This window comes from Cyrtonyx montezumae, unplaced genomic scaffold, assembly GCF_038088225.1.
Source record: "Cyrtonyx montezumae isolate F1298 unplaced genomic scaffold, pur_monq_1.0 scaffold_5, whole genome shotgun sequence".
Taxonomy (NCBI): domain Eukaryota; kingdom Metazoa; phylum Chordata; class Aves; order Galliformes; family Odontophoridae; genus Cyrtonyx; species Cyrtonyx montezumae.
This window is the reverse complement of record NW_027072056.1, coordinates 22,914,596-23,056,094: the sequence shown is the minus strand read 5'-3', so window position 1 is coordinate 23,056,094 and position 141,499 is coordinate 22,914,596. Positions and strand designations below refer to the sequence as shown.

Here is a 141,499-nt window from a genome sequence, read left to right as displayed (position 1 = left end):
CAGTACCGGGTTTCCACCACACGGCGGCAGCACTGAGCGCCGCCGCCGTTCTGAGCATGCGCAGTATCGCCGATTCGGTGCGCATGCGCGGTGCTGGTAATTCCCCTGACCAGCGCCTGCAGTACCGGGTTTCCACGACAACCGTGGCAACACTGAGCCCCGCCGCCGTTCCGAGCATGCGGAGTATCGCCGATTCGGTGCGCATGCGCGGTGCTGGCAATTCCCCTGACCAGCGCCTGCAGTACCGGGTTTCCACCACACGGCGGCAGCACTGAGCCCCGCCGCCGTTCCGAGCATGCGCAGTATCGCCGATTCGGTGCGCATGCGCGGTGCTGGTTATTTTTCTGTGCAACGCCTGCAGTACCGGGTTTCCACCACACGGCGGCAGCACTGAGCGCCGCCGCCGTTCCGAGCATGCGCAGTATCTCCGATTCGGTGCGCATGCGCGGTGCTGTCTATTTTTCTGTGCAGCGCCTGCAGTATTGGGTTCCCACCACACGGCGGCAGCACTGAGCCCCGCCGCCGTTCCGAGCATGCGCAGTACCGACGATTCGGTGCGCATGCGCGGTGCTGGTTATTTTTCTGTGCAGCGCCTGCAGTACCGGGTTTCGACCACACGGCGGCAGCACTGAGAGCCGCCGCCGTTCCGAGCATGCGCAGTATCTCCGATTCGGTGCGCATGCGCGGTGCTGGTAATTCCACTGACCAGCGCCTGCAGTACCGGGTTGCCACCACACGGCGGCAGCACTGAGCCCCGCCGCCGTTCCGAGCATGCGCAGTATCGCCGATTCGGTGCCCATGCACGGTGCTGGTTATTTTTCTGTGCAGCGCCTGCAGTACCGGGTTTCCTCCACACGGCGGCAGCACTGAGAGCCGCCGCCGTTCTGAGCATGCGCAGTATCGCCGATTCGGTGCGCATGCGCGGTGCGGGTAATTCCCCTGACCAGCGCCTGCAGTACCGGATTTCCACGACAACCGTGGCAGCACTGAGCGCCGCCGCCGTTCTGAGCATGCGCAGTATCGCCGATTCGGTGCGCATGCGCGGTGCTGGTAATTCCCCTGACCAGCGCCTGCAGTACCGGGTTTCCACGACAACCGTGGCAACACTGAGCCCCGCCGCCGTTCCGAGCATGCGGAGTATCGCCGATTCGGTGCGCATGCGCGGTGCTGGCAATTCCCCTGACCAGCGCCTGCAGTACCGGGTTTCCACCACACGGCGGCAGCACTGAGCCCCGCCGCCGTTCCGAGCATGCGCAGTATCTCCGATTCGGTGCGCATGCGCGGTGCTGGTAATTCCACTGACCAGCGCCTGCAGTACCGGGTTGCCACCACACGGCGGCAGCACTGAGCCCCGCCGCCGTTCCGAGCATGCGCAGTATCGCCGATTCGGTGCCCATGCACGGTGCTGGTTATTTTTCTGTGCAGCGCCTGCAGTACCGGGTTTCCTCCACACGGCGGCAGCACTGAGAGCCGCCGCCGTTCTGAGCATGCGCAGTATCGCCGATTCGGTGCGCATGCGCGGTGCGGGTAATTCCCCTGACCAGCGCCTGCAGTACCGGATTTCCACGACAACCGTGGCAGCACTGAGCGCCGCCGCCGTTCTGAGCATGCGCAGTATCGCCGATTCGGTGCGCATGCGCGGTGCTGGTAATTCCCCTGACCAGCGCCTGCAGTACCGGGTTTCCACGACAACCGTGGCAACACTGAGCCCCGCCGCCGTTCCGAGCATGCGGAGTATCGCCGATTCGGTGCGCATGCGCGGTGCTGGCAATTCCCCTGACCAGCGCCTGCAGTACCGGGTTTCCACCACACGGCGGCAGCACTGAGCCCCGCCGCCGTTCCGAGCATGCGCAGTATCGCCGATTCGGTGCGCATGCGCGGTGCTGGCAATTCCCCTGACCAGCGCCTGCAGTACCGCGTTGCCACCACACAACGGCAGCACTGAGAGCCGACGCCGTTCCGAGCATGCGCAGTACCGACGATTCGGTGCGCATGCGCGGTGCTGGTTATTTTTCTGTGCAGCGCCTGCAGTATTGGGATGCCACCACACGGCGGCAGCACTGAGCCCCGCCGCCGTTCCGAGCATGCGCAGTATCGCCGATTGGGTGCGCATGCGCGGTGCTGGTTATTTTTTCTGTGCAGCGCCTGCAGTATCGGGTTTCCACCACACGGCGGCAGCACTGAGCCCCGCCGCCGTTCCGAGCATGCGCAGTACCGACGATTCCGTGCGCATGCGCGGTGCTGTCTATTTTTCTGTGCAGCGCCTGCAGTATTGGGTTCCCACCACACGGCGGCAGCACTGAGCCCCGCCGCCGTTCCGAGCATGCGCAGTACCGACGATTCGGTGCGCATGCGCGGTGCTGGTTATTTTTCTGTGCAGCGCCTGCAGTACCGGGTTTCGACCACACGGCGGCAGCACTGAGCGCCGCCGCCGTTCTGAGCATGCGCAGTATCGCCGATTCGGTGCGCATGCGCGGTGCTGGTAATTCCACTGACCAGCGCCTGCAGTACCGGGTTTCCTCCACACGGCGGCAGCACTGAGCCCCGCCGCCGTTCCGAGCATGCGCAGTATCGCCGATTCGGTGCGCATGCGCGGTGCTGGTAATTCCCCTGACCAGCGCCTGCAGTACCGGGTTTCCACCACACGGCGGCAGCACTGAGCCCCGCCGCCGTTCCGAAAATGCGCAGTATCGCCGGTTCGGTGCGCATGCGCGGTGCTGTCTATTTTTCTGTGCAGCGCCTGCAGTATTGGGTTCCCACCACACGGCGGCAGCACTGAGCCCCGCCGCCGTTCCGAGCATGCGCAGTACCGACGATTCGGTGCGCATGCGCGGTGCTGGTAATTCCACTGACCAGCGCCTGCAGTACCGGGTTGCCACCACACGGCGGCAGCACTGAGCCCCGCCGCCGTTCCGAGCATGCGCAGTATCGCCGATTCGGTGCCCATGCACGGTGCTGGTTATTTTTCTGTGCAGCGCCTGCAGTACCGGGTTTCCTCCACACGGCGGCAGCACTGAGAGCCGCCGCCGTTCTGAGCATGCGCAGTATCGCCGATTCGGTGCGCATGCGCGGTGCGGGTAATTCCCCTGACCAGCGCCTGCAGTACCGGATTTCCACGACAACCGTGGCAGCACTGAGCGCCGCCGCCGTTCTGAGCATGCGCAGTATCGCCGATTCGGTGCGCATGCGCGGTGCTGGTAATTCCCCTGACCAGCGCCTGCAGTACCGGGTTTCCACGACAACCGTGGCAACACTGAGCCCCGCCGCCGTTCCGAGCATGCGGAGTATCGCCGATTCGGTGCGCATGCGCGGTGCTGGCAATTCCCCTGACCAGCGCCTGCAGTACCGGGTTTCCACCACACGGCGGCAGCACTGAGCCCCGCCGCCGTTCCGAGCATGCGCAGTATCGCCGATTCGGTGCGCATGCGCGGTGCTGGTTATTTTTCTGTGCAACGCCTGCAGTACCGGGTTTCCACCACACGGCGGCAGCACTGAGCGCCGCCGCCGTTCCGAGCATGCGCAGTATCTCCGATTCGGTGCGCATGCGCGGTGCTGTCTATTTTTCTGTGCAGCGCCTGCAGTATTGGGTTCCCACCACACGGCGGCAGCACTGAGCCCCGCCGCCGTTCCGAGCATGCGCAGTATCGCCGATTGGGTGCGCATGCGCGGTGCTGGTTATTTTTTCTGTGCAGCGCCTGCAGTATCGGGTTTCCACCACACGGCGGCAGCACTGAGCCCCGCCGCCGTTCCGAGCATGCGCAGTACCGACGATTCCATGCGCATGCGCGGTGCTGGTTATTTTTCTGTGCAGCGCCTGCAGTATTGGGATCCCACCACACCGCGGCAGCACTGAGCCCCGCCGCCGTTCCGAGCATGCGCAGTATCGCCGATTCGGTGCGCATGCGCGGTGCTGGTTATTTTTCTGTGCAGCGCCTGCAGTACCGGGTTTCCACCACACGGCGGCAGCACTGAGAGCCGCCGCCGTTCCGAGCATGCGCAGTATCTCCGATTCGGTGCGCATGCGCGGTGCTGGAAATTCCCCTGACCAGCGCCTGCAGTACCGCGTTGCCACCACACGGCGGCAGCACTGAGCCCCGCCGCCGTTCCGAGCATGCGCAGTATCGCCGATTCGGTGCGCATGCGCGGTGCTGGTAATTCCCCTGACCTGCGCCTGCAGTACCGGATTTCCACGACAACCGTGGCAACACTGAGCGCCGCCGCCGTTCCGAGCATGCGCAGTATCGCCGATTCGGTGCCCATGCGCGGTGCTGGTTATTTTTCTGTGCAGCGCCTGCAGTACCGGGTTTCCTCCACACGGCGGCAGCACTGAGCGCCGCCGCCGTTCCGAGCATGCGCAGTACCGACGATTCGGTGCGCATGCGCGGTGCTGGCAATTCCCCTGACGAGCGCCTGCAGTACCGGGTTTCCACCACACGGCGGCAACACTGAGCCCCGCCGCCGTTCCGAGCATGCGGAGTATCGCCGATTCGGTGCGCATGCGCGGTGCTGGCAATTCCCCTGACGAGCGCCTGCAGTACCGCGTTGCCACCACACGGCGGCAGCACTGAGAGCCGACGCCGTTCCGAGCATGCGCAGTATCACCGATTCGGTGCGCATGCGCGGTGCTGGTTATTTTTTCAGTGCAGCGCCTGTAGTATCGGGTTACCACCACACGGCGGCAGCACTGAGCCCCGCCGCCGTTCCGAGCATGCGCAGTACCGACGATTCGGTGCCCATGCGCGGTGCTGGTTATTTTTCTGACCAGCGCCTGCAGTACCGGGTTTCCTCCACACGGCGGCAGCACTGAGAGCCGCCGCCGTTCTGAGCATGCGCAGTATCGCCGATTCGGTGCGCATGCGCGGTGCTGGTAATTCCCCTGACCAGCGCCTGCAGTACCGGGTTTCCACCACACGGCGGCAGCACTGAGCCCCGCCGCCGTTCCGAGCATGCGCAGTATCGCCGATTCGGTGCGCATGCGCGGTGCTGGTTATTTTTTCAGTGCAGCGCCTGTAGTATCGGGTTACCACCACACGGCGGCAGCACTGAGCCCCGCCGCCGTTCCGAGCATGCGCAGTACCGACGATTCGGTGCCCAAGCGCGGTGCTGGTTATTTTTCTGACCAGCGCCTGCAGTACCGGGTTTCCTCCACACGGCGGCAGCACTGAGAGCCGCCGCCGTTCTGAGCATGCGCAGTATCGCCGATTCGGTGCGCATGCGCGGTGCTGGTAATTCCCCTGACCAGCGCCTGCAGTACCGGGTTTCCACCACACGGCGGCAGCACTGAGCCCCGCCGCCGTTCCGAGCATGCGCAGTATCGCCGATTCGGTGCGCATGCGCGGTGCTGGTAATTCCCCTGACCAGCGCCTGCAGTACCGGATTTCCACGACAACCGTGGCAGCACTGAGCCCCGCCGCCGTTCCGAGCATGCGCAGTATCGCCGATTCGGTGCGCATGCGCGGTGCTGGTTATTTCTCTGTGCAGCGCCTGCAGTACCGGGTTTCCACCACACGGCGGCAGCACTGAGCCCCGCCGCCGTTCCGAGCATGCGCAGTATCGCCGATTCGGTGCGCATGCGCGGTGCTGGTTATTTTTCTGTGCAGCGCCTGCAGTATTGGGATCCCACCACACGGCGGCAGCACTGAGCCCCGCCGCCGTTCCGAGCATGCGCAGTACCGACGATTCGGTGCCCATGCGCGGTGCTGGTAATTCCCCTGACCAGCGCCTGCAGTACCGGGTTTCCACCACACGGCGGCAGCACTGAGAGCCGCCGCCGTTCCGAGCATGCGCAGTATCGCCGATTCGGTGCGCATGCGCGGTGCTGGTTATTTTTCTGTGCAGCGCCTGCAGTACCGGGTTTCCACGACAACCATGGCAGCACTGAGCCCCGCCGCCGTTCCGAGCATGCGCAGTACCGACGATTCGGTGCGCATGCGCGGTGCTGGTTATTTTTCTGTGCAGCGCCTGCAGTACCGGGTTTCCACCACACGGCGGCAGCACTGAGAGCCGCCGCCGTTCCGAGCATGCGCAGTATCGCCGATTCGGTGCCCATGCGCGGTGCTGGTTATTTTTCTGTGCAGCGCCTGCAGTACCGGGTTTCCTCCACACGGCGGCAGCACTGAGCGCCGCCGCCTTTCCGAGCATGCGCAGTATCGCCGATTCGGTGCGCATGCGCGGTGCTAGTAATTCCCCTGACCAGCGCCTGCAGTACCGGGTTTCCACGACAACCGTGGCAGCACTGAGCGCTGCCGCCGTTCTGAGCATGCGCAGTATCGCCGGTTCTGTGCGCATGCGCGGTGCTGGTTATTTTTCTGTGCAGCGCTTGCTGTACCAAGTTTCCGCCACACCGGGGCAGCACTGAGCGCCGCCGCCGTTCCGAGCATGCGCAGTACCGACGATTCGGTGCGCATGCGCGGTGCTGGTTATTTTTCTGTGCAGCGCCTGCAGTACCGGGTTTCCACCACACGGCGGCAACACTGAGCCCCGCCGCCGTTCCGAGCATGCGGAGTATCGCCGATTCGGTGCGCATGCGCGGTGCTGGCAATTCCCCTGACGAGCGCCTGCAGTACCGGGTTTCCTCCACACGGCGGCAGCACTGAGAGCCGCCGCCGTTCTGAGCATGCGCAGTATCGCCGATTCGGTGCGCATGCGCGGTGCGGGTAATTCCCCTGACCAGCGCCTGCAGTACCGGATTTCCACGACAACCGTGGCAGCACTGAGCGCCGCCGCCGTTCTGAGCATGCGCAGTATCGCCGATTCGGTGCGCATGCGCGGTGCTGGTAATTCCCCTGACCAGCGCCTGCAGTACCGGGTTTCCACGACAACCGTGGCAACACTGAGCCCCGCCGCCGTTCCGAGCATGCGCAGTACCGACGATTCGGTGCCCATGCGCGGTGCTGGTAATTCCCCTGACCAGCGCCTGCAGTACCGGGTTTCCACCACACGGCGGCAGCACTGAGAGCCGCCGCCGTTCCGAGCATGCGCAGTATCGCCGATTCGGTGCGCATGCGCGGTGCTGGTTATTTTTCTGTGCAGCGCCTGCAGTACCGGGTTTCCACCACACGGCGGCAACACTGAGCCCCGCCGCCGTTCCGAGCATGCGGAGTATCGCCGATTCGGTGCGCATGCGCGGTGCTGGCAATTCCCCTGACGAGCGCCTGCAGTACCGCGTTGCCACCACACGGCGGCAGCACTGAGAGCCGACGCCGTTCCGAGCATGCGCAGTATCGCCGATTCGGTGCGCATGCGCGGTGCTGGTTATTTTTTCAGTGCAGCGCCTGCAGTACCGGGTTTCCACCACACGGCGGCAGCACTGAGCGCCGCCGCCGTTCCGAGCATGCGCAGTTTCGCCGGATAGATTGATGGCTGCAGTCAGTGTTGCAGTAGCATGGATTTAAGGACAGTGTTTGAGGTGGAACTGCAAGGAGTCAGGGAGAAAGACGACAGAGACAGGGAAGAGTTTGGGCCAGAAATTTTAGGTGGAGTAGCAAGGATTTGGGATCAGAATTTGGGGTAGAACAGCGAGGATTTGGGGTGGGGTCGGAGTTTGAGTGGGATATCGAGGATGTAGGGCGGGAGTTTGGGGTGGAATAGCGAGGATTTAAAGCCAGATGATGGGGTGAGATAGCGAGGAGTTAGGGATAGAGTTTGGAATGAGACAGAGAGCAGTTAGGGCTGCAGTTCAGTGTGCAATAGCAAGGAGTTAGTGCTAGAGTATGGGGTGAGAGAGCAAGTATTTAAGGCCTGAGTTTGGGTTGAGAAACCAATGATTTGAAGTCCGAGTTTGGGGTGAGAGAGCGAGGATTTAAAGCCGGAGTTTTGGGCGGAACAGTGTGGAGTTAGAGGCGGAGATTGTGGTAGAACAGCAAGGATTTAGGGCTTGAGTTTGGGTTGGAATAATGAGGACTTAGGGTTGCGGTTTGGATAGAGATAGCGAGGAGTAGGGCTGTTCTGAGATTTAAAAGGAGAATATGGGATTGCAATACATGATGAAATCGTGAGCGCTTTGGGCTGGAGTGTGCTGTAATAATCAAGAACACGTGGCTGGATTTTGTGTTGAAATAGTGAGGACTGGGAACTGGAGTTTGGGAGGGAATATCAAGGATAATAGGAAGGATGTACAGGTGGAGTTCCGTTGAGACTACGAGGATCTTGGGATGCAGATAAGGGTGAGACAATGAGGATCTGTGGCCGGAGTATGGGGTGGAATAGCAAGGATTTACAGACGGAATTTGGGGTAGAATAGCGAGGAGTTGTGTCTGAAATTAGGGCTGGAATAGCGAGAATTCATGGCAGGAGCATGGGGAGAGACAGTGAAGATTTAAGATGAGAATTTGGGGTAAGAGAGCAAGGAATTAGGGTTGGAGTCTTGGGGAGAGAGAGCAAGGATCTGCGGCTGGAAATTGCAGTGGAAGAGGGAGAACTTAGGGCCAGACACTGGGATGAGAAAGTGAGGATTTAGGTCCGGATAAAAGGGCGAGACAGCGAGGATGTGTGGCTGGGCAAAAGGGAAAGACAGCGAGGATCAGGGGCCAGAATTTTGAGAGGAGCTGGGTCCACAGTTAGGCTTGGAGTTTGGGGTGGGAGAGCGAGGATTTAAAGCTGGAGTTCTGGGTGAGAGATCAAGGATTTGGGTTCGGATTTTGTAGTGGAAAAGCCAGGATTTACGACCAGAGTTTAGGGTGGAATAGCGAGGAGTTAGTGCCAGAGTTTGGGCTGAGAGCGAAAATTTTGGGCCAGAGTTTGGGTTGAGAGACCGATGATTTAAAGCCGGAGTTTGGGGGTGGATAAGTACAGAGATAGGGCCGAAGTTTGTGGTGGAACAGCAAGGATTTAGGGCCATAGATTGGCGTGGTATAGCGAGGAGTTTTTGCAGTCGTTTGGAGTGAGAGAGACAGCAATCACAGCCAGAGTTTTGGGTGAGAGAGCAAGGATTTATAGCCGGAGTTTGGGGTGGAAGAGTGAGGATTTAAGGCAGGAATCTGAGGCGGAAGGGTGAGGATTTGGTGTCGGAATTTGGGGTGAGACAGTGAGGATTTGGACACAGCATCTGTCTGCGCAGCGTACAGCACCTGACAACACATAAATGTGGCACTCTGAGTCCTACCTGAGACCCAACATGCACAGGTCCGCCCGTCCCAGTGGATGCATCACGGAGTGCAGAGGGAATCAGCCGTTGCAGTCAGCAGGCCGCTCTCAGTGAGACCTGAAACGCTGTGACATCCAGGGCAAGTCCACAGGTAGCAGAAAGTAAGAGAAAATTCACACCCATTTCCATCAAGGGGAAAAAGGACGACCCCGGGAACTGCTGACCTGTTAGCAGGCTGAGATCAACGCGAGCCCAAAAGTTTGTGGGTTTGTTTTCAGTCAAAATTCCCAGCCTGCATTTGCCAACATGGATTAGCACCCCAAATCCCTTGGGGAAGAAACGGTCATGAAATGGGTCTGCAGTAGCATGTAAACTTCGCATCTACATTTGCATCTAGCGAGGAGATGGGACAGGAGTTTGGGATGAAGCAGGGTTTGGGACTGGAGTTTGGGGTGGAACAGGAAGGATTGAAGGCAAAAATCTGAGGTGGGACAATGAGGATTTAGAGCCTGAGTTTGGGGTGAGGTAGCAAAGCCAGAGTTTGGGGTGAAATAGCGAGGATTTAAAGCCAGAGTTTGGGGTGAGACAGCAAGGATAAAATGGCTGAAATTCAGGGTGCCAGCACTCTGAATCAGAGGGTAAAACGGTGGGGAAAGGTTTCGCAGATGCGCTTTTCCTCTCCGCACTTCTGCTCGTGCACAGTTCCTTGCTCCTATAGCACAAAGAGGCACAAACTACGGACAGAGACTCTCAGCATTCACTCCCAGACAGGGACAGAAGTTTGCGGTGAAAGAGCGTAGGTTTGGGACTCGAGTCTGCGGTGAAGGAGTGAAGACGTGGGCCAGTAGTTTAGGGTGAAATCATGAAAATCTGGGGCTGGAGCCTGGTGGGGAATACTGAGAAGCTGGGATGGAGTTTTGAGCTAGATCTGGCACTTGAGCCTGGGGTGAAAATGCAAGGAATTAGGTCTTGTGTGCGAGGGTAATAGTGAGGATTCAGGACTCCCGTTAGAGAGGAAGTAGCAAGGGCTGGCAGCTGGAGTTTGGGGTGAAATAGTGAGAAGCTGGGATGGAGTTTTGGATGAATTAGCCCGGATTTGGCACTACAGTCTGGGGTGAAACTGCAGGATTTAGGGCCAGAGTTTGATGGTAAGAATGAGGATTTGGGACTAGTGTTTGGAACAAAATAGTGAAGGTTTGGGGCAGGAATTTGGGTGTGAATAGCAAGGAGAAGGGGTGAGCTTCGGTGTTGAGGAGCATTGGGTGTGCTGGAGTTTGGGAGGGTCTGGGGCTACCGTTTGGGTAACTGGGCGACGGATGGGTACAGGAGATGGGGATGAATTAGTGAGGTTTTGGGGGTGGAGTTTGGTGTGAAATAGCTAGAAAACAGGAGATGGAGTTTGGGGTGAATTAGCCAGAAGTTGGCACTTGAGTCTGGGGTGAAATAGTGAGAATTGAGGAAAGGAGCTTGGGCAAAAATACAAAGGACTTGGGACCGGAGCTTGAGGTGAATTCAGCGAGGATTTGGGACAGGACCTTGGGGTGAAAGAGGAAAGACTCAGGACTGGAGCTTGGGGTGAGTTAGGCAGGATATGACACTTGAGTCTGCAGTGAAATTGCAGGAATTAGGGCCCGAATTTGAGGGTAATAGTGAGGATTTGGGACTACAGTATGGGAGAAAACAGTGACAGTTTGGGACCACAGTTTGGGAGGAAACAGCGAGGGCCTGGGTCAGGAAGTAGGGTGGAATAGCAAGGACTAGGGGCTAGACTCTTGGGAGAAAAAGCAAGGATTTAGAGCTGGAGTTTGGGGGGAAACAGCATGGATTCAGGACTGGAGTTTGGGGGTGGAATACTGAGAAGATGGGATGGAGTTTTGGAGTGAATTAGCCAGGATTTGGCACTTGAGTCTGGGGAGAAATTGTAAGGATTAAAGGGACTGAGTCTGAGGGTAACAATGAGGATTAGGGAACTAGAGTTTGGAGGAAATAGCAAGCACTAGGCGCTAGAGTTTGGGGTGAAATAGCAAGGATTTATGGCTGGAGTTTGGGGCAAAATAGCGGGGACTTGTGGCTGGAATCAAAGGTGAAACAGTGAGGATTTAAGGCTGGATTTTGGGGTGAATGAGCAAGACTTCAGGGGTGGAGTTTGGGGTGAAACAGTGAGGATTGAAGGCTGGAGGATTGGAGTAAAGCAGCGAGGACTGGGGGCTGGAGAATTGGGGTGAGGCAGCAGGTATTTGGGGCAGGGATCTTTTTGGCAAAGAGCAAGAATTTTGGACTAAATTATGGAGTGAAATACCAGAGATTTTGGCACTAAAGTTTGAGGTGAAGTAGTGAGGACACGGGAGTTAAGTTTGCAATGAAATCGTCAGGATTTGGGGCTGGAATTTAGAGAGAAACAGCTCCAATTTGGGGATGGAGTTTACTGCTAAATAGAGAAGGCTTTGGGTTGGAGTTTAGCACAGAAACAGCGAAGGTTAGGGGCTAGAATTTGGGATGAAATTGCGAGGATATGGTGCTGGACACTGGTGTGAGACAGCCAGACATGGGACTGAAACTTGGGGAGAAATAGTGAGGAATTCTATACGGAGTTTGGGGAAAGCGAGAGAGGATTGGGAGCTGCAATATAGGATGAAACTGCGAGGATTTGGGCCTCACAGTTGTGAGGCTGAAGTTCAGGGTGAAACTGCAAGAAATGGCAAGGATTCAGGGCCTGAGTTTAAGGGTAATAATGAGGACTTGGGACTACTGTTTGGGAGGAAACGGTGAGGGCTTAGGGCAGGAATATGGGGTGGAATAGCAAGGACTAGGGGCTAGACTTTGGGGGTAAAAAAGCGAGGATTTACAGCTGAAGCTTAGGGTGTGCGCAGTGAATACCCCAGAAGAATAATACCCACACCAAATAACAAAGGTGGACAATGTATTTTTGTATGACTTATCCAGGTGGTATAAAGACAAGCAGTAAATTAGGAAAGGCTCACCTGTCACTGAAGGTCAAGGCTTGCCTGGACCTCCACAGGGGAGGGGGATCTCCAACAAAAGAACCTTCCCCAGTCATGGTCAGTCCTTAAATGGGGTCTGGGAGAGGTGGAGCCAGACTCCACCCCTTCCAGTCACAGGTGCATTGCCTTCACCTGTGCTCCTGCAGCTGACTCAGTGCTTACCTCACATGATCCATCAGTGCTTCAGGCCAAGATTCAACAGTTCCCAGACACTCCACCCCTTCATAAAGTGAACCAGCCATCAAGTTAACTATAGGGTGAGCCTTCCTTCATACAGACATCCAGTGCATAGTGATATCATCTGGAATGAATGATGATCGGCGTATGGCTCGTGTTCTTCCTTGGGCCAGTGCTCAGTGGTATTTACTGGAAGCACGCGGTCACGTGATGCAGGTCCGTCCTACGCTCTGAAATGAAAAGAGGGGATATATAGAGGGGAACCCCAAAAAGAGGTGAACCCCAAAAAAGAGAACCTAAAAGAGACCCCGAGTGACTCCAAAAGTGACCCCAAAAAAGAGGGCACCCCGAAAGAGAGATCCTAAAATGGACCCCGAGTGACCCCAAAAGCGACCGAAAAAGAGGGAGACCCCTAAAAAGAGATGCTAAAAGTGACCCCAAGTGACCCTGAAAAGTGGGGAACCCAAAAAAGAGAATTTAAAAGGGACCCTGAGTGACCCCAAAAGTGACTGGAGTTCGGGGTGAAAGAGTGACAATACGGGGCAACAGTTTAGGGAGAAATATGGAAAATTTCTCACTGAGCACTGAGCGCCGCCGCCGTTCTGAGCATGCGCAGTATCGCCGATTCGGTGCGCATGCGCGGTGCTGTCTATTTTTCTGTGCAGCGCCTGCAGTATTGGGTTCCCACCACACGGCGGCAGCACTGAGCCCCGCCGCCGTTCCGAGCATGCGCAGTACCGACGATTCGGTGCGCATGCGCGGTGCTGGTTATTTTTCTGTGCAGCGCCTGCAGTACCGGGTTTCCTCCACACGGCGGCAGCACTGAGAGCCGCCGCCGTTCTGAGCATGCGCAGTATCGCCGATTCGGTGCGCATGCGCGGTGCGGGTAATTCCCCTGACCAGCGCCTGCAGTACCGGATTTCCACGACAACCGTGGCAGCACTGAGCGCCGCCGCCGTTCTGAGCATGCGCAGTATCGCCGATTCGGTGCGCATGCGCGGTGCTGGTAATTCCCCTGACCAGCGCCTGCAGTACCGGGTTTCCACGACAACCGTGGCAGCACTGAGCCCCGCCGCCGTTCCGAGCATGCGCAGTATCGCCGATTCGGTGCGCATGCGCGGTGCTGGCAATTCCCCTGACCAGCGCCTGCAGTACCGCGTTGCCACCACACAACGGCAGCACTGAGAGCCGACGCCGTTCCGAGCATGCGCAGTACCGACGATTCGGTGCGCATGCGCGGTGCTGGTTATTTTTCTGTGCAGCGCCTGCAGTATTGGGATCCCACCACACCGCGGCAGCACTGAGCCCCGCCGCCGTTCCGAGCATGCGCAGTATCGCCGATTCGGTGCGCATGCGCGGTGCTGGTTATTTTTCTGTGCAACGCCTGCAGTACCGGGTTTCCACCACACGGCGGCAGCTCTGAGCGCCGCCGCCGTTCCGAGCATGCGCAGTATCGCCGATTCGGTGCGCATGCGCGGTGCTGTCTATTTTTCTGTGCAGCGCCTGCAGTATTGGGTTCCCACCACACGGCGGCAGCACTGAGCCCCGCCGCCGTTCCGAGCATGCGCAGTATCGCCGATTGGGTGCGCATGCGCGGTGCTGGTTATTTTTTCTGTGCAGCGCCTGCAGTATCGGGTTTCCACCACACGGCGGCAGCACTGAGCCCCGCCGCCGTTCCGAGCATGCGCAGTACCGACGATTCCATGCGCATGCGCGGTGCTGGTTATTTTTCTGTGCAGCGCCTGCAGTATTGGGATCCCACCACACCGCGGCAGCACTGAGCCCCGCCGCCGTTCCGAGCATGCGCAGTATCGCCGATTCGGTGCGCATGCGCGGTGCTGGTTATTTTTCTGTGCAGCGCCTGCAGTACCGGGTTTCCACCACACGGCGGCAGCACTGAGAGCCGCCGCCGTTCCGAGCATGCGCAGTATCTCCGATTCGGTGCGCATGCGCGGTGCTGGAAATTCCCCTGACCAGCGCCTGCAGTACCGCGTTGCCACCACACGGCGGCAGCACTGAGCCCCGCCGACGTTCCGAGCATGCGCAGTATCGCCGATTCGGTGCGCATGCGCGGTGCTGGTAATTCCCCTGACCTGCGCCTGCAGTACCGGATTTCCACGACAACCGTGGCAACACTGAGCGCCGCCGCCGTTCCGAGCATGCGCAGTATCGCCGATTCGGTGCGCATGCGCGGTGCTGGTAATTCCCCTGACCAGCGCCTGCAGTACCGGATTTCCACGACAACCGTGGCAGCACTGAGCCCCGCCGCCGTTCCGAAAATGCGCAGTATCGCCGATTCGGTGCGCATGCGCGGTGCTGGTTATTTCTCTGTGCAGCGCCTGCAGTACCGGGTTTCCACCACACGGCGGCAGCACTGAGCCCCGCCGCCGTTCCGAGCATGCGCAGTATCGCCGATTCGGTGCGCATGCGCGGTGCTGGTTATTTCTCTGTGCAGCGCCTGCAGTACCGGGTTTCCACCACACGGCGGCAGCACTGAGCCCCGCCGCCGTTCCGAGCATGCGCAGTACCGACGATTCGGTGCGCATGCGCGGTGCTGGTTATTTTTCTGTGCAGCGCCTGCAGTACCGGGTTTCCTCCACACGGCGGCAGCACTGAGAGCCGCCGCCGTTCTGAGCATGCGCAGTATCGCCGATTCGGTGCGCATGCGCGGTGCGGGTAATTCCCCTGACCAGCGCCTGCAGTACCGGATTTCCACGACAACCGTGGCAGCACTGAGCGCCGCCGCCGTTCTGAGCATGCGCAGTATCGCCGATTCGGTGCGCATGCGCGGTGCTGGTAATTCCCCTGACCAGCGCCTGCAGTACCGGGTTTCCACGACAACCGTGGCAACACTGAGCCCCGCCGCCGTTCCGAGCATGCGGAGTATCGCCGATTCGGTGCGCATGCGCGGTGCTGGTTATTTCTCTGTGCAGCGCCTGCAGTACCGGGTTTCCACCACACGGCGGCAGCACTGAGCCCCGCCGCCGTTCCGAGCATGCGCAGTATCGCCGATTCGGTGCGCATGCGCGGTGCTGGCAATTCCCCTGACCAGCGCCTGCAGTACCGCGTTGCCACCACACAACGGCAGCACTGAGAGCCGACGCCGTTCCGAGCATGCGCAGTACCGACGATTCGGTGCGCATGCGCGGTGCTGGTTATTTTTCTGTGCAGCGCCTGCAGTATTGGGATCCCACCACACCGCGGCAGCACTGAGCCCCGCCGCCGTTCCGAGCATGCGCAGTATCGCCGATTCGGTGCGCATGCGCGGTGCTGGTTATTTTTCTGTGCAACGCCTGCAGTACCGGGTTTCCACCACACGGCGGCAGCACTGAGCGCCGCCGCCGTTCTGAGCATGCGCAGTATCGCCGATTCGGTGCGCATGCGCGGTGCTGGTAATTCCCCTGACCAGCGCCTGCAGTACCGGGTTTCCACGACAACCGTGGCAACACTGAGCCCCGCCGCCGTTCCGAGCATGCGGAGTATCGCCGATTCGGTGCGCATGCGCGGTGCTGGCAATTCCCCTGACCAGCGCCTGCAGTACCGGGTTTCCACCACACGGCGGCAGCACTGAGCCCCGCCGCCGTTCCGAGCATGCGCAGTATCGCCGATTCGGTGCGCATGCGCGGTGCTGGTTATTTTTCTGTGCAACGCCTGCAGTACCGGGTTTCCACCACACGGCGGCAGCACTGAGCGCCGCCGCCGTTCCGAGCATGCGCAGTATCTCCGATTCGGTGCGCATGCGCGGTGCTGTCTATTTTTCTGTGCAGCGCCTGCAGTATTGGGTTCCCACCACACGGCGGCAGCACTGAGCCCCGCCGCCGTTCCGAGCATGCGCAGTATAGCCGATTGGGTGTGCACGCGCGGTGCTGGTTATTTTTTCTGTGCAGCGCCTGCAGTATCGGGTTTCCACCACACGGCGGCAGCACTGAGCCCCGCCGCCGTTCCGAGCATGCGCAGTACCGACGATTCCGTGCGCATGCGCGGTGCTGTCTATTTTTCTGTGCAGCGCCTGCAGTATTGGGTTCCCACCACACGGCGGCAGCACTGAGCCCCGCCGCCGTTCCGAGCATGCGCAGTACCGACGATTCGGTGCGCATGCGCGGTGCTGGTTATTTTTCTGTGCAGCGCCTGCAGTACCGGGTTTCGACCACACGGCGGCAGCACTGAGAGCCGCCGCCGTTCCGAGCATGCGCAGTATCTCCGATTCGGTGCGCATGCGCGGTGCTGGTAATTCCACTGACCAGCGCCTGCAGTACCGGGTTGCCACCACACGGCGGCAGCACTGAGCCCCGCCGCCGTTCCGAGCATGCGCAGTATCGCCGATTCGGTGCCCATGCACGGTGCTGGTTATTTTTCTGTGCAGCGCCTGCAGTACCGGGTTTCCTCCACACGGCGGCAGCACTGAGAGCCGCCGCCGTTCTGAGCATGCGCAGTATCGCCGATTCGGTGCGCATGCGCGGTGCGGGTAATTCCCCTGACCAGCGCCTGCAGTACCGGATTTCCACGACAACCGTGGCAGCACTGAGCGCCGCCGCCGTTCTGAGCATGCGCAGTATCGCCGATTCGGTGCGCATGCGCGGTGCTGGTAATTCCCCTGACCAGCGCCTGCAGTACCGGGTTTCCACGACAACCGTGGCAACACTGAGCCCCGCCGCCGTTCCGAGCATGCGGAGTATCGCCGATTCGGTGCGCATGCGCGGTGCTGGCAATTCCCCTGACCAGCGCCTGCAGTACCGGGTTTCCACCACACGGCGGCAGCACTGAGCCCCGCCGCCGTTCCGAGCATGCGCAGTATCGCCGATTCGGTGCGCATGCGCGGTGCTGGCAATTCCCCTGACCAGCGCCTGCAGTACCGCGTTGCCACCACACAACGGCAGCACTGAGAGCCGACGCCGTTCCGAGCATGCGCAGTACCGACGATTCGGTGCGCATGCGCGGTGCTGGTTATTTTTCTGTGCAGCGCCTGCAGTATTGGGATGCCACCACACCGCGGCAGCACTGAGCCCCGCCGCCGTTCCGAGCATGCGCAGTACCGACGATTCGGTGCGCATGCGCGGTGCTGGTTATTTTTCTGTGCAGCGCCTGCAGTACCGGGTTTCGACCACACGGCGGCAGCACTGAGAGCCGCCGCCGTTCCGAGCATGCGCAGTATCTCCGATTCGGTGCGCATGCGCGGTGCTGGTAATTCCACTGACCAGCGCCTGCAGTACCGGGTTGCCACCACACGGCGGCAGCACTGAGCCCCGCCGCCGTTCCGAGCATGCGCAGTATCGCCGATTCGGTGCCCATGCACGGTGCTGGTTATTTTTCTGTGCAGCGCCTGCAGTACCGGGTTTCCTCCACACGGCGGCAGCACTGAGAGCCGCCGCCGTTCTGAGCATGCGCAGTATCGCCGATTCGGTGCGCATGCGCGGTGCGGGTAATTCCCCTGACCAGCGCCTGCAGTACCGGATTTCCACGACAACCGTGGCAGCACTGAGCGCCGCCGCCGTTCTGAGCATGCGCAGTATCGCCGATTCGGTGCGCATGCGCGGTGCTGGTAATTCCCCTGACCAGCGCCTGCAGTACCGGGTTTCCACGACAACCGTGGCAACACTGAGCCCCGCCGCCGTTCCGAGCATGCGGAGTATCGCCGATTCGGTGCGCATGCGCGGTGCTGGCAATTCCCCTGACCAGCGCCTGCAGTACCGGGTTTCCACCACACGGCGGCAGCACTGAGCCCCGCCGCCGTTCCGAGCATGCGCAGTATCGCCGATTCGGTGCGCATGCGCGGTGCTGGCAATTCCCCTGACCAGCGCCTGCAGTACCGCGTTGCCACCACACAACGGCAGCACTGAGAGCCGACGCCGTTCCGAGCATGCGCAGTACCGACGATTCGGTGCGCATGCGCGGTGCTGGTTATTTTTCTGTGCAGCGCCTGCAGTATTGGGATGCCACCACACGGCGGCAGCACTGAGCCCCGCCGCCGTTCCGAGCATGCGCAGTATCGCCGATTGGGTGCGCATGCGCGGTGCTGGTTATTTTTTCTGTGCAGCGCCTGCAGTATCGGGTTTCCACCACACGGCGGCAGCACTGAGCCCCGCCGCCGTTCCGAGCATGCGCAGTACCGACGATTCCGTGCGCATGCGCGGTGCTGTCTATTTTTCTGTGCAGCGCCTGCAGTATTGGGTTCCCACCACACGGCGGCAGCACTGAGCCCCGCCGCCGTTCCGAGCATGCGCAGTACCGACGATTCGGTGCGCATGCGCGGTGCTGGTTATTTTTCTGTGCAGCGCCTGCAGTACCGGGTTTCGACCACACGGCGGCAGCACTGAGAGCCGCCGCCGTTCCGAGCATGCGCAGTATCTCCGATTCGGTGCGCATGCGCGGTGCTGGTAATTCCACTGACCAGCGCCTGCAGTACCGGGTTGCCACCACACGGCGGCAGCACTGAGCCCCGCCGCCGTTCCGAGCATGCGCAGTATCGCCGATTCGGTGCCCATGCACGGTGCTGGTTATTTTTCTGTGCAGCGCCTGCAGTACCGGGTTTCCTCCACACGGCGGCAGCACTGAGAGCCGCCGCCGTTCTGAGCATGCGCAGTATCGCCGATTCGGTGCGCATGCGCGGTGCGGGTAATTCCCCTGACCAGCGCCTGCAGTACCGGATTTCCACGACAACCGTGGCAGCACTGAGCGCCGCCGCCGTTCTGAGCATGCGCAGTATCGCCGATTCGGTGCGCATGCGCGGTGCTGGTAATTCCCCTGACCAGCGCCTGCAGTACCGGGTTTCCACGACAACCGTGGCAACACTGAGCCCCGCCGCCGTTCCGAGCATGCGGAGTATCGCCGATTCGGTGCGCATGCGCGGTGCTGGCAATTCCCCTGACCAGCGCCTGCAGTACCGGGTTTCCACCACACGGCGGCAGCACTGAGCCCCGCCGCCGTTCCGAGCATGCGCAGTATCGCCGATTCGGTGCGCATGCGCGGTGCTGGCAATTCCCCTGACCAGCGCCTGCAGTACCGCGTTGCCACCACACAACGGCAGCACTGAGAGCCGACGCCGTTCCGAGCATGCGCAGTACCGACGATTCGGTGCGCATGCGCGGTGCTGGTTATTTTTCTGTGCAGCGCCTGCAGTATTGGGATGCCACCACACCGCGGCAGCACTGAGCCCCGCCGCCGTTCCGAGCATGCGCAGTATCGCCGATTGGGTGCGCATGCGCGGTGCTGGTTATTTTTTCTGTGCAGCGCCTGCAGTATCGGGTTTCCACCACACGGCGGCAGCACTGAGCCCCGCCGCCGTTCCGAGCATGCGCAGTACCGACGATTCCGTGCGCATGCGCGGTGCTGTCTATTTTTCTGTGCAGCGCCTGCAGTATTGGGTTCCCACCACACGGCGGCAGCACTGAGCCCCGCCGCCGTTCCGAGCATGCGCAGTACCGACGATTCGGTGCGCATGCGCGGTGCTGGTTATTTTTCTGTGCAGCGACTGCAGTACCGGGTTTCGACCACACGGCGGCAGCACTGAGAGCCGCCGCCGTTCCGAGCATGCGCAGTATCTCCGATTCGGTGCGCATGCGCGGTGCTGGTAATTCCACTGACCAGCGCCTGCAGTACCGGGTTGCCACCACACGGCGGCAGCACTGAGCCCCGCCGCCGTTCCGAGCATGCGCAGTATCGCCGATTCGGTGCCCATGCACGGTGCTGGTTATTTTTCTGTGCAGCGCCTGCAGTACCGGGTTTCCTCCACACGGCGGCAGCACTGAGAGCCGCCGCCGTTCTGAGCATGCGCAGTATCGCCGATTCGGTGCGCATGCGCGGTGCGGGTAATTCCCCTGACCAGCGCCTGCAGTACCGGATTTCCACGACAACCGTGGCAGCACTGAGCGCCGCCGCCGTTCTGAGCATGCGCAGTATCGCCGATTCGGTGCGCATGCGCGGTGCTGGTAATTCCCCTGACCAGCGCCTGCAGTACCGGGTTTCCACGACAACCGTGGCAACACTGAGCCCCGCCGCCGTTCCGAGCATGCGCAGTACCGACGATTCGGTGCCCATGCGCGGTGCTGGTAATTCCCCTGACCAGCGCCTGCAGTACCGGGTTTCCACCACACGGCGGCAGCACTGAGAGCCGCCGCCGTTCCGAGCATGCGCAGTATCGCCGATTCGGTGCGCATGCGCGGTGCTGGTTATTTTTCTGTGCAGCCCCTGCAGTACCGGGTTTCCACCACACGGCGGCAACACTGAGCCCCGCCGCCGTTCCGAGCATGCGGAGTATCGCCGATTCGTTGCGCATGCGCGGTGCTGGCAATTCCCCTGACGAGCGCCTGCAGTACCGCGTTGCCACCACACGGCGGCAGCACTGAGAGCCGACGCCGTTCCGAGCATGCGCAGTATCGCCGATTCGGTGCGCATGCGCGGTGCTGGTTATTTTTCTGACCAGCGCCTGCAGTACCGGGTTTCCTCCACACGGCGGCAGCACTGAGAGCCGCCGCCGTTCCGAGCATGCGCAGTATCTCCGATTCGGTGCGCATGCGCGGTGCTGGTAATTCCCCTGACCAGCGCCTGCAGTACCGCGTTACCACCACACGGCGGCAGCACTGAGCCCCGCCGCCGTTCCGAGCATGCGCAGTATCGCCGGTTCGGTGCGCATGCGCGGTGCTGTCTATTTTTCTGTGCAGCGCCTGCAGTACCGGGTTTCCACCACACGGCGGCAGAACTGAGCCCCGCCGCCGTTCCGAGCATTCGCAGTACCGACGATTCGGTGCGCATGCGCGGTGCTGGTAATTCCCCTGACCAGCGCCTGCAGTACCGGGTTTCCTCCACACGGCGGCAGCACTGAGCGCCGCCGCCGTTCTGAGCATGCGCAGTATCTCCGATTCGGTGCGCATGCGCGGTGCTGGTAATTCCACTGACCAGCGCCTGCAGTACCGCGTTGCCACCACACGGCGGCAGCACTGAGCCCCGCCGCCGTTCCGAGCATGCGCAGTATCGCCGGTTCGGTGCGCATGCGCGGTGCTGTCTATTTTTCTGTGCAGCGCCTGCAGTATTGGGTTCCCACCACACGGCGGCAGCACTGAGCCCCGCCGCCGTTCCGAGCATGCGCAGTACCGACGATTCGGTGCGCATGCGCGGTGCTGGTTATTTTTCTGTGCAGCGCCTGCAGTACCGGGTTTCCTCCACACGGCGGCAGCACTGAGAGCCGCCGCCGTTCTGAGCATGCGCAGTATCGCCGATTCGGTGCGCATGCGCGGTGCGGGTAATTCCCCTGACCAGCGCCTGCAGTACCGGATTTCCACGACAACCGTGGCAGCACTGAGCGCCGCCGCCGTTCTGAGCATGCGCAGTATCGCCGATTCGGTGCGCATGCGCGGTGCTGGTAATTCCCCTGACCAGCGCCTGCAGTACCGGGTTTCCACGACAACCGTGGCAACACTGAGCCCCGCCGCCGTTCCGAGCATGCGGAGTATCGCCGATTCGGTGCGCATGCGCGGTGCTGGCAATTCCCCTGACCAGCGCCTGCAGTACCGGGTTTCCACCACACGGCGGCAGCACTGAGCCCCGCCGCCGTTCCGAGCATGCGCAGTATCGCCGATTCGGTGCGCATGCGCGGTGCTGGCAATTCCCCTGACCAGCGCCTGCAGTACCGCGTTGCCACCACACAACGGCAGCACTGAGAGCCGACGCCGTTCCGAGCATGCGCAGTACCGACGATTCGGTGCGCATGCGCGGTGCTGGTTATTTTTCTGTGCAGCGCCTGCAGTATTGGGATGCCACCACACGGCGGCAGCACTGAGCCCCGCCGCCGTTCCGAGCATGCGCAGTATCGCCGATTGGGTGCGCATGCGCGGTGCTGGTTATTTTTTCTGTGCAGCGCCTGCAGTATCGGGTTTCCACCACACGGCGGCAGCACTGAGCCCCGCCGCCGTTCCGAGCATGCGCAGTACCGACGATTCCGTGCGCATGCGCGGTGCTGTCTATTTTTCTGTGCAGCGCCTGCAGTATTGGGTTCCCACCACACGGCGGCAGCACTGAGCCCCGCCGCCGTTCCGAGCATGCGCAGTACCGACGATTCGGTGCGCATGCGCGGTGCTGGTTATTTTTCTGTGCAGCGCCTGCAGTACCGGGTTTCGACCACACGGCGGCAGCACTGAGAGCCGCCGCCGTTCCGAGCATGCGCAGTATCTCCGATTCGGTGCGCATGCGCGGTGCTGGTAATTCCACTGACCAGCGCCTGCAGTACCGGGTTGCCACCACACGGCGGCAGCACTGAGCCCCGCCGCCGTTCCGAGCATGCGCAGTATCGCCGATTCGGTGCCCATGCACGGTGCTGGTTATTTTTCTGTGCAGCGCCTGCAGTACCGGGTTTCCTCCACACGGCGGCAGCACTGAGAGCCGCCGCCGTTCTGAGCATGCGCAGTATCGCCGATTCGGTGCGCATGCGCGGTGCGGGTAATTCCCCTGACCAGCGCCTGCAGTACCGGATTTCCACGACAACCGTGGCAGCACTGAGCGCCGCCGCCGTTCTGAGCATGCGCAGTATCGCCGATTCGGTGCGCATGCGCGGTGCTGGTAATTCCCCTGACCAGCGCCTGCAGTACCGGGTTTCCACGACAACCGTGGCAACACTGAGCCCCGCCGCCGTTCCGAGCATGCGGAGTATCGCCGATTCGGTGCGCATGCGCGGTGCTGGCAATTCCCCTGACCAGCGCCTGCAGTACCGGGTTTCCACCACACGGCGGCAGCACTGAGCCCCGCCGCCGTTCCGAGCATGCGCAGTATCGCCGATTCGGTGCGCATGCGCGGTGCTGGCAATTCCCCTGACCAGCGCCTGCAGTACCGCGTTGCCACCACACAACGGCAGCACTGAGAGCCGACGCCGTTCCGAGCATGCGCAGTACCGACGATTCGGTGCGCATGCGCGGTGCTGGTTATTTTTCTGTGCAGCGCCTGCAGTATTGGGATGCCACCACACCGCGGCAGCACTGAGCCCCGCCGCCGTTCCGAGCATGCGCAGTATCGCCGATTGGGTGCGCATGCGCGGTGCTGGTTATTTTTTCTGTGCAGCGCCTGCAGTATCGGGTTTCCACCACACGGCGGCAGCACTGAGCCCCGCCGCCGTTCCGAGCATGCGCAGTACCGACGATTCCGTGCGCATGCGCGGTGCTGTCTATTTTTCTGTGCAGCGCCTGCAGTATTGGGTTCCCACCACACGGCGGCAGCACTGAGCCCCGCCGCCGTTCCGAGCATGCGCAGTACCGACGATTCGGTGCGCATGCGCGGTGCTGGTTATTTTTCTGTGCAGCGCCTGCAGTACCGGGTTTCGACCACACGGCGGCAGCACTGAGAGCCGCCGCCGTTCCGAGCATGCGCAGTATCTCCGATTCGGTGCGCATGCGCGGTGCTGGTAATTCCACTGACCAGCGCCTGCAGTACCGGGTTGCCACCACACGGCGGCAGCACTGAGCCCCGCCGCCGTTCCGAGCATGCGCAGTATCGCCGATTCGGTGCCCATGCACGGTGCTGGTTATTTTTCTGTGCAGCGCCTGCAGTACCGGGTTTCCTCCACACGGCGGCAGCACTGAGAGCCGCCGCCGTTCTGAGCATGCGCAGTATCGCCGATTCGGTGCGCATGCGCGGTGCGGGTAATTCCCCTGACCAGCGCCTGCAGTACCGGATTTCCACGACAACCGTGGCAGCACTGAGCGCCGCCGCCGTTCTGAGCATGCGCAGTATCGCCGATTCGGTGCGCATGCGCGGTGCTGGTAATTCCCCTGACCAGCGCCTGCAGTACCGGGTTTCCACGACAACCGTGGCAACACTGAGCCCCGCCGCCGTTCCGAGCATGCGCAGTACCGACGATTCGGTGCCCATGCGCGGTGCTGGTAATTCCCCTGACCAGCGCCTGCAGTACCGGGTTTCCACCACACGGCGGCAGCACTGAGAGCCGCCGCCGTTCCGAGCATGCGCAGTATCGCCGATTCGGTGCGCATGCGCGGTGCTGGTTATTTTTCTGTGCAGCGCCTGCAGTACCGGGTTTCCACCACACGGCGGCAACACTGAGCCCCGCCGCCGTTCCGAGCATGCGGAGTATCGCCGATTCGGTGCGCATGCGCGGTGCTGGCAATTCCCCTGACGAGCGCCTGCAGTACCGCGTTGCCACCACACGGCGGCAGCACTGAGAGCCGACGCCGTTCCGAGCATGCGCAGTATCGCCGATTCGGTGCGCATGCGCGGTGCTGGTTATTTTTCTGACCAGCGCCTGCAGTACCGGGTTTCCTCCACACGGCGGCAGCACTGAGAGCCGCCGCCGTTCCGAGCATGCGCAGTATCTCCGATTCGGTGCGCATGCGCGGTGCTGGTAATTCCCCTGACCAGCGCCTGCAGTACCGCGTTACCACCACACGGCGGCAGCACTGAGCCCCGCCGCCGTTCCGAGCATGCGCAGTATCGCCGGTTCGGTGCGCATGCGCGGTGCTGTCTATTTTTCTGTGCAGCGCCTGCAGTACCGGGTTTCCACCACACGGCGGCAGAACTGAGCCCCGCCGCCGTTCCGAGCATTCGCAGTACCGACGATTCGGTGCGCATGCGCGGTGCTGGTAATTCCCCTGACCAGCGCCTGCAGTACCGGGTTTCCTCCACACGGCGGCAGCACTGAGCGCCGCCGCCGTTCTGAGCATGCGCAGTATCTCCGATTCGGTGCGCATGCGCGGTGCTGGTAATTCCACTGACCAGCGCCTGCAGTACCGCGTTGCCACCACACGGCGGCAGCACTGAGCCCCGCCGCCGTTCCGAGCATGCGCAGTATCGCCGGTTCGGTGCGCATGCGCGGTGCTGTCTATTTTTCTGTGCAGCGCCTGCAGTATTGGGTTCCCACCACACGGCGGCAGCACTGAGCCCCGCCGCCGTTCCGAGCATGCGCAGTACCGACGATTCGGTGCGCATGCGCGGTGCTGGTTATTTTTCTGTGCAGCGCCTGCAGTACCGGGTTTCCTCCACACGGCGGCAGCACTGAGAGCCGCCGCCGTTCTGAGCATGCGCAGTATCGCCGATTCGGTGCGCATGCGCGGTGCGGGTAATTCCCCTGACCAGCGCCTGCAGTACCGGATTTCCACGACAACCGTGGCAGCACTGAGCGCCGCCGCCGTTCTGAGCATGCGCAGTATCGCCGATTCGGTGCGCATGCGCGGTGCTGGTAATTCCCCTGACCAGCGCCTGCAGTACCGGGTTTCCACGACAACCGTGGCAACACTGAGCCCCGCCGCCGTTCCGAGCATGCGGAGTATCGCCGATTCGGTGCGCATGCGCGGTGCTGGCAATTCCCCTGACCAGCGCCTGCAGTACCGGGTTTCCACCACACGGCGGCAGCACTGAGCCCCGCCGCCGTTCCGAGCATGCGCAGTATCGCCGATTCGGTGCGCATGCGCGGTGCTGGCAATTCCCCTGACCAGCGCCTGCAGTACCGCGTTGCCACCACACAACGGCAGCACTGAGAGCCGACGCCGTTCCGAGCATGCGCAGTACCGACGATTCGGTGCGCATGCGCGGTGCTGGTTATTTTTCTGTGCAGCGCCTGCAGTATTGGGATCCCACCACACCGCGGCAGCACTGAGCCCCGCCGCCGTTCCGAGCATGCGCAGTATCGCCGATTCGGTGCGCATGCGCGGTGCTGGTTATTTTTCTGTGCAACGCCTGCAGTACCGGGTTTCCACCACACGGCGGCAGCACTGAGCCCCGCCGCTGTTCCGAGCTTGCGCAGTACCGACGATTCCATGCGCATGCGCGGTGCTGGTTATTTTTCTGTGCAGCGCCTGCAGTATTGTGATCCCACCACACCGCGGCAGCACTGAGCCCCGCCGCCGTTCCGAGCATGCGCAGTATCGCCGATTCGGTGCGCATGCGCGGTGCTGGTTATTTTTCTGTGCAGCGCCTGCAGTACCGGGTTTCCACCACACGGCGGCAGCACTGAGAGCCGCCGCCGTTCCGAGCATGCGCAGTATCTCCGATTCGGTGCGCATGCGCGGTGCTGGAAATTCCCCTGACCAGCGCCTGCAGTACCGCGTTGCCACCACACGGCGGCAGCACTGAGCCCCGCCGACGTTCCGAGCATGCGCAGTATCGCCGATTCGGTGCGCATGCGCGGTGCTGGTAATTCCCCTGACCTGCGCCTGCAGTACCGGATTTCCACGACAACCGTGGCAACACTGAGCGCCGCCGCCGTTCCGAGCATGCGCAGTATCGCCGATTCGGTGCCCATGCGCGGTGCTGGTTATCTTTCTGTGCAGCGCCTGCAGTACCGGGTTTCCTCCACACGGCGGCAGCACTGAGCGCCGCCGCCGTTCCGAGCATGCGCAGTACCGACGATTCGGTGCGCATGCGCGGTGCTGGTTATTTTTCTGTGCAGCGCCTGCAGTACCGGGTTTCCACCACACGGCGGCAACACTGAGCCCCGCCGCCGTTCCGAGCATGCGGAGTATCGCCGATTCGGTGCGCATGCGCGGTGCTGGTTATTTTTTCAGTGCAGCGCCTGTAGTATCGGGTTACCACCACACGGCGGCAGCACTGAGCCCCGCCGCCGTTCCGAGCATGCGCAGTACCGACGATTCGGTGCCCATGCGCGGTGCTGGTTATTTTTCTGACCAGCGCCTGCAGTACCGGGTTTCCTCCACACGGCGGCAGCACTGAGAGCCGCCGCCGTTCTGAGCATGCGCAGTATCGCCGATTCGGTGCGCATGCGCGGTGCTGGTAATTCCCCTGACCAGCGCCTGCAGTACCGGGTTTCCACCACACGGCGGCAGCACTGAGCCCCGCCGCCGTTCCGAGCATGCGCAGTATCGCCGATTCGGTGCGCATGCGCGGTGCTGGTAATTCCCCTGACCAGCGCCTGCAGTACCGGATTTCCACGACAACCGTGGCAGCACTGAGCCCCGCCGCCGTTCCGAAAATGCGCAGTATCGCCGATTCGGTGCGCATGCGCGGTGCTGGTTATTTCTCTGTGCAGCGCCTGCAGTACCGGGTTTCCACCACACGGCGGCAGCACTGAGCCCCGCCGCCGTTCCGAGCATGCGCAGTATCGCCGATTCGGTGCGCATGCGCGGTGCTGGTAATTCCCCTGACCAGCGCCTGCAGTACCGGATTTCCACGACAACCGTGGCAGCACTGAGCCCCGCCGCCGTTCCGAGCATGCGCAGTATCGCCGATTCGGTGCGCATGCGCGGTGCTGGTTATTTTTCTGTGCAGCGCCTGCAGTATTGGGATCCCACCACACGGCGGCAGCACTGAGCCCCGCCGCCGTTCCGAGCATGCGCAGTACCGACGATTCGGTGCCCATGCGCGGTGCTGGTAATTCCCCTGACCAGCGCCTGCAGTACCGGGTTTCCACCACACGGCGGCAGCACTGAGAGCCGCCGCCGTTCCGAGCATGCGCAGTATCGCCGATTCGGTGCGCATGCGCGGTGCTGGTTATTTTTCTGTGCAGCGCCTGCAGTACCGGGTTTCCACGACAACCATGGCAGCACTGAGCCCCGCCGCCGTTCCGAGCATGCGCAGTACCGACGATTCGGTGCGCATGCGCGGTGCTGGTTATTTTTCTGTGCAGCGCCTGCAGTACCGGGCTTCCACCACACGGCGGCAGCACTGAGAGCCGCCGCCGTTCCGAGCATGCGCAGTATCGCCGATTCGGTGCCCATGCGCGGTGCTGGTTATTTTTCTGTGCAGCGCCTGCAGTACCGGGTTTCCTCCACACGGCGGCAGCACTGAGCGCCGCCGCCTTTCCGAGCATGCGCAGTATCGCCGATTCGGTGCGCATGCGCGGTGCTAGTAATTCCCCTGACCAGCGCCTGCAGTACCGGGTTTCCACGACAACCGTGGCAGCACTGAGCGCCGCCGCCGTTCTGAGCATGCGCAGTATCGCCGGTTCTGTGCGCATGCGCGGTGCTGGTTATTTTTCTGTGCAGCGCTTGCTGTACCAAGTTTCCGCCACACCGGGGCAGCACTGAGCGCCGCCGCCGTTCCGAGCATGCGCAGTACCGACGATTCGGTGCGCATGCGCGGTGCTGGTTATTTTTCTGTGCAGCGCCTGCAGTACCGGGTTTCCACCACACGGCGGCAACACTGAGCCCCGCCGCCGTTCCGAGCATGCGGAGTATCGCCGATTCGGTGCGCATGCGCGGTGCTGGCAATTCCCCTGACGAGCGCCTGCAGTACCGCGTTGCCACCACACGGCGGCAGCACTGAGAGCCGACGCCGTTCCGAACATGCGCAGTATCGCCGATTCGGTGCGCATGCGCGGTGCTGGTTATTTTTTCAGTGCAGCGCCTGTAGTATCGGGTTACCACCACACGGCGGCAGCACTGAGCCCCGCCGCCGTTCCGAGCATGCGCAGTACCGACGATTCGGTGCGCATGCGCGGTGCTGGTTATTTTTCTGACCAGCGCCTGCAGTACCGGGTTTCCTCCACACGGCGGCAGCACTGAGAGCCGCCGCCGTTCCGAGCATGCGCAGTATCTCCGATTCGGTGCGCATGCGCGGTGCTGGTAATTCCCCTGACCAGCGCCTGCAGTACCGCGTTGCCACCACACGGCGGCAGCACTGAGCCCCGCCGCCGTTCCGAGCATGCGCAGTACCGACGATTCGGTGCGCATGCGCGGTGCTGGTTATTTTTCTGTGCAGCGCCTGCAGTACCGGCTTTCCTCCACACGGCGGCAGCACTGAGAGCCGCCGCCGTTCTGAGCATGCGCAGTATCGCCGATTCGGTGCGCATGCGCGGTGCTGGTAATTCCCCTGACCAGCGCCTGCAGTACCGGGTTTCCACCACACGGCGGCAGCACTGAGCCCCGCCGCCGTTCCGAGCATGCGCAGTATCGCCGGTTCGGTGCGCATGCGCGGTGCTGTCTATTTTTCTGTGCAGCGCCTGCAGTATTGGGTTCCCACCACACGGCGGCAGCACTGAGCCCCGACGCCGTTCCGAGCATGCGCAGTATCGCCGGTTCGGTGCGCATGCGCGGTGCTGTCTATTTTTCTGTGCAGCGCCTGCAGTACCGGGTTTCCTCCACACGGCGGCAGCACTGAGCCCCGCCGCCGTTCCGAGCATGCGCAGTATCGCCGATTCGGTGCGCATGCGCGGTGCTGGTTATTTTTCTGTGCAGCGCCTGCAGTACCGGGTTTCCTCCACACGGCGGCAGCACTGAGAGCCGCCGCCGTTCCGAGCATGCGCAGTATCGCCGATTCGGTGCGCATGCGCGGTGCTGGTAATTCCCCTGACCAGCGCCTGCAGTACCGGGTTTCCACCACACGGCGGCAGCACTGAGCCCCGCCGCCGTTCCGAGCATGCGCAGTATCGCCGATTCGGTGCGCATGCGCGGTGCTGGTTATTTTTCTGTGCAGCGCCTGCAGTATTGGGATCCCACCACACGGCGGCAGCACTGAGCCCCGCCGCCGTTCAGAGCATGCGCAGTACCGACGATTCGGTGCGCATGCGCGGTGCTGGTTATTTTTCTGTGCAGCGCCTGCAGTACCGGGTTTCCACCACACGGCGGCAGCACTGAGCGCCGCCGCCGTTCCGAGCATGCGCAGTTTCGCCGGATAGATTGATGGCTGCAGTCAGTGTTGCAGTAGCATGGATTTAAGGACAGTGTTTGAGGTGGAACTGCAAGGAGTCAGGGAGAAAGACGACAGAGACAGGGAAGAGTTTGGGCCAGAAATTTTGGGTGGAGTAGCAAGGATTTGGGATCAGAATTTGGGGTAGAACAGCGAGGATTTGGGGTGGGGTCGGAGTTTGAGTGGGATATCGAGGATGTAGGGCGGGAGTTTGGGGTGGAATAGCGAGGATTTAAAGCCAGATGATGGGGTGAGATAGCGAGGAGTTAGGGATAGAGTTTGGAATGAGACAGAGAGCAGTTAGGGCTGCAGTTCAGTGTGCAATAGCAAGGAGTTAGTGCTAGAGTATGGGGTGAGAGAGCAAGTATTTAAGGCCTGAGTTTGGGTTGAGAAACCAATGATTTGAAGTCCGAGTTTGGGGTGAGAGAGCGAGGATTTAAAGCCGGAGTTTTGGGCGGAACAGTGTGGAGTTAGAGGCGGAGATTGTGGTAGAACAGCAAGGATTTAGGGCTTGAGTTTGGGTTGGAATAATGAGGACTTAGGGTTGCGGTTTGGATAGAGATAGCGAGGAGTAGGGCTGTTCTGAGATTTAAAAGGAGAATATGGGATTGCAATACATGATGAAATCGTGAGCGCTTTGGGCTGGAGTGTGCTGTAATAATCAAGAACACGTGGCTGGATTTTGTGTTGAAATAGTGAGGACTGGGAACTGGAGTTTGGGAGGGAATATCAAGGATAATAGGAAGGATGTACAGGTGGAGTTCCGTTGAGACTACGAGGATCTTGGGATGCAGATAAGGGTGAGACAATGAGGATCTGTGGCCGGAGTATGGGGTGGAATAGCAAGGATTTACAGACGGAATTTGGGGTAGAATAGCGAGGAGTTGTGTCTGAAATTAGGGCTGGAATAGCGAGAATTCATGGCAGGAGCATGGGGAGAGACAGTGAAGATTTAAGATGAGAATTTGGGGTAAGAGAGCAAGGAATTAGGGTTGGAGTCTTGGGGAGAGAGAGCAAGGATCTGCGGCTGGAAATTGCAGTGGAAGAGGGAGAACTTAGGGCCAGACACTGGGATGAGAAAGTGAGGATTTAGGTCCGGATAAAAGGGCGAGACAGCGAGGATGTGTGGCTGGGCAAAAGGGAAAGACAGCGAGGATCAGGGGCCAGAATTTTGAGAGGAGCTGGGTCCACAGTTAGGCTTGGAGTTTGGGGTGGGAGAGCGAGGATTTAAAGCTGGAGTTCTGGGTGAGAGATCAAGGATTTGGGTTCGGATTTTGTAGTGGAAAAGCCAGGATTTACGACCAGAGTTTAGGGTGGAATAGCGAGGAGTTAGTGCCAGAGTTTGGGCTGAGAGCGAAAATTTTGGGCCAGAGTTTGGGTTGAGAGACCGATGATTTAAAGCCGGAGTTTGGGGGTGGATAAGTACAGAGATAGGGCCGAAGTTTGTGGTGGAACAGCAAGGATTTAGGGCCATAGATTGGCGTGGTATAGCGAGGAGTTTTTGCAGTCGTTTGGAGTGAGAGAGACAGCAATCACAGCCAGAGTTTTGGGTGAGAGAGCAAGGATTTATAGCCGGAGTTTGGGGTGGAAGAGTGAGGATTTAAGGCAGGAATCTGAGGCGGAAGGGTGAGGATTTGGTGTCGGAATTTGGGGTGAGACAGTGAGGATTTGGACACAGCATCTGTCTGCGCAGCGTACAGCACCTGACAACACATAAATGTGGCACTCTGAGTCCTACCTGAGACCCAACATGCACAGGTCCGCCCGTCCCAGTGGATGCATCACGGAGTGCAGAGGGAATCAGCCGTTGCAGTCAGCAGGCCGCTCTCAGTGAGACCTGAAACGCTGTGACATCCAGGGCAAGTCCACAGGTAGCAGAAAGTAAGAGAAAATTCACACCCATTTCCATCAAGGGGAAAAAGGACGACCCCGGGAACTGCTGACCTGTTAGCAGGCTGAGATCAACGCGAGCCCAAAAGTTTGTGGGTTTGTTTTCAGTCAAAATTCCCAGCCTGCATTTGCCAACATGGATTAGCACCCCAAATCCCTTGGGGAAGAAACGGTCATGAAATGGGTCTGCAGTAGCATGTAAACTTCGCATCTACATTTGCATCTAGCGAGGAGATGGGACAGGAGTTTGGGATGAAGCAGGGTTTGGGACTGGAGTTTGGGGTGGAACAGGAAGGATTGAAGGCAAAAATCTGAGGTGGGACAATGAGGATTTAGAGCCTGAGTTTGGGGTGAGGTAGCAAAGCCAGAGTTTGGGGTGAAATAGCGAGGATTTAAAGCCAGAGTTTGGGGTGAGACAGCAAGGATAAAATGGCTGAAATTCAGGGTGCCAGCACTCTGAATCAGAGGGTAAAACGGTGGGGAAAGGTTTCGCAGATGCGCTTTTCCTCTCCGCACTTCTGCTCGTGCACAGTTCCTTGCTCCTATAGCACAAAGAGGCACAAACTACGGACAGAGACTCTCAGCATTCACTCCCAGACAGGGACAGAAGTTTGCGGTGAAAGAGCGTAGGTTTGGGACTCGAGTCTGCGGTGAAGGAGTGAAGACGTGGGCCAGTAGTTTAGGGTGAAATCATGAAAATCTGGGGCTGGAGCCTGGTGGGGAATACTGAGAAGCTGGGATGGAGTTTTGAGCTAGATCTGGCACTTGAGCCTGGGGTGAAAATGCAAGGAATTAGGTCTTGTGTGCGAGGGTAATAGTGAGGATTCAGGACTCCCGTTAGAGAGGAAGTAGCAAGGGCTGGCAGCTGGAGTTTGGGGTGAAATAGTGAGAAGCTGGGATGGAGTTTTGGATGAATTAGCCCGGATTTGGCACTACAGTCTGGGGTGAAACTGCAGGATTTAGGGCCAGAGTTTGATGGTAAGAATGAGGATTTGGGACTAGTGTTTGGAACAAAATAGTGAAGGTTTGGGGCAGGAATTTGGGGTGGAATAGCAAGGAGAAGGGGTGAGACCTTCGGGTGAAGCAGCGAGCATTTAGTGCTGGAGTTTGGGGTGAAATCGTAAGGGTCTGGGGCTACCGTTTGGCGTAAAACAGCGAGGACATGGGACAGGAGTTTGGGATGAATTAGTGAGGTTTTGGGGGTGGAGTTTGGTGTGAAATAGCTAGAAACAGGGATGGAGTTTGGGGTGAATTAGCCAGAAGTTGGCACTTGAGTCTGGGGTGAAATAGTGAGAATTGAGGAAAGGAGCTTGGGCAAAAATACAAAGGACTTGGGACCGGAGCTTGAGGTGAATTCAGCGAGGATTTGGGACAGGACCTTGGGGTGAAAGAGGAAAGACTCAGGACTGGAGCTTGGGGTGAGTTAGGCAGGATATGACACTTGAGTCTGCAGTGAAATTGCAGGAATTAGGGCCCGAATTTGAGGGTAATAGTGAGGATTTGGGACTACAGTATGGGAGAAAACAGTGACAGTTTGGGACCACAGTTTGGGAGGAAACAGCGAGGGCCTGGGTCAGGAAGTAGGGTGGAATAGCAAGGACTAGGGGCTAGACTCTTGGGAGAAAAAGCAAGGATTTAGAGCTGGAGTTTGGGGGGAAACAGCATGGATTCAGGACTGGAGTTTGGGGGTGGAATACTGAGAAGATGGGATGGAGTTTTGGAGTGAATTAGCCAGGATTTGGCACTTGAGTCTGGGGAGAAATTGTAAGGATTAAAGGGACTGAGTCTGAGGGTAACAATGAGGATTAGGGAACTAGAGTTTGGAGGAAATAGCAAGCACTAGGCGCTAGAGTTTGGGGTGAAATAGCAAGGATTTATGGCTGGAGTTTGGGGCAAAATAGCGGGGACTTGTGGCTGGAATCAAAGGTGAAACAGTGAGGATTTAAGGCTGGATTTTGGGGTGAATGAGCAAGACTTCAGGGGTGGAGTTTGGGGTGAAACAGTGAGGATTGAAGGCTGGAGGATTGGAGTAAAGCAGCGAGGACTGGGGGCTGGAGAATTGGGGTGAGGCAGCAGGTATTTGGGGCAGGGATCTTTTTGGCAAAGAGCAAGAATTTTGGACTAAATTATGGAGTGAAATACCAGAGATTTTGGCACTAAAGTTTGAGGTGAAGTAGTGAGGACACGGGAGTTAAGTTTGCAATGAAATCGTCAGGATTTGGGGCTGGAATTTAGAGAGAAACAGCTCCAATTTGGGGATGGAGTTTACTGCTAAATAGAGAAGGCTTTGGGTTGGAGTTTAGCACAGAAACAGCGAAGGTTAGGGGCTAGAATTTGGGATGAAATTGCGAGGATATGGTGCTGGACACTGGTGTGAGACAGCCAGACATGGGACTGAAACTTGGGGAGAAATAGTGAGGAATTCTATACGGAGTTTGGGGAAAGCGAGAGAGGATTGGGAGCTGCAATATAGGATGAAACTGCGAGGATTTGGGCCTCACAGTTGTGAGGCTGAAGTTCAGGGTGAAACTGCAAGAAATGGCAAGGATTCAGGGCCTGAGTTTAAGGGTAATAATGAGGACTTGGGACTACTGTTTGGGAGGAAACGGTGAGGGCTTAGGGCAGGAATATGGGGTGGAATAGCAAGGACTAGGGGCTAGACTTTGGGGGTAAAAAAGCGAGGATTTACAGCTGAAGCTTAGGGTGTGCGCAGTGAATACCCCAGAAGAATAATACCCACACCAAATAACAAAGGTGGACAATGTATTTTTGTATGACTTATCCAGGTGGTATAAAGACAAGCAGTAAATTAGGAAAGGCTCACCTGTCACTGAAGGTCAAGGCTTGCCTGGACCTCCACAGGGGAGGGGGATCTCCAACAAAAGAACCTTCCCCAGTCATGGTCAGTCCTTAAATGGGGTCTGGGAGAGGTGGAGCCAGACTCCACCCCTTCCAGTCACAGGTGCATTGCCTTCACCTGTGCTCCCACAGCTGACTCAGTGCTTACCTCACATGATCCATCAGTGCTTCAGGCCAAGATTCAACAGTTCCCAGACACTCCACCCCTTCATAAAGTGAACCAGCCATCAAGTTAACTATAGGGTGAGCCTTCCTTCATACAGACATCCAGTGCATAGTGATATCATCTGGAATGAATGATGATCGGCGTATGGCTCGTGTTCTTCCTTGGGCCAGTGCTCAGTGGTATTTACTGGAAGCACGCGGTCACGTGATGCAGGTCCGTCCTACGCTCTGAAATGAAAAGAGGGGATATATAGAGGGGAACCCCAAAAAGAGGTGAACCCCAAAAAAGAGAACCTAAAAGAGACCCCGAGTGACTCCAAAAGTGACCCCAAAAAAGAGGGCACCCCGAAAGAGAGATCCTAAAATGGACCCCGAGTGACCCCAAAAGCGACCGAAAAAGAGGGAGACCCCTAAAAAGAGATGCTAAAAGTGACCCCAAGTGACCCTGAAAAGTGGGGAACCCAAAAAAGAGAATTTAAAAGGGACCCTGAGTGACCCCAAAAGTGACTGGAGTTCGGGGTGAAAGAGTGACAATACGGGGCAACAGTTTAGGGAGAAATATGGAAAATTTCTCACTGAGCACTGAGCGCCGCCGCCGTTCTGAGCATGCGCAGTATCGCCGATTCGGTGCGCATGCGCGGTGCTGTCTATTTTTCTGTGCAGCGCCTGCAGTATTGGGTTCCCACCACACGGCGGCAGCACTGAGCCCCGCCGCCGTTCCGAGCATGCGCAGTACCGACGATTCGGTGCGCATGCGCGGTGCTGGTTATTTTTCTGTGCAGCGCCTGCAGTACCGGGTTTCCTCCACACGGCGGCAGCACTGAGAGCCGCCGCCGTTCTGAGCATGCGCAGTATCGCCGATTCGGTGCGCATGCGCGGTGCGGGTAATTCCCCTGACCAGCGCCTGCAGTACCGGATTTCCACGACAACCGTGGCAGCACTGAGCGCCGCCGCCGTTCTGAGCATGCGCAGTATCGCCGATTCGGTGCGCATGCGCGGTGCTGGTAATTCCCCTGACCAGCGCCTGCAGTACCGGGTTTCCACGACAACCGTGGCAGCACTGAGCCCCGCCGCCGTTCCGAGCATGCGCAGTATCGCCGATTCGGTGCGCATGCGCGGTGCTGGCAATTCCCCTGACCAGCGCCTGCAGTACCGCGTTGCCACCACACAACGGCAGCACTGAGAGCCGACGCCGTTCCGAGCATGCGCAGTACCGACGATTCGGTGCGCATGCGCGGTGCTGGTTATTTTTCTGTGCAGCGCCTGCAGTATTGGGATCCCACCACACCGCGGCAGCACTGAGCCCCGCCGCCGTTCCGAGCATGCGCAGTATCGCCGATTCGGTGCGCATGCGCGGTGCTGGTTATTTTTCTGTGCAACGCCTGCAGTACCGGGTTTCCACCACACGGCGGCAGCTCTGAGCGCCGCCGCCGTTCCGAGCATGCGCAGTATCGCCGATTCGGTGCGCATGCGCGGTGCTGTCTATTTTTCTGTGCAGCGCCTGCAGTATTGGGTTCCCACCACACGGCGGCAGCACTGAGCCCCGCCGCCGTTCCGAGCATGCGCAGTATCGCCGATTGGGTGCGCATGCGCGGTGCTGGTTATTTTTTCTGTGCAGCGCCTGCAGTATCGGGTTTCCACCACACGGCGGCAGCACTGAGCCCCGCCGCCGTTCCGAGCATGCGCAGTACCGACGATTCCATGCGCATGCGCGGTGCTGGTTATTTTTCTGTGCAGCGCCTGCAGTATTGGGATCCCACCACACCGCGGCAGCACTGAGCCCCGCCGCCGTTCCGAGCATGCGCAGTATCGCCGATTCGGTGCGCATGCGCGGTGCTGGTTATTTTTCTGTGCAGCGCCTGCAGTACCGGGTTTCCACCACACGGCGGCAGCACTGAGAGCCGCCGCCGTTCCGAGCATGCGCAGTATCTCCGATTCGGTGCGCATGCGCGGTGCTGGAAATTCCCCTGACCAGCGCCTGCAGTACCGCGTTGCCACCACACGGCGGCAGCACTGAGCCCCGCCGACGTTCCGAGCATGCGCAGTATCGCCGATTCGGTGCGCATGCGCGGTGCTGGTAATTCCCCTGACCTGCGCCTGCAGTACCGGATTTCCACGACAACCGTGGCAACACTGAGCGCCGCCGCCGTTCCGAGCATGCGCAGTATCGCCGATTCGGTGCGCATGCGCGGTGCTGGTAATTCCCCTGACCAGCGCCTGCAGTACCGGATTTCCACGACAACCGTGGCAGCACTGAGCCCCGCCGCCGTTCCGAAAATGCGCAGTATCGCCGATTCGGTGCGCATGCGCGGTGCTGGTTATTTCTCTGTGCAGCGCCTGCAGTACCGGGTTTCCACCACACGGCGGCAGCACTGAGCCCCGCCGCCGTTCCGAGCATGCGCAGTATCGCCGATTCGGTGCGCATGCGCGGTGCTGGTTATTTCTCTGTGCAGCGCCTGCAGTACCGGGTTTCCTCCACACGGCGGCAGCACTGAGAGCCGCCGCCGTTCTGAGCATGCGCAGTATCGCCGATTCGGTGCGCATGCGCGGTGCGGGTAATTCCCCTGACCAGCGCCTGCAGTACCGGATTTCCACGACAACCGTGGCAGCACTGAGCGCCGCCGCCGTTCTGAGCATGCGCAGTATCGCCGATTCGGTGCGCATGCGCGGTGCTGGTAATTCCCCTGACCAGCGCCTGCAGTACCGGGTTTCCACGACAACCGTGGCAACACTGAGCCCCGCCGCCGTTCCGAGCATGCGGAGTATCGCCGATTCGGTGCGCATGCGCGGTGCTGGTTATTTCTCTGTGCAGCGCCTGCAGTACCGGGTTTCCACCACACGGCGGCAGCACTGAGCCCCGCCGCCGTTCCGAGCATGCGCAGTATCGCCGATTCGGTGCGCATGCGCGGTGCTGGCAATTCCCCTGACCAGCGCCTGCAGTACCGCGTTGCCACCACACAACGGCAGCACTGAGAGCCGACGCCGTTCCGAGCATGCGCAGTACCGACGATTCGGTGCGCATGCGCGGTGCTGGTTATTTTTCTGTGCAGCGCCTGCAGTATTGGGATCCCACCACACCGCGGCAGCACTGAGCCCCGCCGCCGTTCCGAGCATGCGCAGTATCGCCGATTCGGTGCGCATGCGCGGTGCTGGTTATTTTTCTGTGCAACGCCTGCAGTACCGGGTTTCCACCACACGGCGGCAGCACTGAGCGCCGCCGCCGTTCTGAGCATGCGCAGTATCGCCGAATCGGTGCGCATGCGCGGTGCTGGTAATTCCCCTGACCAGCGCCTGCAGTACCGGGTTTCCACGACAACCGTGGCAACACTGAGCCCCGCCGCCGTTCCGAGCATGCGGAGTATCGCCGATTCGGTGCGCATGCGCGGTGCTGGCAATTCCCCTGACCAGCGCCTGCAGTACCGGGTTTCCACCACACGGCGGCAGCACTGAGCCCCGCCGCCGTTCCGAGCATGCGCAGTATCGCCGATTCGGTGCGCATGCGCGGTGCTGGTTATTTTTCTGTGCAACGCCTGCAGTACCGGGTTTCCACCACACGGCGGCAGCACTGAGCGCCGCCGCCGTTCCGAGCATGCGCAGTATCTCCGATTCGGTGCGCATGCGCGGTGCTGTCTATTTTTCTGTGCAGCGCCTGCAGTATTGGGTTCCCACCACACGGCGGCAGCACTGAGCCCCGCCGCCGTTCCGAGCATGCGCAGTATCGCCGATTGGGTGTGCACGCGCGGTGCTGGTTATTTTTTCTGTGCAGCGCCTGCAGTATCGGGTTTCCACCACACGGCGGCAGCACTGAGCCCCGCCGCCGTTCCGAGCATGCGCAGTACCGACGATTCGGTGCGCATGCGCGGTGCTGTCTATTTTTCTGTGCAGCGCCTGCAGTATTGGGTTCCCACCACACGGCGGCAGCACTGAGCCCCGCCGCCGTTCCGAGCATGCGCAGTATCGCCGATTCGGTGCCCATGCACGGTGCTGGTTATTTTTCTGTGCAGCGCCTGCAGTACCGGGTTTCCTCCACACGGCGGCAGGACTGAGAGCCGCCGCCGTTCTGAGCATGCGCAGTATCGCCGATTCGGTGCGCATGCGCGGTGCGGGTAATTCCCCTGACCAGCGCCTGCAGTACCGGATTTCCACGACAACCGTGGCAGCACTGAGCGCCGCCGCCGTTCTGAGCATGCGCAGTATCGCCGATTCGGTGCGCATGCGCGGTGCTGGCAATTCCCCTGACCAGCGCCTGCAGTACCGGGTTTCCACCACACGGCGGCAGCACTGAGCCCCGCCGCCGTTCCGAGCATGCGCAGTATCGCCGATTCGGTGCGCATGCGCGGTGCTGGCAATTCCCCTGACCAGCGCCTGCAGTACCGCGTTGCCACCACACAACGGCAGCACTGAGAGCCGACGCCGTTCCGAGCATGCGCAGTACCGACGATTCGGTGCGCATGCGCGGTGCTGGTTATTTTTCTGTGCAGCGCCTGCAGTATTGGGATGCCACCACACCGCGGCAGCACTGAGCCCCGCCGCCGTTCCGAGCATGCGCAGTATCGCCGATTGGGTGCGCATGCGCGGTGCTGGTTATTTTTTCTGTGCAGCGCCTGCAGTATCGGGTTTCCACCACACGGCGGCAGCACTGAGCCCCGCCGCCGTTCCGAGCATGCGCAGTACCGACGATTCCGTGCGCATGCGCGGTGCTGTCTATTTTTCTGTGCAGCGCCTGCAGTATTGGGTTCCCACCACACGGCGGCAGCACTGAGCCCCGCCGCCGTTCCGAGCATGCGCAGTACCGACGATTCGGTGCGCATGCGCGGTGCTGGTTATTTTTCTGTGCAGCGCCTGCAGTACCGGGTTTCGACCACACGGCGGCAGCACTGAGAGCCGCCGCCGTTCCGAGCATGCGCAGTATCTCCGATTCGGTGCGCATGCGCGGTGCTGGTAATTCCACTGACCAGCGCCTGCAGTACCGGGTTGCCACCACACGGCGGCAGCACTGAGCCCCGCCGCCGTTCCGAGCATGCGCAGTATCGCCGATTCGGTGCCCATGCACGGTGCTGGTTATTTTTCTGTGCAGCGCCTGCAGTACCGGGTTTCCTCCACACGGCGGCAGCACTGAGAGCCGCCGCCGTTCTGAGCATGCGCAGTATCGCCGATTCGGTGCGCATGCGCGGTGCGGGTAATTCCCCTGACCAGCGCCTGCAGTACCGGATTTCCACGACAACCGTGGCAGCACTGAGCGCCGCCGCCGTTCTGAGCATGCGCAGTATCGCCGATTCGGTGCGCATGCGCGGTGCTGGTAATTCCCCTGACCAGCGCCTGCAGTACCGGGTTTCCACGACAACCGTGGCAACACTGAGCCCCGCCGCCGTTCCGAGCATGCGGAGTATCGCCGATTCGGTGCGCATGCGCGGTGCTGGCAATTCCCCTGACCAGCGCCTGCAGTACCGGGTTTCCACCACACGGCGGCAGCACTGAGCCCCGCCGCCGTTCCGAGCATGCGCAGTATCGCCGATTCGGTGCGCATGCGCGGTGCTGGCAATTCCCCTGACCAGCGCCTGCAGTACCGCGTTGCCACCACACAACGGCAGCACTGAGAGCCGACGCCGTTCCGAGCATGCGCAGTACCGACGATTCGGTGCGCATGCGCGGTGCTGGTTATTTTTCTGTGCAGCGCCTGCAGTATCGGGTTTCCACCACACCGCGGCAGCACTGAGCCCCGCCGCCGTTCCGAGCATGCGCAGTACCGACGATTCCGTGCGCATGCGCGGTGCTGGTTATTTTTCTGTGCAGCGCCTGCAGTATTGGGATCCCACCACACCGCGGCAGCACTGAGCCCCGCCGCCGTTCCGAGCATGCGCAGTATCGCCGATTCGGTGCGCATGCGCGGTGCTGGTTATTTTTCTGTGCAGCGCCTGCAGTACCGGGTTTCCACCACACGGCGGCAGCACTGAGAGCCGCCGCCGTTCCGAGCATGCGCAGTATCTCCGATTCGGTGCGCATGCGCGGTGCTGGAAATTCCCCTGACCAGCGCCTGCAGTACCGCGTTGCCACCACACGGCGGCAGCACTGAGCCCCGCCGCCGTTCCGAGCATGCGCAGTATCGCCGATTCGGTGCGCATGCGCGGTGCTGGTAATTCCCCTGACCTGCGCCTGCAGTACCGGATTTCCACGACAACCGTGGCAACACTGAGCGCCGCCGCCGTTCCGAGCATGCGCAGTATCGCCGATTCGGTGCCCATGCGCGGTGCTGGTTATTTTTCTGTGCAGCGCCTGCAGTACCGGGTTTCCTCCACACGGCGGCAGCACTGAGCGCCGCCGCCGTTCCGAGCATGCGCAGTACCGACGATTCGGTGCGCATGCGCGGTGCTGGTTATTTTTCTGTGCAGCGCCTGCAGTACCGGGTTTCCACCACACGGCGGCAACACTGAGCCCCGCCGCCGTTCCGAGCATGCGGAGTATCGCCGATTCGGTGCGCATGCGCGGTGCTGGCAATTCCCCTGACGAGCGCCTGCAGTACCGCGTTGCCACCACACGGCGGCAGCACTGAGAGCCGACGCCGTTCCGAGCATGCGCAGTATCACCGATTCGGTGCGCATGCGCGGTGCTGGTTATTTTTTCAGTGCAGCGCCTGTAGTATCGGGTTACCACCACACGGCGGCAGCACTGAGCCCCGCCGCCGTTCCGAGCATGCGCAGTACCGACGATTCGGTGCCCATGCGCGGTGCTGGTTATTTTTCTGACCAGCGCCTGCAGTACCGGGTTTCCTCCACACGGCGGCAGCACTGAGAGCCGCCGCCGTTCTGAGCATGCGCAGTATCGCCGATTCGGTGCGCATGCGCGGTGCTGGTAATTCCCCTGACCAGCGCCTGCAGTACCGGGTTTCCACCACACGGCGGCAGCACTGAGCCCCGCCGCCGTTCCGAGCATGCGCAGTATCGCCGATTCGGTGCGCATGCGCGGTGCTGGTTATTTTTTCAGTGCAGCGCCTGTAGTATCGGGTTACCACCACACGGCGGCAGCACTGAGCCCCGCCGCCGTTCCGAGCATGCGCAGTACCGACGATTCGGTGCCCAAGCGCGGTGCTGGTTATTTTTCTGACCAGCGCCTGCAGTACCGGGTTTCCTCCACACGGCGGCAGCACTGAGAGCCGCCGCCGTTCTGAGCATGCGCAGTATCGCCGATTCGGTGCGCATGCGCGGTGCTGGTAATTCCCCTGACCAGCGCCTGCAGTACCGGGTTTCCACCACACGGCGGCAGCACTGAGCCCCGCCGCCGTTCCGAGCATGCGCAGTATCGCCGATTCGGTGCGCATGCGCGGTGCTGGTAATTCCCCTGACCAGCGCCTGCAGTACCGGATTTCCACGACAACCGTGGCAGCACTGAGCCCCGCCGCCGTTCCGAGCATGCGCAGTATCGCCGATTCGGTGCGCATGCGCGGTGCTGGTTATTTCTCTGTGCAGCGCCTGCAGTACCGGGTTTCCACCACACGGCGGCAGCACTGAGCCCCGCCGCCGTTCCGAGCATGCGCAGTATCGCCGATTCGGTGCGCATGCGCGGTGCTGGTTATTTTTCTGTGCAGCGCCTGCAGTATTGGGATCCCACCACACGGCGGCAGCACTGAGCCCCGCCGCCGTTCCGAGCATGCGCAGTACCGACGATTCGGTGCCCATGCGCGGTGCTGGTAATTCCCCTGACCAGCGCCTGCAGTACCGGGTTTCCACCACACGGCGGCAGCACTGAGAGCCGCCGCCGTTCCGAGCATGCGCAGTATCGCCGATTCGGTGCGCATGCGCGGTGCTGGTTATTTTTCTGTGCAGCGCCTGCAGTACCGGGTTTCCACGACAACCATGGCAGCACTGAGCCCCGCCGCCGTTCCGAGCATGCGCAGTACCGACGATTCGGTGCGCATGCGCGGTGCTGGTTATTTTTCTGTGCAGCGCCTGCAGTACCGGGTTTCCACCACACGGCGGCAGCACTGAGAGCCGCCGCCGTTCCGAGCATGCGCAGTATCGCCGATTCGGTGCCCATGCGCGGTGCTGGTTATTTTTCTGTGCAGCGCCTGCAGTACCGGGTTTCCTCCACACGGCGGCAGCACTGAGCGCCGCCGCCTTTCCGAGCATGCGCAGTATCGCCGATTCGGTGCGCATGCGCGGTGCTAGTAATTCCCCTGACCAGCGCCTGCAGTACCGGGTTTCCACGACAACCGTGGCAGCACTGAGCGCTGCCGCCGTTCTGAGCATGCGCAGTATCGCCGGTTCTGTGCGCATGCGCGGTGCTGGTTATTTTTCTGTGCAGCGCTTGCTGTACCAAGTTTCCGCCACACCGGGGCAGCACTGAGCGCCGCCGCCGTTCCGAGCATGCGCAGTACCGACGATTCGGTGCGCATGCGCGGTGCTGGTTATTTTTCTGTGCAGCGCCTGCAGTACCGGGTTTCCACCACACGGCGGCAACACTGAGCCCCGCCGCCGTTCCGAGCATGCGGAGTATCGCCGATTCGGTGCGCATGCGCGGTGCTGGCAATTCCCCTGACGAGCGCCTGCAGTACCGCGTTGCCACCACACGGCGGCAGCACTGAGAGCCGACGCCGTTCCGAGCATGCGCAGTATCGCCGATTCGGTGCGCATGCGCGGTGCTGGTTATTTTTTCAGTGCAGCGCCTGTAGTATCGGGTTACCACCACACGGCGGCAGCACTGAGCCCCGCCGCCGTTCCGAGCATGCGCAGTACCGACGATTCGGTGCGCATGCGCGGTGCTGGTTATTTTTCTGACCAGCGCCTGCAGTACCGGGTTTCCTCCACACGGCGGCAGCACTGAGAGCCGCCGCCGTTCCGAGCATGCGCAGTATCTCCGATTCGGTGCGCATGCGCGGTGCTGGTAATTCCCCTGACCAGCGCCTGCAGTACCGCGTTGCCACCACACGGCGGCAGCACTGAGCCCCGCCGCCGTTCCGAGCATGCGCAGTACCGACGATTCGGTGCGCATGCGCGGTGCTGGTTATTTTTCTGTGCAGCGCCTGCAGTACCGGCTTTCCTCCACACGGCGGCAGCACTGAGAGCCGCCGCCGTTCTGAGCATGCGCAGTATCGCCGATTCGGTGCGCATGCGCGGTGCTGGTAATTCCCCTGACCAGCGCCTGCAGTACCGGGTTTCCACCACACGGCGGCAGCACTGAGCCCCGCCGCCGTTCCGAGCATGCGCAGTATCGCCGGTTCGGTGCGCATGCGCGGTGCTGTCTATTTTTCTGTGCAGCGCCTGCAGTATTGGGTTCCCACCACACGGCGGCAGCACTGAGCCCCGACGCCGTTCCGAGCATGCGCAGTATCGCCGGTTCGGTGCGCATGCGCGGTGCTGTCTATTTTTCTGTGCAGCGCCTGCAGTACCGGGTTTCCTCCACACGGCGGCAGCACTGAGCCCCGCCGCCGTTCCGAGCATGCGCAGTATCGCCGATTCGGTGCGCATGCGCGGTGCTGGTTATTTTTCTGTGCAGCGCCTGCAGTACCGGGTTTCCTCCACACGGCGGCAGCACTGAGAGCCGCCGCCGTTCCGAGCATGCGCAGTATCGCCGATTCGGTGCGCATGCGCGGTGCTGGTAATTCCCCTGACCAGCGCCTGCAGTACCGGGTTTCCACCACACGGCGGCAGCACTGAGCCCCGCCGCCGTTCCGAGCATGCGCAGTATCGCCGATTCGGTGCGCATGCGCGGTGCTGGTTATTTTTCTGTGCAGCGCCTGCAGTATTGGGATCCCACCACACGGCGGCAGCACTGAGCCCCGCCGCCGTTCAGAGCATGCGCAGTACCGACGATTCGGTGCGCATGCGCGGTGCTGGTTATTTTTCTGTGCAGCGCCTGCAGTACCGGGTTTCCACCACACGGCGGCAGCACTGAGCGCCGCCGCCGTTCCGAGCATGCGCAGTTTCGCCGGATAGATTGATGGCTGCAGTCAGTGTTGCAGTAGCATGGATTTAAGGACAGTGTTTGAGGTGGAACTGCAAGGAGTCAGGGAGAAAGACGACAGAGACAGGGAAGAGTTTGGGCCAGAAATTTTAGGTGGAGTAGCAAGGATTTGGGATCAGAATTTGGGGTAGAACAGCGAGGATTTGGGGTGGGGTCGGAGTTTGAGTGGGATATCGAGGATGTAGGGCGGGAGTTTGGGGTGGAATAGCGAGGATTTAAAGCCAGATGATGGGGTGAGATAGCGAGGAGTTAGGGATAGAGTTTGGAATGAGACAGAGAGCAGTTAGGGCTGCAGTTCAGTGTGCAATAGCAAGGAGTTAGTGCTAGAGTATGGGGTGAGAGAGCAAGTATTTAAGGCCTGAGTTTGGGTTGAGAAACCAATGATTTGAAGTCCGAGTTTGGGGTGAGAGAGCGAGGATTTAAAGCCGGAGTTTTGGGCGGAACAGTGTGGAGTTAGAGGCGGAGATTGTGGTAGAACAGCAAGGATTTAGGGCTTGAGTTTGGGTTGGAATAATGAGGACTTAGGGTTGCGGTTTGGATAGAGATAGCGAGGAGTAGGGCTGTTCTGAGATTTAAAAGGAGAATATGGGATTGCAATACATGATGAAATCGTGAGCGCTTTGGGCTGGAGTGTGCTGTAATAATCAAGAACACGTGGCTGGATTTTGTGTTGAAATAGTGAGGACTGGGAACTGGAGTTTGGGAGGGAATATCAAGGATAATAGGAAGGATGTACAGGTGGAGTTCCGTTGAGACTACGAGGATCTTGGGATGCAGATAAGGGTGAGACAATGAGGATCTGTGGCCGGAGTATGGGGTGGAATAGCAAGGATTTACAGACGGAATTTGGGGTAGAATAGCGAGGAGTTGTGTCTGAAATTAGGGCTGGAATAGCGAGAATTCATGGCAGGAGCATGGGGAGAGACAGTGAAGATTTAAGATGAGAATTTGGGGTAAGAGAGCAAGGAATTAGGGTTGGAGTCTTGGGGAGAGAGAGCAAGGATCTGCGGCTGGAAATTGCAGTGGAAGAGGGAGAACTTAGGGCCAGACACTGGGATGAGAAAGTGAGGATTTAGGTCCGGATAAAAGGGCGAGACAGCGAGGATGTGTGGCTGGGCAAAAGGGAAAGACAGCGAGGATCAGGGGCCAGAATTTTGAGAGGAGCTGGGTCCACAGTTAGGCTTGGAGTTTGGGGTGGGAGAGCGAGGATTTAAAGCTGGAGTTCTGGGTGAGAGATCAAGGATTTGGGTTCGGATTTTGTAGTGGAAAAGCCAGGATTTACGACCAGAGTTTAGGGTGGAATAGCGAGGAGTTAGTGCCAGAGTTTGGGCTGAGAGCGAAAATTTTGGGCCAGAGTTTGGGTTGAGAGACCGATGATTTAAAGCCGGAGTTTGGGGGTGGATAAGTACAGAGATAGGGCCGAAGTTTGTGGTGGAACAGCAAGGATTTAGGGCCATAGATTGGCGTGGTATAGCGAGGAGTTTTTGCAGTCGTTTGGAGTGAGAGAGACAGCAATCACAGCCAGAGTTTTGGGTGAGAGAGCAAGGATTTATAGCCGGAGTTTGGGGTGGAAGAGTGAGGATTTAAGGCAGGAATCTGAGGCGGAAGGGTGAGGATTTGGTGTCGGAATTTGGGGTGAGACAGTGAGGATTTGGACACAGCATCTGTCTGCGCAGCGTACAGCACCTGACAACACATAAATGTGGCACTCTGAGTCCTACCTGAGACCCAACATGCACAGGTCCGCCCGTCCCAGTGGATGCATCACGGAGTGCAGAGGGAATCAGCCGTTGCAGTCAGCAGGCCGCTCTCAGTGAGACCTGAAACGCTGTGACATCCAGGGCAAGTCCACAGGTAGCAGAAAGTAAGAGAAAATTCACACCCATTTCCATCAAGGGGAAAAAGGACGACCCCGGGAACTGCTGACCTGTTAGCAGGCTGAGATCAACGCGAGCCCAAAAGTTTGTGGGTTTGTTTTCAGTCAAAATTCCCAGCCTGCATTTGCCAACATGGATTAGCACCCCAAATCCCTTGGGGAAGAAACGGTCATGAAATGGGTCTGCAGTAGCATGTAAACTTCGCATCTACATTTGCATCTAGCGAGGAGATGGGACAGGAGTTTGGGATGAAGCAGGGTTTGGGACTGGAGTTTGGGGTGGAACAGGAAGGATTGAAGGCAAAAATCTGAGGTGGGACAATGAGGATTTAGAGCCTGAGTTTGGGGTGAGGTAGCAAAGCCAGAGTTTGGGGTGAAATAGCGAGGATTTAAAGCCAGAGTTTGGGGTGAGACAGCAAGGATAAAATGGCTGAAATTCAGGGTGCCAGCACTCTGAATCAGAGGGTAAAACGGTGGGGAAAGGTTTCGCAGATGCGCTTTTCCTCTCCGCACTTCTGCTCGTGCACAGTTCCTTGCTCCTATAGCACAAAGAGGCACAAACTACGGACAGAGACTCTCAGCATTCACTCCCAGACAGGGACAGAAGTTTGCGGTGAAAGAGCGTAGGTTTGGGACTCGAGTCTGCGGTGAAGGAGTGAAGACGTGGGCCAGTAGTTTAGGGTGAAATCATGAAAATCTGGGGCTGGAGCCTGGTGGGGAATACTGAGAAGCTGGGATGGAGTTTTGAGCTAGATCTGGCACTTGAGCCTGGGGTGAAAATGCAAGGAATTAGGTCTTGTGTGCGAGGGTAATAGTGAGGATTCAGGACTCCCGTTAGAGAGGAAGTAGCAAGGGCTGGCAGCTGGAGTTTGGGGTGAAATAGTGAGAAGCTGGGATGGAGTTTTGGATGAATTAGCCCGGATTTGGCACTACAGTCTGGGGTGAAACTGCAGGATTTAGGGCCAGAGTTTGATGGTAAGAATGAGGATTTGGGACTAGTGTTTGGAACAAAATAGTGAAGGTTTGGGGCAGGAATTTGGGGTGGAATAGCAAGGAGAAGGGGTGAGACCTTCGGGTGAAGCAGCGAGCATTTAGTGCTGGAGTTTGGGGTGAAATCGTAAGGGTCTGGGGCTACCGTTTGGCGTAAAACAGCGAGGACATGGGACAGGAGTTTGGGATGAATTAGTGAGGTTTTGGGGGTGGAGTTTGGTGTGAAATAGCTAGAAACAGGGATGGAGTTTGGGGTGAATTAGCCAGAAGTTGGCACTTGAGTCTGGGGTGAAATAGTGAGAATTGAGGAAAGGAGCTTGGGCAAAAATACAAAGGACTTGGGACCGGAGCTTGAGGTGAATTCAGCGAGGATTTGGGACAGGACCTTGGGGTGAAAGAGGAAAGACTCAGGACTGGAGCTTGGGGTGAGTTAGGCAGGATATGACACTTGAGTCTGCAGTGAAATTGCAGGAATTAGGGCCCGAATTTGAGGGTAATAGTGAGGATTTGGGACTACAGTATGGGAGAAAACAGTGACAGTTTGGGACCACAGTTTGGGAGGAAACAGCGAGGGCCTGGGTCAGGAAGTAGGGTGGAATAGCAAGGACTAGGGGCTAGACTCTTGGGAGAAAAAGCAAGGATTTAGAGCTGGAGTTTGGGGGGAAACAGCATGGATTCAGGACTGGAGTTTGGGGGTGGAATACTGAGAAGATGGGATGGAGTTTTGGAGTGAATTAGCCAGGATTTGGCACTTGAGTCTGGGGAGAAATTGTAAGGATTAAAGGGACTGAGTCTGAGGGTAACAATGAGGATTAGGGAACTAGAGTTTGGAGGAAATAGCAAGCACTAGGCGCTAGAGTTTGGGGTGAAATAGCAAGGATTTATGGCTGGAGTTTGGGGCAAAATAGCGGGGACTTGTGGCTGGAATCAAAGGTGAAACAGTGAGGATTTAAGGCTGGATTTTGGGGTGAATGAGCAAGACTTCAGGGGTGGAGTTTGGGGTGAAACAGTGAGGATTGAAGGCTGGAGGATTGGAGTAAAGCAGCGAGGACTGGGGGCTGGAGAATTGGGGTGAGGCAGCAGGTATTTGGGGCAGGGATCTTTTTGGCAAAGAGCAAGAATTTTGGACTAAATTATGGAGTGAAATACCAGAGATTTTGGCACTAAAGTTTGAGGTGAAGTAGTGAGGACACGGGAGTTAAGTTTGCAATGAAATCGTCAGGATTTGGGGCTGGAATTTAGAGAGAAACAGCTCCAATTTGGGGATGGAGTTTACTGCTAAATAGAGAAGGCTTTGGGTTGGAGTTTAGCACAGAAACAGCGAAGGTTAGGGGCTAGAATTTGGGATGAAATTGCGAGGATATGGTGCTGGACACTGGTGTGAGACAGCCAGACATGGGACTGAAACTTGGGGAGAAATAGTGAGGAATTCTATACGGAGTTTGGGGAAAGCGAGAGAGGATTGGGAGCTGCAATATAGGATGAAACTGCGAGGATTTGGGCCTCACAGTTGTGAGGCTGAAGTTCAGGGTGAAACTGCAAGAAATGGCAAGGATTCAGGGCCTGAGTTTAAGGGTAATAATGAGGACTTGGGACTACTGTTTGGGAGGAAACGGTGAGGGCTTAGGGCAGGAATATGGGGTGGAATAGCAAGGACTAGGGGCTAGACTTTGGGGGTAAAAAAGCGAGGATTTACAGCTGAAGCTTAGGGTGTGCGCAGTGAATACCCCAGAAGAATAATACCCACACCAAATAACAAAGGTGGACAATGTATTTTTGTATGACTTATCCAGGTGGTATAAAGACAAGCAGTAAATTAGGAAAGGCTCACCTGTCACTGAAGGTCAAGGCTTGCCTGGACCTCCACAGGGGAGGGGGATCTCCAACAAAAGAACCTTCCCCAGTCATGGTCAGTCCTTAAATGGGGTCTGGGAGAGGTGGAGCCAGACTCCACCCCTTCCAGTCACAGGTGCATTGCCTTCACCTGTGCTCCCACAGCTGACTCAGTGCTTACCTCACATGATCCATCAGTGCTTCAGGCCAAGATTCAACAGTTCCCAGACACTCCACCCCTTCATAAAGTGAACCAGCCATCAAGTTAACTATAGGGTGAGCCTTCCTTCATACAGACATCCAGTGCATAGTGATATCATCTGGAATGAATGATGATCGGCGTATGGCTCGTGTTCTTCCTTGGGCCAGTGCTCAGTGGTATTTACTGGAAGCACGCGGTCACGTGATGCAGGTCCGTCCTACGCTCTGAAATGAAAAGAGGGGATATATAGAGGGGAACCCCAAAAAGAGGTGAACCCCAAAAAAGAGAACCTAAAAGAGACCCCGAGTGACTCCAAAAGTGACCCCAAAAAAGAGGGCACCCCGAAAGAGAGATCCTAAAATGGACCCCGAGTGACCCCAAAAGCGACCGAAAAAGAGGGAGACCCCTAAAAAGAGATGCTAAAAGTGACCCCAAGTGACCCTGAAAAGTGGGGAACCCAAAAAAGAGAATTTAAAAGGGACCCTGAGTGACCCCAAAAGTGACTGGAGTTCGGGGTGAAAGAGTGACAATACGGGGCAACAGTTTAGGGAGAAATATGGAAAATTTCTCACTGAGCACTGAGCGCCGCCGCCGTTCTGAGCATGCGCAGTATCGCCGATTCGGTGCGCATGCGCGGTGCTGTCTATTTTTCTGTGCAGCGCCTGCAGTATTGGGTTCCCACCACACGGCGGCAGCACTGAGCCCCGCCGCCGTTCCGAGCATGCGCAGTACCGACGATTCGGTGCGCATGCGCGGTGCTGGTTATTTTTCTGTGCAGCGCCTGCAGTACCGGGTTTCCTCCACACGGCGGCAGCACTGAGAGCCGCCGCCGTTCTGAGCATGCGCAGTATCGCCGATTCGGTGCGCATGCGCGGTGCGGGTAATTCCCCTGACCAGCGCCTGCAGTACCGGATTTCCACGACAACCGTGGCAGCACTGAGCGCCGCCGCCGTTCTGAGCATGCGCAGTATCGCCGATTCGGTGCGCATGCGCGGTGCTGGTAATTCCCCTGACCAGCGCCTGCAGTACCGGATTTCCACGACAACCGTGGCAGCACTGAGCCCCGCCGCCGTTCCGAGCATGCGCAGTATCGCCGGTTCGGTGCGCATGCGCGGTGCTGTCTATTTTTCTGTGCAGCGCCTGCAATATTGGGTTCCCACCACACGGCGGCAGCACTGAGCCCCGCCGCCGTTCGGAGCATGCGCAGTACCGACGATTCGGTGCGCATGCGCGATGCTGGTTATTTTTCTGTGCAGCGCCTGCAGTACCGGGTTTCCACCACACGGCGGCAGAACTGAGCCCCGCCGCCGTTCTGAGCATGCGCAGTATCGCCGATTCGGTGCGCATGCGCGGTGCTGGTAATTCCCCTGACCAGCGCCTGCAGTACCGGATTTCCACGACAACCGTGGCAGCACTGAGCGCCGCCGCCGTTCCGAGCATGCGCAGTATCGCCGGTTCGGTGCGCATGCGCGGTGCTGGTTATTTTTCTGTGCAGCGCCTGCAGTACCGGGTTTCCACCACACGGCGGCAGAACTGAGCCCCGCCGCCGTTCCGAGCATTCGCAGTACCGACGATTCGGTGCGCATGCGCGGTGCTGGTAATTCCCCTGACCAGCGCCTGCAGTACCGGGTTTCCTCCACACAACGGCAGCACTGAGCGCCGCCGCCGTTCCGAGCATGCGCAGTATCTCCGATTCGGTGCGCATGCGCGGTGCTGTCTATTTTTCTGTGCAGCGCCTGCAGTATTGGGTTCCCACCACACGGCGGCAGCACTGAGCCCCGCCGCCGTTCCGAGCATGCGCAGTATCGCCGATTGGGTGTGCATGCGCGGTGCTGGTTATTTTTTCTGTGCAGCGCCTGCAGTATCGGGTTTCCACCACACGGCGGCAGCACTGAGCCCCGCCGCCGTTCCGAGCATGCGCAGTACCGACGATTCGGTGCGCATGCGCGGTGCTGGTTATTTTTCTGTGCAGCGCCTGCAGTATTGGGATCCCACCACACCGCGGCAGCACTGAGCCCCGCCGCCGTTCCGAGCATGCGCAGTATCGCCGATTCGGTGCGCATGCGCGGTGCTGGTTATTTTTCTGTGCAGCGCCTGCAGTACCGGGTTTCCACCACACGGCGGCAGCACTGAGAGCCGCAGCCGTTCTGAGCATGCGCAGTATCGCCGATTCGGTGCGCATGCGCGGTGCTGGTAATTCCCCTGACCAGCGCCTGCAGTACCGGGTTTCCACCACACGGCGGCAGCACTGAGCCCCGCCGCCGTTCCGAGCATGCGCAGTATCGCCGATTCGGTGCGCATGCGCGGTGCTGGTTATTTTTCTGTGCAGCGCCTGCAGTATTGGGATCCCACCACACGGCGGCAGCACTGAGCCCCGCCGCCGTTCAGAGCATGCGCAGTACCGACGATTCGGTGCGCATGCGCGGTGCTGGTTATTTTTCTGTGCAGCGCCTGCAGTACCGGGTTTCCACCACACGGCGGCAGAACTGAGCGCCGCCGCCGTTCTGAGCATGCGCAGTTTCGCCGGATAGATTGATGGCTGCAGTCAGTGTTGCAGTAGCATGGATTTAAGGACAGTGTTTGAGGTGGAACTGCAAGGAGTCAGGGAGAAAGACGACAGAGACAGGGAAGAGTTTGGGCCAGAAATTTTGGGTGGAGTAGCAAGGATTTGGGATCAGAATTTGGGGTAGAACAGCGAGGATTTGGGGTGGGGTCGGAGTTTGAGTGGGATATCGAGGATGTAGGGCGGGAGTTTGGGGTGGAATAGCGAGGATTTAAAGCCAGATGATGGGGTGAGATAGCGAGGAGTTAGGGATAGAGTTTGGAATGAGACAGAGAGCAGTTAGGGCTGCAGTTCAGTGTGCAATAGCAAGGAGTTAGTGCTAGAGTATGGGGTGAGAGAGCAAGTATTTAAGGCCTGAGTTTGGGTTGAGAAACCAATGATTTGAAGTCCGAGTTTGGGGTGAGAGAGCGAGGATTTAAAGCCGGAGTTTTGGGCGGAACAGTGTGGAGTTAGAGGCGGAGATTGTGGTAGAACAGCAAGGATTTAGGGCTTGAGTTTGGGTTGGAATAATGAGGACTTAGGGTTGCGGTTTGGATAGAGATAGCGAGGAGTAGGGCTGTTCTGAGATTTAAAAGGAGAATATGGGATTGCAATACATGATGAAATCGTGAGCGCTTTGGGCTGGAGTGTGCTGTAATAATCAAGAACACGTGGCTGGATTTTGTGTTGAAATAGTGAGGACTGGGAACTGGAGTTTGGGAGGGAATATCAAGGATAATAGGAAGGATGTACAGGTGGAGTTCCGTTGAGACTACGAGGATCTTGGGATGCAGATAAGGGTGAGACAATGAGGATCTGTGGCCGGAGTATGGGGTGGAATAGCAAGGATTTACAGACGGAATTTGGGGTAGAATAGCGAGGAGTTGTGTCTGAAATTAGGGCTGGAATAGCGAGAATTCATGGCAGGAGCATGGGGAGAGACAGTGAAGATTTAAGATGAGAATTTGGGGTAAGAGAGCAAGGAATTAGGGTTGGAGTCTTGGGGAGAGAGAGCAAGGATCTGCGGCTGGAAATTGCAGTGGAAGAGGGAGAACTTAGGGCCAGACACTGGGATGAGAAAGTGAGGATTTAGGTCCGGATAAAAGGGCGAGACAGCGAGGATGTGTGGCTGGGCAAAAGGGAAAGACAGCGAGGATCAGGGGCCAGAATTTTGAGAGGAGCTGGGTCCACAGTTAGGCTTGGAGTTTGGGGTGGGAGAGCGAGGATTTAAAGCTGGAGTTCTGGGTGAGAGATCAAGGATTTGGGTTCGGATTTTGTAGTGGAAAAGCCAGGATTTACGACCAGAGTTTAGGGTGGAATAGCGAGGAGTTAGTGCCAGAGTTTGGGCTGAGAGCAAAAATTTTGGGCCAGAGTTTGGGTTGAGAGACCGATGATTTAAAGCCGGAGTTTGGGGGTGGATAAGTACAGAGATAGGGCCGAAGTTTGTGGTGGAACAGCAAGGATTTAGGGCCATAGATTGGCGTGGTATAGCGAGGAGTTTTTGCAGTCGTTTGGAGTGAGAGAGACAGCAATCACAGCCAGAGTTTTGGGTGAGAGAGCAAGGATTTATAGCCGGAGTTTGGGGTGGAAGAGTGAGGATTTAAGGCAGGAATCTGAGGCGGAAGGGTGAGGATTTGGTGTCGGAATTTGGGGTGAGACAGTGAGGATTTGGACACAGCATCTGTCTGCGCAGCGTACAGCACCTGACAACACATAAATGTGGCACTCTGAGTCCTACCTGAGACCCAACATGCACAGGTCCGCCCGTCCCGGTGGATGCATCACGGAGTGCAGAGGGAATCAGCCGTTGCAGTCAGCAGGCCGCTCTCAGTGAGACCTGAAACGCCATGACATCCAGGGCAAGGCCACAGGTAGCAGAAAGTAAGAGAAAATTCACACCCATTTCCATCAAGGGGAAAAAGGACGACCCCGGGAACTGCTGACCTGTTAGCAGGCTGAGATCAACGCGAGCCCAAAAGTTTGTGGGTTTGTTTTCTGTACTTTTAAAACCTGAAACCCAATCGTAGAATGGTTTGGGTTGGAAGGGGTGTATGATGGAAACAGTCAAAATTCCCAGCCTGCATTTGCCAACATGGATTAGCACCCCAAATCCCTTGGGGAAAAAACGGTCATGAAATGGGTCTGCAGTAGCACGTAAACTTCGCATCTACATTTGCATCTAGCGAGGAGATGGGACAGGAGTTTGGGATGAAGCAGGGTTTGGGACTGGAGTTTGGGGTGGAACAGGAAGGATTGAAGGCAAAAATCGGAGGTGGGACAATGAGGATTTAGAGCCTGAGTTTGGGGTGAGGTAGCAAAGCCAGAGTTTGGGGTGAAATAGCGAGGATTTAAAGCCAGAGTTTGGGGTGAGACAGCAAGGATAAAATGGCTGAAATTCAGGGTGCCAGCACTCTGAATCAGAGGGTAAAACGATGGGGAAAGGTTTCTCAGATGCGCTTTTCCACTCCGCACTTCTGCTCGTGCACAGTTCCTTGCTCCTATAGCACAAAGAGGCACAAACTACGGACAGAGACTCTCAGCATTCACTCCCAGACAGGGACAGGAGTTTGCGGTGAAAGAGTGTAGGTTTGGGACTCGAGTCTGCGGTGAAAGAGTGAAGACGCGGGCCAGTAGTTTAGGGTGAAATCATGAAAATCTGGGGCTGGAGCCTGGTGGGGAATACTGAGAAGCTGGGATGGAGTTTTGAATGAATGAGCTAGATCCGGCACTTGAGCCTGGGGTGAAAATGCAAGGAATTAGGTCTTGTGTGCGAGGGTAATAGTGAGGATTCAGGACTCCCGTTAGAGAGGAAATAGCAAGGGCTGGCAGCTGGAGTTTGGGGTGAAATAGTGAGAAGCTGGGATGGAGTTTTGGATGAATTAGCCCGGATTTGGCACTACAGTCTGGGGTGAAACTGCAGGATTTAGGGCCAGAGTTTGATGGTAATAATGAGGATTTGGGACTAGTGTTTGGAACAAAATAGTGAAGGTTTGGGGCAGGAATTTGGGGTGGAATAGCAAGGAGAAGGGGTGAGACCTTCGAGTGAAACAGCGAGCATTTAGTGCTGGAGTTTGGGGTGAAATCGTAAGGGTCTGGGGCTACCGTTTGGCGTAAAACAGCGAGGACATGGGACAGGAGTTTGGGATGAATTAGTGAGGTTTTGCGGGTGGAGCTTGGTGTGAAATAGCTAGAAACAGGGATGGAGGTTTGGGTGAATTAGCCAGAAGTTGGTACTTCAGTCTGGGGTGAAATAGTGAGAATTGAGGAAAGGAGCTTGGGCAAAAATACAAAGGACTTGGGACCGGAGCTTGAGGTGAATTCAGCGAGGATTTGGGACAGGACCTTGGGGTGAAAGAGGAAAGACTCAGGACTGGAGCTTGGGGTGAATTAGGCAGGATATGACACTTGAGTCTGCGGTGAAATTGCAGGAATTAGGGCCCGAATTTGAGGGTAATAGTGAGGATTTGGGACTACAGTATGGGAGAAAACAGTGACAGTTTGGGACCACAGTTTGGGAGGAAACAGCGAGGGCCTGGGTCAGGAAGTAGGGTGGAATAGCAAGGACTAGGGGCTAGACTCTTGGGAGAAAAAGCAAGGATTTAGAGCTGGAGTTTGGGGGGAAACAGCATGGATTCAGGACTGGAGTTTGGGGGTGGAATACTGAGAAGATGGGATGGAGTTTTGGGGTGAATTAGCCAGGATTTGGCACTTGAGTCTGGGGAGAAATTGTAAGGATTAAAGGGACTGAGTCTGAGGGTAATAATGAGGATTAGGGAACTAGAGTTTGGAGGAAATAGCAAGCACTAGGCGCTAGAGTTTGGGGTGAAATAGCAATGATTTATGGCTGGAGTTTGGGGCAAAATAGCGGGGACTTGTGGCTGGAATCAAAGGTGAAACAGTGAGGATTTAAGGCTGGATTTTGGAGTGAATGAGCAAGACTTCAGGGGTGGAGTTTGGGGTGAAACAGTGAGGATTGAAGGCTGGAGGATTGGAGTAAAGCAGCGAGGACTGGGGGCTGGAGAATTGGGGTGAGGCAGCAGGTATTTGGGGCAGGGATCTTTTTGGCAAAGAGCAAGAATTTTGGACTAAATTATGGAGTGAAATACCAGGGATTTTGGCACTAAAGTTTGAGGTGAAATAGTGAGGACACGGGAGTTAAGTTTGCAATGAAAACGTCAGGATTTGGGGCTGGAATTTAGAGAGAAACAGCTCCAATTTGGGGATGGAGTTTACTGCTAAATAGAGAAGGCTTTGGGTTGGAGTTTAGCACAGAAACAGCGAGGGTTAGGGGCTAGAATTTGGGATGAAATTGCGAGGATATGGTGCTGGACACTGGTGTGAGACAGCCAGACATGGGACTGAAACTTGGGGAGAAATAGTGAGGAATTCTATACGGAGTTTGGGGAAAGCGAGAGAGGATTGGGAGCTGCAATATAGGATGAAACTGTGAGGATTTGGGCCTCACAGTTGCGAGGCTGAAGTTCAGGGTGAAACTGCAAGAAGTTGGGATGGAGTTTTGGATGAATTGGCCTGGATTTTGGAGTTTAGTTTGGGAGGAAATAGTGAGCGCTTGGGGCCAGAGTTTGAGGGTAATAATGAGGATTTGGGACTACTGCTCGGAATGAAGTAGGGCAGGTTTAGGGTAGGAACACGGGGAGGAATAACAAGGACTAGGTGTTACAGTTTGGAATAGAATAGCAAGAATTTAGAGCTGGAGCTTGGGGCGAAACAGAGAGGGTTTGATGTTGGAGTTTGGGGTGAAGCAGTGAGAACAAAGGAACTGGAGATTGGGATGAAATAGTAAACGTTTGGGGCTGGAGTTTGGCACCGAATGGCGAGAAGCTGGGACGGAGTTTTGGGGTGAATTAGGCAGGATGTGGCACTTGAGCCTGGGGTGAAATGGCAAGGATTCAGGGCCTGAGTTTAAGGGTAATAATGAGGACTTGGGACTACTGTTTGGGAGGAAACGGTGAGGGCTTAGGGCAGGAATATGGGGTGGAATAGCAAGGACTAGGGGCTAGACTTTGGGGTAAAAAAGCAAGGATTTACAGCTGAAGCTTAGGGTGTGCGCAGTGAATACCCCAAAAGAATAATACCCACACCAAATAACAAAGGTGGACAATGTGTTTTTGTATGACTTATCCAGGTGGTATAAAGACAAGCAGTAAATTAGGAAAGGCTCACCTGTCACTGAAGGTCAAGGCTTGCCTGGACCTCCACAGGGGAGGGGGATCTCCAAAAAAAGAACCTTCCCCAGTCGTGGTCAGTCCTTAAATGGGGTCTGGGAGAGGTGGAGCCAGACTCCACCCCTTCCAGTCACAGGTGCATTGCCTTCACCTGTGCTCCCGCAGCTGACTCAGTGCTTACCTCACATGATCCATCAGTGCTTCAGGCCAAGATTCAACAGTTCCCATACACTCCACCCCTTCACAAAGTGAACCAGCCATCAAGTTAACTATAGGGTGAGCCTTCCTTCATACAGACATCCAGTGCATAGTGATATCATCTGGAATGAATGATGATCGGCGTATGGCTCGTGTTCTTCCTTGGGCCAGTGCTCAGTGGTGTTTACTGGAAGCACGCGGTCACGTGATGCAGGTCCGTCCTACGCTCTGAAATGAAAAGAGGGGATATATAGAGGGGGACCCCAAAAAGAGGTGAACCCCAAAAAAGAGAACCTAAAAGAGACCCCGAGTGAACCCAAAAAGAGGAGGACCCCAAAAAAGAGAACCTAAAAGTGACCCCGAGTGACTCCAAAAGTGACCCCAAAAAAGAGGGGACCCCGAAAGAGAGATCCTAAAATGGACCCCGAGTGACCCCAAAAGTGACCGAAAAAGAGGGAGACCCCGAAAAAGAGATGCTAAAAGTGACCCCAAGTGACCATGAAAAGTGGAGAATCCAAAGAAGAGAATTTAAAAGGGACCCTGAGTGCCCCAAAAGTGACTGGAGTTCGGGGTGAAAGAGTGACAATACGGGGCAACAGTTTAGGGAGAAATATGGAAAATTTGGGGATGTAGACTGATGTAGAATAGCAAGAAGATAAGAAGGAGCTTTGAGTGAAATATCTAGATTTGGCACTTGAGCCTGGGGTGAAAATGCAAGGAATTAGGACTTGAATGTGAGTGTGATGGTGAGGATTTGAAACTTAATTTTCTGTGCAGCGCCTGCAGTACCGGATTTCCACGACAACCGTGGCGGCACTGAGCGCCGCCGCCGTTCCGAGCATGCGCAGTATCGCCGATTAGGAGCGCATGCGCGGTGCTGGTAATTCCCTTGACCAGCGCCTGCAGTACCGAAGTCTGCCCACACGGCGGCAGCACTGAGCGCCGCCGCCGTTCAGAGCATGCGCAGTATCGCCGATTCGGTGCGCACGCGCTGCTGGTAATTTTTCAGTGCAACGCCTGCAGTACCGGGATTCCACCACACGGCGGCAGCACTGAGCGCCGCCGCCGTTCTGAGCATGCGCAGTATCGCCGATTCGGTGTGCATGCGCGGTGCTGGTTATTTTTCTGTGCAGCGCCTGCAGTACCGGGTTTCAACCACACCGTGGCAGCACTGAGCGCCGCCGCCGTTCAGAGCATGCGCAGTATCGCCGATTAGGTGCGCATGCGCGGTGCTGGTAATTCCCCTGACCAGCGCCTGCAGTACCGGATTTCCACGACAACCGTGGCAGCACTGAGCTCCGCCGCCGTTCCGAGCATGCGCGGTGCTGCTTATTTTTCTGTGCAGCGCCTGCAGTACCGGGTTTCAACCACACCGTGGCAGCACTGAGCGCCGCCGCCGTTCCGAGCATGCGCAGTATCGCCGATTAGGTGCGCATGCGCGGTGCTGCTTATTTTTCTGTGCAGCGCCTGCATTACCGAGGTCTCCCCACACGGGGGCAGCACTGATCTCCGCCACCGTTCTGAGCATGCGAAGTATGGCCGATTCGATGCGCATGCGCGGTGCTGGTAATTTTTCTGTGCTGCGCCTGCAGTACCAAGTTTCCACGACAACCGTGGTAGCACTGAGCGCCGCCGCCGTTCCGAGCATGCGCAGTATCGCCGATTCGGTGCGCATGCGCGGTGCTGGTTATTTTCCTGTGCAGCGCCTGCAGTACCGGGTTTCACCACACGGCGGCAGCACTGAGCGCCGCCGCGGTACTGCGCGTGCGCGCGGAAGAGGTTGGGAGAAGGGGGGGCTCCTGGAGGTCACGTGCGGAGCCCAGCCAATCGGGTGCCGGTGTCGTGCATAGGGGTGGAACCAAGGGACAATGGCCGCTTCCCGGATCGGAATCGCTATCAGCACATAAGTGGCGGCAAAAAAAAAGCGGCGGAATCCTAAACGGGGAGGCTGGAAATATTGTTGTGCTGACGGTCCGAAAACGGGCTTCTCGGCGGCACCTCTGGGGACCGCAGCAGTGCGAGTATTTTACAGGAACTTGGGCGCATGCGCAGTATCACCGTTTCCGCGCGCATGCGCAGTGCTGCTCTTTCTTTCTGAGCAGGACCTGCAGTACTGAGGTGTCCCCACACGGCGGCAGCACTGAGCACCGCCGCCGTTCTGAGCATGCGCAGCATCGCCGATTCGGTGCGCATGCGCGGAGCTGGTTATTTTTCTGCGCAGCGCCTGCAATACCGGGTTTTCACCATACGGCGGCAGCACTGAGCACCACAGCGGCGTTGCGCATGCGCGAAGCTTTTTTTAATTTTATTATTATTTTTTTTTTAATTACTTTATTTTTTTTTCAGGATTCCAGAATGGAGCCTGGGGTCAAATAGCCAGGATTTGGCCCTTCAGAATGGGATGAAATTCCAAGGATTTAGGGACAGAGCTTGAGGGTAATAGTGAGGATTATGAACTACTGCATGGGAGGGAAATAGTGAGGGTTTGGGGCAGGATTTTGGGGTGGAATAGCAGGGATTGGGACTAAAGTCTGGGGGGAAATAGCAAGGATTCGGTGCTTGAATTGACTGTGAAAGTGCGAGGACTTGGGGCTTGAGATCAGCGTGAGGCAGCGAGGATTCAGGCCTGGGTTTTTATGGTTTTGTTGGTTTTTGTTGGGGGGGGGGGGAGTTAAATAGCGAGAATTTGTGACTAACTAACGGAGTGAAATAGCAGGGGTTCTGGGTTTCCGCAGTTGGGGAACCGCAGCAATGGGAGTATTTTAATAGGAACTTGTGCGCATGCGCAGTATCCTTCGGAAGACTAAGCACGGTAAAGATTGTCGGACTCGCTGCGTAGAGTGGTCAGAACTCAGAGGCTCCGCTTCAACGTTGCTGCGCGCACGTGAATTGCCGCCTTCGGGACGGAACCACATTCACAGCAGCAATTCCAAGCATTGGCTACGAGGAGGCGGCAGAGACCGCTTTTCCCTAGGGATTGATGCGGGACAGCCCCGCTGTTCCTGCCGCGCTGTTTTTTGTTTTGATGATAGGGAAGAATATAAAGCTAGAAGAGGAAAGGGGGGGGAAAAATAAAACAGATGAAGGAAAAAAAAAGGAAAACCAGGGAAGACCTCTCCAAATTTAGGAAACCTGATCTAAGTGCTTAGAATATCTGTAAAAAAATAAGTAATTGAACTGATGTTGTCATGCTCGTTTTTTGTTTTTGTTTTTTCTTTTGCCAGCATCTGCCTTAAGACAATCTGACCATGAGTGCCACAGTTGAAACTCACAACTGTTTTTTAAGAACAGTGGGATTCCCAGTCACTGTTTCATGGATTTGGTCAACTTTTGACCCAAAGGAAGAATTAATAGGTAGTGTGAAGAATGCATAAGCCATCGTTAGGCTTGCTTCCCAGCATTGTCTTTGGGAAACAGATAATGGATTTGTGATAAATTCTCAATACAGCTGTATTTAGGCTCACAGAAGGACTCCACATAGAAGGGATCTCCTGCAAGATACCTTTTCTCAGTGGCAGTCAGCTCTTAAATGACATGGTGGAGCCTGGCTGCACCCCTTCCAGTCACACAGGTGAATTGCCTTTTCACCTGTGCTTGCAGGGCAGACTGGGTCTTTTGTCTAGGTACTCAAGCAGTGGTTCAGGCCATGACTCAGCGGTTCCCATACACTTGTTCAGCATCATCATGTCAGAGAGCTGTTTTTGTTCTCCTTAGAAAGCTTTTTTGCTAGGAGAAACAATGTCCTGGAAAGAACAGAGAGAGACAGATTCCATGTTTAAATATTCAAAAACAAGCAATATCAGAAACAGTTCCACTCAAGAGGCCTTTTTCTTGTATGTGGAAAAGTCAGAGGTGAGGTGCCCGTCTGGGACTGACAAATTGGAATGTTATTTGTTCTCCATTTTATTCCCCAGTTCCTGTGTTTGTTGAGAACCCCAAAAGGACTAATTGATCTGAGCAGCAATTACTGCCAGAGCTGGTAATGTTATGAAGATGCTTGAAAATGGAGGTATTTTTGTGTTTTTTTGTTGTTTTTTGTTTGGTTTTGTTTTGTTTTTTGTTTTCATAAACTTGACTGACAGCCATAACTCCTGTTTTATATTCTGCTGCCTCATTACTGCTACACACTCTGAGAACTATGGCACTTTTTGCAGAAATTATGGACATTAAATGCATCAGTGCTCAGGAAACAAAGTAGTTTGCACTACTTTCATACTATAATTGATGGGTACATAGATGTTTACTCTCTGCTGCACTGTTTCCTAAATGAAACACATTCCCTCAATACATATCCATGTAAGTACTTTATCTAAATGCCCTTCCTGAATAGAAGCCATATCAAAATTAGGTGCTTAATGCCTACAGCCTAAAACCTGTGATCACTTAGCTGGACCATTACACCCATTATACATATAAATAAAACAAATGTCAATTTATATACAGATAGGGTAGGTCTTTGTTTCATTTTGGTTAGAGCCATTTATGTACTATCCCTTTTGTAAAAGCTATCGACTACACATTTAGATGAAAAATAATGGGTTTGAGTTCCTACCTATGAAATCTTTATGCATCTTCTGGCAGAGAATACAACAATAAAGCCTAGAAACTTCAGAGCAGTGATCTCTACTGATCTCAAATACACAGAACATCCCTCTTAAATTACAGTCACTGCAAGGAAATGGAATATGCCTCAAACAACAACAAAAATAGCCTTCAATTTTTCCTGAAACTTGAGAACTGTCACTATAGGTAGGGCTTCTCCAGAAGATACGGGGAAACGCAGAATGGAAAGGTTCTATAGCCTATACCTAGCATTGACAGAATGTTAAAATTATCAGGTAGAGTTCACTTTGTAAGACGTTACAAAATTAGGAGCACTGCAGGGCTTTCAAGTATTCTATGTATTTGTAGTGAATAAAAATACAGACACAAAAATAGTACTGTAAGCACACTTAAGAATTAAAGCCTTCCTAGACTCACTGGCTTTGAACCGCAAGTGCCAGCCACAACAGTAGCATCAGGGTCAATTCCTGTAACAAACTAACCTTCATGAGCAGTAGACTGTAGCAAAAAATAAAGCTACCAGCGAGTATAGCCCAGGCCTTAGCTGGCCAATTGTGGCTTTAAAAACAAATAACCCATCATCTCCCAACTACTACCTATAATTAAAATTGCCTTTCTATGAAAAAATAATGTAAGGGGCCTGCATAACATGATTGCTGTTGTCTAGCCCAGAGAACAGAATTGCTCCATCAGGACTGTGAATGTTCTGGAAACTGTGGGGAAACACTAATGAATACCCTGATAAAAGACAATGAGAAAATAACTGGACTATACAGTGCAAAGAGCATGCAATGTTGTTTCAGTGTCTGCACAGTGCAAATAATGCCATTGTTTGAACAAACTATACTGCTAGAAAATCAGCATTGAGCCTTGACTAACACAGAGAGCTCCATTTGCAAAAGATGTTGTCACACTAATTATGCACGGCTTCCTAACTCAGAACAGTTTTAAGAGACCAGTTTCATAAGGCATGTGTTGCAATGCTGACAGCTTGACAGCTGTTGTAACTATGATGGAGAATAGACATAAGGATCAAGCTTTTAACACAGTGACATTTACTTGGAATGTACATCTGAGATAGCAAATGTATCCATCACATCTCGTATGGATGCTGTCAATGTCACACAGCAAAAAGTTGTTTTCTGCCATCTTTCAACAGAAAAAACGGTTACCCATCCCTTAAGTGGAATCCACACCACCATAGAACATCAGTGTGTGAAGGACCTGGCAAGGCTGACTAAGTTGTCTATCACTCCTTTAACTGTCCACCAGATATCTTTCTTTTTCTGTTTCCAACCTATGTATTTTTACATAGAGACAAAACCTCTGTCCTTAAGCATATATAACATTGATTTTACAGGGAGGTGAGGTTTAACAGTTTGAGACCACTGCTTCGCACTGCAATGAAGCTGATAACAGAGATATCTGATCAAAATCGTGTAACCTTGACTAATAGCTCTTTCCTTGTGTAATCCTGAATGAAGAAAAATTTCCACTCATCATCCCCCAACTGTACTGGCCTCCTTACATCAAGAATCCAGGAGCATGCATATTCTGTCGTTAGATGATCAACAAAAGAAACCATTGGTAAGACAGGTGAGAAAGCAGCTCAGAGATCTGTACTGCTGGTGTTTTGTACAGCCCTGTCACGTACAAAGGATCAGTGTTGCCTGAACTATGGTGTCATGCTTAAACAATTATTTTGAAGTCACTTAAAATGAACTTTCAAGCAACTTCACTATTGCTTTACATTAGCTACAATGAAAATTCTTTTCCCATTTAGAATAAATGAGTCCTATAATCCTCTGTAAATACGGATTTGGGAATTATTAGCTGCTCAGAGTATAATGACCTAAAGGGAGGTTGTAGAAAGCTGGGGATTGGCCTCTTCTCTCATGTAACCAGTGATTCCAAAGAGGGAATGGCTTCAACTTGTGCCAGAGGAGATTCAGACTGGATGTTAGGAAATACTTCTCCAAAAGAGTTGTCAGGCACTGGAATGGGCTGCCCAGGGAGGCAGTGGTGTCACTGACCCTGGAAGTATTCAAGGAACATTTAGACACTGTACTGAGAAACATGGTTAGAGATAACAACTGGTGGTAGGTGGATGGTTGAACTGGATAATCTTGTAGGACTTTTCCAACCTTGGGGATTCTATGATTCTTATGGGATTAATGCTTATATAGGCCTTTGGCAAACATAATTGCTGGAAAAGGAGTATAATCAGTATGGGGGTAGGAATGCTAGTGTGGAACACAGAACAGAACCATAGATTTTATAGCCTGTTCAACCACAAGCACTGACAAATATAGCCTGATGATTATAACAAAGAGTCCAGGGGGAATGACTGTCCTTTGTTTCTATTTAACACAATGAAAAGAGCCACTGGTGAGTGTGGGGGGAGAAGAGAGGAGAGCAAACTTATCGACTACAGTTTTCCTGCTGTTTTCTCACAAAAACTTGGAATGTAAAAACCAGATGGAGCTGAAATGCATTAGCAAAAAATTTCTGGAAATATTTATCTGAGGCAGATACAAAGCAGCATCACCACAGCACGACTGTCAAAACCATGAGTACCTGAAAAAAAATGTCTATGTGCTGGAAAATGTTAATATTTCTTACTCTTATACAGAATTACCAGTAGTGCCTAGAAATACAGTTGTTAAATATGCACCATAATGATCCATAAGCTCAGGAAATCTCATTTACAAACTTATATAAATTTTACACGTGCTTTTAACTATTTAAATAAATTACCTATATGCTCAAAATTTTAACTTTTTGTTGTTGCTGGTCAAGGACAGTTTCCCTGATTTTCGTATTTATTAAAGTAAGCAATTTGCTTTTGAGGAAAGGTCTACAAAAACTGTCTCACTTCAAACAGAATTAACAAAATCTGTGAGGTTTGCAGAGGCAGGACCTCCCGAGGATTTGATTAGTTCTTAAATCCACCCATGATAAACCAATGGGTATTTCAGCTTAGAAAGGAATCCTGCTGATGATGGCCTTCCCTCAGAGCGTTCGGTGGCAAAGCTGAGACACGTCCCTGCCACGAGAGCAGCGATGACAGGGAAGAACCTGGGGGTTCTGTGGGTGCACGTTCGCACCGACCCCTCGTGCAGAGAAGGACGCGGGTACTGCGGTCTTCCCCTGGTGGGTGCGGTGCTCCGGCAGCTGACGGGGGATGACACCGGCGGGGCTACGCGCAGAGCGTGAGGGTCTGAGCTCCTCGGGAGACACGGAGCTACTGCAGAGAGACCATGCGGGATTCGTATTTTTGGGTGAAAATTTAGCAGATAGAGGAAGCCGTAGTCTCTGTTACCTCCGGAAGAATTACGGCTTACGTTTCTGCAAGGACTGAACTCTAAGTAAGAAGTAATAAAGGCGGATCTCCTCATCCTTCCCTCTGACACTCACCGCCCCGAGGTACGGAGCGCCGGCAGCAGCCCGCCGCGCTGCCCGAGCCGCTGCTCCCATCCTCCGTCCGCACAGCGCGGTGCTTTCGAGGTCAGCTTGGTCAACGAAAAGACAAGGAAAAGCACGAGGACCTCTCCCCACGCTGCCCCGAAGGCGGCCACCACCACCAAGCTCCGCACGTGCGCGCCGAACCCAGGGCACGAACGACGTGCCTCCCGCGCGCACGGCCATGGCGGACGCGCCGCGCTGCGCCACTGGCGGCGGCCCGGGGATGGGGCTCCGCCTCCCGGACACAAGCGTCTCGCGCGCGGCTCCGCCCCTATATTAGGGGTGGCCGCAGCGCAGGTCTCGGAGCGGGACTGTTGCGTGTGTTTTAGCTGCTTCGCGGAGCCGGTACCATGGCAGGTCAGTGAGCGCGGCTGCCCTCCACCCGCGCTGCGACTCGCGAGAGCGGCCGGGGCTGCGGGGCCGGCACGCTCTTTTCGGCCGCGTCGCAAGGTTAGGGCGGGCCGCGCTGCCTCCTATTTTTAGTCAGTCGACCCTGCCAGCTGCGGGTGGCCGATCTTGAGCCGTTCCGCGCTAGGATGCGGAGGCGCGGGCAGGCCGATACGGCAGCTGGCGCGGTCCGGGGATGCCTGCAGGGAAAAGGGGAGGGTTCGGGGGGGAGGAGTGTCGCGGGCGCCCCGCCGGGCACCTCGGGGCTGGCTGGGAGGACGCTCCTGCTGCGGCGCCCCGCCGTCCCCTCGGCGCTTGAAGCCTCGCTGCCGGCGGGAGGGGTGCGGTCTGAGAACGGGGTGGAGGCTGCGGCAGCTCGCCGAGAGTACACGACCCCTTCCTGAAACGCCGCGGAGAGAGCGCGTAACTTCTGAGCGTCCCGCCGCCGCGCTTAGTTCCTCGCTGCCGCTCCGAGCGCTGGCCTCTCTTTCGGATTTCTCTCTGATTTTTTCTGGTGATGCAATGTCCATTTCTCTCTCACATCTGGAAGGCTGCAGGCGATGGTTTGTTCTCATCTCTCCGGGCACATCTCGTACAGATGCTCTTGCCTCTGAGAATCCTGTGCTCAGGACCGAGAGGTTACTGACTCAGAGAGCAGAACAGCTGTGAGAATGCTGGGTGTGCCGGAGGGCACATCCAAAACAAATTTAAAAGCTCCCAGGTGAAGTGAAGAACGTGTGGGGGCAGGTGCCAGTCCCCGGCTCCGTGCTGTCCCATGAAGGGTTGATCCTGGCTTGGGCTTCCGGAATGCTCCTCTTATATGTGTGGGAGGGGAGCAGAGCCAAGGCTGTTCAGTACAACTGCTATAGCTGCGGGCAGCAAAGCATGCCCTAGGCACTGTTCTAACCGCATAACTCGATTAGGAAGGCACGCATGTAACCTATGCTGTCTGTGTTGCAGCTGTTCCAAGAGCTAACTGCGTTTTAGGGGCAGTGATGGCTACAGCATGAGCATAACCTATGCACAAGAGAAATATCTGTGTTAGGTAAAATGGCCTAATCTCTTGCATATTGAACTTATATTTTAAGCAGTAACTAGTCTTGCCTAGGTTGTGCTATGGTTTTGTGTGTCATGCATGAATGTCCATATACTATGACTATGCTTTAGAGAAGGTGTGAAATAGTTTCCAAGGTCTGTAATAAAGTATATTTTTTACTGAGTCTTGGTGCTGTACAAGTTGCAAATATCACTGTCAGGCAGTCATAGTGCATCCTATTGCAGCTGATGTATAACTGGGAATTCTTCACTCTCACTCCCTTTTTAAATTAACTTCATTTTTGCCGAAACCTTTGTGTGTGTCATGCAAGCTGCCTCACCAGTAGCTATAGCAACGCAGAAACTGACTATTTTGAAACTATTTTGTTTCAGGAAGATGGGGACATTTTTTCTAGGGGTATAAAAGCTAATAGTTAAATGAATAAGACTGGTTTGTCAGTAGCAAGAATGTCTTATGCTGGTGGGCATTCAGATAAATGTTGCTGGCATATGATTATACTTTGTCTGTGCCAGATTTGTGGTGAATTGTCTATTAGTTTATAATGGCAGATGCATATATATTGAGTAGCTGAGAAGTAATGCACAAATTCAGTAATAAACATGCATCCCCACTAGAAGGGTGTTTATACCAGTTAAGATCTTTTGTCTTTGCTGTCTGGAAAACTTAAAAGCTTTGAAGAGGCTGAAGATTGTTCTACATATTTGTTGAAATGCATGAACGATCAAAATTAAGTGAAATGGAAAAAAATGTGTATTGATTTCTGGTATTTACAGAAGCTTCCTTTCTTTGTAATTGACCACCATGATCTGTGCTTCTAAAGACTAATTGGTTTTGCTGCGAAGAGAAATATATACCAGCTACAAAATCTGCAGTTTGTGAACCAGGTTTGCTGAACTTAGATAATTACTGTACATGAGTTTGTTGCCAGCAGTTCAGGTGGCAGTAAATAAAAAATATGTTTATGGAAATTACTGTCTCATGATGTGAGCAGTTGTCCCTAAAAGCAATCTTTATGAAAACAGAGCAGTCAGTATTTTAGTCTTACTACTACACTTGATTTTAGGCTTCAGAGTGCTCAGAATAACAGCTAGCAGTGAACTGAAGGGTTCAGAAGTCCTGTTTGACTGTGTTAGACCTAGCAAAAGTTTGCATTATGTGGTCTCGATAAGCACAGGACAATGTGATGCATATTTTTAAGATACTGTTGAAGTAACTGGTTATATACTTTATAGTAACATTCAGCTTTACTTCTCTAGTGAGCGATAATTGAAGAGCAAAAACTATTGCCAGTCATATTACTAGATGCTTCCCTTTGAAATCTTGTGCTATTGTTACACAGCTGCAACCAATTTCTTGCTGAAAAACTCATCTTCAAGAAAGCTGTAGCCAGTGTAGCTTTACAAAACTCTACTGTTATTAACTTTAGAAAAACTGTGAGCTTACTGACTCCAATACTGTTTGCTTAGAAACAGCATATAATTAACTAAATGCATCTCCAGAACTTTTAGATCCTTTGTAACATTGGGATGTCCTTCTTAACCTGTAGGAAAATTAAAACTGGCTTTATCTTGCAATAGTCTGTTTTATTCCTTTTACTCTACTTTTGCTATCTGTCAAGTTACTAATGACAAGTATAACTATGTAATAGTAACGTTCTTCATTTTAGCTTATAGGTATGTCCAGTACACAGATTTAAAGGGTGCATCTTGAAGATCTTTCAACATGGTTATCTAACAATACTAGATTTCTAGTACATTTAACTCAGAATAAAGTAGTGGATTGTGCTAACTTTGACCAATTTCTTCTAGACCAGTCTTTTGTGACTCTAGCCACAAATGACTCCTATGTGAAAGGAGCACTTGTACTTGGCTCATCCTTGCAACAGTCTGGAACAACAAGGAAGCTGACTGCACTCATAACTCCTCAGGTTTCAGAGTCAATGAGGTAAGGTTGCTTAAATATGTCACTCTGCCACAGTTCCTGCTGATGTGAAAGTTGAATACAGTTGTTGATATATTCTTCCAAAACTCTGAACATTTAACTAAGCTTAGGAGAATTAACGTAAACTATCTGGCATCCTGTGTGGGATTCAGACATGAAAGTTTTGTGGCTTTTCTAGTATGCTTAATTTAAAAAAAAAGAAAAAGCTCAATAGTTAGGGCATTATGCCTTGACTTGATAATCTAACTGGATCTTTGCTCTTTGCAGTCCTCCTTACAATTGTGTGACAGCAGTGTTGCCCAGGCCTTCAGTAGCAGTATATGCATGCATGCATGAGGAAGTGATGGTGGGGAATTAGTATCTACTTATTACACAGAAGATTTTAGATTGAGCCGTTGTAACGTTATTGCAATCTATCAGGTGCTTCAAATGAAATTCTACTGTGGGAGAATAGAATGAGTAGAACTAGAGTAGCACTGAGTATGATAAATCATCAGAACAAGAGATATTTGAGGCTCAGCATGGTAAATTGACAGCTACTTTCTACAAGCTTGCTAGAAACTAGTGTCAGCATGGAGCTGACAGAGGTTGGGTGACCAATAACTTGCTGCACGATCAGTATTTCCTACATGAGGAGCTTCTGAAAAGATCACTGATAAAGATGACAGTGGCTCAGTAACAAATTTAGTGAATCTCCCTTAAAGTTCAGTGACATCTAAACAGCCTTGTCATTATAAAAATGGTCCACAGAGGTACATCTGTTCTAAATTAAGTCACTTCAGGCCTTCAAGATGAATCATGGGTGTGCTTATTGTATTAGTGCAATGCAGTTAGTACCATTACCTTAAAACACGTAGAGCAATGTCAGCAGCTTATGGGCTGGTTTGGCCTGGTTCTGTGACTATTGGGGTGGGGGAGGGGGACCCACACCCTGAGGAAGTGGGAAAGGGAAAAAGGAAAAGGGAGATGGGCTAAAAAAAACCAGCAGCAGTGATCTGAGAAGGAAAGTTAATTTACTAAATAAGATATCAGAATGCAAAATAACAGTATAAGTGGAATTGAAGCTAATAAATCAGATAAGCAAGAGAGTGTCTGAGAATCCAAAGGCCTCACACTAAATGCCGAGGGCGAAGACAGCCAGTGAGCACCTGCTGCTAGGTCGATCTGAAAGGAAAGAGCCTGTGTCTCATGACACGCAAACAGTTTTTAGCTTTCCCTGAGTGGAAAACAGAAAAATGCAAAGCAACGCAAAGTCCTTTGGGGTACGTAGTTCTTCTCTTCTGAGGCAGGTATATCCAGAGCTATTGATGATCCATGGAGCTGGAGCATTAACTCTTTAACTCCCACTGTACTACATGATGTTATGATGTGGAATTCCAATAACAAAACTCATGAAGCCATGGCAAGCAACCAATAGATACCTGCCTTTGTGATGATGTAAATGGAACTTGAGTATCATGCTCTGCATCTACAACTTGCATCTTAAATTCAGATGCAACCATCTGTATTAAACTGTCACAGTAAAGACAGCCTTGCAAAGCAGAGTTCTAAAACTCATTTACAACCTCTGTGGCTCGGATTGTACTGGCAATTGAGTAGCATTCAAGATGCTGTATAGAACAGGCAGTCGCTTTACAGATGCTTCATATTTTTAAGTATTATTTTTTGTAAACTTTTACTGGATTAAGCAGTGATGGCAAAAAAAGGTTGAATATCTGTCAAAAAAAAATCAACTCACTGCCTGGAAACTTAAGAATCAGCCTCAAGGCAAACATGATACTGGGTAAAAATGCTACTGTGCAGGGAGCCATGATTAGGTGAGCCTGTAAAGCTTTTTGGATAAAGAAAGTTTTAGCAACTGGGTCTAATAACATGGCTCTAGCGGTCACAAATTCAGAATGGAGTTGTCATTGCATAACTTCCTTTTCAACTGGTTAAGATTTCAGCTAGTTCTTTGTTAACCACAAAGTGCCTCTTAAAAACTAGAAGCCTTGAGATTTATATGCAAGTTTATGAATTCCCACGTGTATAGTTAGCTCTTAGAGATGTCATAAGAAATACTGCCAAGTTCCCTGTTGCTCTGCTTCTGTTCATGGGATCTGTTAAGTGGTCTCATGCTAGAACAATATAAATAAAACTTGGCAACTTATCTTTCCACAGGAACACACTAGAAAAAGTATTTGATGAAGTCATTTTGGTAAACATCCTGGATAGTGGGGATTCAGCACATCTAGCATTACTGAAAAGACCTGAGCTGGGTGTCACATTAACAAAGCTTCACTGCTGGGAACTGACACAGTTTTCAAAATGTGTTTTCATGGATGCAGATACAATGGTAAGTGTTTGTTTCACAGGGAGGTACTGTGAAACCTGATATGAGGGTTGTTGGTTGGATTTTTTTTTTTGATGTTTTATTCCTTTTGAGGGGAAGGAGGGGTAACTGAGCTATTTTTGCTCTTTAGACTAATAACTCTCTAAAAATGTATATTCCTAAATAATTCCCTTTAACGCGTAGTCTATGCGCACTATCTCCATGAAGTATCATCTTCTGTAAGACAAGAGCATCAATATGAGTTTTCTATCATATCTTGATGGATGTCAAAAATCCATTAAAACAAGATACCCCCAATTCCTACCCTAGAAACCAGAAAGCAATTTTTTGCCCCCCCTACAACTAGGTTTTGTCAAATATCGATGAGCTTTTTGAGAGAGAAGAGTTGTCTGCCGCACCAGATCCAGGCTGGCCTGATTGTTTTAATTCTGGAGTTTTTGTTTACCGACCTTCCATTGAAACATACAATCAGCTGTTACAGTTTGCCACAGAGAAAGGCAGCTTTGATGGTATGTATTAATTTGTATTCCAATATAAGCTAGACCAAAATACTAATGGTGGTTGGGATGGCAAAGGAACTAGATACGTATCACAGGGGCTGTGTATGATGGAATTCTGAACTCCAGCGTAGCTACACAAAATCACATTGTTATCACAGTGAAAGATAATATTCCAGTATATTGGAGGAACTGCTTTCTTCAGATTTCCTGGAATGACAAGAGTCAGCTTCTATAAGCAATAGCAATGCAAAATCACAGAACATTAAGCCTTGAGATGTAGCAAGGACAGTATATCCATAAGCAGATTGATTTGCAGTACTATACTTTTTTGAAGAGTTGAATTTAAGAATCCACAATCTCTGCTGCTCAGGGCTGTGTGAACTGAAATTCATGTGTGGTGAAAAAATGTAGTACTGAACAACTCAAGAACAGCTTCAGAGAAACTAAAATATGTGAAGGTGTAACAGTCTCTTGATATGCATGTGATAGCTTCCTATCTTTATAGGACAGTGATCACATTTTTTTCCCCAATATGAAGTGTGTGTAGTATGGGCTGCTGTCACTGTAGGCATAGGTCAGTAATGATTAGTCAGTGTACCAAATTTAAGCTTGAAAAAGCCAACTTCTGATGTCCTGTTAGTCTTCGCAATCTATTACCATTGTAGTAAGTCCACATATTCCTTGAAGTCTGCTGTAGTTAAGGGCTTCTAAACGACTAGCCCTGTCTCAGTCGCTAAATTTAATTATCTACCTACTATAGACAATAAAGGCGCAAAATAAAGTCTTATGAAAAGTGCTGCAGAAAACTACATAAGACCATTAGATTGTACTCTTGTAAGAAATAAAATAGATGTCACTCCTACTTCACAGAATGATCTCTGTTAGTTTATGGGTTCCTGTTTGTGGCCTCCCAAAGAGCATAGGTCTCAGTTCTATGCTTAATGTTACTGGGTGAATAACCTAGCAAAAATGAGTACTGTAACAAAAGGATCTGTCTGTACCTCAAGAATAACAAGGCTGTAGTTGATAACTCTAGAAGTGGTCTCTCACACTGGAGGTAAATTGGCCTTCTAGATGTGGAAAATCAACTTCTTACTTGAGTACTGATAGGACATGGGGGAATGGTTTTAAGGTCAAGGAGGGAAGGTTTAGATTGGATGTTAGGGAAAGTTCTTTACAGAGAGTGGGGAGGTGCTGGAACAGGCTGTTCAGAGAAGCTGTGGATGCTCCATCCCTGGAGGTGTTTGTGACCAGGCTGAACGGGGCCCTGGGCAAGCTGGTCTAGTACTAGATCTGGAGGTTGGTGGCCATGCCTGTGGCAAGGGGGGTTGGAGCCTTATGATCCTTGGGGTCCTTTCCAACCCAGGCCGTTCTATGATTCTAAGTGCCAAAAGCTGTAAGATGGTACTGAATTGTTGCATTTCAGAAAGTGGAAGCTGACTGTTGAAGAGTTCCAGAGTTCCAGGTCCATCTGAGACTTGTCTTCTCTGAGGTTTGTGCTCGACTCCTAGCAACTGCCATCTTCTAGGTATAAGGCCCTTGTCGTTTGAGAGAATAGACCCTCTGTCACGATGTTCTGGCTACAGAGCTAAAGCCGCATAATGGTGAAACATCTTTGTTGTCGGTGCACAGCGGTTGTTGTAGCTGTTAGTGGAAAAATGGTGGGTTAACTATCTGCCATCTTTTACAGCTGTAATTTGTTTTTTGGCTATGAATTTCTTCAGGTTTTACTAGATTGTAGTAGCAACTTGAGTAATGAGACAGTGGAGACCATTTCTACTTGCATAAGATGATGTTGAGCTTATGAACTTGGGGAGAAAGGATTTAAACTTCAAATTTAGACAGTAGTAGAAGTTTCTAGGAAACTTCTTATAAGAGATCTGTGAGGTCACTGCCCTTAATAGGGCACAGGGATGCAAACTTCATAGTTGCCTTCAAACTATGTGTAATTGAAATCAAGCTTTAAACACCCTATCCACAGGAGTATACTAATACTAGGCCTTCGGAAGTATTTTGTGATTATGAACTACAGTAGACAGCTCTTATGTATAATATTTTTGTCTGAGGTTATTAGAATGACAGCAACTTACGTAGAATGACAACTGCTTTATCTAGAAGAGTGAAGTTCAAATGGACAATAAGGAACCAGTGGAGGGAAAAATGTCTGGTTTTAAGAGAGTTCAGATAGTATTGATATCTTAACAACTGATATTACTTGCATAGTTGTCTGTCTTTTTACTCTGGAATCTAAAATAGTTTATTTTTTTTAACATAAAATTACATTGTGGAGCAGAACTACCTATAGATATGTAGAGAATATAACTACTGCCTGATTCTCTCACCTTATGTTTAAGGGCCAATTTGTAGAAGACTGCTGCTGAAGTCTGAACTAGGACAGCTAAACTTTGATTTCAGTGGCTGCTTTGGCACAAATGCATGCAGTCTTGAAAAAAAGCTGAGTATGCGTAGCAAGTCTGAGTTATAAAGTCATGTAGAGTAAGTTAAATACACTGTTGTTACCCCTTTAATTACTAGCTACCTCTTCTGTGAGGGCCTCCAAGACTTACTTTTATTTTCAAACTTAATGTTATGAATGCACATGCTAAATCAGAAGTTAAAATGTTACATAACAGAGTAAAGACCAAGGAACTTGTCCAGTTTCTTTGGCTTTGCTCTCTCGTGATAGGCAACTGGTTCAAAGGCCCTTTGCATCCTTAGGGGTTGAGAGGCAAGTCAGAGGTTTGAAATTACTGAACTGAGCTTGTAGGTAGTGTCTTGCTCTGCAATCTTCACGTAACAGGATACTTAGAGCTTATTTGTCAGTGTATCTCCTATAAATCTAAGAGCGTGATCAATACAGATATTTTAGTCACAGAACACAGATTTTGCTCAAACCACATTGAGGGCACTACCCTGTATTTCATTGTAGGCAATTAAAAAAAAAAAAACACAAAGCTACCTTTTCCCAAGTCAGGAGGGAATGAGTGCTTCAGAAAACACACCCATCCCTTAACTATGCTGTTTCTCTGCTGTTTAGCAATGCTACTTGTGAATGCAGTTATGGGTGATGAGGAAAACAGCAAATGGAAATTGTGTGGGATTCTTCAGTCTCATTTGTGAGAGGAAGTGTAGCTGAATATACTTAGACTAAGGAGATATTCAATGCAATAAATATGTAGATTTTACTTCTCAGTAGCTCCTTGCCAACTGCCTACTTAGGGCCAGCGGTTATTGTTTGATATGTCAATAGTACTTTTAAAGAATAAAAATTAAAAAAAAACCCAACAACTTTAAACTCATTGACTTTATTACAACTTCTACTTGCAAACTGATAGGTGACCCACCCCAACACAATAGTTCTGGTCACAATGTATGTGGCTGTCCTCACTTAGGGGTTAACTGGCAGCTTTGCAGGACAGAACTAGGAACTTCTATTGCATGTTAATGGTTTTGATTAAGTTTTATTAATTTTGTCACTGAGACTGAATGTGCTTCCCTTTCCAGATTACAATGTACGTAGGTGTGTCTAGGGTTGTGGTCTAAAAAACTGCTGATACCCTGAGTCCAGACCCAAGACCTTGGTCATGTATCTGTAAGCATAAGTAATAAAGCTAATTGTTGTCACTCAATCACCTGAGCTGCAGCTTACCTGAAGGTCTACAGGACTCCACTGTCAAATCCTTTTTTTTTTCTGCTGGCTTACACTGGTTGAAGCTGCGCTGTAAAAGAAATTGAATGGCAGGGTTTGTGTGTAACTCATGGTCTTATAGGAAAGTAACCTCACATACTATCACTGTTCTCTCTTTTTTTCAAATTTTCAAAGACTGCAAGCCTTACACAGTTGTTTATAAACAGAAAGTCTAGACAAACAAAATACTATTACCAACTACTTAATTAGGAAGGGTTGGTGAAGTAGATTGAGAAGATTCAAAAGCATTTGTATAATGCTTGTAGCCTACTGATGTGTTCTCTTTCAGGTGCAGACCAGGGGCTATTAAACACCTTCTTCAGCAGCTGGGCAACAACAGACATGAGCAAACATCTACCATTTATTTATAATCTGAGCAGCACTTCTGTATACTCTTACCTTCCAGCATTTAAAGCGTAAGTTCCAAATTCTAAGATTTCCAGAGTACATGTAAACAAAAGTCTTGTAACATAATGAACAAGTACAATATGAACTTAAAAGGCTTTTCTAAATGGAGACCATATGAATTACTAGTAATAAGATGTTTACTAGTTTAATTAATAGTAATTAAATTTCATCTTATGAAAGATGAGCATTGTAATCTGTACTAGTAACTTAAATGACTGACTTCTAGTGGTAACGTTAATATTGATTCAGAGTAAGCACACTGAACATCTTGCTTGTAGAAGGGAGAATCACAGCTCCAGTACTGGATACTGTTTGTTAGAGCTCTAGCCAAGGACGATAGCTCTTGAGTCATCTGTCACTGTTGTTATTGTTCCTGTCTAGGTAATTTGCCTTAATTGCAGAAATTACTTAAATTAACTCTAACTACCAGTTCTGAAATATTCTGTCATGCATTCAAATAAACGTAGTGAACAAAGATTCACATAGAACTACAGTTCACTCCCAACAGCCCTCCTAGATCTGAGTTCCCCAAATAGTAGCAAAAGAGAACAAAGATAATAGTCAGGCACTATGTTAATTCCAGCATAAGGAAAAAGCTGTCTCAGCCTTATCTGTATTACATTAGGCTTGCGAGTAAAGCCTCTGTTAGTGGCAAGGTTGCTCTGTTAAAACAGACAGAAGGAAAGGGGGCAGCAGGAAAAGTAAGCTGTAATGTTACACCCAAGCCCATATTCATTAAGAGCTGTGAATGCTGGGGGAGGGGGGAAAGTACCAATTGCATAAAAACAATCTGATCTTTGAATGACATCAAGCTATTAGTGTCTAAAGCAGCAGCTAGCATAAGCAGGACTGTGCTGGCTCAAGGTCAAACTATGTCTTGTGATCAGAACGCCATCTGAAATACTGTCATGCTAAAAGTGGAGTACTTATTTAAAGAAATATATGCAAGCCTGAGAATGACTAAGTAGTTCAGTAGCATTTGATAAGCTAACATCTATTGTAAGGTATGTCTTCTTTCCGTGGCTGCTTGCTTCTTAGTCGCATAACCTTATATTTACAAATGACCTTGTCATGAGAATGGACTTTCTGAACTGGGAGCTCCTGACAAAGATTCTATATAACCGATTCAATCAGTTGCCTAGCTGAACTCGGGTGACCTTCTGAAACTATTAGGCTGGAAGCACAGCCCTCTTAAGTAGAGTGTTCTTTTCGGCAAGTGGAACAACTTCTCTTGGTTAGATCAGCAGATGCAATAATCAGCTGGCATAGACTGAAATGTAGCATTGTACAGCAAGACTAAATTTTGCAGCAGGTATCAGTAATCCTTTTTTCAGTGGAAAATGACAAATCAGGACAAATGCTGTCCAACTTCAAAACATTGTCTTTCATGAGATGAGGAAAGACATATTAGTTGGTCTGGAAAGTGTAGACACAAAGCTTTCTAACAGTTCATCTTAAATGTCAGAAGAAAGTATTGCGTCTTATCTAGGAAGCAGTTACTGAGGATATCCTAGAAGTCTGGCATCTGTCTTTTGTTGTACAGGTCTTCACTGGATGGAATATTAAGAACACTTTTTTTTGTAGAAGCAGTGTAACATGAAACTTCTTAGGCATTCTCTAGCTTTAGTAGCCTTGATTTTAAACAGTGACAAGTTTTCTCAGAGTGACAGTAGCCTAAGATGAAGAAAACTAGATAGTGGTGTCACAACTAGTAAAAGTAAGGTAGCCCTACTAAGCTGAATCTTGACATGTGGGTTTTACATTTAGAGCCCCTGAAATCATCTCCTCAAGGTAGGTTGCTTGCTTGCAATTATGCATGTATGAAACACTGTCTAGAACTGCAGTGCATTTTCATTCAGTATCAGCTATGTTCAAAACGCTGGGAGTAGTCAAGTAGTTGACAGTATCAACGTGTACTGCTTTGTTCCGTATGTTTTCAAGTATTTGAAACATACCTGTGCAGCCTCTTGACACAAACAGCTGGCTGAGACAGCTACTGTTACTAGAGAATTCTCAAATCTGTCTCAAGGTGAACTCCTATTTCTGGAATTATACAAGGACTCCCCTGAAAGTAATGCCTCCAATTGTATTATGTTGGCCCATGACATCAGAGGTGGATTTTGGTGGTATTGCAGTAAAGGCTGAACCTTCCCACTGATAGTCCATTGGATTTTGTTGCCATGTTACAGATGGTAGCAGAAGGGCAGTCTGACAGAATGGTGTCTGACACAGAGGAGCAGGTGAAACAAAGGTGTGGAATCGAATTCCTCCTGGGGAAAAAATGTGGGGAAAAAATGGCAGCCATTGACATTCATTGCTGCTTGCTGAATATTTATGAGAACCAAATGGTGGAACATTAAGGTGGGTGGTGCAGTTCAGCAATGGTAACAGCACAGTGAAAAACAAGCCAAGTTCTGGACAGCCATGCAGATTTTTACAAGCATGGCATGCAGGCTGTTATTCATTGCTGGTGAAAATGCGTAGCTAGTGGTGGTGACAGTGCTGAGAAAGTGTTTGCAGCTGATAATTAGCTCTATCAAACAGTGTTATTGTGTTCTTCATAGGTGATGTAGTTTCCATGGAAATAAACAGGAGGCATTATTTTCGGAACTACCTATATATAGAACAATGGAATGAAGTCCTTTAATTCAGGAGATGGATCTCATCTATATATTCATAGTGCAAAAAGAGCATAGTGGTAACAGTTAGAACAAAGTTTGATGCCTGTATTAAAATGGAAGATAAAATAGCTCAAGAAATTTGTTTTAACAGTAAAAAATAGGATTTAGTAAGTAATGGTTGGCTTTCTAGCAACACTCTGGTGATATCAAAAGTTCTTTGAAGTGCCTTGATTATAAAAGGCTTTATTTTGCAGAGGTAGTCTTCTTGCAGTAGGGCCTTCTGGTGTTTCCTTCTATGGAAAGATGAGGGTTACTCTAATACACTGACTCTTTATATAATACTTGTAATGCTTAGCTAGCTGGATCACTGACTTTGGAGTAGATTTTTTTTTCACTTTTAAAACTAGTTCTGATTGCAGTGGCTGCTTGAGACTGCTCTCTCCTGAGCTATGATCATCATTCTACCTTAAGAGTTGGCTGTAAGTACTTAAAAGTTCAAGCCATTAGGTTTCAGCTGTATTCTGACTAGTGTAATGTAGAATTGCTTGCATTTTTTTCTTAAGTAGTGATGCTTTCAGCCCCAGTAGGCATTGACAGTTTTACCATTTAGTGTTTAGTCTCCTAAATATATTCACATTTCTGTTTTCTTTTGTCTACTTAAAAAAGCACAGGTTAATTTTTTTTGTCAGATAGTCAAGGCACTTGTTTCTAGACACTTGCAAATTACGGGTTCTGACTTCCTCTTTCCAACAGGTTTGGTTCAAATACTAAAGTGGTGCATTTCCTGGGAAGCAAGAAGCCGTGGAACTATACGTATGACTCCCAAACAAAAAGTGTAAAAGGCAGTATCGATGACCCTAAAATAGTTCACCCAGAATTCCTGAACATGTGGTGGGATACTTATATGGCTAATATTGTACCCTTAGTCGAACAGCAAGAAGTTGATGAAGAAAATACCACAGGTGTAAACATGGTATGTGTCTTAATTTTCTTGTGGAAATTACCAAAACAGAACAGATTTTGTGCCATCTCACTTATTTCCCCTCCTGTGCAGCTCAAAGCATGGGTGTAGTTTAGCTAGTGAGACACAGATTCTCGGGGTTTTTTCTTCCATCTCTGGACTAAATAACAACACAGATGAGAAGAACAATACAAATAAGAAGTATGTTATAGTCGTCTTGAGCATAGCTGACAGTGTGCTTAGAATTATTTAAGTGCAGAATGCAACATCAGAAGTGATAGTGTAGTAACTTCGGTAAATAAAGAGTAGGGGCCTCACCCTTAATGCACTGAAGCTATTAATGTTCTCAAACACAAGAACCTCAGTTGAGTATGCAAGAATACACTTGCAGTTCTTGCATGGTACAACCTACCTAGATAGGCCTGCAATAATAGATAATAGATTACTTAAGTAGACTTGCAGTGATAAATCTTGACACTTGCAAAGCTAAAATGATGCTTCTAATTCTAGTTCTTAAACTAGTTCAGTAGTACGTGTCTGCAAACCATAGTCTCAGATTAGTACAGTGGCTGTTTTAAGTTCTCAACCTTTCTAAGCCTAATGTTACTGATCTCTTAAGATGTGCTCTATCTTTTTAAACTTTTTCTAATGAACTATTTGCAGCTATCAGGCTTGATGTATACTCTGGCTTTCTCTTGTGGCTTTTGTAGAGAGGTATGAAGAACTTAACCCCTGACCCTCCCTCTACCCCCCTCCTTTCCTTGAAAGATTTGTTACTCTGCTTTATTTTGCTAGGAGAGCTGCACAGTCCCTGCTTGTTGGTGATGCTTGGTGCTATGCATGAGAACGTCTACTTGGTTGCCTCTTCTGTGGCCTGTTGCTTGCTCAAAGTATGCAAAACTTGTCCGTATTTTTTACTCTGCCTTTTGTTTTAGGCAGAGGTTACGGAGGCAGTGTCCCACATGTCAGTATCAGCACCATCACCAGAATTACCAAGCATATCTTCAGAAGAACGCAAGGCTCGGTGGGAACAAGGCCAAGCTGACTATATGGGAGTGGATTCCTTTGATAACATCAAGAAGAAACTGGACTCCTACCTTCAGTAGAAGTGCCATTTTCAAATAATGGCAGTACAAGGACCTGTTCCAGATCTAACAGTTAGAAAGGTTGTAGATGATGGACAGTTATGCTTGCTAGTAGCTTGATGGAAAAAATTCTTGGCTGAAGGCCACTGCAGTGCTACAGATAAAGACTGAGCCAGGAAGCAGAATTCCTTGGGCTAATTGTAACTGCCCAGTCGCTAGTTTTCTCTACTAGATCTTAAAAACAAACATTTCATCTACGTTTTTCTTCTGTTGTGATCTACTGGCTCAGCGTGTTAATTGAAACTGGGTTTGCACCTTAACTTATTAAGGTGATTAGCACTGGTTCCTCTGCTTGCTATTTCAGATACAAAGTCTGATTTCTGAGGTTACTCATACACTAGAACAATTACCATACCGTTCTGCTTTGTCATCAAGGTATTAACGATGCTAGGATATACAGGGAGAGATAACAGTAATAGCACTGCTTTGATCTTCTAGTCACAACTGCACTAAGGTTTTGACCAGGTTTTTACACATAGTGCCTACAGCATGGCAGAATGCATTTGTTCAGTTCTATATTGTTAAAGCTTAGTAAACTGAGTTCTTCTGTTACTTGAAATCTTGTACTTTATGCAAAAATAAAAAATTGTCACGCTTTTCTGGCTTTTGTAAACTTGAGAAAATCAAAAAAGAGGGAGCTTTGATGCAATCTAAATTAACCAAACTTTGTTCGTTCCATTCTAGGTACTGTTAACAATTGTCCAGCTTTTAGTTCTGTAATTATTTACAGAGTATACAATCGCTTGCTAGGTTGCTGCTGGAAGAAGTACTTGCAGAATGGAGCTAGGAAAAAGAGGATCTGTATTTTGGTTACTAAAGAACAATCTGTAATGTGGCATTGTTAAAACAAACACAATGGTGATACTGTCTTAGTAAAGATGAAGTAGCTGTACCTGCTCAGATCAGGAAAACTATTCCTTTCCTGTGTGCATTGCCATCATTGAGCCGCACATTTTATCTTGAGGCAGAAAAGCAGTAAAAAAAACAAAAAAGCAAAACAAGAATGTTCTGAAGAGAGAGAGAGAGTGGCTGTTGTTTGCTGTAAGTTCAGATCCATCCTTTAGCTAAAAGTATAAATAGAACTGAATTACTTAGCATTCTTTTTGCTACCTACAATCTGTATTACTCCAGAAGCATATATATAGTTTCATTATATCCTTATAAAGGAGGATTTTGGCAGAAAGCTAGTGAAGGTGTCCAACTTTGTTCTGGAGATAAACAGTTAACAAGCTGCTACTGTTTGCTGGTAAAGCATAAGTTATCTGCATATGAGAGTTACTTGAGGTCTTGGTCATTGTTTAGCAAAAATGGTTAAGAGGAGGTCCATGCCTAAGTAGCTTGTAGCTATTTAGAAGTTAATAGCATTGGAAGCATTAGTAATTATAATCTGCAGTTACAAAATATACTTTACCTAACAAGTATAAATACAGAAGTTCCACATGCTCACAAATATTCCATAGATTTAATATTAAGCCACAGACTGCTTACACCTTGTGAAATGCAAAAAAGAAAACCAAAAACAAACAGAGCACCACCAAGAATACCATGTTTTTAACCACTTGAGTAGTTCAACAGCTCTACCTAATCAAGATGTTTTGGCTTTGACCTTCAGCTGTTCACTTTTCTTGAAAGGAAACTGTCATACAACTCAGTACTAACTCCATAAAGTTTTGTATTTGGCTTTGAAACAATGAACCATCAGCTAGGGGAAAAGTTTGGTGCCCTTATCCACAGCTGTGGGGTTGAAGCTAAATGATTTTTTAGGTCCTTTTCAACCCAGGCCATTTTATGCTTCTCTATGAAAACGGTAGTACTGTAATTATTTTTATTTTTTATTCTGCCACTCTGCAATAAGTCAGTACATTTTAAAATAAGCAGCGATGTAGCATGGCTAGCCACTGACATGAGTCCCTTGCCCATGGAATTTTAACTTGGAAGAAGGAAACAAAGTCAAATCTCTCATTCATAATCAGGGATTGTTTCTCCAGCTTACATCTAAACATTCAAGTTTAACTTACATATACTATGCAAAAACCTGACAATTATTCAGGTGTACAAAAAGCTTTCCTGCTTTTTTTGTCAGTCTTCCAGGAGTGTAACCAGCTACTGGGAGGCACTATTCCACGGCTCATCTTGATAATTCTTTGTCTAACAAGCTCACAGCATGATTTCTCTAGGCCTAAGATACTAGCTCCCCTGAAGTGCAGTAGCTTGTTAAACTGTGTATTTTGTATTCTTTCAATTAACTATTTCTTAAAATATAAGAAGAAATGCAAGTAATCATGGTGGATTTCTAAGGAGGTAATAGAATTGAGTGTATTTCTTGGGTTGCCAAAATGCCTCTCCATTTGTTGGCAGGTAACATAGAAGTATAGCTCCTAAGAAGTTTGAAATTAATAGCTATGGATTCCATGTTATTTCCTAACTGAAAAAAAAAAATTATGAAGGACAAGACTGTAACAAGAATCGAGTCCTAACAATTTCTTTCAACCAGTGGCAAAAACAATAAACAAACAAAAAACCCCACCACAGCAGTACGGTTCTCATTAAGGATTTTGTTTCTTTTGAATATAATAAGCTTTATGTCCAGCAAAAATGCTTGTTTTCATGAGGAGTAGGATACTCATAAAGGAAGAATACTTACCAATTGTTTTCAGATGCTTGTGTAAGCTGCAAGAAACGGAACTCGCTATCCTCAACGCACGGCGCACAGCGGCACCTTCTGCTCCCGAGGCGCTGCTCCTCGCGCCGCCTCAGCCCCTTCAGCGCCTCCTGCCGGGTTTGCTTCCCGCCCGTGAATTCCCCAGGGCAAGGAGCCGGTTCCATTTATGGTCCAAAATGCTGCGATGCAAGAGGACGCCCGAAAGTACGCATGTTGCAACCCGACGACGCAACCCGCGCACCGTCAGCCGCCGCATCCGGAGAGGCGGGCGGGGCCTCAGCGACGCGCGGAGCAGCGCTCGGCGTTCTGCTCCGCCCCTCCGAGGAGCGCCGCCCTCTGCGAGACCGAGACTGAGACCGGGACCGCCCCGCGGAGCGCAGCGCCGCCGCGGGGAACCTCTGAGTGCTGCCGGTGTGTGGGGGGCCATGGTGCGGCTTTACAACTTACACCCTTTTGGATCGCAGAGAGTTGTGCCCTGCAAGCAGGAGCCAGCGCAGTTCTGCTGCGGCCATGACGTGCTGTTCGTGGCAAGTGCGGCGGCCAGCTGCGGGGTGGAGGTGTTTGCCGTGCGCCGCGAGGGCCGCTGCGAGGCCCTGGGCTCTTTCGCCACCCTGGGCTCTGTGCTGCGCATGGCACACAGCCGCGCAGGTCAGTGCCGACTGGCGCCGGGCGCGGGGGGGCGGGTCGGGCGCGGCGCCGAGGTTCCGCGGGGTGGGCGCGAGTGGCCCGGAGCTGCTGCCCGGCCGGGCCATATTGGAGCGGGCGGGCGCCGCGGGAGAAAATACCTTCGTGCGAGCGCTGCTGTTTGAAGTGGGCTCACGTAATTGTTGTCTAGGCTCTAGAGCCGTATGTTTGCAATCGAGATCTCGTTAAAGAAAGCCTGGTAAAAGCTGTTTCCTGGAACGTTATGTGAGAGCCGAGAATGTAAGATGCCTTTGGTAATCTATTTTATTGGGTTAGCGTTTGAACAGCTTAGAGGCTGTCACCTGTTCTTTAATGACCTATCAGTACTGCTGTTTTATTTTAAGGAGACTATTTGGTGACGATTGAAGAGAAAAGCAAAGCAACTTTTCTAAGAGCGTATGTGAACTGGAGATGCATGTCTGCAGGGAGTTCTCGTGTTTGTGTCCGGATGGTGGGTCACAAGATGGAAGAGTCATACACTGAAACCTTAAAAGAACAAATGTCGATTGTGGAAATGGCACTTTCAGATCCTCCGCTGTGTATTTCATGTTGCCCTATAAATGGAGATCTTCTTGTGGGCTGCAAGAATAAGCTAGTCATGTTCTGTTTGAAATACTTGGTTATAAACCAGAATTTAACAGTATTAGACTTTGAACGCTCCTTAATTTTACACATTGATAACTTCATTCCTGCTGAAGTTGCATTTTGTGCTGGACACATAGCAATAACAACAGAGTTGGATGTTCTAATCCTGAAACTGGACCTGGTCCAACGAGATGCAGACAGGGGAGCACAATGCACACATCAAATTAGTACAACAGAAAAACCAGTGGGTGGAGGTAAGTACAGATACTTCACTTTTTCAGTTTCTGAGAACATGACTGTTGCCCTTCAGAAAATGTTTCCATGTTGTTTTCGAACTGTCAGTTGAATATACCTGAAGGACCTTGCTACCTGTAGCTTGGAGCTAACACTTATTTACGCTGTGCTAAGGACACTGTCAGGGTATTGAAAAACTCTCCATCTTTTCTAAGTAACTGTATATTCTAAGAGACCAGTGGGAGGCCACATGAAAGAATCATCTCACAAACCTCAAAGTAGATCATACTTAGTGGCTTTTTAAGAATACCCTTATGACACATGCATTTTTCTGATTGTTAGCAGGCTCAGAACCTCGATAGATGTGCTTTCAACAAATTTCCTTTTTCAGTCCTTTATCTTATTCAGGGGCTTGCCTAAGGTTCTTAGGAGGCTGGGAACTAGGCTTACTCATCAGGTTAATTCCCACACATCGCAAACAATCAGTATGTAATCAGTTCCCAACTGAAAATCTGATGAACACTAGCCAGCTTTTAGAAAACCTTTCATTTATAATTGAGGAAACTTAGAAAAATATGTGCTTTTTGAAATGCAAACTATACCTTAAAATACTCCTGAAAACCTTTACAACCAAATGACAACATTTTTAATTTGCTGTTTATCTGTTAATAGCATAGAGTTGCTTGGATTTGCCTCATACTGAACAACCTGTCTGTTCGTAGAATCACAAAATGGTTGGGATGAAAGGGACCTCAGTGTCCATCCAGTTCCAACCCCTGCCATGGGCAGGGGCGCTTCTCATAGACCAGGTGTCCAAAGCCTGGCTCTGAGCACCCCCGGGAATAGGATACCTACAGCTGCTCTGGGCAGCAGTGCCACACCCTTGCTGCTTTCTGAGTGAAGAATTCCTTATATCTGAAGTAAATCTACTCTATCTTGGTCTAAAGGTATTACCCCATGTCATGTCTCTCTTCATCGTTTTCATAAGCCCTATTTCAGTATTGGAAGGCCACTGCAGGTTTTTCCCTGGGTCTTTTCTAGCATCCCCAGCTCTCAGCCTGTCCCTGCAGTGGAGGTGCTGCAGCCTCTGGGCATCCTTGTGGCTGCCTCTGTACCCGCTCCCACAGGTCTATGTCCTTGTGCTGGGGCCCAGAGCTCAGCGTAGCTCTGCAGAGGACTGGAGGGTCTCACGAGGGCAGAGCAGAGGGTTGAGAAATAACCTCCTGTGCCCTGCTGCCTTCACTTCTGATGCAGCCCAGGATATGGTTTGTGCAGAATCGATTGTTCTTGTTTTCTAGCGTAGGCCTTCTCAAAATGTCATGGTTTGAGGAAGCCAATGCTAATTACGTTCCTGTAGTTTGAGTTTTAAGTTGATATCGTGTCAGTATTTTCTTATTACTAAATGGAATTGTTTGGACGCTTAATACATTTCCATTGTTTAGGTATAAAAGATGAAGCCAGTGCAACACATAACTTGCAGCTTGAATTAGATGAGTTTGTCATATGTCAGAAGCCAGTGGAACTGCTTGGAGAAGAAAGTAAGCTTTGTAAGATACCTGTCACACTCGAGTCCACAGAGTTAGCTGCAGAAGACAAAAAGCACTTCCAAGTGCGGTATCTCCTTTTCAGGTATTACGAATGCTTTTTCCCCTTTTAGGGTTAACTGCAGTTAATAATTCCAAGAAATCAAAACGAGGTCATGTCTTGCTGAAGGAAAAACCCTGGTATTCTGGCTTCTGGGATTTTTGTATGCTGTGTATTTTTTGGTTGCTGTTTTTTTGTCTGCAGAGGAAATACTGTGATGCAAGTGAAGACCCTTACATGGCCTTGCAAATCCTGAGCTTTATTTAATTTAGGGAATGTGGCTAATTAGTACTATTAAATGCAATTTAACTTTGATTGTTTTGCAGTACTGGTTACTTAAGTACTTCTTAAAATGAATGAATGAATAAAGAAAGAAATAAGAGAAAGAAAGTTCTCTCCTTGTGCAACTGAGAATGGGGAGTTTTCCATGTATCTAGAGCAATAAAAAACAATGCCTGTTTTGTTAGTAATCAGATCCTTTAAACTTTTGTCTAAAACTGACTAAACATTGGTATCAGAGCCCATCTGGGAATTCCAAAGCAAAGCAAGGGAAGGGCTGAGATGCAATAGGAAAGAAAAGTAGGGCTGTAGACGACACCACATTGAACTGTGTTCAGCTGAAAAAGAGGAGTGTAGGGGGAAAGTGAAATCGTGCTTCAGATCCGTTGCAGTGTATCTTCAGAATTAGATCTCACCGTTAGACATGTAACTTGTGGAGGAGTAAAGGAAGGATTTTTGGTTGCAAAATCTTGAAGTAGTTGCTTCTAGCTGTGCTGTGTGTTTCTTGGCCTTGCTAAGCTGACCGTTTTAGCAGTAGGAATGAAGGGGAATTGAGTATAAAAACATCAACTCTGGATATTATGGCTGTTGCTGTTTACTTGCCCAGAGTAGATGATGGCTTCTTACTGACGTCCCATGTTTTTTTTTTTTTTTTCCAGGCGTTTTACACCAGACCAGTCCCCTTTTGGCTTTTGTGAAGAGACAAAATTGCACTCTGTTCAGCTCCTCCCTGTGTACCAGACAGGTAGGTACACGTGCATGGGTGCAGTATGGGCTAAAATACCAGTTGCCAGCACCAAAAGAGGAAGTCTATTCAAAGACGACTCTTAGTGATTCTCGGTGACTTATTTTATATCAAAGAACAGACACTTTTTACATTGCATGAATAAAGTTATCCTCAGTGTTACTAAATGATACTAGGCTGCCTCTCAGAGTCAGTAGTGGACATCAGAGAAGTAAACCTTAATATTAAGATACAGGTTATCTATATTTCAGGCTTTAAAATAGAAGGGAATTAAAACCAGTTCTCGAGGTTCACTACTGCTCACTTAATCAAGTCTCAATGTAAGCATGGGAAAATCCTTCATGTTAGATCATCTTTCTTGCTTACCTAATTTCTAGCTTTCTTTTCTGGTTTTCTGGTAGCAAAGCCTTACTTGAGCTGCAGCTGACTAAAGTGAAAATGCTACTTGCCATTCAACTCCAACTAACTTTTCCCTTGTGGTTTACTGTCTTAAACAAGAAGGTCTGTAGAATCTGAACACAGGCTTTGCCTGCCCTGGAATGATCTTCCATTCATGGGCGTTTAGTTCTAATGACTCTGCCTGAAACTGTGGAATCATAGAATTGCTTGATTGGAAGGGACCCTTAAAGATCATCTGGTCTGACTCCCCTGACATGAATGGAGATGCCCACAGGTTGATCAGGTGCTCAGAGCCCTGTCCAGCCTTACTGTGATGTCTGCAAGGTCAGGGCACCTCTGTGGGCAGCCTGTGTCAGTGCCTCACCACTCTTACTGTAAAATACTTCTTCCTTATATCCAATCTAGATCTCCCCTCTTTTGGTGTGAATCCATTTTCCCAATTCCTGTGTGCTGTTGTAATGTGGAAATTCTTCACTTGTTCGTACATCCACAGATTTGTTAGAAATTACTTCACATGAACTAACAAATCGATTGCGTTAGCTGCTGGTACACTGCTGTTCACATTCTTTTCAATAGCTACTAGCAAAATGAGTGTGGAACTTGGATGGGTCTGAAAGTATTGTTTAGGCATCAGATCACAAAGGAATGGCATGGTTTTGATTTATGAAGTATATGAGATGCCTTTCTTATTGTTACATCTAGGGAGTTTTATGACAGCAAACGAGGAAACAGAGAATGATGGAAAACTACTGAATCTCTTCTGCTTTTTTTCTTTGCCTCACGTTGGATATCTCTACTCTGTTGGGAAGGTAGTAGAACTGATTTCTACTTACCAGTACTCAGAGAAGTCAGAGCAGGCAGTTCTCACTCCACAGTTCCTTCATGTCATCACAAGGTAACTTCACTTTTTTTTTTTTTTTCCCCTCTTTGACTCACTTACGAGTCCTTTGCAGCCTCTTGGGTCATTCTGGGTAGATTAAAGTTTCTGTGCAGAATACCTTTCTGTCTAGGTCACAGACCTAATTCTCTCCAGTTTTTGCTCCTGGATTAATTCATCTTTTTTTTCTTCACTGATGTTTTCTTCTTTCCTTCTAGTGAGAGCCTGCAGTGTTTCACAGTGCGGTGCAGTGCAGCAGCAGCTCGTGATGAAGATCCATACATTGATACAACTGTGAAGGTGCATATCTGATTATTTTTGCTAAAAGAATTGGAGCAGCAATATGATAATTGTTTCATTCTGAAATCCTGTTAGTTTCTACTCACTATGACAAATAACATCCAAAATCAATATTTTACATCAACCTATGGCATATTCTAATTTAATGGTCTGCGCATGTATCACTGAAACAATGTATTATTGCCTTTTAAGATTCTAGGTGATTACAACTTTCGGTATACTTGAAAATATTCTATTGAGGTCATGTACACTTTGAACAAAAATCACACTTTCCTGTATAAATCTGAATGGAAAAAGCAGCAATTTCCCATACTGCAGCTGATGGTGTTTGCAAAATCTGCCTGTCTTGAAACTTCAGCTTTGGTCTTTTCTCTTTTTCTTCTTTTATTTTTTCCCCTTTGTCAGGTGTCTTTGAACTAGCAGTTTTTCTAAGAGGACTGTAAACATTTGAACATGTCTGCCTACCTGATAGATAATACATGTTGTTTTTTGTTGTTGTTTTTTTCTTTTTTGAGATGGCTTTTAATCCCTGGAGTTCTAGATTTTGCTGTAAAATTCTGCTGTACTAGAAAAATTGGAATAAATGTTAATCCCAAGACAGTTGAGAATGAAGAGTATTTTAAGCTGACATTTACGGATTTTATTTGAGCATATGGACAGCAGACATAAAGAAACCACAGAGTAGTTGAAGTATTATGAAATTTTCAAGAGCCAGACATTCTTTGATCTCCTTAGAGTTCAAACAGATGAAAGAATCTGTCCTGTCCCTTCCTCAGTCTCAGGTTTGCATGCATTTCTGAAGATTATATTCAGTCCTTCACAGTTCCTTCAGCAAGGCAACAGGCTGCTCAGGAGGCTGAAGATGGGCCCATAATGGCAGCCTGCAGCCCTTGTGGTTGTCCACGCTGCAGCTTGCCCTCCACGGGCCACAGACCCACTCTGGCAAGAGTCTTCCAGAGGCTGCAGTCTCTTAGGGACATCCCTGTCCTGGTGTGAGTTTCTTCAAAAAGTAGGGTATGTGTAAAACACGATGCTGTCTTGCTTTGCTGTGCTGTGCGTGTTGATTTGTAAATACAATATTTATCTTTAAGGTATAGTATTTCTGGTCAAATTAGGTTGCTTTTTTTTTTAATTTTTAGTCCAGCATAGAAGCTACGGTAATTTTTGGCTGAACGGTGCAAATCCAACGAATCAGGAATAATACTGGCTATGTAATGTAACAATATGCAAGCAAATGAAGTATTTATATGTATAATACATTTTTATAATGTTAGCAGCTGAAATCAGGACTTCTATAACTGTTTCCGACAGTCTGAACATCTTGGCCAAATTCAGACTAGTTTGTATTAACTTTTCCGTGTTAGGTAACCTATACAAGGTTCAGCTATTTGGAGACAGATAAAAATGTGCAACTGCTTCAAAGAATGAAGTGATTTTTTTTGTACCTGTTGTTACAGTGATTTGATGTTTGACTATTTTTATTCTTGCTTAAATGAAACACTCAGATTTAGGAAAGACAGTGAATATTTTTAGTGCCTCATTAGGCAAAGATTGTATCTTTTTTTTTTTTTTTAATTCAAAGACTTGAAGTACGTGCTAACTGAAATTACAGTGCTCACTTTCTTTTATAGGCTTGTCCACCTGTCACATTGGATGTCTGCACATTACGAATGCAGCTTTTTATAGGGCCAAGAGCTATCTGTCATTTCAAAAACCATATAATTCTTCTGACTAAGGCTGATACTGAAAATATTACTGAAAGACGGAAGTCTTCAAGAAGAATGCTGTAAGAATTTGCATCTTCTGGGGAGATGGGATTTATAACATTATGTACAGTGGTGAACTTTCAGATGTTGGAATTGAAGAGAGAATCCTATGTAGAAGGGCTTTTAGAGCGTAATTTCCAAACTAGTAAATGAAAACATAAATCAAGCACCATTTTTTTACTTCTGCTGTATTAAATGACTAGAAGAAACAAAGGTGGCATCACAAATGATTGAAATCACAAGATGAGTTACTTAAGATTGTCAGAAACAACTTTCTTAAGTAATGTTGGAATAGTGTTATGAAGAACATCTGCTGCCGAGAAGAAATACTTATCTTGAGAAACAAAAATATGTAGGAATAGTGAATCTACAGGCTAGCAAATTGTACTGTGGCATAAAATGCACATGTCTTATGTTGGGCTAAAGGATATTTCATAGAAAGTTGTTAACATCATTATAGTAATGACAAAAGAAGGACCAGACTTTAGTTAAAGATACTCTTGTTGTATGGGTGTAGCCAGATGCATTTATGACTAATTCTGTGAGGTCTGCTTTTCCCATTCTTTGAGGGCTGTTCATTGTTCAAAAGAGTTAAGTTCAGAAATGACACTTGCTAAAGGCCATTAACAGGAGTGGGATAGCTGTAGCTGGTTGTAATTATTTGAGCTAGTCTTTCTTAAAGTGTAGAACGAACTTTATTCAGGAGCCAAGGCTAAGGTGATAAAAGAGAACTGGTAATTCAGAATACTGTTGTTTTCTCTTTCTGGAACAGTTTTTAAAAGCCTATAGTTGATATTTGAGAAGGAAACAAAGGAAACACATTTTGCCTTATGCAGAGTGTTTGTTGGACAAGTGCTAGTATACTTAACCACCGAAGAAGAGAGAGAGAACCTAGATCAGATGCTTACTGTTCTGCTTCTTCACTGTTTCTCTGTGGTGGTCTAATGTTAGGCAGTTGAAGACCTAGCCGATGTGCTGCAGTAAAAGCATTCAAGTACTTTCATACACTGTATCTTAGCAGGCACTTGTATTTAGATGCAGGAGCAAGAATGCAGTAAATCTTTACAGAAAGAGTGAGCATCTTAATAAATTTGAAGTATTCAGCTTGTAAGTTTCTGGTGCTCTTTAGTGTTATACTTAGGTTTCGGTTTCTAGCCATTCTGTATGAACATACCTATCTATCCCTAGCCATTAATTATGAATTGAACTCATAATTTAACTGTCAAGTGTTCGCTAGCCTGCAGACTTATCTGTTTATGCACTTAAGTTGTCAGACAATTGATTTATTTTCTTTTGGCTGCATGGCATTTATTTAAACATTGACGACTGAAATCTTTTCCTTTTTTTCTAGTTCCAGAAAGGCTGATAGTGACAAGTCCAGAGCCAATTCTGAGTCTGAGCCTGGTTGGAATTTATATATTATAAACACTGTTTCAACCATCCAGCTTTACAGAGAAATGGTATTTCTACCTCCTGCTTCTGTTGTTGATTGACTAAAAATAAGTACTGTTAATCTCTGGTGCAGTAATGTATTTCTTATGAATAGCCCATAATCCTATTTCAAATGGCTGCTGCCCTCTCTAGAATTGTTCGTGTATATTCTTTATTTTCAGCCCTCTAAGTATATCCTGTGTCTGTTCTAGGTAGATTATAGTAGAACTTATGAAAATGTAAAAACTGAGAGTTGCATCCATCTTCTAAGCGAGGCTCATCTACTAGTCAGAGCAGCCATAATGGACCCTAGTTTCCTTAAATCAGATGAGAAAGAAGAACTTCTGAGAGCTTTCAGAGAAAGTTGTGCCTTCTTAGGAGACTGCTACAGCAGGTACGTTTCAGATGTTAGGGTGGTTATAGATGAGCTCTTGTTTCCAGTAATTTAACCTAAAAATGAAAATCCATCATTCTTTGCTGCTGTACATTGGTATTGTGTGTATATTTCAGATTTTTCCACAGTTTAATCTGGTTCTTTGCCATCTTATCTAATTGTTCTTATTGTCAGTTTGGCAAAGAATACAGTGTTACCTTAAGGACTAGCCATGTGTTTGCAGGTACTGGTATATCTATAACTTTTATGAGTTTTAATTCTTACAAATGTTGTCAGGAGTGTCCCTCTTACTCTTTTTTCCTTCCCATCTGTTGCTTTCAGGTTTGACACAAAGGATTACCACCTCGCTTTGCCATACTACCGCATGTCAGGTTTATCGGTGACAGAAGTTTTAGAGCGACTACTTTCAGGAAGTGATGAAATACAGACATATGAAAGAGGATTTATATTTTATTTAACTCATTCTCTTAATGAAGAGTTAAATGAAGAATTAAGCAAGGTAGAAACAAGTGTTTTCTGTTTTCATCTGTTAATCTAGTTCTGATTTTAAGAACAATGTATCAAATTTTAATCACAATTTCTATTGTGATATACTGCACTGCTTCTTTAGTTTTACAGTTACTCTTTTTCACGAGGTTTTTATTTTCTCATTTTAATGAAACAGCAAAGAACAACTTCAATCCTTTGAACAGCTCTCTTGCAATGTAAGGGTCTGGCTATCATGACGCATGTTGCTAATAGTGGTTCCTACTTGCACATAGAGGTAGTTTCATGCTAGGAAAGTTCTGTCTCAGTTTTTTTTCATTCCACATTTCTGCAACAGTGCAAACTGTTTTTTGAAAATGGACAGATTGTACTGGCTGGTAAAACTGATTCAGAGTGAACGGTTCTCCTAGCTCTTCAGATTTTCACTCCTGGTTCATTTAATTTCACTGATGGGGAGGAAAGGCAGGAGAAGTACTGTGAATTGGTGGCTATGCTGTATTTGCCTGTTTCTAGCTTCTATCTTAATCCATAAGAGTCTGTGTATCTGGAAATGTTAGAACTGTCAAATGTCTTTTATTTTAATAGGAATTGGCAGATAAAGTTATCCAGATATTCTATCTTGCTGACCCTGTGCAGCTGCCTCATATTATCTGCAGCTCCTGCATGAGAAATATATGTCCCCTGACAGCTGTGAAATACCTTCGTAGAGTAGAAGACATTATGCCATCAGTGGTCCTTACACTCACTAAGGCTTTCATGGCTCTGAAAATGGGAGACCTTACGATGTACGAATGTGAGATGAACTCCCATAAGGAGGTAAGGTATACCAAAAGTGTAGATTATTCACCTTTTGTAAATCCCAGGTCAATGGGTTTGGCTTGCAGTTGTTTTTTACAGTAAAACAACCTTTCAGTTGCTGCTCTTACTCCTCATTTGCTGTGTAGGTTCCACTAAACATCGGGAATAACAGTAGGATCCAGGGCTGGTATACAGTGGAACAGTGCTGTCTTTGCAGAGCCTATCAGTAAACAAAATTTTTGAAGTTACTAGTTTTTATAAATGAAATGCAGTGTACTGGAGTGTAACAGGCTCTGCAGAGCCAATGCTCTTCACCGTTATGGCAGAGTTGTACGTTAGCGTTTTTCCACCTCTCCATCTGTAATCAATATGTGCAGTGTGCCCATGGAAACTTACTTTCCATATGCAAACAGCCCTTATAAAATTGCCTTTCATGGTGCATACAAGTTTCTGTACACTGTCTCCCTATACAATTTCTCATCTTCCTGTAAATTAAAGCACTTAATACTTACTAAGTCTAGATCAGAACCTACTTTAATGCTATCGAAATAAGCATTCCACGTTAATGGGGAAAAAAATACTAGTGAGGCAGTCTCTGCCATATATTTTCATGTGTGGATTTAGACTGAGACCAGTTGGTAAACTGCTTCTTAAGATTGATCAGGAGTGTTGAATAGTCAGACGTTATGGAGTTTGTAGTGTAGACTTTTTCTGAGAGTGAGCTAATATCCTGAAACTAGATGTCACACTTAGAAGAAAAAGCTTTGTGGAACTTTGAGTTAGTAGCTTCTGAATTACAAGGTGGGAATTGTGGAATGCTGTTTCAACAGTAATGTGTAGGATCTCACCTGCTTTCCAATGATTTCCTGCAAGGTGACGTGAAATTGCCATGTTACTGACAAGCTAAAAAAATAACCATTTGCAGAATGGTTGAGGTTGGAAAGGACCTCTGGAAATCATCTGGTTCAAATAGTCCAGTTTACCCTTTCTTCTGTTACATGGATGTTATTTAAATGAGAATGAAGAATTTGGTGTTCTGGTTGTGGTGTTTTGTTTGTTTCTAACTTGACCTATTACAGAAATAACTCAACTTTAAAAATCGTTTTATTGTGACACATAAAAAACAATGCTTCCAAAAAGATAAAGGAAAGATAATTTGTGCAAGTAGATGTCTAAAAGTATGAATTTCTTCATAGGTCTTCTTTATATTTCTTATGTAATTCATTTGGTCTGTGCAGACATAATATCCAACTCAAAGCAGCAGTGAAATGGTGAAGCATGTTTTCATCATTGTTTCAAGGGTGTTCAGTGAAGTGTTCCACTGAAATTTCAGCCAGTGAGTTTTTACAACACCATTTGTGTTTATTGGCTGATTTTGTAGTAAAATCTGTTCTACGTGTACAGTAACTCCAGATTTCATCAGAATGTTTCTTCTACTGCAAATGACATAGTGTTCAGAAGTCATTGATCCATCCAGTACACTGTTTGGGCCTGCATTTTTGGAGAACTATTCTTTAAATTGTAGAAAATATTTCTTTCTTTTAACTTCATTTGTCTGTATAAACTTGACTGCCTGAGAAGATACTGACTTTACTGAGTTGAACTATGCATGAATTATTTACTTAACTTACATCTGACTGTTTATAGACAATACTGGCCTGTGGCTTCATTGGACAACCAAAACTCCTGAGAGAGTTTAAAGAAGGAATTGTTATTCCAACTGAATTTGCTGTTCACCTGAAGGTGATGCAACCTGGATTACTGGTGGCTGCCATTGTGGCTTTATATGAGAACAGTAAAATAGAACTGGAAGAAGCAGATACGTTTTTCAAGGTTGGCCTATGATCATTTTTTTCTTCTTTTTTTCACATACTGATATTACGAGTTAGCAAAGTGGGGTTGGTTGCTCCTTCCCACACATTTTAGCGTTTCTTTTGAAAGAGGGAGATCAGGATTGCTATATTCCAGTGCTGAGAGATATCTATGAAATCAGAAATTGGACTCTTTGGAAAGGAGTATGGAGAGAGGAAAAAAAAAAAAAGGTATCAAGCAAAATAAAAAAATCTATTAAGTTACTTGCTTTGATCCTGCCATTTGAATGCATCATCTGATCTCAGAGCTTTTCTGGTCACTGAAGTTTTCTGTGTTTTGGAGTAGACAAAACCTTATTTCTTGTAACAGCATTACACTGTAGATAGGATTAAAACCATGTATGCTTAAATATAGGTATGTCATCGTTCAATGTTTGTTACTGTGAAAGACGTATGCCAAAAATTCTGAGTCATAAAGCTCAAATGAGAAGAAATACAGTTTTTCAAAGTCAGCTGTAAACCAAGTAAAAGTCCTTATCACTTACATACCAGACCTTAAGCCCAGGAGCATCTCCTATCTGGATCCTACTCATACTCAGATGAGCTGCACAGCTTTTCCTTATTCCTGCCTTTGTTTGCATTAAGATTCCTCCTCAGCAGACACCTGCTGTTGTCATATATAAAAGCCTCCGAGTTAGCAGTCAATAAATATTTGCTGACAGTCCTTCGCTAACCGTTCTGGTTGTGAAAGAAATCTGTTAAAATCATTCATTGAACTTTTAACTTTTTCTAGCAGTGTATTATGTAGCACTGTGCTCATGAAAAATATCTTGATTCAAAGAAGGTGCCCTAATCCTGCCTCTAGTGAAAGTTAAAATCTATTCCTTTTATTTCTTCTGTTTTCTGCTATTGATAATTGCCACATTCTGCACTAACTTGTCATTTTTCTAATGTTTTTGTTTTAGATGTTGTGTAATAATGGTGAAGACATAGTTCCTCAACTTTTGATAGATTTCTGGGAAGCTCTTCTTGTAGTGTGCTCGCAGGAAGAAGTAATTCAGGAGCTCTTACTGAGGGTTACTTCTCAGTATGTTTGGAGGATATCAAAGAAGCAACCCCCTGAGACTAAGCCACTGAAAACAACAGAGGATCTGGTAACTCATAAGTTCTATGACTATACTGTCCATCCAGAGTCTATCCAATTACTTAGTATTTGGATTCTGACAATTATTCTCTGTAAGTGGAAATGCTAAGTCACAGCTTGCAGCAGTGAATGAGCACATGGTGGGACGGCAGGGTCAGCCCAGGGGAGCTCAAGTACATGCAATGCAATGTACCTAAGTGGGTACAGGAGCCAGGATCCAACTCTTCTCAGATCTCTTTTAAGGGTTGATAGTGGAGGCAGGGGTATCTCTCTGGAGCTCCCTGCCTACCTGAGGCCTTCCAAGGGTATGCAGCTTTTTTTCCTTTGTTTCTGTGTCCATGGCTGCTGCATTTGGTCTTGTCCTCATTTGCTGCAGCCTAAGACTTTACCACCCTGCTATTATCACTGTACTTTCCATCACATTATAGCTTTACAGGCTCTTAAAAGAAACAATCCTGAAAGTAAATAATGTAGTGTCTGCTTATGGGGCAGGTTTTGTTGCTTTTGGGAAGTCCTGTTCTTTAAGGATGTTTTAAAATACACTCAGCAGGAATGTCACAGCTCTGGGTATTTCAAATCAGGGCTAGAATGAAACTGAGAATTTTTCAGGTGTTTTGTGTCTTTTTTTTTCCCCTTAAAAATTTTAGAAAACTGACTAAATGAGGAAATAGAGAGATGAATAATTATAAGATAATTTGAATGAGAAATCTGAAATACAGAAATAAATAGAAGTTTCAAGCTGATCTGTTTTTCAGTTCTATGAATTAGGAGTAGCTGCTATTTCAGAAGGAAGTTGTCTTTGCTTGCAGGGAGTGGGGTGATTGGCATGGAAATGCCACTAAGATAAACACTTTTATTATGATTTCTGTATTTCATTTGTAGATAAACTCCTGTAATCATTATGGGTTCATTTTCCCATGGATTACTTTCATAATGTCAGCAGGATCTCCACTTGATATAGATTGCCCTGACGATACTTCAAAGCTACAGGTATGAAATGCCTGAACCTTGCTATTTACAGCTTATGTCCATTCTGCAGATGTTTGTGCATGTGCAAACAGCTTTGCTTAGCAGCCTACCCCCATCCTTCCCTGCTGTCAACGGTTTACAGGCAGGTTCGGCCCGGTTCCGTGACGATTGGTGCAGGGGACCCACGGACCCATGCCCCAGGAAAGGGGATGGGGGAAAGGGAAAAGGGAAAAGGGAGATGGGCCTAGAAACAAAACAGTGGCAATGATCTGAGGAGGAAAGCTGATTTACTAAATAGATATTGGAAAGCAAAATAACACAATGTAATACAATATAATTGGAATTAAAGCTAATAAATCAAGTAAAATGAGCAAGAGAGAGTGTCCAATAAACTGAAGGCCTTACGCTAACGCTGAAGGCGGACGGCAGCGAGCACCCACTGCTGAGTGGATCCCAAAGGAAAGAGAGAGTCCCGTGACTGCAGACAGTTTTTATCTTTCCCTCTGAGCATAAACACATAAGAACGCAAAGCATCGCACAGTCCTCTGGGGAATGGAGTTCTTCTTCTCTTCTTAGACAGGTATACCTGGAACTATCGATGATCCACGGAGCTGGAGCATTAACTCTTTAACTCTAAATGCACTACATGATGTTATGGTGTGGAATACCAGTACCAAAAATCATAAAACCGTGACACCTGCCCATTTGAATTTATCCAAATTGAACTGAAAGACCCCTTAAAATCATAGAAGAAAAAAATACTGAAATGACATATCAGTAACAGTAATACTTACTTTTGCTGTTAACTGTGTACTTAGCTTGCTCAGTTTTTATTAATGTGTATTAAAATAAATACTACTTCAAAAGTATTGCAAGTAAGGTTGTTCTAAGGTTATGGTTAGCACTACTTTGCAAAATTTGTATTAAATCCAAGCAATCTTTTTTTGTCATTGTTGTTTAGTCTATTTTATGTGGTCAATCAGTGGATATACCTGCAGCTCTGCCTATCCTGGAGCCTCTGACAGAAGCTGGCAATATTGGCCTCACCATCCGTGTTCTCTGTAGTACCCGTCTTGGCAAGTATGAGGAGTCCATTGAGCAGCTCCTCAGACAGTGCCCTCCTGCAGCCGTGTTATACGTGCAGCATGAACTGAAAGATGACAGTCAGGTGAGCTATTCGAGTTAAAGTTTTTTGCATTTTGGTTTGTTTGTTTTTCCTAGTAAAAATGTTATTGCATACATAGAGTTGGACTCTAGGTGGATCAGATAGCCCAGTTTTCAGACAAAGGAAATTGCTTAGCTTTGAACCACTTGTCTGGCGCATAAATTCCATATCCTAAGCCTTACCAGTTTTAATGGAATATTTCTACCCATTTCTTCTGTGGCTGCCTGTATTCATTCTGGTAATGGAGAGTAGATGGCAGAAAACTTCAGAAAGTCAATTAATTAGTTAATACATTTTTTTTTCTGATTATAAGTGAAAAACTAGCTGGTTTCTCAGTAATCTGTGTTCTAAATTCTTTGATACTCTTGTGTAGCATGTAAAATTTTATTGATAAGATAGGAGAAGATGATCCTTCAAACAATATCACATTTAAGTATGTTCTTCCTGTCTTCTAATGGCATCCTCTGATCTTAACATAAGAGTAGTACCAGTACAGTAGTGAGAAATGTTACATTCTTTGTCTTATTTTCCCTGTAGGTCCCAGACAATTTTAGTTGTGGAAATCATTTATTTGAGTGTTCTGGGAGTACAAGAGTTTAGTTTCATTGTCCATTACAGCTACTTTCTTAATTGTACACAGATAGAAATACTAGTACTTTGCTTATGACCAAATCTGTACTTTATTTTCAAATCTGAAAATGGTTTCTTTGATTGTTTTCATACTAGTTACAGAGTTGAATGTGAGGAGACACAACTAAATCAGAATATATGTGGATTTAAAAAGTTGCTGTGTTGATAGCAGAAGTCTCTTTCCCCCTCTTCATTCTTATTGACTAAATGATAAAAGAAAAATAATGCAGTACTTCAGCTGTTGGAATAAGATCAGGTCAGGACACTGCAGTGTTCTTCTAGTAATATTACTCATCGCTTTGCATGGAGCTGTTTGGAGCAGAAAAAAAATTCCCCTTGCAAATCCTTTTCTCTGTAGAGGCACTACTAGAGGGCGCTGTTCAGATATTTGTCGAATGTGAACAGATGATAATGAAAACAGGATGTGTGTATGCAAAACCACTGCATTTCAAAGCGTTACATAAATCAACCTACCTGTGTCTGTACACATCTCATCTTTGGTGTATTTTTAGCTGCTCTTTCACGCTCTTAACTCCAGTCATTTCTAATTTACATTTTGCTCTGGGTTTTTATGAACTAGACTGTATGGTGGAACAAGCTGCTTCCAGAACTTTGTGAGAGAACCAGACTTACTGGAAGTGACTGTCCTGTTCTTATTTCATCTCTAAAAGGTAAATCAGTGTTGATCGTAGCTCAATTCCAGAAGCTTTTGGTATAGCATCCAACATTCTAAATATTGCTTTAAGGAATGCTTACGTGATGGTTTGGAAAAAAGGGGACTAGTTTCCATTGTTCAAGCATATAGAGCTCAGCAGGTTCTCTCATAGTCAGAGAAGCATTCTGCAACATCAAGTATGTTGCCTTATAAAAATGATGTCATTCATTTTATATTGAAAACAATTGCATTGTGGGAATCATTACTTCTATACTGATCAAGAATAGACACAATTTAAAGAACTTGCTCATTAAAACTAATAGATATGATTGTAGTTTTTTTCTAGGCTAAGTGACTATGGTTGTAAGCAATGACATTTAACAGGTTACTGTTGATAATCCAGTAGGCAGTTAACCTAATCATGAATATACACATATAGACTATAAAAGATACAGTCTGTTACCGATGGTCATATTAAGCAGAATGAAACATGAGTTCATGTGCCAGGGTGGTTGTAGGATTACTGCTCTTTGGTTAGCAGAAATAAAGTGGTGAAACCAACCCTAGCGATTGATGTAGTCTTGCTATATGTTTGTGAGAAGTCAGTAACATTGCACAACTGAGGTGCAAGTACATTGGTTTTGACAGAATAAGACAATTAAGAAAAATATTTGTACAAAAATAAAACAGAAGAGTGTGCTTCCTGAGGTCAAAGAGCAGATTCACTGACTGCACTATGCAGCACAGGTTGCCATGCCATTATTATAAAGTTCTGGCAGATTGTTTTGTTTTGTTTTCATGTGATAACTGCTTCAAGCACTTAAGATCATATTTAACAGTATCATATCAGACGTTGCTTGCAAAACATCTCATTTCACAAATAATGCTGAGTTAGGAAACTAGTAGATATTCCCAGGGCTGCTTTTCTGTTTGCTATGAAGCACGTGAAGCATGAGATTACTATTCTATAAGGATGAGTGCCACATGTAGACCTGATGAGTTGAAGTTTGGTTTTAATCTAAGATGTAATTTCAGTTTACCTCTGAGATTTCCCTTAACCGTATATGGTCCCAAATAGGCATGTCTCAGATTTTATTTCAGTTACAATAATATTTAGATCATTTGTTGACTTAGTTAATAGGGAGATTGTTCAGCTTCTTTTTGTTTCTGTTTACTAACCACAATACCCTAAACAAGATTTTCTCCTCTGCTTTTGGCAGAAACTTTATCAATAGTTGCAACGGAACTGGAACTAAGGGATTTCCTTACTCTTCTACCAGAGGATGGAACTGCAGCATTTTTCCTGCCGTATCTTCTTCACTGTAGCCAGAGGAAACCGTTGATGTGGACACAGTGAAAGTCTACACATTCAGATAACAAGAATGTGCTGGAATAAAAAGGTAAATGAAGAAGAAATACATATGAAGCATTGTGGATCCATCTGCACATAAATCACCTTCTTACTGAGTTAACAACTCATGACAATTATTGAATAGCAACTGTTATTTGAGACAGAGCATTGCTTTTGAAGATCGTAATATTGCACTTCAACAAAGATCATCGAACTAGCAGTCTTCCTACCAAGTAGAACTGAGTAAATGTTGGCTGCTTTAAAAACAGCTCTTCAGCTAGTAGGCAGAGGTAAGTCATGCTCTAAAAAGCCAAAGCAGCTAAAAAAAATAAAAAAGTTAGATCTTAACTGCATGCTAACTAGTTAGGTCACTGGCCTGGCCCAGGGAGGAATTGAAGCTTAGGTATATCTTTAATTGTCTAAGTAAGTGCTTAACACTTCAAAGTAGAACTGGGCTAATTAAGCTGTTTTGCATCATAGACTGTCCCTTGAATTCCAGCTGGAAAAACTGGTTAGCTGTTCTATTATCTTTGAGCTTACTCAAGCAAGTGTTACACTGGAAAGTGCCTTCATTTCGTAATTCCTGGGAAAAGGCCATAAATTAAAGAGACAGAAATGTTCCTAAGTGGGGTTACTTCTTGCTGTTTTTCTTTCTTCTGCCTTGTTCAGCTGGTACTGAGAAGTATTTGAAATATCACTAGGACACAAATCTAGATGAAAACTCTGTTTCTTCCAGGTCTTTTGGTGAGTGTCTCATGTGTCTGTACATGTATGTACTGACATTCATCATTCTTTTGGGCAGAACACGTTCCTGTGTTCCTCCAGCTGGAATTTAGGCATAGTAAACTTTCACAGTGTTTGACCTTCTTATGAATAGTTAATGTTTTTTGGAACTCTGCAATCCCATGAACATCTGAAGGCCTCATTAATAGACACTGGGTCTGTTAAACCGAGTTTCACTGAAGTTGTAACATTACTTAAACCCATAATGATCGTCTACATACCAAATAAAACAAACATCAACAAAACAAAAAAGTAGCTTAAATTTCCTTGTAGCCAAACTCAGTTATTTAATTTAATAGTAGGAAACCTTCTGATTGCAGTAGATGCTTACTGCTTTTCAAAAGAAAAAAATAAAAGCCAAAGATACAAAGAAGAAACTTCCTTTATTCTGCTGGCTATAAAGCTTGGATGCTTTGCCTGCCTGACTGTCCATCATTGCACTTGTTCAATACAGGTGAGGGATCAAATGAGCCAAAGGGAGAGCTGTCTGGTGTAAGGATGGCTGTTCTTGCTGCCTCTGTTTCTGACCAAGAATCAGTCAAGTGCTGCTTCCATCTCTTAAGAAGGGCTTAATTTAGCTATCTGTTTACTACAATACTAGCAGCAAAAGGAGTCCACTGCAGTAGCTATTTAGGGTGGACTGGGGTAGAGCTCTTAGGTCGCTGTACTTTACCTTCACTTTGTCAGGCTTATTTTCACCTACCTCTGTCTTAATTATTTTCACAACATAAAAACATGAACGTCTTCTACAAACATGACAAAAATGATGAGTTATACATTACATCTTTTAAATTCACTATCTTGAAAAACATTACTGGGTAAAACTGTAATTCAAGAACCTATAGATAAAATGATAACAGAATTCCAATTGTCCATGCCATGGTTACAATAATGTTAGTCTAAAACAATTTTTTTTTCTTTCAAACAAACACAGAATTAATTACAAACTGGAAACAAAAGGAATGCTCACAAATCTGGAAAGTACATTTCATTTGTCTGTTCCAGCAGTTAAATAATATGCATTGGCATCACCTAACACATGGCTCTCTTGCAAGTTATGATTTTTGTTTAAGGAAAAGTACAAGCTATTGTACTAATCCAGCTACCTCATTCTGTGGTCTCTTGTAGCTGTGGGCCATCAAATGAAAGCTTCTAAGACACATGCATAGAAGCTAGTATTGTCCAGGAGGCAGTATTTCTCAAGCAATTCTTCACTGAAAGTGAGCCTTGGAGAATCACTGCAGTCAATGGTTTTCTTCATTCTCGTGCATCTGGTATGCCTTTGCACTTGAATTGATCGAATAATCTTGGGAACAAAGACTGTTTGTCTGTAAAGGCAAAAAAATATATTTTTTCAATCCTGTCAAAAGAAAAGTAATGTGTATAGACAGCATAGTCCAAGATTAGAGCAGTGGATTTCAGTACCTTTTAAACATTAAGAGTTTGATGTAAATACAGCTAAAATACACTGAAGGGTATAAAATGCACTGGACTGTAAGCAGCTGATTGTGAAAAAAATCCAGTGTGCTGCCTCTTCAGGTACAAGTATTTTTTCTACATGTACTCTAATTAATTTATTATATGCAGAAATTTGTCACAGAGTATCCACAGTAAATCAGCTCTGTAACAACTAGATAGTGGTTAATAATCTAATCTGCATTTGTTAGTATACCTTTGTGCATTATACAGTTATGTATCTACATATACACAGACATACACATATTGAAATACTGCTCATTCTGTCAATTAACATAATATGTACCTATAACGCTTTGTCTTTTTAGAACATAAAAATTACTTTTAAAGTTGTAACTGTGACTATAACTTTTCAGTACTTTAAATGGTGACTTTAGATTTATTCACCAAATGAGTTTTTTTTGTTTGTTTGTTCTAAATGAAAAGTGAGAAGGAGTCCATTAGTACTTTACTTCTTGGGTACAGAAGTACTCTGTCTCATAAAGAGTTCTTAAGTAAAAAGCTGCTATTTTAATTTCATCAATGGGGAGCTGAAGAAATAGTTAACATCCACTCCTTCAGATTCTTCTTTTTTTCTCAGCAGTAGCATTCAGGCAAGTATGATCAGATCAGAACTTGCAAATATTCTCGCCTCCATATTACTACAAGAAATATTAAGCTGTGAAATATTGTCACATACCTGAACCGAATCTGAGCATGCTGGCATGTCCTTGAGTCCTGTACTGTATCTTTAAGAGTAATGAATGTTATTGGGGTAGATAAGTTCTTACCTTCCTTTGGGAGCACTGTGTAGGTTGCTTCCATGCCTGCATGGATGTGGTCAGTAACGTGACAGTGCAATAGCCATGTTCCAGGGTTCTGTGGAATCATTTCCACTGTTTGAAATGTTCCAGGGAACAAATCAAAGACATCTGCCCGGTAAACTTCTGTTTGCTTCAAGATGAGAAGAAATGATCATGGAGCAGCATGGCATAACTGGCCAGCAGTCACATGAGCTTCTTTTTAGTCATGCTCCCACCAAGTTTTTTAATTGCACCCAAGTGAAAAGACACCTGTATGTAATTTAATCTCACCTTTTATTTGCTCTGCCTCACCTTCTTAACAAAAATGAATGGAAAAGAACTGTTACCTTATAGTCAAAGCTGTGACCATGGAAGTGTGCTGTGTGAATATCTATTTCATTGCCCATTCCCATCAAATACCAGCTTACTTCATCTCCAACATGCATAGTCAGACCATGTAAATTTCCAAATACTTTTCCATTAATGGCTAAAAAGAGGGAAAGAGAGAAAACAAGATTTTGTTTCTTGTTATTCTCTAGGCTTCATGAGAGTTAAAAGGTACAGTTAGGAAAAAGGGACTGCTTTTGAGTGGTGTATAAAAATAATATTAAAAAAGAATTAATGCATTATTACCTTACCAAAAAAAGGACAGTGTATTTTGAAATGGCTGTGATTATGTCTTCCATACTTAACTAGGAAGCAAGAAGTATTTAAAATGGAAGTATGTGCTACTGTGCATTATTACTAATGCTGCAGTTCCTAAAAGTCTGCGCTTCCTGTGGTGCATTGTGAAGGATAAGCTTCACGAGGACACGCTTTCAGAATACACACTGTGTTACCAGCCTATTCAGATTTGTTACCTGCTGACATAAAAATCTCAAATACATTTTCATCTTTCTGTCCTCAAAAATGTGGTACTATTTCTTAGGTTAAAATAATACAAAATTCAGTGACAGGAACAGTAAAATAACATTAAAAACAGTGTGTGAAAATTTTCTGGCTTTCCACCCTATAACTGGAAAATCAGAGAGGATGAAAAAGTCCAGTGTATACAAAGTACTTTCAAACACATGCTTTTATGATGTCCCCAGAGTCACAGTAATAAAATTAGGAAACATACCATGCATTTTGTTACTTTCAAGGAATTCCTCATTTTCTTTGTCAAGAAGGTGAGGGTTGGCAGAATAGGTTTCAATGTTTTCATCCAAATACCATGACTCATTTTCATCAAAAACCATAAAAAGAAGAGCAAAATGCACTTTCTTTTTCATATGGAAGGATGGCAGATAATCTCTATGACACACAACAAGCGTGCCTATTAATCCACTGTAAGTGTCCTGAAATTACAAATAAAAATAATTACAAGTGGTGACTAATGCAAGAAGTGAACTTGAATGGCAGGAGAACCAGGAAACAAGAACACCAGAGAGCATGACTTTCAAATTCTGCCTTGACTTTACTGCATTATTCAATAGACCTTTAAATTTAAAGGCATGGTAACTGGAATGAACCGACAGAGAAAACCGGAGTTTCAAATCTCTCTTCCTTTTGCTGTAAATTTATCTGTGCTGAACAAAACTCTTCAGATTGATGTAGTAGTATACCTTAATGATGTTGACCGTCGAATGGTATGCCCATGCAGTACAGTGTGGATTACCTCTCTCAGAACTAGATTTCGCTGATATTTTCCAGACATACATTTTAGTTTCACCTAAATCAAATAAATATTGATGAAAGTTAGAAGCTTTCTATGTGCTTATCTGCAAGATGCCCTGAAATAAGAGTTATCTCCATTTATAGCTTATACTGGTCTTAATCTTCCTCTTACCAAGAAGTGCTCTGGCTAGTTTTTTCTTGTTATTTCCCTTCTGCAGAACCCTGATACTTCTTGCCAACGTACTACTGTGTGGCTGCACTGTTTAGAATCACAGAATGGCTTGGGTTGGAAGGGACCTCAAGGATCATCAGGCTCCAGCACCCCTGCCACAGGCAACGCCTCCAACTTCCAGATCTGGTACTAGATCAAGTTGTCCAGGGCTCCGTCCAACCTGGTCTTGAACACCTCCAGGTATGGGGCATCCAAAGCCTCTCTGGGCAGCCTGTTCCAGCACCTTACCACTCTCTCTGTGAAGAACTTCCACATGACATCCAATCTAAACCTTCTCTCCTTAAGCTTAAAACCATTCCCCCTTGTCCTATTACTGTATACCCTTGTAAAAAGTTGATTCTCCTCCTTTTTGTAATCTCCTTTTAAATTCTGGAAGGCTGCAATGAGGTCTCCTCATAGCCTTCTCTTCTCCAGGCGGAATGGGCGCAGCTCCCTCAGCCTGTCTTAATAGGGAAGGTGCTGTAACCTTCTGATGACCTCTGTGGTCCTCCTCTGGACCCACTCCAATAGCTTCACATCATTCCTGTGTCAAGGGCCCCAGACCTGGATACAGTACTCCAGATGGGGCCTCAGGAGGGCAGAGTAGACCACCCTGTCCCTGCTGGCCACCTCTCTTCTGATGGAGCCCACAGTACCATTGGCAATGGTATGTATGGTTTATCATATTTAATAAAGATAATTGTACTGTTTGTAAAGATCACAGAATAACTTACAAATTCTAGCTACTATAAGCTACGCTTTCCTTATGTCACCATATCTGCTTGCTTTCATAAAACACGTGGCCAAACAAAAAAACCTACTGGTATGTCAGGGATTAGATACATAGCAATAGTTATGAGAGGCATTCTAATAGTAAAAATAACTCAGACATCATCAGCATCGAAATGTAAGAACCTCAGGTTAAAAACATAGCAAACTAACAAATGCCAGGTCTTTCCTGGTGTCCTAAAAGTAAAGCTTACTAAACCTTACTAGAAGGCTTCATGCAGAAATACATAAGGATGATTTGATACCTGGGTTGGTTATAGCAACAACAGAACTGTCTGTTTTCACTCCATGGGCATGTATAGAATAAGGTCTTGATGCCAGGTTCTTAAAAACTATGTTAATTTTATCTCCAATATTTGACATAATCAGTGGCCCTTAAATTGAAAAGAAAGAGTGAAGCTGATTTTACGAACGATCAGAGCAGAGAAAGAGTTTATTGTGCTGAAATACACAGCAACATTGTGATATTATCATATTTCAACAGAAAACTACATGGGTAACATGCATTCACAATGATGAGCCATCTTAAGCAGCTGAAGTTAGGCAACTAAATAGGGGCCTAAATTTCAGCACCTATGCAAATACTCTATGCATATTTGAAGTCAGCTTGGATGTTGGCACCCAATTTCTTGTCAACTTTACAAATATTGTGGTCAGGCAGCAAACCTAGGTTGCTGGTTCTTTTTGTTCTCCCCGTAAAGTGAGCAATGAAATCTTGTAGAGAAAGTGCTGTAAGAAGCAATTCCATGTATATTTGGGCACTTCGTGAGGCTAGGACTATACTCAGTATTGTTCAAATTGAATTACCTTGGATTTGAAGGTGCTGCTCCTCCTCTGCTCTGCTTTTTGCAGTACTGAATGTCTGATCAGTGTACTCACGATATACGACCTTTTTATATTTTGAGCCAATGAATTTGTCGTCTTTATTTAAAAATGGATTGCCAGGGCTGCAAAACAAACAAACAAACAAACAAACAACAAAAAGCAAACAGACATGAGAATATACTTGACTTTTCTTCATGTGTCTTATACCATCTTTTGCAGCTATTAGATTAGCCATCAAACAAAAACCTAGCTCAGTGGAACAGTAATCTCATGGGCACTATCTTCAACATTAAAACATTCCTGTTAAGCTGGCAAGTCCTGTGAGGCGTGAGAGGAAAAAAACCAAAACAGACAGACTGACTTTATAGTATTTGAGAGAATGCTGAGTGCTTTGACTGGGAGAGAATTCAAATGGCAAGAAACCATCAAACAACTTGTATCGAAAAAAAATAAAGCCCTTAGTGACTTCTACAGTTTTGGAATGTAGCCTAAGTCTTGTAAAGCTTATATGTCTTTCTGAGTTGAAACATGAGGCACTGCTTTTCTGCTGATATCATGGGGGCTGGAGACAGGAAATAAATAAAAATAAATAAAAATAAAACAAGCCTGTTAACAGCATAGTCCACATTACTTATGTTTAGGACTCTGAGGGAATTTGCTGTGGCATACAGGGCAAGGAAATCTGCTATCAGGTGAAAAAAAAAGTATATAAAACATGAAAATATGACAAAATTAATAAGTATAGGCAGTTAGGCAGTTACTATCTACTTCTCAAATTAAGCTATATAAATAGAAGAGGCACACACAAATTCATCATTTCAGTATTTATCCTCTTCTGATAATTCGCTTGAATTATATGATGCCATCAGTTCACTCAGTCACATTCAAATACTGGGAATAAAACAAGGTGATTAGCTTCACAATGAATGGATTGAAGCATGAACTTAACGTTTTGTGTAAACTAAATAAATGGTAGGAGTAAGAAGGAACTTTACTCACACTTCACGTAGACAAGACAGATAAACGTTAAATTTGTAAGTAATCAAATAATCAGGACAGTGTAGTCCTATCTACAACTAGTTGAACATTTTAAGCAGTCCACATCAAGGACAGTACCAAAAGCAGTAAATAACAAATGCACATGCAATACCCAGGATCCATTAAAATCTGCAGTTGGAACACATTAGATTTGTACTAGACCATTCCATCAGCAACGGCCCAGGCAGTTCTTGAGCAGCTGCTGCCCCTACCCTGACCAACTCCCGTCAGTTGTACAGTTTTTTCACATGATGTCATATGGTATGGGATGTTTCTTTGGCTCGTTCAGGCCAGATGTCCTGATTCAACGTGTCCCCTCCCAGTTCCTTGTGTCTCCCCAGCTATGTCACTGGCAGGACATGAGAGGCTGAAAACCTGAACTATCCTTGGCTCTGTACAGCACTGCTCAGCAACAACTAAAATATCATTGTTGATTTTTGTTCAAAATCCAAAATACATCATACCAGACACTATAAAGAAAATTACCCCAACTAAAACTAGGACATGTGGCAACATTACCAGAGAAGGACTATAATTTCAAGTGAGCTCTAAAAATTTATATGCGAAGAAAATGTGTGTAGAAATGCCAGGATTGCAAGGAAGAAATGGTTCAAAGGAGAACTTGCTCCTTCACATTCTCTGCATTTTTCCCCCTTGTATACATTCCAAGGTACCTTTCCTTGTGATATTGATGCCGCTCAAATTCCCATGTCCTGTTAGGGGAATAGTCCCATTCAACTTCCACTGCAGCAATATAGTGTGTCTTCTCATGCAAATACAAGGATGGATCCACATTCAACCAATGGCACTGTTTCACTTCGTATTTCTGTTTCATGCCTCCTCTGTAGTGATCCGTTGTCAGGCATGATACTTCAAAAATTCCTAGAGGTTGTACAGGAAACAAACACTTCAAGACAAAAATCTCTTTTTATTGCTCTTGAAATTATATTATCTCTTTTGATCTAGAGTTTAGAGACTGAGACACAAGCTGTTGTTTGTATAAGATTGAAATTCTTTGTGTAATGTGGCTACTTGCGGAATACAATTCAGCACAAATGTAGAAACTAGGGAAATCAAAGCTTTAGCATTAACAGCTTGCTCACTATGAACATGTTTGCTACTCTTCACACATAGCTGTACACAGTTTTAGAATCCCCAAGGATCAAAATCTCCGCTATTTACAATTTCTATTTAAGCATAACATGCTCAAAGGTAAACAATTTCTAAACAAGAAATAGTATATTTCAAGCACTGAAGCCTTCAGACATCTTGTTTTTTAATCCTGCTGAACCAGAAAGGAAGAAAGAAAGAAAGAAAAAAAAAGTCTACATTTTTACTCCTTTTAGGCATTTTGTTCAAAATTAAAAATATCATAAAATAACAGCTCCACACCACTTCTTTCAAAACTTATTTCAGTGTACTCATGATCAAACCTGTCTTATTAGCTGCTGCCTCTTAATATGTAAGGAAAAAAAAAAACAAAGTTGAAATAAAAGCCTGCTCTTATTTGCTTTATGGGTACCATTCTGCAGCCTTTGGCACACGAAGAAGACATGACACACTACTCCCAAAATATGGTGAGGTTCAGTAGGAAAGCAGGATCCTGCCTATTTGGAGGCAGAGCTACACAAGAACATTAAAAGGCTTAAGCTAAAGAACATATTCCCTGAAAGGTCTATTTTTGTCAACAGAGTGTTTGCATCCTGCAAACAAGCTGTGAATTGAGGCAAGAGAACCTTTGCCAGGGAAAGGCCAACAGCAGTTTTTAGTCCAGAGGAAGTACTGCAATGAATCTGTATAGCAATGTAACTGCTCTGTCTGGGATACAGGCTGAAAAAAAACCCACAATCACCACCAAACAACAACAAACAGGACACTTACCTTCAGAATCAGGCTTCATAATAGCTGTAAGAAATGTATGTGGAAATAGATTTGCTGTGTCCTTTCTTGTTCCTTTTGTTATGAATGTATTTTGTGAAAAGTATATCCCATGAATATCGACTTCTGACCCCAAGCCCATCAAATGCCAGGAAATGACATCGCCTTTACACATCTGGAGACCAGGTTGATTTCCATACATATATCCATTAATAGCTGCAGAAGATTTGAAGAAGTAAACCCAACTTTGATTAACACAACTTAATTCTGCAATATGAATTAAAAAAACATTTAGATAAAATACTTAAAAGTAAATATAACTTAAAATGTACTGTGATGCCTTACGGTGACAAAAATATTAGTATTAAAATACTTTATCATCACAGCAGCAAAGCTAGAGAATCAATTCAAGCAAGAAAAGTTTTAAAACCCAGTACTTAAACACAATTTCAAACTGTTCTCACTTTCAGTGTCTGATGCACAGGGACCTGACTTGACCATCTGGAACCTTCACTGCTTTACACTGCAAAGGTTCTACAGCCACACAGAGACAATCCAAAACATTGCTAGTTCAAGTTAATAATTCTTACTCCTGTGCAAACTTTCCAAAGGCTGAGCCTCACAGGTGCCACTGGAATACTTACTGTTAAGTCGTATGAATAGTAGAAATGCCACCAAGGGCAAATATAAGAAAATGTACAGGCAAACGTGTTTTAAAGATCTTAAAGTATTTGCAAGGCAAAGAACTGAAGACAAAAATGTTCCTTCACGTGAGACTGGGAAGAATTTCAGTATCACAATATAGTCACCTTTAAGGAAACAATGATTGTCACTGTAAGGTGTCCTCAGCATTGGTGAAGTAATCCAGCAATGGACAAAAAAATACTCCTTTCAGCCACATCTTCTATAGAGCAGAGGACAGTTTTCCTCTTGTTTCCTGGCTGCATTCATGGGCTGCAATCCTCTTTCAGCAGACATGGAGGAGTGAGGTACATCGTCAACTGCTAACACTGAACCACTGTCTAACTGCTAACATTGAACTGATAACCACACTGACCTGAAACTGAGTTGTGTTCAAATATGGGCTGTTCCAATTGGAAGGAGATTAATGTCTCTGTTACCATACAGTCTCCCAATCTCCACTATGAGCTCATAGAAATAAAAAACTTACAGTAGCATTTGACCAGCAAAATATAATAAGCAATTTTCTTACAGTGCATTTTGTTAGACTCTTGGAAGTCCTCATCATCTTTGTCAATTTTATTAGGATCTAATGTAAACATCAAAATATTGTCATTCAAGTACCAGCTCAGATTCTCATCAAATACTGTGGCAAGTAGAAAAAACTCCCTGGTCACGCTTCTCTGTTGAGAAGAAATAGCACAAAGAAAAATAAAATTGAGTGAAAAGATCATGCCAGGAACAACAACAACAACAAAAGAAAACCACTGAATGTGTATATCAGTTTGAATATAATTCACAAGCTAGCGTAGATGCATACATTGAAACTTCATTTGAACAACACTAAAACTGTCTACCTGCTATATGTCGTGGGTAGATATCTGCTGCTAATGGTCTTTCTACTGGCAGGAATCACCTCCAGAAACAGATTCACATCTTGATCTTAAAAGTCTTTACAATTTTCTAGTCATTTTCATGCTACCTGAAACTTGAAGACTGATGATTGTGATTTCATAATACAGTGTCTGTTAAACAAACCCAGGCTGATTTTGCTTTTTATAAAGCACAATTTTTTTATTATTATTTTTATATTTCCCTCAGCGCACAGGCTGGATGGTGATGTGCAGAGCCCAGTTCAGGAAAAGAAAGCAGATTCAGTTATGATGATGTAAATGCTTCCATGCTTTTCCTTTTTGACTGACCTGTTTTGCAGAAGGAAGTAGAGTTCCTTTTCTGCACACCAAAAGAGGACCCACAAGGCCCGAACTGGTGTCTCTGACTGCATCCACAGCTGAGTAATAAAGCCAGGTTAAGCAGTCTGGATCTTGGTCTGTGGGGCCCACATCTTCAGGCACGTTCCACTCATATGTAAACGTAGCACCAGGACTGACGTGGGAGGCTGGAGATTCAGTATCTGTTACAGAAATTAACATTAGGAATTAATCCTAATTAAATTTGTTTATATTTTCACCTTTAATACACTGATGTATACAACAGCAGGTTCTCTGGTGCTTACAAGGTTCCCCTCCATAAACACACCTCTGGAGACAGTGCTGTACAATGCTCCCTCATTGCTCTTGTGGTACCTCACACCATGGGGCTGGATGCTAAATGGGCGGCTGGCGTTATTTCGGAAAGTCACCCTGATGCTCTCACCCACTTCTGCCTTGATTACAGGTCCTAGAAAAGAGCACAAAATCTAATTTTGTGTCAAGTGATGTAGCAATCACCACGAGCTCATAGGAATAGCTGCCTGTGTTTCCCACTGCAAATTAACTGCCCATGAGCTTGTTTGGCCACAAACATGGCCCAAATCTCATGGCATCCCAGCTGCAACTGGACAGTTCACCTCCCACGAGGATGCAGTGCAAAACAGGACAGTCCCTCCCTTTGGAAATAGATCTGCAGACATTAGTTCACAGGTTCGTAGGTTCATAAGGTTGGAAAGGACCTACAAGATCATCTAGTCCAACCATCCTCCTATCACTATCCCTACCCAACTACTAAATCAAATCCCTTAGCACCTCATCTAAACGCTTCTTGAACAGCGCCAGGGATTTTTGTAGTACTATAGTGTTTTTTTGTAGTACACTTTTTTAGTACCAATCTCAAACTCACCCCCACAACCTGTCAGAAGCAGCTAGCTTATAAACATGGGTTGAATTGCCTAGTCTGGCTTCGAAATTCAGGCCTGCACTTAGGAGACCATGGCATACTCCCAGAGGCAAGCTGAAGTTGACCACAGCATTGCCTTTAAGAACTTCACATACACCCTGACGTGGCTTTTGGAGGAAGCTGCAGACATCAGCATCTGAAGGAGGAAGGGAACACCAAGGAGGGAGGAGGTGGAAGGGCACTATTGGCCAGTCAGTAAAAGTGATATTTTTCTCTGATAAATCCTTATCAAAATCATTCAAAACATCTTACCTAAGAGTCCAAGATGTTCTTCCTCTGGGAGCCTTTTTTTATTTTCCATGAATGTATCATCTGTATATTCCTTGTAAATGGCCTTTTTATAAGAGCCACCAATTCTTGTCTCACTTCGTTCAAAAAATATATGAGATTCACTGTGTGAAAGAAATTGGAATAGATGCAAAAAATTCAATTCATTATGCTCAGCTCTATCAAGGCAGCCAGGATCTCAACCATACTTTCTGATCATATGCTGGGATTGTTTTCTGAGTTTCTGGTCAGCCGTGCATTTACATGCAGTCCAACACAAGAATGTTCAGGAATTCCGTTCTTCATTTTTTCATTAAGAGAAAGACATTTGTTAGAAGGATATTCCACACAAACAGGGTGATTGAGAGCACCCTCAGCAAGCTTGCAGATGACACCAAGCTGAGTGGTGCAGTTGACACACTAGAGGGATCATCCAGAGGGACCTGGACAGGCTTGAGAGGTGAGCCAACCTCCTGAAGTTCAACAGGGCCAAGTGCAAGGTCCTGCATCCAGGTCGGGGATAAACCCAAGCAGAAATACAGCCTGGGCAGAGAATGGCTTGAGAGCAGCCCTGAGGAAAAGGATTTGGGAGTGTCAGTTGATGACAGACTCAACATGAGCAGGCAATGTGTGCTTGCAGCCCAGAAGGCCAACCGTATCCCTGGTTGCATCAAGAGAAGCGTGACCAGCAGGTGAAGGGAGGTGATTCTGCCCCTCTTCTCTGCTCTCATGAGACCCCATCTGGAGTACTAGTCCAGTTCTGGGGTCCCCAACACAAGAAGGACACCAAGCTGTTGGAGCAGGTCCAGAGCAGGGCCACAAAGATGATCAGAGGTGCCCCCAAATTAAGGCACCTCCACTGCAAGGACTGACTGAGAGAGTGGAGGCTTTTCAGCTTAGAGAAGAAAAGGCTTGAAGGGGACCTCACAGCAGCCTTCCAGTACCTGAAAGGGGCCTACAAGAAAACTTGGGGGAACCTTTGATAAGGATATGTAGTGACAGAATGAGGGGAAGTGGCTTTAAATCAGAAGAGGATAGATTTAGAGTAGGTATTAGGAAGAAATTCATTACTGTGAGGGTGCTGAGATGCTGGAAAAGGCTGCCCAGTAAGGTTGTGACTGCCCCCTCCCTGGAGGCATTCAAAAACGGCTGGATGGATCTGTGGGCAACACGGTCTAGTGGGAGGTTTCCCTACCTTATAGCACAGGGTTTGGAACTAGGTGATCTAAAACATCCCTTCCAACCCAAAGCATTAGATGATTCTGTGATTTTGCTGTGTTGCCTTTATAAAGCCAGCATGCTCAGACTCATCAACAGTGATTTCAGATGAACATTTTATAACCTTGTATACCCTTCCAAAAGTACTTCTTATTAAAAGCTGTAAGCAAAAACAGTAGATAAAAACACACAGAATATGTAACATCTAAGAAAAAAATACTGAGATTTAGTCTACCTTTTAACTCTTGACAAAAAGATCTTACAATGTTGTATAGGCAGTTAAAGTATGGAGCAGGTAAGTATTGTTCAAGTCATTTCAGAGGGAAAAAAAAACACAAAAAAAACTAACAACAGATGAAACAACATATTCAGTGACTAGATTCAGGTTTTAAACATATACAGAGATGGAGCAAATGGCAGTGCTATAGTGTACAAAAGATTTACTGACTGCAGTGAAGTTAGCATGAATCCATCAGCTAAGGTGCTGACCACAAATTCCAGCTTTGCTCTCTAATTCAGTCATCAGCTGTCCTGAATGCTAAAGGTTTTGTCTACATATGACACTGCAATTCCTCTTCAACCCAGTGACATTACTAACATTTCAGCAAAATTTATCTTAAGATTGCAAGGGAAAAAAATGAACTGATTTGTTCTGATATTTATCTTAGCATTAATATTTAAGCAGAGCTGAGTACAGTGAGAAATTCTGCTTAAAAGCAAATTCTGCCATAAGGCTGGCCTTATTTAGCATGCTGACATCAATTCTGCTTGAAAGTGAAACTTCTTAGAGGCATTTACCTGTCAGCAATTAATTCTTGCCCTGTAAACTGGTTCAGGGCAGATGGGCCATAATTCCAGACAATTTCTTCAGCAGCAATGAAGTACTGTCTTATTTTTGTAGTCTCATTGTGATCTGTTGTGGATTTTCTACAACCTTTTACTTTGAAGAGGGCTTGCATACCGCCTGGAAAAAGCAATGTAGAGAAAATTAAAGTGAAGAAGCTGCAATTTATTTTTCTCCCCCTGACTCCAATAGCTCCTTCTCTTCCCCAGAGAATTCCTAGAGCACTGCTAGTTAGCACTTCAGACAAAGCCAGGTACTAAAAGACAGAACAATTCTTCCTCAAAATATAATCAACAGCTCACTTGTGAAATTCTTAGGTCTCTGTACCATATGAGACAGATCCACTAGCAAATGTCCTGCTAGAGGTACAAATAGCACCAAAAAAAAGTGTACTTTTGCAGCTTTATTGGGCCAGTTTGTAGGATTTACATGTTGCCCATGAAGTACCATCCACATTAGGATACTACTTGATGTGCTAGTTATCTCAAAACTTGTATCCTCTCCAGTTGAATTTGTAGGATTAAGATGTTCCTTCTAATGTCAGAATTTTCAGATCCTGGCGCCTGATTTTGAGTTCTGTGTTATTTCTGACTTTTGTCAGAAAGACTCACTTACAGGGGTATAGGTCATGTAAAAGTGTGGAGTTAACTTCTACATCTTTCATATGGTTAAAAAAAAACAACATGGGAATACACTAAGATACAAGCAAGACAAATGAAGATCATCTGATCATTAGCCAATGTTCCAGAATGCCTTTGCCCAAACACAGAACTAGCACTAACTTTTTTGTTGTCAAACAGAATGTTGTGATCAGTTACTTTCAGTAAGAGGTGAACATCAATATATTGTTTGTCTCAAATCCAAGTATACAAAAATGCAGCGATGCAAACTGCTGTCAATTGATAACAATTACCATTACCAATAAGAATGTCTTTGGTTCTGTGGGTACATTCTAAAGCCTATCTAATACACTTGCAGGCACTTCAACTGCTATAAGAGAGAGTTTTGTTACCTTGAGGAGAATATTGTCTGGCAAATAACCACATCAGGAGTAGTGCAAAAGAGACTCATTAAATTGGTAGCTCAAGCTGAAAAAAGAGTCTTGGTGTCTGTGACTTATTCTTTACCTTCTATATGGTCATTCACTTGGCAGCTCAGCAGCCATTCCCCGGGATTCTTCGGTATCATGAGAGCATCAATAAATGTAGCTGGGAAGAGGTTGATGGTGTCAACTCGATGGTGCCTTTCTATTAATGTCTGACCATGAAAGTAAGCTGAATGGATGTCAGCTTCATTACCCATACCAAAAAGATGCCATTTTACCTTATCTTCCACACACATTGTGAGATTTGGCAGGTATCCATACATGTACCCATTGATGGCTGAAAAAAATATTATTTATTACAGTTATCTTCACAGAGCTCAGGATCTTTACATCAAAAGTGAGTGTCATACAACCATTACTGTATTTTTCAGAGTGGAGAGAATCTCAGAACAAAATAATGGACCTTTGAAAATTCACCAACATGAGACACAAACTTTGTCTTCACATCTACCTGCAGCTCCTGCTGTGATTCTGGAGTCAAACGTACTTTTTTTGTTGACACAGTGAAAGCTTTTTTTCTGAACTACAATATTATATAGTAAAGTTTGTGACTTAAAAACAAAACTAAACTAAAAAACTCTGTCTACAGTGCCCAGCAAATTTTACTGCCAAAAAAATACTGAAAAAAATTTTGGCCCTTATGAATCTTTTTTCACAATTCCAAAGGGTTGACAGTCCAACACTGGTCATGGCTTTTTCTTTTCTTTTTAATTTAAAAGGAGCCTAATTCTCCAAGAACGTGTTTTGTTGTAAAAAGAAGTCTTTAAAACAGACAACCCATAAAAAAAAGCAATACCTCTTCACATCAATGGCAAGTAACATTAATATAAAGTTCTCTCACAGTGCATTTTATTGCTTTCCTGAAAGTCCTCATCAGCTTTGTCAACTTTGGAAGGCTCAGAACAGTATGTCCTGACATTATCCTCTAGATACCAACTGAGATTTTCATCCATCACAGAGAACATAAGGACAAACTCAGCATCAACGTATTTATCGTTGTCCTTATTCATTGCACCTGAAAAAGAAAGTAGCATATTCACTGGCAACTGGCAATATTTTCTCAGTTTCAAGCGTAGTATCAGTAAGGTTGCTGTTTAGTTGACATTCTGTTGTTTATCTTGAGCATGATCATAGATATAAACTCAACAGCCATGTTTGGAAAACAAAGCTTGGTTTTAACAGATGTATTAAATAACTTTGCTAAGAATAAATATTGTATGCGATAAGAACAAAAGACATTTGTTCTATACATTAGTGTTACACTTTTGCATTACTAGCATGAAACATTTTACTCATCTGCCTAGCACACAGAATCAAATTAAATCCCATCCTATAGGCATCCTACAAGGCAGCTAATCAACAAGACAAAATCTGCTATCTCAAAATAACTGTAGTCTCCTCTTCCAGCAAATTATTTCTTTACATTTATCAACTGCCTATATTGATCACCTTGCATATGCATTAGCTGATTCATGTTTTACCTTTCTTGCAAATTATTAAAGGTCCAACAAGCCCTGAGGCGACATCTCTTGGAGCATCTACGTGAGAGTGGTAAACCCTGGTTATGCAGTCTGCATCTCCCTTAGCTGGACCTTGATCTTCTGTCACATCCCACGTGTAAGTGTACTGCTCTCCAGGCTTCACACCATCATCTCTTTTTTCATAATCTTTGGTATTGTCTGGATAAAAAGCACCTGAGGAACAGCATGTTGCCAACATTAACATAACACATTTCACAATACAGTGTTAGAACAGTGCTTCAAAGCTGACTAAGCAATAACATGGCTTGAATACCAGAATAGAGGTAAAATAAATATTTTAAATCAGATGAATAGACCTTTTCTTTCTGTTTAAGAGTTCCTTTACTTGACTTTCAATTCTGTGGGTGTGCTTCAAACTGAATCCTTTATTTATTAGGAGGGCACAATGTACTTCTACTAAAGAGACAACGGCTCAAATATTTGTCAAACATTTGTTAAATATTGATCTTGGAATCTATTCTGAAACATTGCATCTGGCTCAATGGAACACAGGTATTGCTGAAATAAGAGCAACAGTGGTAAAACTGTAAACATTGTTCCACATGTTACTATATAGACATGCTGTTCTGTTCCTGTAGCATGTCAATATCAAGTCACATATTAGATGTAATGAAAACCTTTTAAAAATATTAGATATTGAACTGATATTTCATAATTTTTTTCCTACTTTTGACAGTAACTACTCCATAATTCACACAGTTTTTAAGGCCTATTAATAAAACTACCAGTGGCTATATTCTGGTGCAGTCTTGCTTGCACATAATAGAATGGAAAACTACTCAGTGAGGTACATCTGACAGAGAGTGAATTGTCAGGCTGCAGCGTAGGGGTTAGATGTCATCACACTACATCTAGTAGTTTTCAAGGAGAAAACTGGAAACATAGTACTTCCTCAGGAGGGACATGCTGCTCTTTCTGACAGATTACACTTATATTCAGGGATTGCTGTAGAAGATAATTTTGCACAGAAGATAATACAAAAATACTCTATAGATGTTAAAACTGTCCAGAAGAGAAGGTGACTTTTCCACATAGCAATAAGCAAGGAATCCACTGACTTCAGGGAAACTGCAGCAGTGTTTCACAGACTGAAAATCCTCCACTATTGCCAAGTAAAGTCTTCACTAATCCCAGTAGCATTGCCACAATACATCTGAAAGTGTGGCAGCTTTGTATCTCATAACTTTATTTACTAAGCTGGAGTCATTTCACTATTTTAGGTAACTTGTGGATCTTATATCTCATGTATGCATACAGCATTATGAATTTTGAATTATAACTCAACAGTATTTTCTTCACAACAGCACCATTTTTTCCTTCAGACATGCCTATATTACCCTTATTTCAGGTGAAATGTTGATTTTAAATAGTCTTTTTTATGAACCCCACTTTTGGCTCTGTATTTCACACTTGAAAATCTAGCAAAAGTTCTTAATCTGCTCCTATTTGAGTGCATATTGTTTTAGCACACAATTTGCTTAGGCAGTTGTATCTTTGATGACAGAATTTATCAAAAGTTTTGACGTAGACTGAACTCAAATTTACCTTCATTTTCCTTTGTATACCTTACACCATGTGGATGCAGCGTGTAGTTTCTGGAAGCAAAATTTTTCAAGTGAATAACAATGGAATCGCCAACTTCTCCCTTAATGATAGGGCCTAAAAAACCCAGCCAGGAAGGTTTCTCAACTATCACATCATATAAATTATTGGTGTACTGAGTGTAGACAGCCTTCTTATAAATTCCTCCTATCCTTTGTGGTCCTCTTTTAAGGAAGACTTCAGCTTGTCTGTAAAGAAAATATGCAAACACATCTATAATGTCAGATATTCACTTTATTTTTTAATAGCATTAATTAGCAGAGTCTCAAACAAATACCAAGTCTCTGTAGCACTGTGAACAATCTGTCTTCAGAAGCAAATAGAGACAACCAGACAGAGACTAAATGTTACACACCAACTAGGAATTTTTTTCTACCTATTTTGCAGACTGAAGGTAAGGGTATTTAATACAATTTTTCACTGCTTTTAAGTTAAACAATAGGTCTTCCTGCTCAACGTTTTTCTATGTGCAGGCTTCAATTTCTGTATAATTTTCCATAGCCAGTTAAAACCAACAAGTATCATGTTATGCTGCCTGCAAAGTTCTTTGCATTTTTCTCATTTCTTATATATTTCTTCGCAGTCCTCATTTAGTACAGTTCTACTTCATTTTAAAGGCTCTGAAAAAAATAGAAAGGAGGACTTCTTTTTTTCTATCCAGTATTTTCTTTGATGCCTCTGATATCTGAGTTTTCTTTATTTATTCTTTATGTCTTCAGGATATTCCCCTCTTCCTCACCACACTTATCTTTCATTTCTCTTTCTCACACTGCACAGAGCCTTCCTTGCAAGAAACATCCCAGCTGCTGCACCTCCGCATGAAAATCACCACTGCTAACAATGAACATCTAAAAAGGAAAATTGTGCCCAGTAGGAAAATTTTAATGTGTTAAATTTCTGAGTTAAAAATATTAAAGCAGAAGCCCTCCCTTCATCACTGGGACTTGGCTAATTCAGAATAACACTGGACATTTACATGATCATTTCCTTACCTCTAGTTAATGAAGTCACAAAAAGAATATAACATTGTACAACATTTTTAACCAGCAGAGAGTTGCAATTTAGTTCTTGAGCAAGTTGGGAAAAAGGCAAAATTCCCTTATATGTCTGCCATTAAATCCACTGACACCAACACAATTCATTTCACTGACTTCTCCAGGTCCTGCTCTGGTCCTAGCATCTAAAGCAGGCAATGCTACAAAATAAAACTCAATCAGCATAAACTACATTACTTACTCTTCTTCTGCAAAATGCTGTCCAGATATGATATTAATATTTCCAGGTGCATAGTTCCATGCTGTCTCTATAATCCCGATGTAGTACTTCCTGGTCACCGCCTCAGTTTGGTTACAGCAAAAGAACAGCACAACATTTAGGAAGTACAGCTTCATTTTGCATTCATGAACCTTGTGGAAAACATGAAATAAAGACACATAATGGGTACATGCAATTTCCCTTTATATGGTCTTTCTTTCCCACCCCCACCTTTCTTACACTCCTGGTTTGCTTTGGCGAATATAATAAAACATTGCACAATGTCTCCGTGTGTGAAGAGTAAACAAAAGATTCTGGTAACCTTGTTAGTTCTCGTAATCTTCAAAGGAATTTTCTCCATTTCTGCCAACTACTAGAATGCCAACTTAGACTGTTACTAGATTGTAAATCTTGTAGCTTAATTGAAGGAAATAAGTTTACTTACATTCCTCATTGTCTTTATCGCTGTTTCTGTAGCCTGGATACTACTGAGAAAATCATTCCAGAAGTCTCGCTGAAGATCACAATGTTTTAAGCACACTCTGAAAAGCTATAAACGACATCAGTTGCTCCTGTTGTGTCTCTTCTGACCTAACTGACAACTAGTAGGTCCCTGTGGGTGCAGACGTCTGCTGCATACTTACCTTCTGCTTTCGGAATCTACAGATCTCTTCTGCTTCCCCTTTGCATAGAAATCACTACACTGTCAAGACAGAGATGGATGAAGGAGGACTGAGGTTACTGCTATCAGAGCAGCATTTAGACACCAATGCATACTTGGAGAAGCTCTGCTAAACCACCACAGTTCCCACATAAATGTAACTTCTGCAAAAAGTATGGAAAATATAGCCAAAGAATAAATGAATTTGTCGTCAAGTATTGAGGCCAAGGCAGGGGAATGGTTGCATTCCATTTCTAAGCAAACTCAGTACTACTCAAATGGAAAAAAGACTCAGAAATTCCAGAGAATTAACTTCTTGTTCTATCCTCCTCCAGGCCTGCTACCAGACAGGAGTCACATAAGCCACATTCCCCAATGACTAAAACCATAACAGATGTATGAAGCTCAAGATTATCTTAACAGCTACTGTTATCTAAATTTACTATTCATTCCTGAAGGTTATACTCCTGTTTTACTCAAATTCTTCAAATATTTTGTCTTGACCTGTTTCACTGAGAAACACCACCACAATTGGACCTTAAACGCAGGACTTTTGAAAAGCACCTACCATGTTGTCATGGTTCATCTGAAGCTGTAGGCATAGCAATCCAACTGAAAACTTGCAAATTTTAAACACTTCTTTGAAAAAAATTATCCACAGACACTCTTTTGCACTCTGAGCACTGATCACACATTCAAAAGTGTAAGAAGTGACACTTCTCACTATACAACAGCTTCTTTGAAGCTATTTTCATAATGCTTAGAAAAATTAAGATTATTCTGGATGGAGGACTAAACTTCAGACCATAACTGAAGTGCAGCAGGTTTCCTTTAACAGAAAAGAAATCTAAACTTTGCGTAACTGAACTAAGCTATACAGACAAATTACTAATAGTAAACACAGTCCATACAAAAAATATTAATCAATATCACAGCATCACCTTTTGGAACCTTCTAAACAGTTGCACTAGATGGAAAATTCTGCTTCTGTCTAATAGACTGTAATCAAAGCCAAGTTCTGAAACATGACTGGATCTATCATGACATTCTGCAGTTCCCCAGCTTGGCATCATGTGCTCAGAACAACTTCCACACAGATTTTTTATTTTTCTTTTACACAGCCGACAGTCAGTGATCAGTGGAAAGGTCAGTTTGTTAAAGCTGCATATGCCTCTCTGTAAACTAAGTGAGGTATAAAAAAAAAAATGACAGTCTCATCTTATACTACTGAAATTCAAACTCATTCCCCAATTCACAGCATCATGTGCGCATCATATGTGCATACATAGGTGAGCTATTTGGTTTAAGCATGTTCAAATGACATTGGACTAAGAAGAAGAAAATGCACACATCAGTATCCTAGAGACCATCTTATTTATTTAAGGGTAAAAATGTAAGCATTTATTTGCATTAGGGCTTTGATGCTCTTCAATTATTCTGCCTGCATTTGAAAAAGAACTGCTGACAGTCTTACCTCTAAGTTTCAGCATTAACTCCTCACTAACAGATGGTTATGAACTTCAAGCCGCAGCTTTCTTCCAGGAGTACCATGGCGTATTTTATGTGTAGATTTGACCAGATAGCACATGCATTCCAGGTTCAGGAAACTTTCAAAAAAGGTTTTCTTGTCTGCCAGCATCGTGTGAGCTTTTCCAGGTTCCACAGGTCAAATTTTCCTTCTGTGGTTGGGTGAAGCCTGTATTCTGCAGCTGGAGAGCTAGTCACATCTCAGACATCACCATCAGAGCAGTCAGATACATCTGAATTTCAAGTCAGTTAATATTCCTTATAGGAACCCTCTTGTGCTGTTGTTTTGGGTTTGTTTTGCTTCTGGGCACCAGTTATTAGAGAAAGTATATTTAGGATTGAATGGAGTCTTTGATTGATTAGATCAAATTTAACTCTGCCTTACCTTTAGAAAATCTGTATCAAAAACCCACTTTTAGCCTTTAGTACTAAAGCCTTCAATTTCTAATTTATAAATCACCCATTTAAAAGTTCAGCAGTCAAGTCACAGTCTAGTTCTGTCCAGGGCAACAAAGATGTCCATATTTGGATTATGGATAAACAGGGTTGCAGAATTGATACACTCAACAAGAACTACATTATGCATCTCTTCTTTTTATTTAAAATAAGAGACATGAGCCTACAGTAGAGCAAAAATGTAGATTCACGGGGCACTATCACAATAAAAACATGAAATAATGACAGCTGAGCCTTGTCAGTGGTTAGATTGCCACCACTACTAACAATATTACTATGGAAAATGCTTTGACACCTTTGTGTCTTCTGTCAGCTACACTCAAGATTTCTCATTATAAGCGACAGGTGTTACTGGAAAACAGAGAAGATAGTTACAACAGTGAGGAAAAGGGGTGTTTTCAGCAGCAATGTTTAGATATTACATTGCTCTTATCCAGCACAGTAAAACCTACCTCATTAGATCCTGTGTGTATAAAAATAAGCTTTTATTTTCCCCATCACTAATCTGGAAGTATATTTTGATCCAAGTATAACACTGTTTGATTTCCTGGTTGAAACAGGGCTCTTCACCTTAGCAATATTTTGCAGTTCTAGGGGTTTTCTACTCTGAATGTATGCTCCTCACGTACTAGTTTTTATCCAAACCAAAACCTTTTTTCAAACTTCTTCAAAACAAGCAACTCTATTGTTTATCAGGCACAAAATCAACAAGATACTGGGAAGAAGGAACAGCTGGTTGTTAAGTCTGTGGGGTTTGTTTTGTCATCTCTCCTCAAACAATATTCATAAATCTGTAAGAATGTGAGATTACCATTTAAGCAGTTACATGATATGATACATATCTATGCCTAGGGAAAAAACCAGTGTGCTGTTGCAGAATCCCCATTTTGCCATCATGCCTTTTTAGCACGTATCTCTGAACATCCACGCCAGCTTGAGTTGTCATCCGAAAGAGCAGATCCATTCATAAACATCAGTAATTTTTTATTACTTCTTTCAACTTAATAGAAGCTAAACAATTAAAATATATTATTGAAATCCCACAGAAAGAAAGCAGCTTTTCAAAATATCTGCCAGACAATTATCAATGAAAAAAATATCAAAATTGTCTTGAAACAGAATTAAATTACTGAATTTCTGATTTTTATTGGCAATAGTGTTAGCCTTCTGCTGCAGCAAGGTCAGGATATTTACAGAGTACTAGTAAGACAGCACTTGCTGTTCACAGGGTTTCCTCATATATTTCTTAAATTCTCATAATACTTGATTAAAAAAAAAAAAAGGCCTGCCTCTTGAGTGAAAAAGAAGAAACTCAGCACACCTACTAAGGCAGACTAACTAGGTTGGCTGACTTCAGAGACGCATATCTCATCTTCAGTCAGGTATCGATGCCTCACCTCAGTAAGACTAGACTTTTTTTCATAAATTGCTTTGTACAGTTAATATGCTTCTAGGACAGAAAACTTGGATGGTCTACTGTCTGTCATGACCATCATGGTCCATCTGTAACTAAAATGTAGGCATGTAGAAACCATGGTTTCATCCAGCACACTAATTCTCAAGAAAGAATCTCCTGCCACACTAGACTTTGAATCAGGCTCTTTCAGAACAACTAATACTCTGATTTTCTAAACAAAGAGATTTTATATCTATAAATACAGCGGTTTATTCCAAAAAGATGGTTTTACTACAAAAGGAGTTCCACAGTATTCAAACCTCCCTACTGTCAGAACAAACTTGAGAGTGAAAAAAAAAAAGTAGTCACTGCCAGAGACAACTAGACAGCTAAGAAAATAGCTTTTCTTTATGAAAACACAGTGGTTCAGCATTTTGCCATTTTCAGAGAATCCCAGCCTGCAAACAAAAAGAAAGGAAGTGTAAGGCCTGCCTTTTGTTTGTTTGTTTTCAGCTCAAGCTAACATATAAGATGTTTGATTTAAACATCCATCTCCAAACCTAAACTCAACGTGCACTCAACTGAATGTTAGAAGAAAGCTTTTGCTGACATGGGAATAAAATTGTCAGCCACATTTTCTCTTTAATTGTAGCCTTAAAGGTTAGAGTGAGCAGTCAGCCATCTCTGGATACCTGTAGGCTGTAGATTTACTATCAGCACATACCTTCTGTTAATAAATGTGCAGTATCAAAGAGAATGCATAAACCGAGAGGGAACATCTTACACAGATAGAAACTGCTGAAGCTAAACTGACTTTTAAGATGCTGAAGAAATGACCTCATGTCTTTTGTTACCTGAATAAAAACAGAATAGGTCCCACATAGTGTACGTTTCAGCTCAACAGCCACTTTAAGAAAACAGATGACCAACTGCAGTCCACTAAGAGCCATCAGAATAGAGAGTAAAATGATGGTCCATTCCACTACATTAGCAGGTTCAGCACATTGAGACCAAGCAGAGTAATCTGTGAGGTACCTATTAGAGAGTAAGCAATGTGAGGCAAATTAAATGTTATTTTTACAATTAAATCCAAATACATATTATTTTACTATATAGAAAGCCCATACTAGGCCTTATATGCTTAAAGTTTAGGAGCCAGAGTCTGGTCTTCTGTTACAGTAGAGTAAGTCCTAGATAAATTTGCCAAACTCAGCTGAATAAAGAGTTGTGTTCCTCATATGCTTCATAAACTTCCCAGTAAGACACCTAAATGTTAGAAAGACATTGACTTTTTTTTTTTTTCTTTTTTCCAAATGGCAGAAGCTTCTTTAGAATCTTCTTTAGAAGATTCTAAAGAAGGGACTTCCTTCCCTCATTTAACTTCAGCTTTTGATTATGTCTATCTAGATGACATAACTACTGTGAAAAGGGAAAGAACACCCAAATGTCATCATTCTGACCAATGCATGCAGCCTGGATGGCAACTGAGGTGTGTCACCATGAGCAACATCCAGAGCCACATTTTGCTTCCTTGAGAAATGGCACATGCCAGCTGTGCCCTTTTAACTGGGACATGCTATAGCCTGGAGGTTCACTGCAAGAAGCTTAGTTCAGACCACTTGCTCAGTGATGGTTGTTTATTTCCCAAACATTCATAATTTTGAGTGCATTGTTCAGCACCTGGCCCTTTAAGTTAAAATCAAGCTCCCACATGTATTTCCAAATGGGATGGTAATGCTGGGAATACATAACAGAGACTGCAGGATTCATTTCATGGTGTTGAAATAGAGCTGACTGAAGTTAGAGATGGCTATGCCTGTATTACAGGAACTACTGTTTTATGCTGAGGAAATGTGCCTATGATTCACTGACAAATTTAATCCTCAGTGCATTCATATGCATCTGGAAAAGCATGGCATCACATGCCTTGAAAAAGTCACGTCTTTCCAAAGGGAGATTGTAAAATCTTGTGGAAGCATCTCTACTTTACTGACCTTATGAAATATTTCAAGCTTCTGGAGTTTGAGACATCAAAAACACTTTGCTTAGGTGTTCTACAAGACATGGCAGCTGTATGCATGACCTTCCAAAGATCAAACTGCAGATCTGATTGAATTTAGGTGTTAAAAGGGAAACCTATTGAGTTCTTAAATATAAAAATGCCATTCTATAATCTTTGAGCTAAGAACTTAAGGAATTTTAGAGTACACTGTAGAAGTAATACATCTACACTGAATCTAATCTTGTTTTCTGTACTACACATGGTTGTGATCACCACCAGACAAAGCTATAGACCTCCGTGCCTGATCAGCAGAAATATTCTTACATTTAGGCATTTGCCATTAGGAGGCAAATACCTTTCTTTGAAGATTCTGTTGCTCATTGAACAACTTGAAAAACTCTTATAGTACAGGTTTTGTGTTCAAGAGACTGTGCCATTTTGTGCAACATTCTGAGAGAATTTGTCTGTTGTTTTGATGAATGGTTTATACTACTAGTTAAAACTGATGTTTCTTACCCTCCAACAGTGTCTCTGAAGATGTAATCCCATCCACTTGATGAATTGCAGAAGGGGCCTTGGATCAACCCCAAGGTAAAAATGATACAACTGTATCCAGAGAAAGAAACTCCAAGCATGGCTAGAACAATTGAAATAAAGCTCTGAAGAGAAAAAAAATGTTACTGTATGAGGGCAGTCATCACATGCAGTCATTCTCCCTGCCAACATACTCCCTTGGGGTGAATTTCACATGTGGTTGTCCCAGTCTTCACTACTGAGAGAAAAATACTAGGCAACGATCAGTAAGCATGTACATACAGAATAAAGATTAAGACAGAGTATAAGGCAATTTCATAACTATCGGTTAAATACTGATCTTTTTTTAAACTTGCATTCCTACAAAACAGTATCCCAGAATGCAAGAGGAATACAAGCACCTATTAAACATGTCTGCATCCCAGATACTGCATATTGAGTTGGTACTGGAAAAAAAAAGAAAAAAAAAAGCCCTTATAAATAACACAAACAACAAGATGAAGCTATTTAGTTGGGGGAATCTGTTAAAACACTCCAGCCTTTCTATTTTATTTTATTTTACAGATTTTTTTTCCGTCCTGTATATGCATCAACAGGAAAGAGCTGCCCTTTCTGTGACCTCTCAACCTGACTCAGAATTGTTCTCTGTGAAAAGCAGGAGAACCAGAGCAGAGGAGAAGGATGTACTAGAAACACAGGAGCAGGAAGCCATGGAGAACAAACGTCAGAGACAAACAAAATTAAAAGATAGACTCACTCTGTAGGTTTTGTTACAGCTCTCAGTCTGGCAGCACTGATAGAATGCATTACACTCCAGTGCTATGAGAATTACTGCCAACAGAAGAATCTGCAAGGGAACACAGTGAGTGAAACAACTGCAGCTGTGGTGAGCCAAATTCTCTTCCACTTCTGCAAGGTGGGGTCTGCATCTGTTGTACCCTGTTTAGATTTTCAAGCTGTTTTGAAGCACCATGGAACAGAACTGTGTTTACTAGGTCAAAGAATAACATCTCCCATCCCAATGACATGTTACAGGCGTGGACACAGCTGTATCAGTGAAATAGAAAAAATAAAGCTAAGCTCATAAGAATCAATATCAATGAAACAAAGGATATTTTATTGGTATGAACACATCAATTCAATGGCTTCTTCCTGACAGGTACACAGATCAAGAAACCATCTTCCTTACCAACACACGTGCTAAAAAGAAGTCAGTAGTATGATGAACTTCCATTTTCTTATTGGATTATTTAAACCTGATACTAGAATTTCAATAAATAAGATTTGGACTCCAGAATCACAAGTTGCCACTCAGAAAGGCACTCCTTTGAATGAGGAAATATGAGACAGCAGCGTTTTTGAAACCATTTGGAAAAATGAAGAAGGCCCTGGATTTGTCACTTGAAAGGGCTGCCAGTAAAAAACTGCAAGAAGAAAGATCTAAAAGCTAACTCAGAAATACAATGGTTATTATCAGCCATAACAGCATTTTAGGTAATCCACTATTTGGAAATATATAAAATATGAGCCACCTGAAGCTTTGCTGACATTTGCACTTTTACTGTTGGGATGAGCTCCGGCAAAACATGCTGACTAAAGCCCCACACTGATCTCTCACAGCCAAGAGATGTGCTTCAGTACCAACCACTTCTGAAGCAGCTCGAACCCCTTCATATGCTGCCAATATCTCTTTTTCAGTTGGAATATAGTGGGCCTTGGATCCTCTGTATCCTCAGCTCCAAAACCATAGGAGTTGACCTGAGTCTTCCCTGGAGCTTTCTGTCAGAGGCTCCAAGTGGGACCACTCTCCCCTGCTGCAGTGTAAAGCATATTCTTTACATCTTGTCCTGTCCAGACTGGCCCAAAGGCTACAGCATCTCCTAATTTATTTGTTCAAAGGCATGTTGTTGATCAGGGACCCATGTGAAATCATTTCTCTTCCAATACATTTAAATTAATGTATTGCAGGTGCTCCAGAGCTTCCCCCTGCTCCAATGCAGTATGAACCAGTCCATGATGAACAGTAGGACTGTGTTTCCACACCTAGGACAACAGATTCCAAGTATACTTGATGCCCCTCCGTGCAAACTGCTTTCACTTGTTGCCCTGTTTGTTTAACAGGAAAATATACATGCTAGTAATAAACTGTTAAAGATCAAGAAGCTAAAAGTGTTTCAAAGTATGAATGCATATTTTGCAATTAACTTTTTTGCTAAATTTTCCAACTATGCTTTTCCATTACAATTCCTTGCATGATATGCTTTTCCCTGTGCTTGAAAAAATTAGGTTTTCTTCTGTTTTATCAAGAATACACAATTACAGAAATAAAGTTTTAATATCTCTCCAGGTTCAGCAACTTAAAAAAAACACCTTACTCATGCATATTTGTCCCTTTCAAATACTGATTTTGTGTGCACACTTTTATCACTTTACTACTTTCTTTTCCTGAGGCTACAGTTCCTTATGAACCTGGTGAACAGCATGTAGGCACTGTCATATTATTACTGCAGATGAGCATATTACAAATATAACGGGGAAAATCCAGCTACACCAGTCACAGTGAGACAACTCTCTGTATTTAGCCTAATGACAGTGACACTGTGAACTGTATCCACTCCTCTGTATGCACACCTTAAAAACATCTTGACAGTTATGATAGGCTTTTATAAATCTTTGCTTTGCCTTGCTAAAGAGCTTTAATTCTAAGTCCATAAAGGAATAAATCAAAATAGTGCATGACTCAATTAACACAAGTGTAAATTACACGTTACCAAAAAGCCAACAGGAAAAATAAATCAACCTTACAAAATCACATGCACAAAATAAAGTAGCATACACAGCATGTAATTAACATATTCTCAATTTTTTTCAGATTAATTAAGATTTCTGCCCATAGTGTTTCAAGAAAGAAATACATATTTTCTTTAAAACCGTAATTATGTCACTGCACAATAACTGAAGATTATTTGCAGTAGAATTGCAAGCCATTAAAAATCCATAAAATCAGCACTTACCATCACACCTGAGAAACAGATGCCTTCAAAATACCATACGTAGTTGGGATGCTGGTAACTAGCAACATATGAAGGATTCCCATTAGGGAAGTATAAAAGTACATTAACAACAATACTCCAAAGCGCAAGAGGGACCAGCAGACAGCTCAAACAGCTTCCACATGTTTCTAAAGCCATCTCTCAAGAATATTAAAAGTTTTGCTCTTCTAAGTTAACAAAAAATTACAAGGATTTAAATAGGAAAAGTGTTCTGGCCTCCTCTGATTCAGTCACTTCATATTCAGAAGGACCTGGTAACCAGGCTATGACTCCACTGCTACAGAGTTGCTTAATGGTTGGCAGAACAATAGGCAAATTCTGCTGTCTAAACTATTCGTCCTTTCTCAGCATATGTCTTTAAGTAGCAGTTTCCCTTCTCAAAGATCCTCCTTAATGATCTTCCTAATGAAATATGTCTGCAAGTTAAACTCAGGAAGGAACATAAAAAATCTCATTTCCTAGTGACTGCTTAGAAATACACTCCTGCTGCTAAAATGGATTCCTGTGCAGCTGTTCTGTGGTGTGAGGCAGATTATTCATCATCACTGTAGCAACAATTTTTCCAGCCTTACATGGAGCAGGGGGCTGTTCAACAAACGTCAAGCATCTGCACAGAAAATCCACACTGCCACAAAGTTCATGGAATTAACACTGAAACTCGGCAGATACTGGCCTAAGAGCAATAGCTATTACTATTAGAAAACTGCAGCAAGACAATCTGAAGGAAACAGAGGTCCCTTCAACATTGGACTGCGCATGAGAGCTCCAGTGGAGCCCAGCACTGGCTGCTAATGTGAGGCAACCCTCCAGAAATACCAACCTGAGTCTTGGGCACATCACAGTTGGCACAGAAACCCAAACAACACCAGCTACAAACTGCCAGGCAGATATAATCACATATTATTATGTTCAACTGAATGATGAAACTGAACTGTTTGATGAGGTAAATACTGCTATTTTTCATGTTGTTTTATTCTGTATTTACACCTGAGAATGTATGACTACAGATCTGACCTTACATAACAAAAGCTCTGGCTGCTTTCTGAAATGCATTTGTGGCTTTAGACTGTGAAAAGCAGGAACCAGGCACTTTCTTCATTTTCATTTGTCATCATTCTGATAGCCCTACTAAGTGTCCATTCCAGTACAACAGAGTCAGAGCTGTATGAATGTCAAAGCATAACCCATACCTTCCTTCCTTGCCCTGGTAAGTCATCAGAAAACTAATTAAAGATCAAGCTTAAAGTTTACTTAATAATAAGTTCAACATCAGAGAAAGAATTGGGGATCTTTTAGAATCAATGATGCCATTACATATATTCCTTCTGTTTTCTCACAAGCTGGTTTAGGCTGTGCATGTGTTACACTTCTCTCACTCTCTCAGAAGTTATTTGAGTTACATGTTTTAATTCCTTCCCACTGCTTTGAATGAGGTTTCCCAAGGAAATGGGCATGGTGGTACCCATGCAACTGCACTATTTTTTTCCACTACCTGCTGTGAATCTCCGTTTCCCCCCCTTTTTCCAAGAGATTTCACTTTCAAGTCCTCAGACATTACTCTGAAGTTCTTCCCATATTTCCTCTTTTTATTCTCTGACAAACATGGGCATGTTTTCAGGCCTCCCTCTAACTGGAACCAGTGACAAACCTTCCCTGTCAGACTCACAGATGTGGCATCAGTACTGTACCTTACTGGTAATGGAAAATAGCTGAATTAAAAGTAGTCACATCAGAACCCAGAACTGATTTTTATTACAAGTTATTATTAGGTCATCTAATAGGTCAAACCCCCCCCCCCCCCCTCCTCCCCTTTTTTCCCTTAAAAAAAAAGGCAAAATTACTACTGACTGGACAATTTCCCATAATAATCTGTTCTGTTTAGAAGAAACTTACTTAGAAAATGACACCTGAAATAGCATTCACTCTGCAGCTGTACTAACACATGGCATGAATTACTTTATATTTAAACTGAGCTCTGCAAACGTCATATCAAGGAGTGTTTTGCTACTGACACACTCTACTGCTACAACAGGACACCACCATTTTACACCAAGTATTAAGCAAGATTGGCAATTAGTTTCTCTAATATCTTATTAAGTGTTGCAAGAGCTGATTTCCTGTTGCTGTCAATATCCAAGAGTCCACACTGAGCTCATTACTGAAAACCCTTTGTTTACTTTGGATGAAGGACTCCTCTCTGCTAACTGAAAGGAATATAATCCAAAACAACTGTTTTTCTACAACATGACTAACAAGACTCCCCAAACTCTGCCTTAGCCATTAAGCACTGAAGGAGTTCAAGAAGCTTATTTTAACAACAGCAACATGAACACTGAGTGGTGACATCAGTGGTGTTACACGGACCTGAGGTTTTACTTTTAAACTCTCCCCTAATTGTTCTGTTCATGGTCATGTTTAACCTTGTTTCAGATCTCTAATTATTAATGTCAGAAATACAAGCAATAATTATGTGAGTATATAAGTAAAAAATCTTTTCTGGGAATTACACCATAGTCCATCAAATTATTTTTTCCTTTTCCTCCTACCCCTCATTTCACACCCAGTTTAAACTTGCAGATCTTCTTTCAAAGTGCTTTTTCATATACGGACATCAGGGAGTCATTCCCAGGGAGGTGGTGGAGTCTCCATCCCAAACAGTGTTCATGAGGTGCCAGGATGAGGAGCTACAAGATATGGTTTAGTGCTAGTGGCAGCAATGGTGATGGAAGGACGGCTGGACTGGACGATCTTGTAGGTTATTTCCAACCTTGTGGTTCTATGATCCTATGATAACTGCATAGCAATAAGGAACTGAGTGTGTATGCATACATGCACATCTTCTTTCCCACGACAAAGCAAGACAGGAATAAATACAGCATGCAGAAGCTATACTAGAGTGCCCTCAACTAGTTCTGCATATTTCATGTATAAATGAATGATACTGCAAGAACTACTTACGCTGAGTTTCTAAACACAAACTCCTACTATTGAGGAGGGTTTTTTTTTGCTGCTATGCATTTGTGTGTGCAATTTCCCATTTTCATTTAATCTCCTTTAACAGAGACATTTCTGTATGTGATGGAGTTGGATGGGAAGAGAGACTGAGAAAAACTTAAAGTTTCTGGCTACTTTTAAAGGCCACACTCCTAGTTAAAAGTAGTACTAAATAGGCACTGACACCTGTGGGAAATTCTTTTTCCCCACAGACAGAAATTAACTTTTCCATTTTCAAAGATGACATTATCTACTAGATTGCCAAGTAGAGAAGTAATAGTAATCAGTCTCATTTTTTTGAAACCAATGCCATGTCATGTTTTGTTTTTTCACTTGAAAAATGCCACTGCTTAGTAGCATACTGACCTTGCCAGTAATGCTGCTGGCAGCGCATTATTCATATTTACTTTACTGTGGGGTAAAACATTTGCTCCACTATGCAGCAAGATAAAATTCAGTCTTGCACAGGATCTTTGGATACTGCCTCCAGGTTGCTTATTTGTGAAGAATAATATTTCAGATTAGCCTATCAATGCTGATCAACATTTGAACTATACTGCCATGTCTGGGGGCCTGCTGGTCAAGGCTAGAAAGAAGAACCCAGACCCCTGATTTTTGTTTCAAGACTTGGTAGTCAGGTGGTGAGCAGTATGGACTATTGTTCATAGGAGTTATCTCTTAGTCTGAGTATCTGCTGAATGGAAAAAGTAGGCTATAACTTCTCAGAATCACAGGGGTTGGCAGGGACTTGAAGTAAAGAAGTTTCCCCTCAGTTTTGTATCTATGATCTATGCCACCATTAACTTTTCCAAGAAAACAGCTTCAGCATGGGCAGAAGCACTGACAGCTGCTGGGTAATTTTAATACAAACCTTAATTTGAAACAGGAGAAGAAAAATCCACACTTTAATATCCTGATACTTTTCCAGGTTTTTCTTTAAAAGCATAAGTTTATTGTTGCCCTTGGTCATCCATACTTTACTGTTGCTTTATTTGTTGTTCCAGTTGAGAATTCATTTATTTTCAGGGCAGACAAGATTCAGTTTGTGTTCATTTCAACATCAGAGTGAAAAATGCAACTTTACTGGGAAAGCAGCATGAAGTAAAGAGCTGTTGTGTGACTACAAAAAAAAAAAATCTTTATTGACCCCTGTTGTCTATACTCCTATGAAACAGACCAGAATAGGTCATTTTGACTTTAGATGCAGGCAGGTCAGTAGAAAACACACATATGAATTCAACAATATAGGCTGGCCCTATGTTAGTTAAATTGATGGTGACCGCGCAGTCTGACAACAAACTGTGCATTTTAGCATACATACAATATTAAAAAAAAAAAAGAAAACAACACAGGATACTCAGTGCACCATGCATATGCACCAACTTCAACCCATTTTCTGGTGTTCTAGCAAGAAAGTGTCTGTGAGGAAAACAAAAAGAAACAAACACATTAAGTGCAAGAACTCTAATATCGTATATAACTGTAAAAGCTAAAATTAACCCAACCAGATCCAAACAGCCACAGCACAGCCTTGTAAACTCCAGTAAAAGCATGGAAGATAGGAAACAGAAGACAGTAATGCTTTCAAAGAGACAGGACTTTCAACCATGTCAAAAAATGCTCTTGGCTGTAACATGTACATGTTCCAATGCTACATCTATGAGAGTGTGCAATGCTATAATGTGATGGAATGCACAGCAATAATAGTGGGGTAGTGAAATCATAGGCTGCAGCAAGTGAGGATAAGCTCAAATGCAGCAGCCATGGACACAGAAACAAAGGAAAAAAAACTGCATACCCTTGGAGGGGCTCAGGTAGGCAGGGATCTCCAGCAAGACACCCTTAGCTCCACTGCCAACCCTTAAGAGGCCTGGGCAGGAGTGGATTCCTGGCTCCAGCCCTTTGCATGTACCTGAGCTCCCCTGGGCTGGTCCTGCCTTCTCACCAGGTGCTCAATCAATGCTTCAAGCTGTGACTCAGCATTTCTGCTACAGACTGATTTTAACTAAAGTCTCAAAGTGTCTAACAAGACACTAAAGAAACTTGGAGGAAATTCCCCTTCCTCATACATAAAACCCAAAAACATACAAAAGCAAACCTTCAAAAAGCCCTTCAGATCTGTCTGCAAGCTTTACTATGTATGTGCAGTTTAATTCCTCCTCTTATCCTGCATTTACTAAGCTGCTGTTTTTATTACATATACATATTCTCAGTAGTCTATCTGCTGCTGAGAGCAAACTATGTGGCTAAAGTGACATAACTGGAAGAAGCAGCCTAGCACACAGCTCTGTCACACTGTGCAATAATGGCTTAGACTACAACAAAGTTCCTGCCAGCCTAAGATATCTATTCTTGTTATATTACCTACATATTGCTGATGACCACATGTACCACAGTGTACATGTGCTCCTTCCAGTTCACATGAAGACTAACTTCACTGTAGACAGCTGAGCAAATAGGTAAATGCATGTGGTCAAACACTACATGAAAATGCTGAACACAACAGGGTCACATTAAAAAATACAAATAAATTATACACTCAGTTGTTGCTTAAGAATGTCTGAAAAATAGCTGCTAAGCCTCTGCAGTAGCATCAGTAGCAATAGTGTTTAACTTTCTTAACTTTCTGATAAACACAGTGGTAACTAGTTGAAAAAATGTCTTACCTCGTCATTGCCGCAACACAGTCTACACACTCCTCCCAGAATACCGTTGACTATCTGTATGGAGCACAGAATGAACTCTATTCCTCCCAAGACTAGGAGAATGGAAAAGAGAGTGACATTCCACTGCACGATGTTTCGAGGTTCTTGACATTTAGACCACTCATGATATTCCAACAAGTACCTGTACAGGTCAAATGAAAGTATGGTAAAATCGTGCCAGATTAGAATGATTACTATCCAGTAGTAAAAACTTCATCTGGTACACAATTGCATTAAGGATAATCACTCTGTGGGAATACAAAAATCTAAGGGCACAAGATTCCCTTCCAATCGTGCTCTGTTTAAGCACATGCTGAATTATGAATTACACATTTTGGTCAAGTCGTAATTTCTTTTAAAACACCTGATTTAGAAAGGCAAAACCTTATATTATTGATCAAAGATACAATCTCAAGACAGTTGAAAGAGCAGAACTACTTCTTGAAACAAACACATAATTTTCCAGGATAGAGCCTTTAAAGATAGCAGTTAAAGATTTGAAGCCAATGGGTCGCTCCATTTTATGTGCTGCTGCCGCTGGGCCTCCGCATGCCTAATCTGCACTTGTCACACATGGAATAAATTCAGAGGGGGTACTGGAGTAGATTCCAGCAGCTCCTCCTCTTCCAGTTTGTCAGAACATAAGCACCAATGTGCCAAGAGCAAATAATTAATTCAGCTATTCTATACTCAGACACAGTTGAGAGAGGTGGTGGAAAAGAGATGCTACTGAAATGTAAAATTCAAAATCTATACTGCAAAGGATTTTGATGTGGCTCAAAGTTGATGTCCTCAAAGTCCTAAATCAGTACATTTTACGCTCACATAAACAGTATGTGATATCATAGAATCATAGGGGTTGGAAGGGACCTCAAGAGATCATCAAGTCCAACCCCCCTAACATATATATGGAGATATATCTACCTTTTTATATTGAGAGAGACCTATACCGGATAATCTCCTCCACCATACATTACCACAGACAATATTTTAACTGCATCACTCAGTTACTTTCAAGTATCCTTTACCAGCTTGTATTAAGAGCACTCTTTTGTACTTCCTTCAGATACTTAATGTCACAATCAGCATATTCAGATACATAAAACTGAGGATTTAAATTTATTTTGTTTTAAACTACAGTGGTGTGAGCAACTACAATCCCATCTGCTTAGTTCTCAGTGAATAAGGAGCATAAACTTATGAATGGACCTTGTTATGTTGTTACTGAGCATTGCTGGAAGGTTCAGAAATAAAATAAAAACTACTTGTACATGTAGAAAGATGTACTGAGGAACAGACAACTTACCCTCCAGAGGATTCAGTGAAAGGATAGATCCAGTTTCTTTCTACATGGGTAAAACAATATGGTCCCTGAGACAAACCCAGTGCTGAAATGATTATACAGTACCCAGAACCAAGGATCCCAACACAGGCTGCCAGAGCTGAGGACAGCATCTGCAGGACAAACACAGAGGTGAGCGCTGAGCACAGCCTTCTCTGCATCCTGAGGATTGTCTGGGACTGCAGTGTGAAGGCTAACTTACCGCACAGCTCTTCCCACAGTTCTCATGACCAAAGCACCCACAGCAGTCATCGTTGTGAAGGCCAATGAATACTGCAGCTGGAATGAGCACCTGGGAGTGGGGCAAACAAACCACAGTACTCTCTGTTCCATTTTGCCACAGAGACAAGGTAAACAAAACACAGTACTCACTCTGCATTCACTTGCATTGCTTGTTGGAAGAGTGTTGCGGGGCCTGTACATGTTATCCAGTTTGACATCTATTTAACGCAGTAGACATCTCACTACTCATCTCAGTAGCACCAACAACAGAAAAGATACATTTCTACTTTGTGCATAAATAGCATTTAGGTGCACAAAAAGCCAGTTGATTAAGATCGTGTTCTGGAATTAATGCTATCTGAGATGCTTCAACTTTAAAATGTTTTTGTTCACCCTAAAGGCTGTATGCAGCAAAAAAAACAAATCTTAAAAAAAAAAACCCTGCATTTACTTTCTGCCAAAAGAGAACTAGTGATAAGTCTCAGAAAAGTGTTTTTTTAAAGCAAGATGACCACCACCAGTGAAGTTTCCAGAGACTCGTTACTGAAGAGTAATTATTATTGTCTGTGTGAGAAAATGAGTCTAACTGTAGTAGTAAGTTTGGGAATCCTAACCAATTCCGTCAAACACCTCACTGCAGACATCTAGCTTTTTTGAGGATTTCACATCCACAAAATTTTCAGACAGAGGAGCAAAGCAATGAAGCAGACACAATCCAGAACTTTTGGCATAAAATCAAGAAGCAGAAACAAACACAGAGCTGATAAAATAAAGTATACTCCTCACCAGCACTAATAGGATTTAATACTAATTAACACTTATACAAAGGTACCACACCCAGAAATACCTCAGAAAACCATAAAGAACAAAGTGTTACCAATGAACAACGCAGATTTACTGAACAAAAGCAGAGTCACATACTAGTCACAGCCTTTACTGAAACCTTTTTCTGAGCCCCAGTGCTTCAGGTGCAGAAGAGGTTGGCAAGAGTGTGTTTCAGAAACAGTTCCATTGATTTCACAGAGAGCAGTCTGTGTGGAAAGCTCAGCCTTTTTAAACCTCAGTCTAGCTTCCAAAAAGGCTGTAACAGCTTGAAAGTGCTTCTCACACAAGAGTCTTAGCACGCAGTGGTTTCAACCTGTTATTTGCTGAGACCTTGGAACTAAGAGAACTGCTAAAAGTGAATGAAGAAGGGAGCCTAGATTTAGAGAACTTAAATATGCTACAATCTACTCCACAAAATTGAAAAATTAAAAATTGAAAGTAATTGCTTCAGATTAAACAATTTCTTACAGTAAACACATTCAGCTCTTCATCCTTGGCTTTTACTCTCATGTAAAGCTCTGCTAACTGCTATTTGATTCCTCTGAATGAAGAACTAAAACAGAAGAATAGCTATTGTCTTTCCACATATTAGATAGCATTCATTAAGGAAATGTAATTAAATACTAGTTGTCTATGGACATTAAAGAGGAGAATATTCACTAAAAGAATAAAAATGTTATATTTAATCCTTTAAATAAATCATGTCCTGCTGAAAGGTCTGGTTCCAGTAATGCATTTGGGGCCTACAACCTATATCCTAATTCTCAGCTCAAAAGTGATAGAGATTTACAGATAAGACAATTAATAGTAACTAATAATACCTATGGTACAATACAGCTAATTTTTTTTTTATACAACTCCAGAGACTCCTGCTGACAAGACATTCAACAAATAAATTTATCAAATTGCAAAGAAACAGCAATACCAAGTAGCTTCTAAATAAAGAAAGAATGCACTAGCTTGTACTTACCAAAAGGCCTCCACCTAGAATGCCATGAAGGCACTCCACATATTTGCTGAGATGATGCTCAGAAGCAAATCTTGTTTCTCCATTGGGAAAATAAAGTAAAATGTTGGCAACAATGCTGAGTAGGGCAAGGATGAGCAACTTACAACCAATACACCTAGCACACCTTCCAAAACACATGTCCACAGCTTCTCAAATACTTCTTTCACTAATCCAATCTAACCTATCTCATATTTGTCTACAACTAAAAGAAGATCAGTCTTTATTCTCACCTCCTTAAATACTCAGGGTTACCTAGCTACCTGGATGACGTTTAAAATGTCTTAATGACTATCATTCCCTCATTGTCAAGTGAGGGAACAAGAATGGCAGAATGTCATCACCCATTTTAAATGAAATAATTGTTGACAAACCAAATGCAATAAGGGAAATACTAAATGCTAAGTAACTTCACTTTAATACATGATGCATGGAATAATCATCAGTGAACATAATTAAACATGAACAGCAGCCTCAAACAACAACACGTTCTTTTAGGAACTTGTGAAAAAGGTTGTGTTTTCTTTGAAGAAGCTTTAACATTTAGGTTTATAGGCTGATTCAGAACAAACTAAAGCTAGGGAAAGACTAGGCTGACTTCAACAATATAAAATCAGATTTGGGTATGCGTATGTAGAGGTGCCTCATGTTTTACTACCTGGTTAATGGAACAAGAGCAAACATCATCAGGAGGTTGAAAGAAAAAAAACAAAACGGGCAGCTGGGGTTTAAAGAAATGCACTTGTTCTTGCTTAAGATCAGCAATTGCTAATAAAAGCTGTATCAAGAAACACTGGTGAAAAATACTTCCAAACACTTGTACATGTAGTGGTAACATTAATTTGCATAGTAAATGGATGTACAAAGCGACCTGGAAAAACTAAGATCTACCCTGTTTTCTTTTCCCTCATGCAGATGTTGGGGATATCAGTGAATCAAAAACCAAACACGAGCCAATAAAATGTTCTTGCAGCCCAGAAAGCCAACTGTGTCCTGCATCAGAAACGAAGGCAGCAGGGCAAGGGAGGTGGTTCTCGCTCTCTTCTCTGCCCTCGTGAGACCCTCCCCCCCCCAGCTCCCTGCAGAGCTACACTGAGC

The 141,499-nt window shown here is 47.4% G+C and overlaps 5 protein-coding genes across 9 annotated transcripts; 2 read left to right on the top strand and 3 right to left on the bottom strand.

Moving 5' to 3' along the window:
* Positions 1-65,836: 65,836 nt before the first annotated feature.
* Positions 65,837-81,583, top strand: GYG1 (glycogenin 1). The gene is made up of 7 exons (XM_065748295.1): positions 65,837-65,921; positions 68,817-68,952; positions 71,110-71,284; positions 71,628-71,790; positions 75,759-75,885; positions 79,252-79,471; positions 80,395-81,583. Exons 1-7 carry the CDS (start codon positions 65,915-65,917, stop codon positions 80,563-80,565), a joined length of 999 nt encoding a protein of 332 aa, XP_065604367.1. The 5' UTR covers positions 65,837-65,914; the 3' UTR covers positions 80,566-81,583.
* Positions 81,584-83,668: 2,085 nt separating this feature from the next.
* Positions 83,669-102,423, top strand: HPS3 (HPS3 biogenesis of lysosomal organelles complex 2 subunit 1). 3 transcript variants are annotated; one of them, XM_065748261.1, is made up of 18 exons: positions 83,669-83,914; positions 84,295-84,789; positions 86,212-86,398; positions 87,292-87,377; positions 88,479-88,671; positions 88,872-88,953; positions 90,585-90,739; positions 92,071-92,179; positions 92,363-92,544; positions 92,866-93,043; positions 93,616-93,846; positions 95,476-95,661; positions 96,605-96,793; positions 97,666-97,773; positions 98,714-98,920; positions 100,128-100,218; positions 101,423-101,843; positions 102,223-102,423. In XM_065748261.1, the coding sequence occupies exons 1-17, from the start codon at positions 83,692-83,694 to the stop codon at positions 101,557-101,559; spliced, it is 3,039 nt and encodes a 1,012-aa protein (XP_065604333.1). In that variant the 5' UTR covers positions 83,669-83,691; the 3' UTR covers positions 101,560-101,843; positions 102,223-102,423. The 3 variants fall into 3 exon arrangements, with proteins under 3 accessions (XP_065604333.1, XP_065604334.1, XP_065604335.1); XM_065748262.1 differs by lacking the exons at positions 96,605-96,793; positions 102,223-102,423 and having other exon boundaries at positions 101,423-101,559; XM_065748263.1 differs by lacking the exons at positions 88,872-88,953; positions 90,585-90,739; positions 102,223-102,423 and having other exon boundaries at positions 101,423-101,559.
* CP (ceruloplasmin) lies at positions 101,509-124,796 on the bottom strand. 3 transcript variants are annotated; one of them, XR_010622918.1, is made up of 20 exons: positions 121,661-122,155; positions 120,368-120,612; positions 118,763-118,975; positions 118,123-118,296; positions 117,304-117,558; positions 116,131-116,296; positions 114,100-114,239; positions 113,212-113,352; positions 112,875-113,086; positions 112,205-112,355; positions 110,995-111,207; positions 109,788-109,995; positions 108,058-108,197; positions 107,496-107,624; positions 106,199-106,305; positions 105,715-105,931; positions 104,942-105,081; positions 104,583-104,745; positions 103,443-103,664; positions 101,509-101,589 (listed from the first exon to the last, which is right to left on the bottom strand). XR_010622918.1 is itself a non-coding variant. In XM_065748259.1 (20 exons), exons 2-20 carry the CDS (start codon positions 121,813-121,815, stop codon positions 103,594-103,596), a joined length of 3,240 nt encoding a protein of 1,079 aa, XP_065604331.1. In that variant the 5' UTR covers positions 121,816-122,503; positions 123,814-124,796; the 3' UTR covers positions 102,701-103,593. The 3 variants fall into 3 exon arrangements, 2 of the variants coding, with proteins under 2 accessions (XP_065604331.1, XP_065604330.1); XM_065748259.1 differs by lacking the exon at positions 101,509-101,589 and adding an exon at positions 123,814-124,796 and having other exon boundaries at positions 102,701-103,664; positions 121,661-122,503; XM_065748258.1 differs by lacking the exon at positions 101,509-101,589 and having other exon boundaries at positions 102,701-103,664; positions 121,661-122,900.
* Positions 124,797-125,285: 489 nt separating this feature from the next.
* TM4SF18 (transmembrane 4 L six family member 18) lies at positions 125,286-131,710 on the bottom strand. Its single transcript, XM_065748299.1, has 5 exons — positions 131,269-131,710; positions 129,012-129,101; positions 128,237-128,379; positions 126,573-126,753; positions 125,286-126,176 (listed from the first exon to the last, which is right to left on the bottom strand). Exons 1-5 carry the CDS (start codon positions 131,443-131,445, stop codon positions 126,162-126,164), a joined length of 606 nt encoding a protein of 201 aa, XP_065604371.1. The 5' UTR covers positions 131,446-131,710; the 3' UTR covers positions 125,286-126,161.
* Positions 131,711-135,635: 3,925 nt separating this feature from the next.
* TM4SF1 (transmembrane 4 L six family member 1) lies at positions 135,636-140,604 on the bottom strand. Its single transcript, XM_065748298.1, has 5 exons — positions 140,366-140,604; positions 138,551-138,640; positions 138,313-138,461; positions 136,968-137,148; positions 135,636-135,720 (listed from the first exon to the last, which is right to left on the bottom strand). The coding sequence occupies exons 1-5, from the start codon at positions 140,540-140,542 to the stop codon at positions 135,706-135,708; spliced, it is 612 nt and encodes a 203-aa protein (XP_065604370.1). The 5' UTR covers positions 140,543-140,604; the 3' UTR covers positions 135,636-135,705.
* Between the last annotated feature and the right edge of the window lie 895 nt (positions 140,605-141,499).

Coding starts and splice junctions, on each gene's coding strand:
- GYG1 (XM_065748295.1), top strand. Junction 68,953..71,109: donor CAGGTTTCAGAGTCAATGAG/GTAAGGTTGCTT, acceptor ATCTTTCCACAG/GAACACACTAGAAAAAGTAT. Junction 75,886..79,251: donor TACCTTCCAGCATTTAAAGC/GTAAGTTCCAAA, acceptor TCTTTCCAACAG/GTTTGGTTCAAATACTAAAG.
- HPS3 (XM_065748261.1), top strand. CDS start 83,692: ATGGTGCGGCTTTACAACTTACACCCTTTTGGATCGCAGAGAGTTGTG. Junction 86,399..87,291: donor GTGCGGTATCTCCTTTTCAG/GTATTACGAATG, acceptor TTTTTTTTCCAG/GCGTTTTACACCAGACCAGT. Junction 97,774..98,713: donor ACGATACTTCAAAGCTACAG/GTATGAAATGCC, acceptor ATTGTTGTTTAG/TCTATTTTATGTGGTCAATC.
- CP (XM_065748259.1), bottom strand. CDS start 121,815: ATGAAGCTGTACTTCCTAAATGTTGTGCTGTTCTTTTGCTGTAACCAA. Junction 116,297..117,303: donor AGTGAATGACCATATAGAAG/GTAAAGAATAAG, acceptor TGCTTTTTCCAG/GCGGTATGCAAGCCCTCTTC. Junction 109,996..110,994: donor TATGAAGCCTGATTCTGAAG/GTAAGTGTCCTG, acceptor TACAACCTCTAG/GAATTTTTGAAGTATCATGC.
- TM4SF18 (XM_065748299.1), bottom strand. CDS start 131,445: ATGGCTTTAGAAACATGTGGAAGCTGTTTGAGCTGTCTGCTGGTCCCT. Junction 128,380..129,011: donor GCTGTAACAAAACCTACAGA/GTGAGTCTATCT, acceptor TTTTCTCTTCAG/AGCTTTATTTCAATTGTTCT. Junction 126,754..128,236: donor TTCAGAGACACTGTTGGAGG/GTAAGAAACATC, acceptor ACTCTCTAATAG/GTACCTCACAGATTACTCTG.
- TM4SF1 (XM_065748298.1), bottom strand. CDS start 140,542: ATGTGTTTTGGAAGGTGTGCTAGGTGTATTGGTTGTAAGTTGCTCATC. Junction 138,462..138,550: donor ACTGTGGGAAGAGCTGTGCG/GTAAGTTAGCCT, acceptor TTTGTCCTGCAG/ATGCTGTCCTCAGCTCTGGC. Junction 137,149..138,312: donor TTCACTGAATCCTCTGGAGG/GTAAGTTGTCTG, acceptor TGACCTGTACAG/GTACTTGTTGGAATATCATG.